The sequence below is a fragment of the Chaetodon trifascialis genome, chromosome 17 (genome assembly GCF_039877785.1).
Source record: "Chaetodon trifascialis isolate fChaTrf1 chromosome 17, fChaTrf1.hap1, whole genome shotgun sequence".
In the NCBI taxonomy this organism is placed as follows: Eukaryota; Metazoa; Chordata; class Actinopteri; order Chaetodontiformes; family Chaetodontidae; genus Chaetodon; species Chaetodon trifascialis.
This window is the reverse complement of record NC_092072.1, coordinates 17,458,831-17,580,726: the sequence shown is the minus strand read 5'-3', so window position 1 is coordinate 17,580,726 and position 121,896 is coordinate 17,458,831. Positions and strand designations below refer to the sequence as shown.

At 45.3% G+C, this 121,896-nt stretch overlaps 2 protein-coding genes across 13 annotated transcripts; one reads left to right on the top strand and one right to left on the bottom strand.

Annotated features, from left to right (window-relative positions):
• Positions 1-3,432: 3,432 nt before the first annotated feature.
• Positions 3,433-68,307, top strand: LOC139346244 (triple functional domain protein-like). Of its 11 annotated transcripts, XM_070985230.1 has the most exons (63): positions 3,433-3,720; positions 19,946-19,996; positions 30,426-30,500; positions 33,100-33,214; positions 34,899-35,091; positions 37,530-37,634; positions 37,862-38,058; positions 38,574-38,826; positions 39,624-39,746; positions 40,267-40,458; positions 41,546-41,677; positions 42,277-42,507; positions 43,285-43,407; positions 44,451-44,642; positions 45,100-45,269; positions 47,270-47,444; positions 47,628-47,823; positions 48,453-48,619; positions 48,766-48,885; positions 49,001-49,192; positions 49,310-49,459; positions 49,555-49,669; positions 49,854-49,969; positions 50,090-50,212; positions 50,300-50,494; positions 50,594-50,709; positions 51,539-51,605; positions 51,753-51,862; positions 51,984-52,053; positions 52,266-52,355; positions 52,442-52,534; positions 52,627-52,738; positions 52,832-53,022; positions 53,235-53,336; positions 54,420-54,449; positions 54,839-54,981; positions 55,084-55,183; positions 55,293-55,536; positions 55,627-55,734; positions 55,955-56,148; positions 56,258-56,428; positions 58,824-58,919; positions 59,280-59,428; positions 59,561-59,627; positions 59,791-59,894; positions 59,993-60,062; positions 60,159-60,248; positions 60,357-60,449; positions 60,640-60,690; positions 60,780-60,857; positions 60,944-61,135; positions 61,313-61,493; positions 61,587-61,853; positions 61,988-62,454; positions 63,233-63,480; positions 63,676-63,817; positions 63,917-63,944; positions 64,040-64,202; positions 64,283-64,404; positions 64,506-64,584; positions 64,695-64,895; positions 65,004-65,142; positions 65,574-68,307. In XM_070985230.1, exons 1-63 carry the CDS (start codon positions 3,651-3,653, stop codon positions 66,123-66,125), a joined length of 9,291 nt encoding a protein of 3,096 aa, XP_070841331.1. In that variant the 5' UTR covers positions 3,433-3,650; the 3' UTR covers positions 66,126-68,307. The 11 variants fall into 11 exon arrangements, with proteins under 11 accessions (XP_070841331.1, XP_070841333.1, XP_070841332.1 ...); XM_070985232.1 differs by lacking the exon at positions 54,420-54,449 and having other exon boundaries at positions 63,679-63,817; XM_070985231.1 differs by lacking the exon at positions 54,420-54,449.
• A 2,314-nt stretch (positions 68,308-70,621) lies between these two features.
• On the bottom strand, positions 70,622-113,331 carry LOC139345788 (growth factor receptor-bound protein 10-like). 2 transcript variants are annotated; one of them, XM_070984626.1, is made up of 17 exons: positions 113,154-113,331; positions 110,231-110,338; positions 103,210-103,303; positions 97,106-97,364; positions 96,552-96,675; positions 86,742-86,898; positions 83,878-83,993; positions 82,418-82,492; positions 81,901-82,038; positions 81,624-81,734; positions 79,856-79,954; positions 79,689-79,766; positions 78,260-78,376; positions 77,627-77,693; positions 77,408-77,495; positions 76,911-77,004; positions 73,100-76,145 (listed from the first exon to the last, which is right to left on the bottom strand). In XM_070984626.1, the coding sequence occupies exons 2-17, from the start codon at positions 110,279-110,281 to the stop codon at positions 75,999-76,001; spliced, it is 1,815 nt and encodes a 604-aa protein (XP_070840727.1). In that variant the 5' UTR covers positions 110,282-110,338; positions 113,154-113,331; the 3' UTR covers positions 73,100-75,998. The 2 variants fall into 2 exon arrangements, with proteins under 2 accessions (XP_070840728.1, XP_070840727.1); XM_070984627.1 differs by lacking the exons at positions 96,552-96,675; positions 97,106-97,364; positions 103,210-103,303; positions 110,231-110,338; positions 113,154-113,331 and adding an exon at positions 88,300-88,376 and having other exon boundaries at positions 70,622-76,145.
• Positions 113,332-121,896: the final 8,565 nt, after the last annotated feature.

The window sequence follows — 121,896 nt, the reverse complement described above, 5'->3', positions numbered from 1 at the left end:
GCAATTCAGCAGCACAGTTCAAGAGGTTTCCAAGAGCAATGATGTGGAGGACAGAGGGGATGTGTGGAGAAGAGAGAGAGAGAGAGAGAGAGAGAGAGAGAGACAGAGAGAGAGAGAGAGAGAGAGAGAGAGAGAGAGAGAGAGAGAGAGCACAATCACCACCTGCTTTCTTTCATTCTAGATGTTGTCTCAGAGCGCCAGAGTAATTACTGCTGACATTTCAGAGGGATATATTGCTATTTGGCAGGACTCACTGTGGGAATGAAACCACCTGAAGGCAGGGGTCAGTCATTTCAATGGTCCTGAGTTATTAAAAGGAGGTACCAGTGTTACTGAGCCTTCTTCTCATCTGTATATCTGTTTCCCCCTGCTTCAGATGATCTTTCTTTAATATGGAATTCACTGTTACGCTGTCTTATTTGCACGTTTTATATCATTTTAAGTAGCACTGCATATTTTCTGACCAGTATGAAGCTAGGCACACTTCAGCTGATAATGACAATTCCTTGGACAAAAAAACAGAGAATAATAAAACATCATGGTTATTAAACAACCAAGGCACTAATAAAAACTAATCCAGGCAACAAATGACTCATAAAATGCCAGTCAAAAGTAATATTAAGATTTAGAAGGAGAAAGAAATAGAGAAATTGTAGAACAATTTTATTGTGAAAAGCAACAAATTTTGACTTATTGACTTCATTAGGGTTAAAGGCTTCAGCAGTTTGGGTTATTTTACATGTGAGATTTGTCTATTTGCATTTTACAGTTGCCACCATCTGTCAATCAGATCTGATTAAATCACGTCCATGCACTCCTTAAGAAGCAGATCAACTGAAAACTTTTCATAGATAATACTTAAGGACCTTGTTTTTCTAATGTTATCATTGTCAATTTGTCCTGAACATAAGAATAGCTTTTAGGCACTTGAACAAAAAGCTACACAGAACCTATGAAATCGGTGTGTAAGAAACTACATATACTTCAGCTATCACCATGTCCAGCAGGTAGCTGTCTCTGCCAGCATTACCATAGATAGCAGACGACTTGCTTTGAAAAGGTAATTTCTTACATGCATTAACTTAAAAAGGAGAAGAGAGGAGAGATCACATCCATTCTTCCACCACCTAGCATCAATATCCCTCTGTGGACAAAAGTTGATCTCTAGTATCAGCCTCCCCCCTGCTGGACACGACAAGTAATACAACAGTGTCTCCATAAGAAAAAGCATTAACAAGAGAGGTGATGAAACAAAGCAGATTATATGTCTGTCCAAAGACTTTTTCTCTTCTCAGCTTTTGGTCAGTGAATCTGAGTCTTGATAACCGCTGTACAAATGCCTAATATCCTCATGGGACTCTAATTCTATTCTTTTGAAACATCTGGTGTTGTTTTGATAATGGCTCCATGCACACAGAGTGAAATCTGTTATCCAAATGTGCCGTCAAAAAGACTGAGCCTCGACTATCAATGAGCATCAGCATCATTATGGTTGAATAAATGCAATAAGATCTTCGAAATATCACCAGTGGACTTAGCTGATCCTGAACGGTTAAACAGCTGCTTCCCAAGAGAACAGAAATAAGTCCCTCCGCTGACTGTAATGAATGCATTACAGCTAAAGGTCATTTTCCATGTTCAGCCCCATTTATAAAAGGGCATATGATGTCATCTCGTCAATAAATCACGCCACTATCTGCTGCTACATTTCCACAGCAGTTAGTCAATATCAACATTTTCACTCACAGGAAATCATTTGGAGCGTTTTGTGCAGGTGTGTGCCTTGGTGTGTGTGTGCGTGTGTGTGTGTGTGCGTGTGTGTGTGTGTGTGTGTGTGTGTGTGTGTGTGTGTGTGTGTGTGTGTGTGTGTGTGTGTGTGTGTGCGCGCGCGTGCGCGCGCGCGTTACTTGTCAAAGCACTTTGAGCAAGCAGCCGTGCTGTGATGCTCTCATTACTATGGGACCTTCTGTTCTGTCCCAGAAAATATTTACTTGACATTAACTGAAGAGACCTTGGGTGTCGTTTAGGAACATAAAACCCACAAGTTGTGGATGGTCAGCATGAAAGAACCACACGCAAGCAGCAGCATGGGTCTGTTGATCTTGAACACAGCTTGAAAGACGGCAACATAAACCCTGCTTTGACTTGGGCCCAGAGCTTCAATCTGTGTGGTATAAACACTCAGAGTTAGAACTGACGTGACACTGGACCTATTGACAGCACCCATACCTACACACACACACACACACACACACACACACACACACACACACACACACACACAGTGTTTTATTTTGCTGGTGGGGATTTATGGAGTTCCAAAGCACTCAATATTGGAGTAAAGGATATCATGATGTAAATAATCCTGAGAATTAATGGAGAGGAAATATGTAACAGAAATATTAAATTATGAAATGATCCAATAAATGTTTAAAACACATCTTAATATTCTGAAATCGTTTTTTGTATGTAATATTTAGTCTACCCTCATTAAAATATAATAGTGATTACAGAATAGTGATTTATCAACAAGATGGCACCATTTTGGCCTTTTATGACTTATTTTGAGAAGACTCGGGATGAAATATCATTCGAGTTGAATTTGAAACATTTATTGGATTATTCCCCAGTTTCATTCTGCTACATAATGTGTGGATTTATTATTTGATTCTTAATTTCATTCTGCTTCTGAATTTCTGGTTTCTCTAGCAGCTGCTGATTATTCATCAATAGCATTACAAACTGTGGGGTTAAATCATGCATAAAAAGAATCACTGATCAACACAAAGTTTCTTAAATTCAAATTCTGTGGAAAAAGCAAAACAAAACAGACACTTCGAGCAGAAGCGCCGGTTCGCGGCCAAACCAGCAGATGGCATCAGTCATACAGCTCAGATCACAGAGCTCAGAGAAAAGAAGGCCATGACAGAAGCTCAATCATAACAGCTGCCCTTTTCGGTTTGTATCCGGCAGACTTTACCAGCCTCTCTACTCCTCCCTGAGAGTATGAGTAACTCCACATTCACCCACTTTTAATGGAAACATCACAGACACGATCAACAGCACATGAATCACCCTGTTAAATCCCCCCAAAATGGGTCTTTTCCTACCAGTGTGTCGCATAATTGAGCTCGATGAGACAGCTCAAGTTACACACAGCCCAGAAGCTTATCATTCACATCATGATCCCCACTGACAGTGTGCCTATGACTCGTTCTTGCAGCAGTTTTCATTGTTTTAAATCCTCCCTTTGACTATAAGTTCACATGCGCGCGCAAACGCACGCGCGCGCACACAGTGACCGCCGTCGTTCCTTGATGACCCACCGTCTGCTCATTTCCGAAAGCTTACGGAGATTCACCGAGCAACGACCCGGCCCCTCCCGCCCCCCTCCTCCGCGCCACAGCTACTCTCCCCTCGGCTCCACTCCGAGGAGGAACCCGGTGCCCCCGGCTGATCGTTTCCAATTACGTTACCCCAAGATGGAGGTCTGCAGATGGCATTGCTCGCGCCTACGAGTCACCGTAACCGTCCGTGTGTCTTAAATGGCGCTTTTGTTGGGACAGAAGTGATTTTGTGCCATCTTTTAGTCGATTTTTGGGGGGATCTACTTGGGAGATACTGAGCTCCAGGTTCGGGTTGTAGCAGCCATGAGCTCCGGTGAAGGAGCGGAGGAGACGACGAAGGACGCCAGCGATATAGCGGCGTTCTTCAAGACCGGTAAGCCCAAAAATGAGTGGAAGAGGTCGGACCGAGCTCCACAGAGAGCTGCTGCATTCGGTCCAGCTGTGTGAGGGACAATGTTCCCGTCCGCGTTGACTGCTTTGTGGGCTCTGGCAATAAATAGGGAATAGGGAAGGCTTTAGCGGATGGATTTCATCACTGTTGTTATAAACTAAGTGTATAACAAGCGGCAATGGCCAACACCATTGTGGAAATCTCTAAAAATGGATTTCTTCCATGCATTTTTCCAACTACATCAGATAGCCCATCAGGACTGAGTAGCCAGGCAACGTTAGCTAGAGCGCTAATTGTCAGAGTTCCATCTTCGGACACATCTCCCAGACTTGTCAGCGCTTGGTTGGCTACCTCTTCGTGTACTTCAATATACATTATTCTGTGTTTCTGCCCTGTCCATGGCTTTGCTTAACCTCGCCTATGCTTCTGTCTGCGGTCCAAATGAGGATGTGAAATGTAGCTAAGTTTGAGCGTTAGGAGCCCAGTAAGTGTAAGGAGAAAGGAAAACATAGGAACAACAAATGTATGTTCCACGTCCAGCAAGCCCGACACAAATGGATCAGAGCGACTTTATGTTAGTGGGAATCATTCGCAGTTACTATAGCATATGGACGACATGTTTTTATCTAGTTCAAGTGGAGTGACTTTAGATCTTGCAGAAGCGAGAAAAGAAGCAGGTCAGGGCTGTCCGACAATGGACTGGTGTGTTAACTAACTACTTCCAACATCTTAGCTCCCAGTGCTAGCCTGTGAGCTAGTGAATCCTGTATCAGATTTGGTGAATCCTGTCTGCTTGGTTAGCTAACAAATGCTAGCTAGTTTAGCATCGCTAGCTCGCCTGTGAGTTGACAAAGCGTGTATCTAAGCAGCTTATTGGTGTATTTAGCACAAACGAACACGCCGTGTGTCTGTTTTACGTTCGCTGTTCCGTTAACTGGCTGTTTGTTGTTTTCTGGGCTGTCAAAAAATAGCACAACTGTACAAGCTATGTAAACAATACATGGCGTGGCACACAGAGCCTGGGTGTGCACTGTGTAGGGAAAGCTAGCTGTGTAACATGGCTATCAAGGCCAAAAGGCTGCCTAGTATCAATAAGTCTGTTAGGTTGTGATAAAAACCGCAGAAGATCAGTGACACTGACTCATTCATACACAACCAAACTGTTGTTTTTAGACAATATCAGATGCTGCCCACTAGCATGTACAGATTGTTAACTCAGCTAAGTAGGCTAATTAATCAGCAAGGACTGTGACTTGAAGTCCCAGCACGGGCCTACAGTGGTCCCATAGGCTGCAACAATAGCTCATAAACTGTGAATTCTAGGGGTCCTAGCAGAGATTTAAGGGGCCAGAGAAATATATGGTTAAGTTTTATTTTATTTGGCACAGTTTGCATTGTGAAACGATGTGTAAGGATTTCCCATTTCTTCTTCACTTCCATACCCACACCCAGTGTACAGTATCCACATTTATACACTTGTTACAAAATTCTGTGTATCAATCGAAGGATACTGGTGAATGAAAAGGTGATCCTGCGCCTGTCCATTTTTGGGTGAAGAGGCAAAAACTCTGAGCTTACTTGCTGCACTTAGATATGCCAGATAACCCTCAAGTTATGTTCTCTGACTGCAAGCTGTGAATTAGATCTTGTGCGTGATGTTACGTCTGCCAGTGTCATCCTCTAACTCCGCTTGCTTAAGTAGCTTACTGTTTCAATGTAGTCTCTCCATGAATCTTTGTAGTATATGTGTAGCGGTAGTTGCTCATTATTTTTTTCCAGTAATATGTGCATAAGCATGTAATAAATATTAAACTGTAGCAGATCAGAATAGTCATGCATTGTTGTGCAGTGCAGTGTTGGACCATTGTGGTAGAACTGAGATTTTGAAGTGAAGTTAGAGGGGTGTAAACAAGCACTAGAATGCAGAGTATTGACATCCAGCCTCTGGCTCCTGTGGTTTTGTGTCTAGCGAGATAATAAGCACAGAGTGAAGTTCAGTTTCTGTATTGAGCTGATCTGATGGCTTCCTCTCGGGGAGGGAGGCGAGAGGCATCCTGTAGCTCACTTGCAGCCACACTGTGAATGTATGTTTTGTTGATGGTGCACAGCTGCAGCCATTCTGCTTCACTGTTAATCAGATCTGTTGCTAATTTGGTGTATAATTAAAATGTTTAGATGTAGCTCCTTTTCTTGTTACCTCAAGTCCATCTGCTGCAGTTTCAGTTTATAGTTTAGAAATGGCTCTTTATTTACCAATAGAGCACTTAAACCATATATTCAGTTTGTTCTGAGAGAAGCAATGGCAGTTTCTGTTGCACTTAGATTTTTGCATCAGTGTTGGGGCACCTACTGCTGAATTAATGATAAAATAGGAATTGTGGGTGAAGTGAAAACAAATCTGTGCCCATTTTTGACAACAACACACTTGCAGGATCATGAATAAACATTTCATGCCGCTATCCTGACGTAAAGATCTTAAGACCCATTAAATTTCAGGCTGGTCTATACTTCATGCATTCTCTTAATTGCCACAGTAATGGTGAGAGATTGAAGTCCTTCCTAAATTAAAACACTAACACTTAACTTAAATCTGACAGTTATCTAACCTAGTTTATCTTAGTGGGATCCACAATTTTGTGTGCTTAAAGCTAAACATGGCCTCCAAGCACTTAAGTACAATTATTGGCGTTTTATTGACAAAATGTTACAGTAAGCTGCTTTCTTAGTGTAACTACCATCTTGTATGAAGATCCTTTACGAGCATGTGCGCGGTTGTTGTCTTGACTAACAACACACCTTGTTGAACACACCTCTAAAGGTATACTTAGCACTGATTATGAGTTCTGTGGGACTGATTGTACAGCAGTCACAAACGGCTGCTCTTTGTGTTAAATATGACCCAGGATTTTGCCAGCTTGATTTGTGCTTATCGTATAGTGTTGCTTTAACCCCCTGAGAGTGCCTGGCATCATCGGTTGGTATGCTGATGCCACTGAGCACAGCAGGACAGTGACTGACAAAGACCACCTACTGTACGAGATAATGATAAGTATGGACAGATATTTACTGTAAACATGAGATTTTTGTTTCAAAGTGCAAGTCAGGTCCATTATCTTTTGTCTCCAAACAATGTGGAACTACTGGGGACACCAGAAATGCTTCTGCTAATGCTATTCTGCATATTTCCGAGTGCTATGCCTGTAATATATTATACACAATCTCTAGTTCTTTCAAGGTCTGCCAACCTCAGTTGGTACTCAACTGATGTATATGGTTATTATAACAGTTCAAAGTGGAGCATCCTTGAAAGTCTTGTTCAGAGTCATCTCAGTAGTGAAACCAGCAGTGAAACCACTATAGCCCTGACTACTGCGTGACAGTCTACCAAGAGATATGTACAATGAACCGGTTGGAAGGCTTGAGTGTCACCTTTGGGCTCCCCTCCGTTTTGTTCTGCTTGTGAACTTCCTCCTCATAGATCTGGGAGTCTTGTTTTGACATGCACAGGTTTGAGTGTCTTGCCACAGGCTATGCTTTCTCCCCCCTTCCATCCCCAGCTCCATCCTCATCTCTTTTTCCATCCTTTGGCATTTGGTCTCTTTGTCTTTCCCATGTCCTCCCTCTTTGCTTACTTCCCCACTCTGTCTGCCGGCCTGCCTGCCTTCTGTCTGAGCGTTCATTCGCCAAAGCCTGTTTCGTGTTTTCACTCCCTCCCTCATTCTTGTTGCGTCGTGTTGGGCCTCTTCGTCCTGATGCAAAATGACAACTAATATAAAAAAAAAAAAAACGAGCTTCCCCCCCGTCTCTCTCCCCTGTCTTCCAGACTGGAATTAATACCTAGGCCTCAGAGCTCTGAAAGGGGGAGTTTTGTTGTGGCATGTTGTCAATCATCAAGTTATTCCACTCCAAACATATCTTTGGCTACACCGATGACTAAGAGGCTGATTTAGTGTTGATTTCATACAGTTATTACTTGTTGGTAGTGTAGAATATTATTTATGGTTGGGGGGGATCTGCAGTCCGCGCTGCCAGGCCTTCATGAATGAATATTTAGAGTCTGCAACACGCCGTTCACAAGGTTGCTCTGTATGTTTGAATGAACGTCAGTGTGTGCGTGTGTTTGTGCAAGAAACAGAGTGAAACAGACAAGCAGGAGAGAGAGTGGGAAATCTGATCCAGAGCATGCATTTATGACTCAGGCCCATTCACCCAGGATGAGGTCTGGGAGCGCGCGCGCACACACACACACACACACACACACACACACACACACACACACACACACACACACACACACACACACACACACACACACACACACACACACACACACACACTGTGAGACTAATGGATATTGATCCAGGAGATGGAGACTGATTGAGGTCCCTCAGTAAAGGTTTCCTCCAGGCTTAAAGCTGCCAAGTCAGACACAGAGCAGAGGCTAAAGCCTAATGCTGCACAAAGCAGAATTCTTTTATCATCCCCATGTTTATGGGATGGAAGTAAACAGAGGATTGGCGCGTCACAGATCAATACAAACAGATAATTGAAGGCTGGGTTTGTTGTCACGTTGTTTTGGTCCTTTCTTGATAAAATGCATTTATTAATTACTGGACCGATTGTTCAGAACCTTTAATCGTAGAGGAACAGCCAAGTGAATGAGCAGTAGACATGGTAAAATTGGGTGACTTTAAAAAGCTGCAGAGGCTGAGATATCCTGACTTTCAGCCCCTTATATGAGCCACACCCCCAAAACACAGGATCCTACATTTCCCACAGTGCAACTTGATAGCACCTCATGACATCATCAGGGTTATTTTGTCAGATTCATAGAAGGCAGCTGTTTTTCCTGGCTGAATAGTGTCTAAAATCAGTGGAGTGACCCTTTAAACCTCCACACACCATAAAACTCAAGTTTTTGCATGCCCTGCTCTTCAAATATTTGGTAGAGTATGGTGTTAAATACAGATTTGGCCACTAGACAATACAGATACAATTCTGTATAATGGTACTGTACTGGTAATGGCTGTATAATGGTAATGGCAGTTTTATTTCACGCCTATGTATACATGCACACATATGCATAGTATCTGTTTATTTCATTATATTGTCAATTTTCTTGAAAATCAGTTCTTCTGTTCTGAGTGATTGAGGAATGTATTTCTTGTCCAATTGCAGCTAATTGAAAACCTGACTAATTAAATTACTCTATCACAGTGGTGCAAATAATTCAACCAATTTATTGATTTGCAACACTGTCCACAATTTTCTAATACACCCAGAGATATTAAAGGCATAGATTAGGGTTGCTTCCTGATAGGCAGCCACTGCTCTCTCTCAATTATTAATTATTAAAATTACAATTTTCGCACTTACTCACACACGCAGGCACTTTCTCCGATTTGCTGTTTTCCACTGACCCGGTCTCTGTCTCCCCCATCTGTCTTTGTACCGTTAAGATCCCAGCGTACATCCACATCCACAGCGAGTGGCCGTTTCTGCTTGTACACACATTCTCAGGAGCAAAATATCAGGTACCTCACACACCTCTCAGTAACTGTACTATTGTGCAACAGAGAGAAGTGAACATAATTAATGGAAGCCATCTGGAGGGAAAGATAATGTTAGGAGATTTTATCCCTTTATTTAGCCAGGCATCTTCAATTAAGAGCAAATGGATGGCTGGGTTAAAAAAAAACCTTTTAGAAAGGGTTGGAGATTAAGCTAAAATATGGGGATAACAACACTCCTTCTACTCAAATTGTTCCCTTTATTGTGGCATTAAAATGTGATGTTTCAGTTAGAAAGGCATTCATCCCTCAAAACGAAGCCCAAATACAAACACTGAACACATGGTTACAAGACGAGCAACTCAGGCACTTGGAAACCATTAGTGGCACAGACCATCATGTCCTGAATAACAACCTCTTTCTGTCATACATTCTTACTTTTGTGGAGAAAATTGTTGAAAAATGCTGCAAATATCCGTTGGTTAGCAAAGAGTAAATAATTCAGATTGCTCTCATTTCCCATGGGTGGTTGTGTAAACACATAATCTTTCTCATCCCTGATAACAGGTGCAGGTACATTAAATTTTAAAGGCAGATTACAGCTCGCAGAGCAAGCCAGACCTCCTCAGTCTGCTGTGAGGTCAGTTTGAATGGGTGGATTGTGATCCTTTTTTTCTTGTTTGAGCTATCATCTGCATTTCGGTAAATCATTAGCGTTCAAACACAGAGAGCTGTTGGTATCACAGTTCAATGTGAAGAATGAACATGGCAGATCAAGATTAGTGCATGTGGCCTGTGACACGCTTGATTCCAATTGAGCGTTTGTCCCAGAAAGGAAGAAAATGTCCAGGGTTATGTTTGACGAATCACCTTGTAGAATACTCTCTTGTACTCTTCGTCATGTGACTGAAACTGTGACTTATGCAGTCTGAACATTTCATGTGTTCCAAAAGTTACACGAACACCAAACAACAGCCAGACCAGTCACAGCACAGAAATATTAAAAGCTGCTCATGTCGGACCAAGGCAAATGAATTAAAGCTCCACAGCAACTACGTCAGCAACACCAACTTTAGCTTTTAGCTTTGTGGTAGCAAATAATTTCCTGTTTTACACACCCAGCAGAAGGACTCGAGACTAATGGCATCCCATCGTCCTGGGAATGATTGAAAAGTTGTTTGGGATGACCAGAGATGTTCCCCAGGACACATCTGGGATGAAAGGGATTTATGTATGTATGTGCAGTGACCAGTTACGACCACTCAGACGACTTTGTGACACATAAAGGTACAACATGTAGGATATGGCCAGAATTTTTGTTTGAAACACTCAAAAAAATAAAATGAATTGTGAAGACATAATAGGTCTGACTTCTAGAGCAACAGGTTTACCCCTCTCAAGCTACGACCATAGTGCTTGCCAGCAGATGCAAAGCATCATTAGCATTAATTTGGATTTGATGTGAATGTTATATGCATTCTCCTGATGTTTGGTCTCTGCTAAATGCTCCACCGTGTTCTCCTGCTAGTTTCTAACTGTGTCTGTCTGCTGTTTGGTGTTGAGTAGTTAGAGTACAGTGAGTGTATAGAGGTTTTTCACTGGAAACAGCTGCCTGCTGCTGCCAGAAATGATGAGAGCTAAAAGAATGAATCAAATCAGTGAAGTTGCTCACCATAAAACCAAAACACTGAGCTGAGAGACTCTAAAATGCTTTGTGGAGCTGAGGGGAACCGTAGAGGGGGGTGATTATTCTTACTTTCTTCATGCTAGGTCGGTGGTTCGATCCCCGACCTCGGCAGCCTACATGTTGATGTATCCTTTGGCGAGATACTGAACCCCGATTTGCCCCCCACGTGCCATCAGTGTGTGTGAATGCATAATGCTCGTCATGAGCAGGTGGCTTAGCTGCTGTACCAATTTGTGTGAATGGGTGAATGCTCGTGACCTGTGTTGTCAAAGAGCTTTGACTAGAAACATGCCATATAAATACAGTCCACTTACCATGTGTGGATTCACTCCCGAACCCAATCACATATAGATAATCATGTGGGCCATTGTTGACGTAAAAATACTGATTATAGCAGCCTTAAATATGATGCTACAGTATGTGTCCAGAAAGATCTTCCTTGCTCAGTTAAGTTTCCCTGGAAAAACTTTGGTGAAACTATTTCTGTGGTAAACCTGATGTCAAGCTGGCACAATACATCATCTTACTCAAGGTCTTTGTTGCTGATCTGTGTATCATATTGCAGGCTTGTAACAACTGGTCATCTGGGTCAGGTTTACTTTGGCATTACACTGACGTATTCCAAGTTTTATTTTATCTTTTTCAGTGTGCTGTTGAATTCATGACACAAGGTGAGCCAGGAGGTGCATTTCTTATGATGGCAGTGGGGCAGTTTCTTGTCTTAGCCACAATAGGTTTAGTGGTTGGAACCAATCAGAGACAAGTTAAATGAGGACATTTTATGAGGTCTTGGTAGCGAATAAGCACACCTACAAACGCAGACCAGGAAGGAATCTGTTTCAAAACCATCGCGCACCATGTAAATGAAGGGAGAGTCTATCAGCATCATCGATGCAAATGGAGAAATTTCTGATGCAAATTTAAGATTTTTGGGACTGCCATGGTAACAAAGAGTGAAATAATGTTTTGACCTCACAGATTGGGGTCCACTGGTCGGAAAACCCGTCCCGCAGATGTCTGGCTAGACTAAACACTGTAATTTTTCAATCAGGACACAGTGAGCAAAGCCATTGAAAGCCATGAAGTAAAACTGAATGGCAACACTGGAGTTGTTTGTAGCCCAAAGCATGGATGATGTCAGTGTGAGCACCACAGTAACACAAACCTAAACCCGAACAAAAAGCACCAGATTGCATTTCAGAGGGAGTAACGTCCACTTCCCTGATAGTCAGAGGCTTGTAAACAAGTTTTGTCTTTCTCTGGATGTGCCATACATGGCAATGTGAAGAGTGGCCTGTAACAGCTTACCAATGAGCCCGGACAAGTTTGGGGAGCGATTTGAAAACGGTCGTGAATAACATTGGCCCTGTGCATCTAGTTATGCTGCAATGAAGTCATTGCAGAAATGGATTTAATAGGATTGCCTTAGATGTGCATGTTGATAGTAAAACCCTGTAAGGATATATGGCCAGCAATACAATGTTTTGATCCCAGAAAGTCAGTATGTTATTAATAATATAGTGAGCAGATTGCAGATCCTCTCAGAGAGGGTATGGAGCGTGTGGGGAAGCAGACTGGCCAAGAACTGTTTTAACAACAAATCTGCCTGCTTAAATAGGAATATATACATGATGTGTTTGAGAGCACAGCTATGTGGCAGCAGTACAAGTGTGTGTGTGTGTGTGTGTGTGTGTGTGTGTGTGTGTGTGTGTGTGTGTGTGTGTGTGTGTGTGTGTGTGTGTGTGTGTGTGTGTGTGTGTGTGTGTGTGTGTGTGTGTGTGTGTGAGAGAGACAGTGCGATGTTGTCAGCTCGAACAGCATTAGGCATGCTAGAGGTGAGAGTTCATTGGATTACACACGCTGACCTAATCTAATCTGGCCTTTATTCTCCGGGATTACTGCGAGGGTGTTCTCCGACGTAGGCGTGGAAGTGGAGAGAGGGAGGTGGATTCACGGTGTGACAGTGTGTAGGGCTACACACACACGCACACACACACACAAAGGAATTATTTGACATGTTGGGAAATATGCTTGTTAGTTTTCTTGCCAAAAGTTAGAGGAGTAGTTTGTTGCCACTGTCTGTAAATACGAAGCTGGAGACAGTCGAGCACAGTGACTTGCAACACTGGGAAACGGCTCTGTCCGACCGTCACAAAGTCCCAAAATCTGTACAAAAACCCAAACATAAAAACAACAAGTTGTGGTTTTGTGGCTGGTTCTGTTTTGGGCTATTTTGCCACTTAATCCCCTTTTAAAACACAATTCATCCCTTTGAAACATTGGTTTTTGCCCAGATTTTTAAAACAACTGTAAATTAGTGAGCTTTAGAGATGCTGATAGGTGGATTTTGGTACCTTTGGACAGAACCAGGCTAGCTGTGTCCCTCTGCGGTTAGTCTTCATGCTGCGCTAAGATAACCGGATCTTGGCTGTTGCTTCATTTTTACCAGACAGATTCAAGAGAGGTATCATCTAAGTAAATAAGATATCCCAAAATGTTGAATCGTTGTTTTAACTGTTGTCTGAACACAAACAACCATACAAAAACTTTTGAAGGACCAGTGTGTAGTATTTCATGGCATCTAACGACTGAATACCTCTCACCTCACCCCCCACTTTCCAGGCCTGTAGGCAAACCTACGGTGGCTACGAAATCAGAAAATGCAAAGTCTAGAGCCAGTGTTTGGTTTGTCCATTCTGGGCTACTGTAGAAACATGGTGGACTCTGTGGATATAAGATAGATTTGAAGAGCTTATTCTAAGATAATGAAAACACAGTTATTCTTATCCTAATGTGTAGTTTTAAGGCATATATTTTAACACAGGAAATACACATAGCAACGACAGCTTTCTGCATGTTATATCCCTCTTTCATGTCCACAAAACAAGGTTGAACTAGCAGTCTGTCTCCATGGTAACAGCAGCTAACATGGCCATCCGTCTGACCCGTGCTCTGCCTTTACTAACAGGCCTATGTAAACCAGGCCTGTGTTTTACCACTCTCACAAACAGGGACACAGGTCCCACCCAGATACAGACGAGATAAGACCAAAGGGCGGCTGATAAGAGCCAATCGCGGCAGTTGGTTTCTGTGCTCTTCATATGGGGCATTTAGTTCAAAGGTGGATCACAAGCTGTGTTTGGATGCTTTAAAAACAAAGTTTTACTGGTGTTACCGCTGCAAAGCATCTATAAAAATAAACCCAAAGCAGAAGCGCGCTCATGTTGTAAGATACAGTAGCTGTCAATCAGAGCACTTGTGAATCAGGGCAAGCAGAGCAAGGTGTATCCACTCCGCTTCAAAGTAGGTAATGAGAAGTGAAAGGAGGGCTGTTGAGTTATTTAATAGTATCATATTATAATGTCAAATACAGTTAAAAGTTATCCATTAACAAGGGAACTGAAGTATTAGGATGTTTTGTCAGATGTGTAAATGAAACGGTTTTTGGCTTGTTTAAATCCCCTCTTAGGAACAACTGAAACACACACACGCACAGACACAGACACAGACACACACACACACACACACACACACACACACACACACACACACACACACACAAACTCACATGCAAACCTCTCGCCTCTCTGTGTGTTTATAAAAAGGAGCTTGTCCCACTTTTCCTTCTCATCTGCCGTGCTCTCGTTCGGTAATTTCTCCGGCGTGATAGCTAATTGGTGTGAGCTCGGGGAAAATTTGCCGCCCCGCCGCTGCGTTCTTAAAACAAGCTGGAGCGAGAGAGAGAAAAGAGTCGAGGGGGCAAAGAGAAAAATGGAGAGAAGATGGAGAAGGAGGAGAAGACAGGAGGTAGGTTGCAAGGGAGGCGGGGTGCGAAGGTTGCAGGCGGCCATGAAATCACATGCAGATAACCGTTTTCTCCACGCGTTCTTGTTAGAAGAGCATAAACAACAAGAGTGAGTGAATGATTTTGTTGTCCTGTTAGAGGGAAATAAGGAAGTCTATTCAGAGCAGGTGGAAGAGGAAGAAGAGGAGCTGTGAAACTCAAAGATACAGAGAGAGAGAGAGAGAAGAGAGCTAGACCTTAGAAAGATAATGAAGAGAGCAGAAGTGTAAATGTATGTGCCAAGCTGGGTTAACAGAGTTTCAACTGGGTAATGAAAGAGGTCAGTAAAGGAATTGAATCAGCTTGCAATTGATTAGGATCAGTGTGAAAGATATGCCAGAATGGTCTCTGCTCCTATTTTGAGAGTGGAAGGAGACAGAGAGAGAGAGTGAACCAAACTAGGACAAGTCCTGAAAGACCATTGTACTCCTTTTTCTTTGGGTCTCCAGTGCATTCAAAACTGCTATCTCACTGTCGCCCTCCCCATCTCGCTCACTTTTCTGTCTCTGTCTCGTCCTCTCACTGCTTTTCACCCCGGTTCTGTCCCGATAAGGGCCGGTCACTGAGAGAAATTGATTCACTGTAAGCATCACAGTCAGTGGCTTTTTGTGTCTTCAAGCATAAGTTATGTGGTGCTGAGGTCCTGGAGAGGGCCCCAGAGGTCCCCAGGAAAAATGAGGAGCAGTTTAAAGTAGTGCCATGTTTTTTGTTTTTTTTTTATCTTGGCTACAGTTTCTAATAGAGACTGTTTTGCACGTGGGATCCAAGGTGAGGCCAGATAACAACATGGTTGGATAGAAGAGTACTGGCACACCTCTGCTCCAACCCATCATAGACTTAGCTTTGGTGGTAGATTTAGAGTGGATGTATCGATCAGAGTCATAGTTGTGATTCAGATGGCTGTCTGATATGTATTTCCTGGTAAAAGTATGTATGTAATGTCTCAGCTTTGTTTAGAATGAAGAAGAAGGCTCAGTAGTTCACAATAATTGATCCCTTCAGGGTTACAGATGCAAACACTGTGACTGTCGCACCAAACGAGAAGCTGGTTTTAAGGAGCCAATATGCAGAAATCAGTTTTCACATGTGGGCGACGGCCAGCCTGCGTTGCTTTTGATTGTTGGCAGTGTGTGTTTTTTAGAACCTTAACTGTCCACAAGCTGCAATTAAGCATATGAACGAAGAGAGTAGTGTGTATTAACAAGTGTGTCACCATTTAGAGGTTTAACTTGAATTTGTCAAGGAAGATATTCAGGTGTTAGTCAGCCACAATTCAGCCCTGATCTGCCGTCCCAGTGGATATGCATTCACCTCTACAGGTATGAACAAACTGCACAGTCATGCGTAATGGATGCACCAGTCCAGCTGCTTCTCTGTCAACACTGAGTTCGATAGCTCAACTGCCTGATTCAATGCTACTGCTCTCTCCCCATAAAATCTACATCCCACATCGCCCTGAGCACATTGGGATGTTGATGTTGAAGTGAAATATTTCCTTTGCGTCTTACGTGCATAATAAACAATTGTTTTTTATTTGAGTTCACTTGGTGTCATGGTATAATGAATCATGGATGAGGTATGTACCTCCTCCTGACCACTTGGAGCTTGTCCTCGCAAACATTTGGTGAAAAGCAAGTGTATCACAATCCTTATAATGTAATTTATTATTGAAGACTACAGTTTTGGAAATGGAAAAAAATCTGGGGTCGTCGAGTTGCAAAGAAGCACGCTTACAAACCGCTTGAAGCTACGTTAGCTGCTAGCAGCACAACACAGCTGAATCATCTACTGAACTGCTGGCGTTCCAGTTGCATTGTGGTTAATGTAGGTGCCAGGTTTTGACAAGGAAGATGAATGCATGCAATATAAAGGTTGGAATCTGAAAGCGTCTTTGCCTCTACACGAAGCAAAGACGAGCTCCACAATAACGCATTGTTGGCAGACTGATGACCATCATGGCCGAAGCACTAGCTGCTGAAGCGACGTCACGGTGCTGATCACCTTGTTTGACTAAGAGGTTATCTCTGGGAAGTGCTAGGGCATGAATACCGAAGCAATGAGCATTTGCTCCAAACGAAAACACAAAACTCAGTTGAAGTTCAGTGTTACCAACCACTTGACTGTCTGGATCATGAGTTTCACAGGTTGACATCACAAGTTTGAACCACCTACAGCTCTGTGCCAAGCAGCAAAAATCCTCTCAGATGGCCGATCCCTGAGGTATTTTTAAATGTGTTGTCCATGGCCCTTGACATTTAAATGTTTGCTAAACCCCTACAGCACTATGTAGCGCTACACTCTCCAAGACAGCTTTGACAGCAGGGTATTACTCATTGTTTTTGCGCCTCACACCTCATTCTAGTCTGTGTGAGCTAGACAATCGGTATTTTCAAATGAAAGGGGGTCTTTCCTTTTTGTGTATGAGTCAAATGATGAGTGTGCTTGCCGAGAAGGGAAAGGCAGGGGCCCACAGAAAGGGTGGTCTTGTGTTAATGTGGGCTCGGAGACAGAAACAGTGTGTTTTGGGACAAGAGAGAGCTGCCTGTGGAAGGACGCTCAGTATAGGATACAGTACAGGCTGTGTTCCTCAGAGCTGAGGTCCAGGTGAGTTCACTGTGCTGCAGTGTTTGCATGTGTCAGAGAGATGGGTGTTTGGATGTTTTATGGGATTGAGCCTGGAGACATTTTTTTCTTTTGCTTTGTCATTTCCTCAACGTGTGTGCTCGCGCGTCCCACTGCTCCAACGGCCACATCTCGGAGAAAAAGCCTCCGCTCATGAGTTCATGTGTGTGTCTCTTCCTGCGCACAGACATTGTGTTTTATCAGCTTTTTGTCCATGCATGTTTGACTTCTGGCTCAGCTACAACTTTTATTGTTTAGATTGCGATAAGATGTGGGCAACCACTACTGTAGTCTGGTATTACATTGTTGTACACTGCGGCTTAAGTGGATATCTTTGGCATTGCAAATATGTGAGGTATGTGGGTGTTTGGTCTTTCTCTCACCGTCCCTTTTTCCCTTCTTTTCTCCTGCATCCCATTCATTCTCTGTTAAGTTCTCCCAGGTACACGGCTTTAGACAAAATTCCCTTGAGATCTTCGTGCTTCTCTTCCCATGCTGTGTTCTTGTGCGTGTGCTTTTTCTCATGAACACAGACCCCTGTGGCACTGGCAGTTGTTGCCAGCAAGTTTGCTCATGTGTAGTTTTATTTGTGCTGTGCTGCTATATGGGCATCAGTGGAAAATGCCACCAGCAAAATATTGCTAAATCACAGCTTTCTGTGAGGATAGTTTACACTAGCAGCCATGACAGGAGGAAACCAGTTGTCATATGAGTAAGTGCTGTAGCATAAAGACTGAATTAAGTCAGAAATGGAAATGGCAAAAGGTGATACAGGGATAATTATCATTGCAGGGAAAGTCTTTTCTCTTGTCTTTGAAGGGCAGAGGTCAGGGCCTGTTATGTAAGAAGCCAGAGGGAGTTAAGTTTCTTGCTCAAGGGCCCATTAGCAAGCCAGATTGTTCCTAGTAATGCGTCTTGAACCTGCACCTCATAGTTTTCAGCCCTACTACCTCATTTATGTCAGCGTAATTAAAATTTTCAAGCTTATGTATGTAGCATTCTGCTGTTTTGCACACACTGCGGGACTGTGGGAAACAGTATTCCAATCCCTCTGCATGTCCTGCACGTATGGTGTCATCGACAATAAAGTTGACACATCAGCACAGTACGTCATTCACATACTTTGTAATGTGAAAGCTGCATTTCTGCTGTGAGCCTCGCTATGGGCATGATTAAAGATAACGAAGTTGCCACCGTGATGGCTTTCCAGAGTTGTAAAATCCTGTCCTTGAGTATCACAAATCATTGTGCGGTGTCTCGGCATCTAATAAGCCTCTTAATGCATTAATCTGTTACTGCAACTGGACTTCCTGGATCACATTTTAATTGTCCCACCTGTGCCTTGAACAAAAGTCCCGACCAATAGAGCCCGGCTTGTTGTTTCAACACAGGCCTGTTTTCCGGAAACCATCCCATCTATCAAACTAATATGACATGAACAAGTTAATGATAAGCTGGATTACTGTCCTGTGTGCTTTCAAGTGAGAGCATGTGAGCGAGAGGGTTATTGTTTGAGTCAACTGAAAACTGAAGAGCAGGTTTCACTGTTGCTTTAAGTCAAACTTGACTCTTTTTAGGTGTGACTCAGGCAGTTGCTTCATTGCAACTTCCAACTATTGCTGCCAAAACATCCTGCTTCTGCAGTAATGGTAGGGCTGTATTAACAGCATGGATTCAATAAATCAACAGTATTGATTTGTACGCATGTATGAGATGTATGAGCTTCTTTACAGTGTGTGTTTACATGTTTGTCTTATGGAAGTCTACTTTGTATTTAGAGAACATTGCAACAGACAAGCATCCTTTGTCTCAAAACCATATACTGCATGCACTGTATACTATATCCTAGTCTTGACAATACAGACCTTAGTATTAAGTACGACCCTCACTCTTCCTTAACGTGGCCGTCTGTAAGGTTAAACAGGAAGGCGTAAGCCTGAGTCAGAACAGAGGGAGCATGTGTCGCTGAGTCAGCCAGCGGAGCGTCCAGCCTGTGTGCATGTTGACAGCACATGACACTGACTGTATCTTCCCCTCGGTCGCAGCGGCAGCCTCTCTCACACACACGGGCTATAGGCTGGATCAATGGGCCGATTGTTGCGTTTGCCGAGAAACCAGTCGGCCTCGGTCATGAGGTATAGGGTGATGAGAAGATGACTCCTGCGTGCGCTGGTCCAGTTTACGCAGAACGTGCTGGTTAAGAGTGGGGAACGATTGAACTGGTGGTACCATGCGTGATAATTACAAACAAAAGATTCGATGGCTGAGATGAGTGGCAGCTTCAACTATGTTCCCATTTTTTGAAAATGAAGACTGTTTGACACATTTTCTCCTGGCTGGCTGTTGTCGTGGCAGTTTGATGACATCGTTTTTGAAGGTTGACTTTTGATGTGATTTGTCCAGCTTGTCAGCAGCAGCAGGGGATTTGTGTTGGGTATTTTACACAATGTTCCCATTTTGACTGATAACATTTAGCAAAAAAACAAAACAAAACTGTTTCTACATTGTTAATATAATTGTTTTGTGTGTGTGTTTTGCCTACAGATGGATCCCTCCCTAAAGAGCCAAAAGGAGATGTATCGAGTCAGATAGCAGGTAAAACACACAGAAACAAACCCGAACACACTGATTCCAAATGTTACAGCTGTTTTCACAGCCCTGCCTGCCTGGAAGAGAAGTGTGTTTTTTATTATAGTGGAAATAACACTGGCACACACACACACCATATTAATATTTCAGTGTCATTGTCACTGTTCCCGACTCCCTTTCCCTCCACCTCTTCAGTCTCCCCCCGCCATCGCATTCAGTGTTGCCCCCCGCGCCTGTGATTGGCTACCTGTGTCTAGCTCCCATCTCTGTAGCGACAGCAGGCTCTCCACGATGAGCTGAGATGATGCTTTCATTTTCCCCGTTCCTTCAAGCCGCCTGTCCATTATCATTTGCTTTTACGTTTGATGTTTCCAGTCGCTCCTGCCGTCCCCTCCATCATGATATATTCGCTTAATTTGCCCCCCCCTCATCAAAATGGCCTTTCCTTTCAGTCATACTTGCGTATAGTATGCGCTCCCCTGTGCTTCAGTGGGAAGGTTTATACCAAAACTATCAGCAGTATCTGAGCCCACATATAAAGGAGGACAGTTGGTTGGTAGGTTGCTCTGATGCCCAGGGGCCCTGATGTCGACAGCTCTTGCACCTGCAGAAAAAAAACCAATGTGAATGTAATGATAGACAATACTTGTCTTCATTGTTGCTCCCTGGCCTGTCTGCAAAACGTCAGGGCAGTGTTTTCCTTAAGCTTCCTGGTGCTCGCCAGTTATCACTTCCTGGTTTAGAGGGAGCACTGGGAGATTAGGCTGTCCATCTGCTGGCCTGGCCTCCTCAGCCACTGGTGTGACTGGGCGGCTGAAGAGTGGGCTGCAAGACTGCAAGGGGGAGGCAGCGCTGTTATGCAATAATGTTAATGCTTTTGGACCTTGACAGATGCACTGAAGTGTACTTTGCGAGGAGGGAGTGTTGTGGGCTTTTCCATCACTGTCTCTCTCTCTCTGTCTCCTTTGTGCTTTGGTCAAAATGTAGAATTACTTCAATACTGTTGAATGGAATTTTTGATAAATCATCAGTTAATAACTGCGTTCCGCAAGCTGAAAGTCCATTCAACAGTTGCCTCCAGATGGCGTATTTGTGCAGATTGGAGCCGCTGAAGCAGAAAAATAGTTGCAATAGGCCGAGCTGCAGTTTGCTGTTGACAGTGAACTGCAGCCGGAGTCAGCTGCTGACAACAAGACCGCAGTGTCACTGTTCGCTGCGTGTTGCACTGAATCTCAACTGGTAACAGGAGGGAAGTGCGCAAGTGTTTACAGCACTGAAAGTGGTGGTTGTTTTCCTCTTTCTATCACAGCGGTATCAGATTTTTATATATAAAGCTCAGTGCTGCCAGCACAGTTTGTCAGAATGAGATCAAGTGGCATTAAAAGACCCAGACGAATGAACTCTTGGCACCAATAACAAGCCATCTTTTCTCCCTCTCTTTCTTCTTTCTCTTCCTTTTCTCTCTCCCTCCCTCCCCCCTCCTCCCCTGCTGTGTTTGGGTCGCTGGGGTAACCCTGGCCTGTTTCTTGCTCGGTTAGCCTACCCTGCTATTAGAGGTCTGGACGGATGGAGGGAACGAGAGAGGCGGAGGTGAAGGAAAGATGGTGCTCTCTCTCTCTCTCTCTCTCTCTCTCTCTCTCTCTCTCTCTCTCTCTCTCTCTCTCTCTATCTATCTTTCGCTCTCCCTCCCAGGCCAAAATTCAGACTGGGGACAAAAAGAGGAAAATAGGGCAGGACATGGCGAGTCTGAGTGGAATGGACTGGAAACAAACACCCGGGCTGGACTGCTTAATCGCTTACACTGTCATCTTGGCGTCTCGAGATAATGATACCCCGTTTTCATCGACAGGGCCAGATTTTCAATGCAGCATGAAATAAGTGAAACAGAAATATCTCTTTTAAAAAATTGCACCTTTTAGTTCACACTGTCGATCTTGGATCAGATCAGACGGTTGGCCAGAGGAATCGTTCGAGTGGTGTCGAGCAGGATTTTACTCAACAAGTTCAGGGATATCAGCCTGCACAAACAATGTAGCGAAACCTGCCTCCCTCTGCCTTATGGCGCAAACACGCAGAATCCGGCAAAGACGCATCTGAACACAACTTTCTCATATTAGAGCTAAATAGTACACTGAAATATGCTTATGAAGACATTTTAGGTGAGAAATAGGCCATGCAGCAAGATCAGCGCTGCCTTGTTTGACTGCGTGATCAGATTTTCATGAGCCCGGCACGTCACGCTGGACACGGCGACTGGTCCATCAGCTTGCCGTGCTGTATCCATCATGCACCGCGTGGCCGGATCTCCTGCTCGCCATTGAAAATGAATAGGATCCATCGACTAGGCATCTGTCAATGGATTAGGTCTGTGTCTGTACCTTCAAAGAGTTTTAGTATCCCAAAATGCAGTGCAGGCTTTCTTACCCCTATGTGAAATATTTGCATTACTTAACACGTCTAAAAATATGGGCACAATCACCAGTTGAAACAATATCCTGTAACTCCATGCTCCTATTTCTTAACTAGTTACACACTCTTTTGTATGTACAGTGGCGTAGCCAGTATCTGATCACAACAGCCAATCAGATCAGCCCCTCTTGTTTCATCGCTGTCCAGTAGGGCAACACCCTCCAGGGCAGCAGCCAATCAACGTTGGTCTACCAGGACCGAGATTCAGGTCGACAGCTGCTAGTTACAAGTAAAGTAGGCTAAGGGCAATTCAGACAGGAGGAGATGAATAAGACGCTGCTGCTGGCTGTGGATAAAAACACAAAGCACAATATATAACAGCAGTTGTAATGGAGCTAAAGACGGGAAGAGGAAGACAGAGGGTTCATGACATTAGAGAAAGACAACAGAAGAAGAGTCACGGTGAAGCAGAGCAGAACACTGGCAAGAGAGTAAGACGAAGACTGAAACCTAATGAAGGAAATATCTCTTTCTTCTTCACGTTCTCTGCGTTTCAGCTGCTGTTTCACACAGGAAACGTGACACCTGCGTCAGTCACATACACACATTTATCTGTCACCTTCAGCTAATTTCTCTTTAGTGGGATCGGGTGTCTGAGAAGTCTGTCATGACTGTAAAATGACACTGTCATGACCCAGCACCGACTTCTAGACGCATTTGCAGACGGTTGTACCGCATTTCTCCGTGTCCAGTAAAAGAGGTTAGCAATAATTGACCGTTCGCTAAACCCTGGCCAGCGATTGTCTAATCACGGCTTAGCGACAATCAAGCTTTTGATTTCCCTGCATGTGAGAGCAGTGTGCGTGGAGCTGTATCAAGACAGATTCTCAGCATTTAAAGGGCCAGCGTGCAGAATTTGGGGGCATCCAGTGGCGAGGTTGCAAATTGGTTTTCACTAGTTTTCACCTTACACTAGTAATTCAGCATCCAAGTAACCGGTCTGTCCTGGTCTGCTGTCAAGACAGCGTGACATTTGGCCAATACATGTGTAAGTTCTCATCCTAAAAGCTTTTCCTGTTGTGACATTACAAGCAGCAAGATAAGCAGCTTAACACAGTTATGTTAGAATGAAGTAACTAGATTGTAGAGTTTTCCTTAGCATTTGTACCAGGGTGGCCGTGCCGTCCCCGTGGCTGCGCCCTTGCAGAGCTGTCACTGTTGCACTGACCGGGGAAAAATAAAATGTTCAGTACACTTGAGTAAAATCAAATGAATTGCGGTAAGACTTTCCCACAGTGAAGCCTTCATGAATGAAATCAGCCTGCTCTGTATCAATTTTTTTCTTCCCTGGGATTTCGGAGCGTCTGATCAGGATGTAGGTCAGGGGTCCAGGTCACGGACGGGCCCTATTCCTGTCCACTCCCTCAGCTTCAAGGAATTCCTTCCATTCCCACACATCCCTCAGCGAGGAATTCCTGGCACGCGGCGAATGTGGGAAGTCCGCAGTTATGCAGGGATGCACACACATGTGCACGGTTCTGGTTTCTCTTGACCCATAACAGCTGGTTTCCAAATGATGCACCCAAGACAGCTGCCGGGGAGCCATTATGAGATTACGCCTGTATGTAACTGCTCTTTAATCAGATCTTCCAAATCTTTTTGCGGTATGTATGCAACTTCTCCCCTCCCTCCGCTGACTGACCGTACCACCCGTCCCATCTGTCCCGGTCCAGGCAGCTGTTGCATTCTCTCTGTTTTTTTCTATAAACACACAGACTTTGACCCCTCCCTGAGCTATTTGTCACAGTCCCTCTGAGGCATTCTTGTAGTAGTGTTGTCAAGTAAACTACTTTGTTGCATCAGCCAGCCTAATTCCCACTTGACCTCCCAGAAGCCCCTACAAGTCTCAAGCCTCTGAGGTGTGTGCGGAGTGTTGACATATTGAGACACACACACGAGCCAGTAACAGTCCTGCCCTGGAATGATGAGCTGACCGTGTTATGGCAGTTTCCATACAGCCGTGGATGATGGACGTATCTGGCATTTCCCTCTCATCCCTTGCCCTTTCTCACTGAGGGGTGTAGCCGAATCAGCGGTCACTGCGTTTCACCAGTACCCACTTCACACAGGACCAGGGATCCAGGAAGCACTGGGACTGACTTTCGGATTAGGAAAGGATGATGTCATGAATGGGGCATTTTTGTCGTATGGGATAGACGAGCTTCCTGGAAAATAAGTGTTCACCTCAGCTTGTTGAGGGCTTGACAATGGATCTAGAATTCCTGAATTTAGAAGCATCAGCAAGGTAAAATCCTCATCAGCTCTGGCTAAAGGATCATTGATTCAGTAAAATGAGGAATCTTATGAAATTAGGTATTCTGGTGTTTCCCACAGTTTGTCCTTGTACTTGGGTAAACACTGACTACATGTCATTACTTGACATTAAGCGTTTTCATTAAGCGTGCTCAGCGACTTCATAATCATGATTAAATTGTGCTGTTTTTTCGGGTGGGCATGAGTCTTCTTGGCTAGTTTTGACTTTTTAGTCTCTGTTGTAGATGTGCCCAGTACCATTGATTACAGTAGGAGCTTATCCACTTATAAATTAATCAAATGATGACCTCCTCAGCAAGGAAAGAAACTAAGCTAAATAAGAATTGATAGAGGTAATTTATTACAAATCATTGTCCTCAGGCCTCAGCACTTGAGCTGGTTTATAGCTCAGGTGTAATCACATATTCACATGCACTTCATTTATGATGTATTCTTGGGCTCATTGCTAAACATTGATAGACGTGGATGCATACATATGTGTAAGCCTCCAAGGACAGCCACAGCCTGATGCTGTTGGTCCCTCAGTGGCTCCACTGGAGCGACAGCAGGGAAAGCGAGACTGTGATGTGTGTGTGATGTTCTATCTCGCTCTCTCCCGCACTGTAAGGGTTTCCCCCATCAATCAAGTCTCCCTCCTGATGCTAAGCAGCTTGTCAAGGTGCCTAAATGCAGTGCAGGCATATTATAATTATTGCCCCTCCTACACATTGAGGATTACCTTCGGGAACCTGCCTACCCAAAAGACAGGCAGATTAGCGTCTCACCTAATGCCACATGAGGTGCACGCCGCAGCCTTGCATCCAGACTGAAGCGGCTTGCCCGATCGCCGCGTTTCTGCTTGGAAATGTTTGCACCAGCTTTTCCGTGTTGACGCGTAGATGACACCGAAATGGGCGGTTTTGGATGTCTGCTGGATTGGAACATCTCCCCTCAGGAATCCCAGGATTAGCCTCAGCTGCTCCGACTGTGCCCGCAGTGGATTGGGATCCCTTCAGCACATCAGCTTGTCAGTCTATCATTAGTTGATGGTAGCAGCAGACTGCGTTTCCCCGTCAGCAGACAAAGCCAAATCCGCAGTGATTTATGGATTTTTTTACTGTTTGTGGAAGAATTATCAAGCATGACTTGCTGGGCCACCAATCACAGGTGGCGGTACGCCCAGACAGGCTCCGCCCTCATCCAGCTGACAGGTACACCGTGAGGTCATCACCCTCCTGTCCCTTTTCCTGGGAAGTGAAGCTAACTTTACTTTCTTGCATCCTTCATATGACTTTAAAGCTGAGAAGGAAGAAGAAGAAAGAACAGCAAATAAAGGGAAAGAGACAGGATGGAAATGAGTGTGTTTGGCAGCGAGCGATTGGTTGCTCTGTTATTACCATCTTTGTCTTTTCCTCCATCCTTCTATTGATCTGTCCACCTGTCATTTGTCATGCACTTCCCCTCTGCCTTCCTCCTCCTCACTCTCCCTCCCTCACTGTCCTCTTCATGCCTTCTCCCCCTCCCTCAGCCATGGTACGTCAGGATGACTTGTCTCATTATCTCACCCATTTGCATAGTTTCCCTTTTGTCTGCTTCTTTGGATTTTTTTTGCTCTCCCTCTCCACTGGGTGTGTGTATGTGTGTGTGTGTGTGTGACCTGGCCACTCTATATTTAGCTGTTGTGCCACTTTCTCCAGTTGCAGAGGGAAGTGCTGTGTCTGTATGGTTCAACTTACCTTTTGTGCTTGATAGATGAGAAAATCCAGCCCAGAAATACTTCAGCACAGATGAAACCTCCACCCTAGGTTGGACTGAACACTTTCTTTGTTAGGCTATTCCTAGAAAATATGTCATCATATTCAGATCCTTTCAGCTACAACGCCATGTAGAAGCAGGGAATCATCAAGTGATCCTCTGTAGAGAAGCAATTATGCATCAAGTCAATCACATATGATGTGTCAATATCAGGTACATTTAGGCATCTTGGGGTTTGGGGTTTTCTGACATCAGCAAGAATAAAGGTAGGATCGTACTATCTGTCCATTTGTCTGTGTTTTGTTCTGTTTTTTTTAAGGCAAGCGTTACGAGCTATTATTTAGACGGCTAACGTTTTACACTACCAGTTCTGCAGTGGCTCATGTGTTCGACCAGTCAATGTACACTTTCATCCTACTTTGAAGTCAGACGGCGTTCTAAGAACTACAATCATTCCCAGGTTTTGCAGTGCAGGCACAATAAAAAAGGGTGTTCTTAGAGTTATGTTCTTAAAACTGTGAAGAAAAAAATAATAATCTGGTCTGAAAATAGAGGCAAAAAATACTTCATGAGCAGTTGCATCAAAAATCAGGATGCGTTTTCCCCCCGATGCAGCATCTTCCCAGCACTTTTCTGGAGCTCGTTTAGAGATATTTTGAAGATGTAGAAAATGAGTAACTGAAGCAGAAGGTGATGCAGGAGCTTGAAGGAAGTCCCAGAATAGACTGCTGATACCTGCCGCTGTATGAAACCGTTCAGAGAAGTGCTGAGTTTGACATGCAGAGTGATTCCTCTCAGAGGAGAGCAGGAGGAGGAAAAGGAGTGTGTTTGGAAAGAGGCATCAGTTTTGTGGGTTAAAAGTGTGTGTGCATGTGTGTTGGTGTGTCTACAGGAGGAGGAGTTTTACAGTACAGTACAGTATGTTTGGGCAGATCCTAATCCAGTGACCGTTAAATTTGACTGTACAGTAGTGAATTCACACACAGCTACAAAGCACTCACTGTATACTCTCTCTCTCTCTCTCTCTCTCTCTCTCTCTCTCTCTCTCTCTCTCTCTCTCTCTCTCACACACACACACACACGCACGGTGGTTTTCTGCTTGTCATCTTGTCAACATTAGGTTTTACATTGACCTTTGATTATGCTGCTGCTTGATGGCACTGCAGCCGGCCAATGAGAGAGCAAGTTTGTGGAAAACATGAGAGATTGTCTTTGCTTTAGAGGAGGAATCACTCCACGGTGAAGATGCTGACTTCTCCAAACAAATAACACCTATCACAATCTCCTGAAATCCCAGGTGATGTCGGCAGATAATTCCATAAGTCGGAAAAGCGGTCAATTCATTGATTAGTTGATCAAATAGGTCAAATTACTCATTGTTTAACCATTTCAAATGTTGTATTACTATAAATTGAGCTTCGGGCCTTGAATAGTTGTGGATATCATCGCGCTTTGAGAACGAGATGTGCATTTTCTGCTGTTTTTTGTCAAATGTTTAAGCAAAAAAATGATCAGCATGACTCGTCAGTAATGATCCCAATTATTAGTTGCACCTTGGTCCTCGTGTGGCCCCTTAAAACAGAGGCAGAGCGAGCTCTCTGTCTGCATCCACCTCCTCTCATGTGGTCTAGAAAGAACTTCAAGCTCTGTCTCTACGAGAGCGCTGTGGGAAATGTAGTTGATCATGCTAATTTGTTTTTTTTGCGGCACCCTGAGGGACGTTTGGTAGACAAATGAGAGGAGTGAAGAAGTGTAAAAAATACAGACAAGTCCTGATTCTCATCCATCTCCTCCGGTGGTGGAAAAGAATTAGCATCTCATTAGCATACAACCATGAATTCGGCAGCATGCTGAGAGCGGAGACTGGAGTACAATTCGCTACAAGTGCCAGGGAGAGGTGTGTGTCTGTGTTTGTGTGTGCACTTGCATCATAACAGTAGTAGAAGGCCGACATTTGCGTTGTACTCGTTATGTAATACATGGTAACAGCATGTGTGTGTCTGACTAGTTCACCACCATGTTATACAGACACTCTAGGTTTATAAGCTGGCTTCCTGTTTTTGGAGATGTGGTGTGTGTGTTTGTGACATATATTGACCTCAGAGAGAGGGTCATTTTATTCTAATTTCTGTTTAACGTGCTAAAAGTGTCACGAGAGAGTAAAGGGACGACTAATATGACTTGTCTGGGTCATCAGTCGCACAAAGCACACCTCTGCTCAGTCTGAAGGACAATATCTGGGCCCATTCTGTCCATGTGTGTGTGGTTTTTAGTGGAGGTGTGTGCTCAATCACTTGGGGGGAAATGTGCGTTTATATATAGGCGTTGTTGAAACAGGTTTTCACCGATTGGATCTCTTGACAGTCATTCAGGGATCACACGAGATCCAGCTTGACATTTATAGTGTCAATTTATAGTTCGGATTATTGCTGTGGGCTTTTTTTTTTTTCTTCGCTCACTCTCATGCTAACCATGCAGTACTCCTTGCATTTATTCCAGACAAACCAGTATGTAAAACACATCAGTCCTCGTGAAGTGCCAGAGGATCTTTCCCAAGAAAGAGCCGCGCTTGTCAGAGAGCCCCTGTCGAGAAAATGTCGAAGCTTTTATGAAGCAGCTGAAGGTTCAGCTACTATTGTGTGATTCATCACTGAGTACCAGTAAATACTAGCAGATATTTATTTATAGGAAAATGTCAGGTATTAGTAGTGGAAGGGAAGGCAAACGGTGTTGAAGTGAGTATAGTAACTATATTTATATTCATTTTTCTCAGCCGACAGCTTGTTGGCCTGCTCTCATGGTGCCATTTAGAAAATCTTCTGACTGCGGTTTGAGCAGAGAGTGGAGGGAAATTTTGAAAGCTGAGATGTCTGAATTTTAATTTGACGACATGCTCGCATACATGCGATACCCAGGATTTATGAGGTTTATGAAAATTGTTAAGTAGGGGAATTGGGGGTAATAGCTTTTAGCCACGACTTCGCGGATGGCGATGTGGGTCTGTTGTTAAGTTGTTCGGTGCACCACTTTGGTTCTCGGCCCACATAGAACAATAACTACTGGATGGATTGCAGTGAAGCTTTTCACAAACATTCGTGGTCCCCAGACGATGAATCCTGACTTTGGTGATCTCCTGACCTCTCATGACACCATGATGTTGACATTTGTGGTTTTGTGTGACATGTCTCAGCAACAACTGGTTGGGTCGCAGTCATGGTCCCTGCAAGATAATTTTGAATGACTTGATCCTCCGATTCTACAGCTTGTGCAATCACCACAACACTTTCAGTGGTTTATGAGCAAATACCTTCATAACTAGCGACATTCACTTCAGCCTCAGCTGTGCTTTGTGCTAATTAGCATTAGCATTAACATCGTTACACCTGCTTAACATCAGTATGTTGTCATTGCAAGCATGTTGCCATCATTTAGCTTTTTTGTCCTCCATTGAACACTTACTGGTTGATGTAAAAATTCATCAGCTACTCTTGTTTAACAGTGCTGTGATTTGAGTGTAGGTGATGGGAACTGAAGTGGCTGATGATGTTTAGTGTAACATTACCCTGTTTCACCTCTGTTACTGCAAGAGTTACAACAGCTCTTTGTTTCCCCTGAACTTCCCCTCTCTTTGGCCTCACTTTGTCTCACCACTACTGTGTGTCTGACCACAGCCTCTGTGCTTTGTCTCGGTGTGTGTGTCTGTGTGTGTGCTTGGGGTTGTAAATGAATCTTACTTTTTCCTCATGATGCAAGCGATCTGAAAAAGGACTCAATCCTCTGTGATTAAAAGCCGCCGATCTCCAGATTACAAGTGGACAAAGCCTGCTCGGTCCCAAATAATACGCCCCGAAGAAACAAAAAGTCCCGGCTGATGGACAGAGAAAGAACAGAGAGGAGAAACGTGCTTTTTTTTATTCTTCCATTCAAACCTCATTGTCTTGCCTCTCCCTCTATCCAGGTTTCAGGAGAAATGAAGAGATGAGAGCAATGGAGGTACTTCCTATCCTCAAAGAAAAAGTTGCCTTTTTGTCAGGTAAGATCGTGTGTGTGTGTGTGTGTGTGTGTGTGTGTGTGTGTGTGTGTGTGTGTGTGTGTGTGTGTGTGTGTGTGTGTGTGTGTGTGTGTGTGTGTGTGTGTGTGTGTGTGTGTGTGTGTGCATGCATGTGTGTGTGTGCGCATGTGTGTGTGTCTAGTCTCAGAAGTCAGCCTCGACTGTCTGATTATGGTAGACAAGGCTAATGAAACACGAAGTAGAGTCCTTAGTTTGCATTTTCACCCAGCTTGCAGGTATGCTTTCTCCACTCTCACAACCCCCCCCCCCCCCCTTCCCCCACACACACACACATACACACACACACACAGTCAGGACAAAATAATGAGCTCTGCACTCTGCTTGTAAAAACTTACAGGGTCAGACTGAGGCCCAGACACTTAACCCTTGACCCTGCTTCAGTATCAGCAGGACTACAGAAAAGAGTCTGTGTCTTAGGAACCTCAGCCATGTCTGACACACACACACACACACACACACACACTGACAGACAGACAGACCGTCTTTCTCTCTCTCGCGCTTGCTTGCTCGCGCTCGAGTTGTGCCAGGGAAAACTCACAGGAGGCCGAACTGGAGATAAGGATTGCCAAGAACATCCAGCAGGATTATTTGTACAACACACAAAAACATTATTCAACTTGTGCGTGTGCGAGAGAGACAGTACGCATTATCATCACATGTGCATGCAGATGCCAGTGGAAAAACACTCACACAGTAGATCTCAGCAGTATCAAATGGAATAAAAAAGTGACGTGTGGAAGTCTGTGTGAGCATGTTGTGTGTGCACTTCTCATTGGCCTCCTTGTGTGCAGCGAAGGTCACAGGCAGAAACACAATGATGAGGACGATGACTCAGACAAAACACAATGAAACTGAGAGAGGGAGAGACGGGGCACCGTCGCCATGGAGATGACTTACTCTCAGCTACCGCATCCCATAGTAGTCGCTCGCGGAGTAATTGGCTTTGAAATGAAGGAGGGAGGGATGTAGAGGAGGGACCGCTGGTGAAAAGGAGGGTAAATGAGCTAAGCCTATTATCCCGAATCTGGCCCCTTAATAAATCGGCCATGTTCGCGCTCACTCATGTTTGCCTGTTTGCCACGTGAGCGTTTGATTTTCTCCTCTGAGCAGCCAGGTTGAGCCTACAGGCGCACAGCAGCCGGCCTCAACTCACTAATTTGTGGGCCGAGCGCAGTCGGCTCACGTGACTGGAGCAGCTCCCTGCCTCCAAAACTGGTCAAGAACTAGACCCACAATGTTATTGTTATTGTAGATATTCGTAATTTAGTCATTAAAATGACAAGATAATATTGCAAAATACAGAAATTTGGATTCAGGCTAGAGGACTGTTGTCAGATACGGAAAAAATTTGGTGTGTTGGGATACACAGAAAATACAGAAACCACACATTTAGCTTGCATGTGTTTGGAATAATGGGATGCTGGCAGCGCTTTAGGAATGGCATTGTCGGGTTTTTCTTTCAGTTTAGACTCAATATCTCAAACTATCAGATGGATTGCCGTGACATTTGGTGCAGGCACTCGTGATCCCTAACGGATGAATCATTATGTCCTCGGCGAGCTTTTGGCCTTTCATCTAACGACACCGACAGGTTAAACATTCAGGGTCCCCAGGCGATGGGACCTACTGGCTTCAGAGGCCTCCTGACCTTTCCTCAAGGGCCACCATGAGTTTAACATTTGTGGTTTTGATTGTTTCGACAGTTTTTAGATTGATTACCATGAAGTTTAGTGCAGGCACCTGTGCCCCCCTGGCCCCAGCATAAATTTGAATCACTTTGGTGATCCTCTGAATTTTCACCTAATGTCATCATAAGGTCAAACACCTGCAAAACGAATGCCATTATCATCTGCCTGAGCTGTGCTTTGTGTTTAGTGCTCATTAGCAAAACTAAAATAAGATGGTGATGGCGGTCATTATGCCTGCTAAACATCAGCATGTTAGCATTGTCTCTGTGAGCATGCTACCATTAGCATTTTTATCTCGAAGCACCGCTATGCCTGAGTACAGCCTCACAGAACTGCAGGTGAGTTTGTAGCCTAGAGATTCAAATCACTTGTGAATCTCTTGCCAAGGTCGTTCAATTTAATTTGTCGAATCCAGTCACTCCTTTACTGGATGCACATTATCCTCCAGTCAGATTTTTTATGAGTTACAAACAAAGTGACAAATATAACACTCCAAAATGGGTATAATTATACCTGTTTTGAGGGGTTGTCTGTGATATCTCAGGGACGCCTTGAGGGAATTTCGCAAAAACAGTCACTTAGACTCAAGGACGAGCTGATTAGACTTCTGGGTAAAGGTCAAAGGTCAAGGTCACTGTGAACTCACAGAGCACCTTTTTGGCCACAAGTGAAAACAGCATATTTCCCACAGGGAATTCACTGGACACACATGTCGATAAAATCAAACAACACACTTAACAGACATGGATGTAAACTGCAACGTTACTCATTGGTGGAGGCACACGACCATGAGGGGGGAATTCTGCTCGCTGTCATGCTCTTACTCTAATCTGACTGTGTGTGTGTGTGTATGTGTGTGTGCATCCCCTCAGGTGGCAGAGACAGACGCGGTGGTCCGGTGTTAACGTTCCCATCACGCAGCAACCATGACAGAATACGAACGGACGACCTGAGGAGACTGATCGCTTACCTCGCCGGCATCCCCAGGTAACGGATCAAATTTGTGGTGTTGTGCTTGAGAGCAGTACGTGTGCGCGTTGTCCTTTCTTTAAAGAGAAGAAGAAGTAGCGCCTCTAAACAAAATGAACTCCCGGAGCAAGTGGATGAGGCTGTGTAAGGAAACACGTGAGGGAGCTGAGATGAGCATGTGAGGGGTGAGGGAGGAATGGGGAGAGAAATAATTCAAGACCAGTTCGCTTGCCGCAGCTTCTTCGCTGCCAAAAATCAGTTCTACAGACACAGTGAGATGCTGAGGCAGAGAGGGGAAAGCCTGAGCGAAGAGAGGGATGTATAACAGACAACAAATGATGGAGGGAGGGAGGGAGGAGGGATCAACAGAGAAAGCAGTGGACGGCAAGAGAGGGCTGGGGAGGGGGGGGATTAAAACTGACAGAGACGGAGAGCGCATGTGTGAGGGGGTGTGTGTGAGCAAGCAAGCGAGCGAGCGAGTGTGTGTGTGAAAGCAAAACAAAGTGTCGCAGTAGCTGAGGCAGTGCAGCAGCAGCAGCAGCAGTAGTTACTGTGGACGAGTAGCTCCTCGCCTCGCAGGTAAAACGTCTCTGCTTACTTCTGCCTCTTTAATCTGCCGCCCGTCTCCTCCCTCCATCCGTCGTAATCCGCCCATCCTCCGTCTGCTCTCGCCTCCATTTAAGTCGTCACATCATCTCCGTACGGCTCAAAACGCAAGTGCATTCACCGTAAATGATCTTTTTCGACTTTTTCTCTGTCCTCAAGGCGTGTGTATCCGCGCCGTCACCATGTCATGTTTCGCACTCTTCATAGTTTCTCTCAAGTGTGTCGTCTTTGGTCACCAAAGGTGTTTCTATTTTGGGAAACTCAACATCTGCACACTGCTGCACACTTGTCTATACGCTGACAGGCTGTTACAGAGGGAGAGGGTTGGAAAAGGATGGAGGTGTTTAGAGATGCAATAAAAGAGGGACTTTGCATTGATATTTGTTATGGCGTCTGAAGGGATGGAGGCGTGTTTTAGAAATGCGTAGAATTACCAAAAGATAAAATAAGTAGTCGTCATAAGATACATGGCGATGAACGAACTATGTCATCGTTTTGCCCGTCAAATCGTGAAGAGGAATACAGGTTTATTTGTACGATCTTACATAATGTTAGCAGATTTTAGTTTCAGGTGTGTGTGTGTGTGTGTGTAGCTGATGTGTGTGTGTGCATGTGTGTGTGTAAGGCTGCGTGGTCGTAATGTCGGCCAGAGCAGAGCAGCACAGGTAGATGAAGGTTGCTGGTGCACAGATGTGCTGATTTGTCTTTTTATATACGTGCACACATATGGAACTCATTCGTCGCAGGTTTCTGTGTGGGTGTAGCAGAGTGTGTGTGTGTGTGCGTGGTTGGGTGTGTGTGCGGGATCTGTGTTTGTTGCGTAGGCTTCTCACAGTATAGAAAATGCGTCATCTCACTGTTTGTTTTGATTCTTTCCTCCCTTTTTCTCTCTCTCCCATTTTCAATCTCCATCGCCTTCTCTCCTTTCTCTCTTCTCTCCATCCCTCCCTCATCCTTTCCCACGCCTGTCATCTGTCTCCTCTCCCTGGATTATACTCTCTCTCAATCTCCTCACCGCCCCTCCCTCCCTCACGTCCCCCCCTCCCTTCTCGTCTCTTTAATTCCTCCCACTCCCGCCGACCTCCATCCATCCCAGCGAGGAGGTGTGTAAACATGGCTTCACGGTCATCGTTGATATGCGCGGCTCCAAGTGGGACAGCATCAAGCCACTGCTGAAGATCCTGCAGGAGTCGTTTCCATCCTGCATCCACGTCGCCCTCATCATCAAACCGGACAACTTCTGGCAGAAGCAGAGGACCAACTTCGGCAGCTCCAAGTTCGAATTTGAGGTAGGACGGAGAGCGATTCTCTACAGTAACAGGTTATTATAATGTCAGCTCAGCTCTCTGGCTGCTTACGTAATTAGCTGCCTGCATCTGAAAATGTTTTTTAATCTGTAATTATTAATTAATAGAACATTTATACAATGATATTAATTACAATGCCAGACTGCATTTTGTATAGGCCTGTCAAAATATGACAACACGACAGTAATTATAGAGAATTTATAGGCAAGGAATGATGTCATTGAAGTGGCAACCAGAGGAGTATGACGGGAACTACTGCAGGTGAGATGCTATACAGTTAAAGCTGCACTTGCCACAGCAACAACGTCCTTTTAATTATGTAACTATATGCTGCTCAGTTATGGGTAGACTGGGCTGTAATATATTTTTAGCCCGCTGTAATAAATTTTGAAAGCACCCAGATATAGAGAGATTAATTGCCTCTATTTTGTGTTTCCCATTTTGACGTAATGAGTGCCAAAAGTAGCAGAAAGTCAACCATTTTCCCCTTAATTTGCCGTCAGCTGAGTTGTGATAACGGCCGCTGCAGCCAGCTGAGCTGCTCGTCGTCGGCACATGTCATTATTTTCCTCTTCCTGCTGCTTTGGGTGCGTAAATCACCAGCCAGCTGTCTACCAGAGGAAAAAATGTCATCACGTTCGACGCAGAAAAAACAGCACACGGGATCGCGAGGAGCAGTGTTTGTGATGCTGTCAGTCACGCGTCAGAGCACATTTTCACAGCTAATTTAATCATATATTCATGTGAACGGGCTTATTTTTATGCTCGGACCGTTCAGTCGTTATAAAGTGATGGCAAAATGCGTACCAGTGTGAAAAAGTACTGATAATGCCACTGCAGGGGTTAATCGGTGCGGCTGTTTTACTTCTGAAGCTGTGAAGATGCCTTCATCTGATTTGAAGCCTGTTTAGTAAATTCCCTGTAATGAGGACGAGCTAACAAATGTCCCACCCTCCTGTTTGATCTGTCTTTAAAGGGCATTCCTTGCTACGATAATGATCTTGTTCTTCCTCTCTGTACGTGCTGGGATCCCTGTACAGTGTGTTTCTGATACGTTCCCCGAGCATCTGACCGGATCCGTGTGTGTGTGTGTGTGTGTGTGTGTGTGTGAATGGTCCAATGTAGTCTGATGACACTGTATTGATTGTTCGAGAAGAAGAATAGGCAGATGCCTCGGGGCAGGTTGCCGATATCCACGAGCCGCCCTGCCAGGCCACACAGGCATCGATTGGATCCGCTGCATGTGGATCTGTATGTGCGCCTGCCATCATGTGTCGCTGCCTGACCTCATGTGCGTGTGTGTGCAGAGCTTTCCCAGCCTGACAAAACTGATCTGCTACGTCCAGCATTCGCGTCACCAATCAGCTCCAAGCATGTGCATTGTTGAGTGTTACTGTAGCAAGTGTGTGTGCGTCTGAAGGGTTTTCTCCTGGCTTGGGAAGACTGAAACTCGAAGGGGAGGTAGGAAACGTCTCCATCCTCTCTCCTCCCTTTGTGTTCAATTGAGACGAAAAGAAAGGAAGTGGCGAGCTGGAGTGTGGAGAGCTGCCTGCAACCTTGATTTTGATTGTTGATAAAGCTCGTGGCTCTGTGGGGGGGGCAGCCCCTCTCAGCATTCAACAGAGTACAAATCAATTAACTTGAAGAACAATAGTGAGCACAGCGGTATCAGTACTTTCCCCTGGCGAGAGCCACTGTGCTTTTCTACCCAAGGACAACAGTGTGTTTCTGCATTGTTTGGCCTACACAAAGCTCTCTAGCTTTCGTTCTGTCTCCATCCATCTCTGGCCATGTGTGTGGGGGTGTTGTGCGGAGGTGGCTCAGCAGAAACACGGAGGCACTGAAACCAAACAGGGAGACATTTCCTCGCTGCGTCTCTGAAATTGATATTGTAATATGCAATTGTTGTGTGGAGAGGATCTGAAGTTCACTTAGCTTCGAGAAATTGTGCCAAGGTGTTGTAAGTGTTTAATGTCTGCGCTTTTCGGTCTGCGATAGAACGGTGCATGCTGCGAGGCGCTTATTTGGTGACTCCTGTTCAGAATGTTACGGCATCGTAAAGCTGCTGTTTGCTGAATTGGCAGGATGAAGAGGATAAAATAGGCTCTGGCATGTCATTGATATATGAAGTTATTAATTACAAGGCGTTCGCTAAAAGTCAGTGCAACTCTGCTGTCATGTCAAAAATCCTGTGTTCATGCATTTTTGGCACAGGGGTTGGTCGTGTCTAATCTAAATAACAAAATTTCCAACAGTACACGAAGGCAGGAAAGAAATGCAGTGGGAGGAGAGGAGAGATTAGAAGCATTTTGCTCTCAATTGACTTGAGTTTAACCTAAATCCGCCTAAACCCCGTCCAATCCCTCTCTCTCTCCGCTGCCTTCCTCTCCACTTCTTTTCTTCCACCTTTACTCCCCTAGACCACCATGGTGTCACTCGAGGGCCTGACGAAGGTCGTCGACCCTTCCCAACTGACGGCGGACTTTGATGGCAGCTTGGACTACAACCACGAAGAGTGGATAGAGGTGAGATTGGCCCGCCCATCCTGTCACTCAAGGCTGTCTGCCTGATTGGAAAATCTATCTTGAAATCCCTAAAACCCCTAATGACTTTCAAATTCAGCCGTGCTGTACGAAATAAGCAGAGAACAGGGCAAGAGACCAAGCTGATGAAATGTATTAGAAATGGAGCTGCAGCAGGAATAGCAGGGGTCCGGTTACATGCAGTATTCTTGTTTGCTGTTTTTATCCAGGTGCGTGTGGCGTTTGAGGAGTTCTCCGGTCACGCCACCCAGATGCTGGCTCGACTGGAAGAGATGCAGGAAACCGTGTCGAGGAAAGACTTTCCCCAAGATCTGGAAGGAGCCAGGCGGATGATAGAAGAACATGCCACGCTGAAGAAGAAAGTCATAAAAGCCCCAATAGAGGAGCTGGACACTGAAGGACAGAGGTGAGCATGCGTTTATTATTTTTTTGCTCAGTTAAGGACTGAACAGTACGCCGTGAGCAGCCTGAGCAACTGCAGGGTCATGTAGAAACTCGTTCAGGCCCGTGAATGTCACTGTTTGTGATTGCTTGTAGGCTTTTGCAGTTGTTTGTGCAAATGAAGCTTATTCATGCACTCAGTGGACGTTCTGAAGAAGTGTCAAATGAAAGTGTCAGTTCAATTCAAAGCACTTTGGAACAAGCAGATGTGCAAGTGAAAAGACACATCGGTTAATGGTAGCAGCAGCGGCGGTGGAGTGGGGGGAAGTGGCTGTGTCCGACCATTTCTGTAACTTTCAAGCAATCAGATTTTCATGTTCAGTTCAGGCTGTGATTGGCCAGCTGTGTGGAGGTGAGAAAGGAGCCAGGGTTAAAGCTTCTCTCTCAGCTCTCTTTTTGTTCTCTTTCACACTTTGTTCAGTAAAACAATTGTAGTAAGTCTCAAGCCTGAGTAACGCAGCACATCAAATCCATCTCTAGGTTGCTCCAGCGAATCCAGAGCAGCGAGTCCTTCTCCAACCGCAACGGCGGAGGCGGCGGCAGCGGCGGCAGCAGCAGCAGCAGCGGCGGCGGGGTGTGCAACGCCGACACCCAGGGCCTGGTGCCGCGGATCACCCAGCTGCTGGACAAACTGCACTCCACCCGACAGCACGTCCACCAGGCCTGGCACGTCCGCAAGCTTCAGCTGGATCAGTGCTTCCAGCTCCGCCTGTTCGAGCAGGATGCAGAGAAGGTCGGTGGATGGCGGGAGTCAGGAGGGGTTCATTCAGCATGAGCAGCGATGTAGTGGTAATCTATAACCACAGCTGGTCATCACTGTAGGGCAGACGAGTGCCAATACAAACAAAAACTTCATTACACAGTGGAGCATTGATTTATGCTCTATGTGCAGCTTGCAAATTTGTTTTATTTTATTTATAGCACTTAAATAGCAGCTTAAACTTCATTTCACACATAAAATGGGAGGTAAGAAGCTGATGGCGTCACCCTCCACCACATCCCAGGATAGCAGGCAGGGAGGCAGAGGATAGCTTACGCAGGCACAGTGCCACCTACTCCGGCTGCCACTCCAGCAGCTCAGGTGATGACAGCTGCGGCACAAAATAGAAAGAGACAGGCAGAGAAATACAGAGATCCGCGTTTGAGTGAGTAGAATAAAATAGCAGGTTGCAGCAGCAGGCAGAGCTGCAGTCTTGGATACACTGCAGTAGTAGGAGCTTGTTGCTAGGACACCACAGGCCACGAGTTGTTCTCTTGGAGAGCCTGAGAGGATACTCTTAATACAGGCAGTCCATTTCTCTGTATTCTGGCCTGGAAAGACGACAAGTATCCACACACTGCAGCAGTGCACAAACTCGCCGAGGTCTACCCACGGCGGTGAAGCGCCAGCTGTTTATTTTCACCTGCTCTTGCGGCGATCTGTGAAAGTTAACGATGAACCCGCACCTTTTGTGTATATGTTTTCATTCGACTGGCTAACTTTTTTTTTTTTTCCCCTGCGTGTCTGTCCTGTCGTTCTCCGCGCCTCAGATGTTTGACTGGATCATGCACAACAAGGGTTTATTCCTGGCAGGCTACACAGAGATTGGTAACAACCACCCCCACGCCGTAGAGCTGCAAACCCAGCACAACCACTTCGCCATGAACTGCATGGTAAGACGCGCACACACACACATACACGCACATGCTGATGAACAGCAGGAGGTAATGCTTTTCCGCCCACTTGGACCATCGAGTCCGTGCCCCACACTGTATAATCATAGAGTTATTGCACTTAGTGTCGACCTCTAGTACTGCGCTCAAGTGTTTGTTTGGAGCAGCTTGTGCTTGTGTGCACTTGCACATTTTCTGCCTGTTAGCAGCAGCACAGGTATTGAGTAATCCTATTCTTTATCCACAGTCGGCCTTATGTAACCATTATGAAACTGTTGAGACGAGGAGTCAATTTAGCTGCTAGAGTTTCTGTCCTCGGATGACAATAATGCCGACGGTTCAATAGCTCCCCTCAGTCTCTGCTCCTTTTTTACTTGCAGCTCTTTCCTCAAGCCTCGTCCGTGTAGTTTTTCTTTTCCTGAATCTCTTGTTTTTCATTTCATTCTCACCCAATGTCTGGTGCTTCATCTTCCCACATCCCTCTGTTCAACCGTCTCTTTCCCGCTCTCCCGCTGTGCAGAACGTGTACGTGAATATCAACCGCATCATGTCGGTGGGCAACCGGCTGCTGGAGTCCGGTCACTATGCCTCGCAGCAGATCAAGCAGATCTCAGGGCAGCTGGAGAAGGAGTGGAAGGCCTTCGCCGCGGCGCTGGACGAGCGCAGCACGCTGTTGGAGATGTCGGCCAGCTTCCACCAGAAATGTGACCAGGTGAGTCAGAGACACATGCAGATGTAGGACTGCAACGGAAGATTATTTGAAGATTAGGTCTTTGCAATGTTTTATATCTGATTATTTGGTCATTTTTCAGTAGAAAGCATAACCAGTCATATCCAGTCAACTATTTCATGTGCAGGACTGCAGAAACAAACCATCCTCAGCGTCTTTTTAGACAATAGTGTGTTTTATCAGAAGCTGGCCAAGCTCCAAAGATAACAAAATGTGCCCACCAGCACATCCAAAGCTCGTTAATTAACACATTAAATCATGTTTGTTGAATTCTCACATCAACGTACCTTCAGAAGCGGCCGAGGTGTTGACCTTCACTATCTTAATGGATGCACATGGGCACATATGCACACTCTATCCAGGTTGTAAAACACCCATTTGGCTTCATTAAATATATAAAGCCGACCATATGCATGGCATTAGCATATATTTACATAAACAATGCAGCATGTCAGTGAAGTATTTGTTATCTGCTGTTATTTCTGTCTGTGCTCATTAGTCGGGCCACTATGGAATGATTCATGGCCTGAAAAAGCACACAAGCAGGATCCCAACTGGGATGGGTGGTACGACTTTTCCGACCTGGAATATTGCCGTCATCAGACCAGCCTTTCATGTCCGAGAGCTGAAATAGAAACAGCTTTTTTTTTCTTTTTTCCATAGGTTTCACCCCAACCTTTTCCCCTACGCACAAACTGAGAGGCACATTTAAATCTTTGTTCTACTCATTTACCTTATTCCACTTATCAGCAGTAATGAAACTCTCACACATGGGGGTACAGAAAGTTCTAGGAAGTCACCACAGGCCGGTGAACAGCACACTCAGCCATGGATAATTCCTCTGAAAACATCTAAAGAGAGCTCATAACCATATAAAAGGACATTTCTGCATGTTTAAGTTAGTAATGGTAAAGAAAAGGCGGTTTCTTGAACACTCTGCTGTGTCTGACTAACATGTGACTCCCGGGGAAGAGCACAAGGATGTATACACCACCGCCTCACGCCCAGTTTCATGTGAAATGCTTTACATCCGAGTCTAACTGCAAGTGTGTGTGTTCTTGCCCTGCAGTACATGAGTAACGTGGACTCTTGGTGCAAGGCGTGCGGCGAGGTGGATTTGCCCTCCGAGCTGCAGGACCTTGAAGACGCCATCCACCACCACCAAGGCCTGTATGAACACATCACTGCTGCCTACTCCGAGGTAACGTCCCACTTTATCTACGTATATGATGTGCAGAACCATTAAGCCGTAGCATGTTCAGAGAGTTAAACAATGTAACATCACTTGACACCGCGGCCATGGTTTAATTTGCAGCAGTGTACTTCTTATTAAAGCTTCAATGTACTTCTAACAGCACATTGAATGCCCCTCTCATTGGGGTTCAGGAGTCAAAATTAAAGCCTTTTCCAGTAAACATCTACATAATACAACTCCGCTTTGAATTGAATTTAAAAGAAATGACTACGCTGACCGCTTTGAAGGAATTGCAACTGTACAGTGCCAGAAATTACTTTTCATTTTCACTCATTCCTCTTTTGTGTTTTGTATTTATCACTTCTCTCTATGAGTTTCTGAGTATGACATGTGTGTGCGTGCGTGCACTTTCCTATGCAAATGTCCGCACAGTTTGCTGGCCGTTGCTACTTGGATGATGTTTATATTTCTAGGTTCAGTCAAATACAAATCACATCAATGCCAGCGTGCTTTTCACTCTGCCAGCATTCCACACTCCTGTGCATTGGTGGAGCAGATTTGAGTCCAAAGAATAAATAAATAACATGACAACTTCTGTTCTTCAGGTGAGCCAAGATGGCAAAGCCCTGTTGGACAAACTGCAGCGACCTTTGACCCCAGGCAGTGCTGACTCACTGACGGCGTCGGCAAACTACTCAAAGGCAGTGCACCACGTCCTGGACATCATCCACGAGGTGCTGCATCACCAGAGGCAGCTGGAAAACATCTGGCAGCACCGCAAGGTGCGGCTGCACCAACGTCTGCAGCTCTGCGTCTTTCAGCAGGACGTCCAGCAGGTGCGCACGCACGCACACCCACACACACACCCATGCTAACACACATGCACACACACAGGCGTGCTATTGTTTATGTGTTTTTGTTTATATGCGCGTGCACGTTTGTTCAAATACGTGGTAATTCCATGACCGAAGTTAATTGCCAGCTTTTTCAGTATAACATGAGAGGGTTAGACAGTAATTTGAAAATAGCAGGGTAGCGTACTGGTTAGGAGGATTCTTCTCTTAATAGAGGGGTTTGATCCCAGTGGCAGCCATGTTTCCTATCAAAATGTCCTTGAGCAAGTTGCTGGAACGTTGCGTCTTCACTCATCACGCATTTCAGTGGAAAGGAACATTGGATAACTGCCTGAAATGTAAATGTTCTCTGCAGAATAAAAGCTTGGAAACAAGCACAATGAGCATGCCATCATCAAATGGTCCAGTATGATAATACGCTCGCATCCTGTCCAAAAAAAAAAAAATCACGGGCATTCCTGGGTGTGTTGACATGGCAACTGTTGCTATGGCAACTGAACTGGGTCATATGTCCATGCAGATGCTGTTCGTCTGCTAACGCTTTGAAGGACAGAGTGCAGGGAGACGAGCGTGAAAAAGAAAAGGCTCGGCGCGCCGCCTCGTACAATACTGATCATCGCTTCTGTCATTCCTCTTCTCTTACACACTCGTGGTTGTCATCAGCACTTGAGGCTCATCTACCACCTCAGAGCGCCCCCTTGTGGCTGCCCGCTCCCTGGCGTTTGTCTCACTGTGTGGACGTGTGGTCTCTGTGTGTAGGTGCTGGACTGGATAGAAAACCATGGTGAGGCCTTCCTCAGCAAACATACAGGTGTGGGAAAGTCCCTCCATCGAGCCCGAGCTCTACAGAAGCGGCACGAAGACTTTGAGGAAGTGGCACAGGTAGGGTGGTTCGTTTCTATAACCCTCTGCGAGATCACTGTGTTCAGAGTGCTGTTTTCTTGTCAGCAACAGTGCGTTTTTTTTTAAACAGCTGCAAAAAAACAGCTATAAAATGTGCAATTAGATTTTGTTTCAGTTTATAGTAATAGTAGGTTTAAGCATTTAGCAGTAATCATGATTGTCACGTGTGTCTGCAGCAGTTTCTGTGCAGGAAAACATGCATAGTCTCGGTTTAAGACTTAGTGCAGCTGTTTCCTCCTGCATTTGCTTTAAACATCAGCCAGCTCACCCCATGAGTTCTTAGTTTCAGTTTCACATTGTAATCTATTCTAATTATATCACACAATAAATTACATAATAAAATACATACATTATCTATTAGTTGTAAATCCTAATGCATATTGGGTGTATTTTGCCTAAAATGGTGATAGAACTCAGTGCATTTAGTCAAGTACACATTTTTGGAACTTTTTGAAACATCTACTCCACTACAATGGAAAGGAACATGATGTACTTCTACTCCAATACAGTTATTTAATAGCTGTAGTTACTAGTTACCTTACAGATGAAGCTTATAATAATTGTGTAATATGTAATACATAGCACTCAGTGGGGGAATTTTTCTGAGTGTCTAATTTTTGTTTTGAGGTACATTTTGCTAAAGAATACTTGCATACTTTCAATGCAGGACTCTTACTTCTAATGTCAGCTCTGATCAGCTTTAACCAGAAAATATTATTATCAGCCTTCTGATATTCCCCCTCAATGAAGCCATTTGTTTCCTCAGCATCTTTCTCTTCCTCTTTATATCAAATTCAGCCGCTCTCTGTCTCTGTTTCCTCTTACTAGCTGTCTCTGTGCAGCTCTACTATCACTGACTCTCATCAGTGTACACGTCTTCTACATATCCTGTTTGTCATTTTCTCCGTGATTCTACTCTTTCTCTCTCGTCGTCGTCAAAATCCATTTCATTTGCATTGTCTATCTATATATCACCTTCCTGGATTAAGCCACCTCTCTCTTCATCCCCGGCCTCGGTGTAGAATACGTACACTAATGCAGACAAGCTGCTGGAGGCGGCCGAGCAGCTGGCCCAGACGGGAGAGTGCGACCCAGAGGAGATCTACCAGGCCGCCCACCAGCTCGAAGACAGGATCCAAGACTTTGTTCGTCGCGTGGAGCAGCGCAAAGTCCTGTTGGACATGTCTGTCGCCTTCCACACGCACGTCAAAGAGGTAGGCAGGGAGGATGACGCAATGCTGAAGTGGATGGTGGGCTGTGTTTGTGTGGATGAGAGCTTTCAGAGCGCTCTCAGAGCAATGGGGAAATAATTACCAGATAAAATGGAATATGTGTGTATTGTTTTGTCCAGTTAGTCACATAGAGGTTTCTATTTTTTTAATCCGAGAGCACCTCTCCTTCTAAACCAGGTTCAGGTTTGTGTGAGGGTGATTATAGGTTAGCCTTGACCTTAAAGTCGAGATGAGGGGTTCGGATGGTCACTAAACTGTCCTCTGTCCGTGTCATTGAAAAGTGTATTTGCACAAGTGATGACAAATTTGTGTTACTGATTGTTTGCATGTCAGGGGTGATCTATGTGTGATTTATAGAACAATTACCACAAAATCTTGAAGCATAATGTAACAACAATGTGCTATGAAAAAAAAAATCTATATCAATGTCCTCCTGCAGCTGTGGACATGGCTGGAGGAGCTCCAGAAGGAGCTGCTGGACGACGTTTACGCCGAGTCGGTGGAGGCCGTACAAGATCTGATCAAACGCTTCGGCCAGCAGCAGCAGACCACGCTGCAGGTCACCGTCAACGTCATCAAGGAGGGAGAGGATCTCATCCAGCAGCTCAGGTACACATTAATATACTTGAAGTACTAGAACTGAAAGCAGACAAGCAAGCAAGAAATTATGATTTAGTGCCACAACAACTAATTTTTTGAGGTAATGCTTATAGTATAATTCTGTTTATCACATGCATGTCCTCTTAAACTCTGACTGGTAGGTCTGGGCATATCGATCTAAATATTGATAGTATCGATACCAAGGTGCCTATCAGTATCGGATCGATACTAGCGTGATGAGATCAATGCTTTTGTTGCAAATTCTCGTCTACACGTCCAGCGAATTACTTGAATTTCCTTACAGAGCTCATGCAAGCGAGCGCAGCTTCTCACCAAGTCTGTCTGTGCCGTGTGCAAACAGCGCACCTCTCTCTCTCTCCTACTTTCACTCTCACTCTCTCTCTGTCTCTCTCTCTCCCTCCCTGTATTTACTTGGTATCAGATCGATACCAAAATTCCCAGTATCGCCCACCCCTACTGACTGGAACAAAATCAAAACCTACAAACTAGTAGACAGAATCTGTAAAATATGTACCAGTTGAATCATGCAACTACTAAAACTAATAATCTGATGCGAGCCAATCTGTTAAGCCACTTTCACCAGTTGTTCAGAGAGGGAATCCAGCAGCAGCCAAAGAAATCAAGATAATAGCGCACATGCTATGCCCAGCAAACGAGGCAGTAATCCTCTGAGCCAACTGGTGACAATAAAAATGTTGGGAAAAAAAAAAAAACAATGCGAAAACGGATCTTCTTACATAATGGTTCTCTTCTAGTCTTTTGTCTCAGTAGAGCTTTGGCGAGGCAATTTACACGTGGGGCGATTTGGAATTAAAGCCGCATGAATGTGTAAACACATGTAACGAAATACACCCGTCAGCGTCATTTTTGAGATGCAGGAAAACCAAAAACACAAAAGATAAGTGGACGGGAGGAGGTGTTGGAGAGGTGGATGCAGTTGACCCTCATTCTCCAACTCTATTTTTATACCGAGGATGTTCTAGTCCCTCTTCCTCCTCCCCTTTCATCCACTCCCTTTGTTCTCTCCCTCTCTCTGTTTTGCTCCTTCTCTCCATCCCTCTCTCCCTGGAGTATTGGCTCCGCTGTGAATTCTTACATAAGTCTGCCACACAATTAGACACGCTTATAAAGCAGTCTCCCCGGGAGGCAACTGTAACTCTATACACCTTTCACTTGCGTGTGCGTGTGAGACTGTGCGCACGTGCGACCATGAACGTGAGTTTGGGAGTGCATCTATCACGCTGAGCAATCAACCTCTTAGCCAATCGGAATCCGTCTGACCTCCGCTGTCTTTGCTTACTCATGTTTTGCCCCTCGGTAACTCTCTGGTGTCTGTGTGTTCATGCTTCATGCATGTGTGCATCTGTCAGATTGATGAATCAGAGTCTGTGTGAGCTGCTTCACTTTGCCGCTCATTGGAGCTCTTAAGTCTCTGTGGTGGAATCTGTGTATAGTGTTAAACCGCTGTGATGCACGGATTCAAGAGGATTCATCTCGACACAAAGGGCAACGCTTGTGATGTAAAACATAGTTGGGAATTAGAGATAGAGAAATGTGGTGGATAGGAGAGGACATGGTCCATGTTTTTTTGGGGACTTCCCCAAATGATGTGGTTTTTGGAATAAAATGAAGGTTGAAATAAAACCAGTGTTTTATCCTTTAAACTTTGTGAACTAATTTTAGGGAAATTTTGGGGAAATTTCAGTCTTGATTGTGGAATTTTCAAAGTGAAATTGTGCTTGCTTTCTCCAGGCAGACATTTCCATCATTGAAATTGATATATCAACTCCCTTTTTTGAAATCTCCTGATTTGCTGCGCTTGCGGCTGAATCAGCCACTGCAGGCTGTGCTATGCAGCAGTTTGTAAAGCAGCTAGTTCGCTTGGCGTCATGCCCAACTCTGTCTTTATAGCTGTTTTTTTTTTCCTTTCGTTGTTGCGCAGCGCTGCCTCTCACCGCTCATTGCTTAATTGTGTGTTTCTGTTCCAGGGACTCGGCCATCTCCAGCAACAAGACGCCTCACAACAGCTCCATCAACCACATCGAGAGTGTACTGCAGCAGCTGGACGAGGCCCAGGCCCAGATGGAGGAGCTCTTCCAGGAGAGGAAGATCAAACTGGAGCTCTTCCTGCAGCTCCGCATCTTCGAGAGGGATGCCATTGACGTGAGTCTGCTTGGGAGGAGGAGGGGGGGGTCATGTGTGTGTTTGGTATGTGTACAGTATGAGTTTTACCTGAGCTACCATAGCGCTATGTTCCTAGTATGTGATCAGTCTCAATCAGACTCCACCCATTTAAAAAAAGAAATATTCGCCTCTGAAAAGTGGAATCTTACTGTCCTTCCTCAGATCATCTCTGACCTGGAGTCATGGAACGAGGAGCTGACGGGTCAGATGAATGATTTCGACACAGAAGACCTGACGCTGGCCGAGCAGAGGCTGCAGCACCACGCCGACAAGGCCCTGACCATGAACAACCTCACCTTCGATGTCATCCACCAGGGACAGGAGCTGCTGCAGTACGTCAATGAAGTCCAAGCCTCTGGTGAGTACACCACCCACTGTGCTGGACATACAGCACCACACCATGCAGAGCAGCCGTTCGTCTTTGAAAGACCAAGACTTCAGTTAGCTTCGCTGGCTTTCTTAGCCTATCATTTGGATTTTCATCAAAGTGCGTCCGGCCTTTAAAAGTCTTTTCAAATCTGCAAATCCTCAACTGTTCTGCATCTGTCCTTCCGTGATCATCGTCAGTCATCATTCACCCGAGGGTTAAAGCAGAATACAGCTCATGCTCACTGCTGCTGCACAGATTTCTGTGTTGGCTACATTAGTTTAATATTGATACTGTGTAGGTGTCGCGGGTCAGATTCAGTCAGTGTTGGAGAGGCACCCACACATTAACTATAATAACTCACCTGTGATCTCACATGCTAATAGGTGCTCTCTAAAAGAGCATAAAGAATGGTTACATCATGTCACATGTATTGAAATGAACTGATAATATTCATAGAGCAGTTATTAGAATGGAGGTAGATATACTTTATAAGACTAATACAAATATGAGTAGAAATTACAACTGTTTGGAACTATTTCTTAGTCAAGACAGCAGCTAGCACTAGCAAGGCTCGACTGTATGAATCCAAAGCTAATGGCAGTGTGTCTTGCCTCAAGGCGTGGAGCTCCTGTGTGACCGGGATGTAGATATGGCTACGCGGGTGCAGGACCTGCTGGAGTTCCTCCACGAGAAGCAGCAAGAACTTGACTTGGCAGCTGAGCAGCACCGAAGGCACCTGGAGCAGTGTGTGCAGCTGAGACACCTGCAGGCAGAAGTCAAACAGGTAGGACTGTCACATGCCTGAGGAAAGGTGCCATCTGCAGGCCAAGACTTTGCAACTACAGTATACCAAGTTCTCTTGAAAAAAATGAATTAAATAAAATGTTGGATTGGTGACATTTGATCACAGCTTGAATCTGTATTTTTCAGGTTCTGGGTTGGATTCGTAATGGTGAGTCAATGCTCAACGCTGGTCTAATAACTGCCAGCTCCCTGCAGGAAGCTGAACAACTGCAGAGAGAACATGAGCAGTTCCAACATGCCATTGAGGTGAGGCAGTCTTTCTTTAACCCGTCAGTTTTCTCCCTTCATTATTTTATTTCTCTTCAAAGTCTGAATCTAGATGTTCAATTATTTTCTTTCTTCACCTCTTCCCCCGCTGCAGAAAACCCACCAGAGTGCCCTGCAGGTCCAGCAGAAGGCGGAAGCTCTGCTCCAGGCAAACCACTACGACATGGACCTGATCAGAGACTGTGCAGAGAGTGTGGCCTCCCACTGGCAGCAGCTCATGCTGAAAATGGAGGACCGACTCAAGCTGGTCAATGCCTCAGTGGCCTTCTACAAGACCTCTGAACAGGTAGGGAAAGATACCCCCACAGAGGACTCAACATTCAGTTGCATTTTTTGTCTCAAAGATTTCTCAAAACAACAGTTGAATGTTTTCCTCAGACACACTGTGTGTTCGTCCCCGCAGGTCTGCAGTGTGCTGGAGAGCCTGGAGCAGGAGTACAAGAGAGAAGAGGACTGGTGCGGAGGAGCCGACAAACTGGGACCCAACTGTGAAACGGACCACGTGACCCCCATGATCAGCAAACATCTGGAGCAGAAAGAGGCCTTCCTCAAGGTGAGGCACGACAAAATCAAAGCAAAGCCGAAACACAGCTTCAAGTTGCATGTCTGATCTGAGTGTGTGTGTGCGTGTGTTGATATCTCTCTCAGGCGTGCACTCTGGCCAGAAGAAACGCAGACGTCTTCCTCAAATACATGCACAGGAACAGTGTCAACATGCCCGGGATGCTGAGCCACGTCAAAGCGCCAGAACAGCAGGTTAAAAGTGAGTACCAGGAAGTACATTCAACATTACCGAGGCTGTAACACATGAACACTGCATGCTGCATTTGAGAGTGTATGGAAAGCAGTTCTTGATATATGTTCGTCGTGCAGTGCTGATGAAATCTTTGTAGTTTGGTTGGATGCTGAAGGCCGGGATTTTGATTGTTGTCTGTGTTTCTGTTAAGACATCCTCAATGAGCTGCTGCAGAGAGAGAATCGTGTTCTCCACTTCTGGACCATGCGGAAACGACGGCTGGACCAGTGTCAGCAGTATGTGGTGTTTGAACGCAGTGCCAAGCAGGTACAGGAAACACGACACACACTGTGATGCTGAGCATGATAATATAGCCGAGGAAGACGCTGCACTGTGTGGCAATGTGACCTGACAACAGGTGCGTCCTGTGTGTTTGCGTGTTTTCAGGCTCTGGAGTGGATTCATGACACTGGGGAGTTTTACCTGTCCACACACACCTCCACTGGCTCGAGTATCCACCACACGCAGGAGCTGCTGAAGGAGCATGAAGACTTCCACATCACAGCCAAGGTGAGCCTCACACACACTGACGGCATGTGACTGTGTGTACGCTTGCCTGTGTGTGCATGTAACATCGACTGTCCGAATCTTCTTCAGCAAACTAAGGAGCGCGTGAAGCTGCTGATCCAGCTGGCTGACGGGTTCTGCGAGAAGGGTCACAGTCATGCCGGGGAGATCAAGAAATGGGTGACAGCTGTGGACAAACGCTACCGAGACTTCTCCCTGCGCATGGACAAGTACCGCTGCAGCCTGGAGAAAGCCCTGGGCATCTCCTCGGACTCCAACAAGGCGGTAAGTGGTCATGTGTTTCTGTAGGGGGTGACAGGGGTAGAAGATTTGTCTCTTTAAATTACTTAAACCTTTTACTTTGTCTGTGTGTGTGTGTGTCAGAGTAAGGATCTCCAGCTGGACATCATCCCAGCCACAGCTCCAGGATCAGAGGTCAAGCTGCGGGACGCCGCTCACGAGCTGAACGAGGAGAAACGCAAGTCGGCGCGCAGAAAGGAGTACGTCGCCGCTTCCCAGAGGGGGTTTACGGATAACAGCAGAGTTGTAGAATTGCTAGTTCAGAATAATTTCTAAATTATTATAATAATTATAAAGTGCGGATTATAAAGTGCGCTAGGTTGTGCCTTATGAAACCGTTTAGCATTTAGCCCGCATAGCTAAAAGCTCCACCTCTGAACAGGACGTGCTGTGCCTACAAACTAAACAAATAGCAGCTAGTCAGCATTTACGCCGCATGTTCCTCACGTTGGAAATATATTTCATTGCCTCTACGGACGAGTCATTAAATGATTGGCTCAGCGCCCAAAATCCGCAGCAGAGCGGCCTAATGCTTACTAAGATGGTCTATTTCAGAAGGTCACAGGTTCAATTATTGCGCTCCTCATTGTCCTTGTCGAGATTAATGCCAACACCGAACCCCTGCCCGCTCTGAGTGAGAGAGTGAGCTCAATGTAAATGTCGGTGCATAATGGATTTCCGTGATTTAAACTTCCGTCTCTTGTTTGCTGTGCCAGCACGAGAACTGCAGACACAACAGCCAAGCTCCGCAAGCGAGCAAATGAATCTACATGTATCACACGGGAAAAGGAGACGGCATCATTTTACACGAGCAGCACAAATCACGAGCATGATTTCAGTCATTCGTGGCTGGTTTATGGCCACGTTTTATGGTCCGTAACTCTTTCATTATTCATTAGCGTAAATGGATGAAGCAGACAGGATGGAAGAAAGCTGTTGGTGATTTATCATTCTGTGGCTGAGGACGGTATGACAGTTGCTAATTTTGTGCATGTGTGTGTGCGCGCGCGTGTCTTTTTGTGTGTCTAGGTTCATCATGGCTGAGCTGATTCAGACAGAAAAAGCCTACGTGCGAGACCTGCGGGAGTGCATGGATGTAAGTCCAGCTTCACAGCCCACCACTGTTAACCTGTGTCACGCCAGAGTTGTGCAACAACAAAATTTGGAAATGTATCAGAACGCTGCTGAAGAGTTTTGTTCGTTTTGTTTGTTTTTTTCATTTTGTCGTCTTCTCTCTGTGCAGACCTACCTGTGGGAGATGACCAGCGGAGTTGAGGAGATTCCTCCAGGAATCATCAACAAGGAGCACATCATCTTTGGGAACATGCAAGACCTCTATGAATTCCACCATAAGTAAGAAACACTTTCCAGGACTTTAATCACGCTTTGATTCACGGAAAATCCAATTTCAAACTAGACCTGCAAGCATAGTATTTGATAAAGATTTCTCACCTTTTATTTCCTGTTTCATCAGCATCTTTCTCAAAGAGTTGGAGAAGTATGAGCAGCTGCCAGAGGATGTTGGGCATTGCTTTGTCACATGGGTATGTACCACTCGTTTCAGGTGTGCTCTCGCCATTCAATAAAAAGATTTGCAGGTGGCCATTAAGATACTTAAATCCTTAATGTCTCTGGAATGAAGCAAGCATATTGCACATATGATTGATTGCCTGTGGGTTCAGCAAAGATGCTTAATCTCAACCACTATCATCAAGTATCATCTTCAATCTTTCATACTTCTGTCCTCTTCGTCTAGGCTGACAAGTTCCAGATGTATGTGAACTACTGCAAGAACAAACCGGACTCCACCCAGCTCATCCTAGAGCATGCTGGGAACTACTTTGATGTGAGCACGGCCTGTAGCCATTAAAATGGAAATGGCGTGGTCCTGTGCAGTGAGGTCTGATCACATGACTCTTCTTCTCCACGCAGGAAATTCAACAGAGGCACCGACTGGCCAACTCCATCTCTTCCTATCTGATCAAACCCGTGCAGAGAATCACCAAGTACCAGCTCCTGCTGAAGGTGACCCGCCATCCCAAATCTCACTGCTGCGGTGGTCGTCCACGTCCTGTCTGGTTGTCATGCTTCCTGTCTGTGTGTGTGTGTCTGTTTAGGAGCTGCTGACTTGTTGCGAAGAAGGTAAAGGAGAGATCAAGGACGGCCTGGAGGTGATGCTCAGTGTTCCGAAGAAAGCCAACGATGCCATGCACCTCTCTATGCTGGAAGGTGATTAACACACTGCTCCTTATTAATGTTGTTGTGGTCTTTTTCTGATCGCTGGATTTGTAGCAAGCTCCGTTTTCGCCCTCCTCATTCCAGGTTTTGACGAGAACATCGAGTCCCAGGGCGAGCTCATCCTCCAGGAGTCGTTCCAGGTCTGGGATCCAAAGACTCTGATCCGTAAGGGTCGAGAGCGCCACCTCTTCCTCTTTGAGATGTCCCTTGTCTTCAGCAAAGAGGTCAAGGACTCGAACGGCAGGAGCAAATACATCTACAAGAGCAAACTCTTTGTAAGTGGAGGATGGGGAAATGCACGTAGCGACAGATGTTTGGAAAAGGTGTTTCTCTTTGTTTAGCTACTTTAATTGAGTTAAAATACCGTACTTAAAGAGCCAATCAGGATTTTTGAGTTTTATATTGTACTGCAGTGACAAAGTGAACCTTTCAGAAGACTCTCCTGTGACATTTCCGATGACTCATGTTAATCCCCTTCTCATCTCAGACGTCAGAGCTGGGGGTGACGGAGCACGTCGAAGGAGACCCCTGTAAGTTTGCTCTGTGGGTGGGACGCACCCCGACGTCTGACAACAAGATTGTGCTCAAGGTAAAACACACTGTCCTCTTATCTGCTTCGCTTAAGATCTCCTTTAGGGTTCGACCGATTGGGGTTTTCAGTGGCGGAACGAGATAGATGGTAATTCTAATAATCATAAAAGTAATCAAACAAAGTTCCCTGTTATTGTGTTTGATGTCACTCACAATATCTGATTGGGTAAAAGAACAAATGTGTCAGAAGATCTTCGTATCGGTCGAGCCCAGTCTTCTCCTACCTTTCCTCTTCTATTCTCATCTCTCTGACATCTTGCCTGATTGCATGAGCGGCATCAAGGTGGCCCAAGAGGCTTTCTGTTGTCCTAAACTCCTCTTCTGTCCCCCTTTCTTCCCTCTGTCTCTCTGCCAGCCTCTGTCCTCTGGTTAGCTCCTGCTTTGTTCCATCTGTTAACAAACACAGGGACATCTGTATATCTGGGGCTGTGTTTTCTGTGGATGTTTGCATCTCTAATTCTCTCTGTGGGCTGACATGCTTTCGCCAACGCCGCTGACACCGATTCAACCCCTTAACGCCCACAATCTCCCATCCTGGCTCAACGCCACTTTATCGAAGTGACGAGCAGCCATCTTTCTCCACCAGAAAAATAAACCCTTTAATGATTTCAGCACCGTTGCGGAAGGAAGATATGACCCATCAGTTTATTCAATTTCAGTTTAGACCCTATTATCTCGTGTGTGTTTTCCCGTTGAGCAGATAGATTAAAATTGGTGTCAGCCGTTGGAACAGCATGAAGCCGAAATCCTAACACGTTTAATTCTGAGCATTACGACTCTATTATACATGTTGACTACCAAACTAACCGCTGAGAAGCAGTCATGTGCTATGTGCATTGTAAATGAAGTGTGTCTCATTACTAACTACACATGTTTTCACAGACACACACACACACACACACACACACACCATCATTACAATCTGCTGCGCATTTAATTGGCCTACAATCTGCTGTCAAGGCAAAAATTCAGTGTTGTTCGTTTCTATCATGTCAAACCGTTTTGTCAGCATAAAAAATGCCATGTACATCTTCTGAGGCCAAACCAGTGAAATTCTCTATTTTATATTTTAAATTCAAAGCTAAGTCAGGGATCCAAACATGGAGCGATGGTGAGTACAAACTATCCCACGACACAGCCCTCAGCCACTTCTCACAAGTCTGAAACACAAACTCTTAGCAGCTCTTATCTGCACTGTTGTTGTTGAACAAAAGCTTAAGAATACACACACACTAGCCAGTGCCAAAGCTGAGGGACTGAAAGATTGTAGTGTAAATAGGTGTAGATGCAAAGATTGTGTCATCACACAACTCATTTAAAGAAAAAGTTGTCTTAAAGTAGTGAAATAGAAAATAAGATAAATGTGAAAAAGATAAGAGATGACGAGAGCTGAATTCAGACTTGTGCGAAACACACAGAGTGAAACAAGAATTCCAAAGGAAGTTCCCCCCCTGACAACTCTTGACTCCTCGAACTCGTTCCGTTATTGACCAACAACAGGCCTCGAGCATTGAGAACAAGCAGGACTGGATCAAGCACATCAGGGAGGTGATTCAGGAGCGCACCATTCACCTGAGAGGAGCGCTCAAGGAGCCCATTCATATTCCCAAAGCAACGACAGCCAAGCACCACAAGGGGCGAAGGTAAACACGTGACACCTGCGTTTGGAGACGTTGAGAGAGGAGAAAATAATGCACATGGGAAAGAATTCAAACACTAATATCAATCGTGTGTGTGTCTATTAGGGACGGAGAGGACCTGGACAGTCAGGGTGAAGGCAGCAGCCAGCCAGACACCATCTCTCTGGCCTCCCGCACTTCACAGAACACACTGGACAGCGACAAGGTGAGCCAACACACACACATACACACTAGAAATGATGTCCTAACTGCCCCTTTTCTGCAGTTAGAAGAAGTCAGCTTGTTTCCCATCATGGTTACATCTTCCTCCTCAGCTCTCCGGTGGTTGCGAGCTGACTGTGGTGATACACGACTTCATGGCCAGCAACAGCAACGAGCTAACGGTGCGGCGGGGCCAGACGGTGGAGGTCCTGGAGCGCTGCCATGAAAGGCCAGACTGGTGCCTGGTCCGGACCACAGACCGCTCCCCGGCCCTGGAGGGTCTTGTGCCTTGCTCCATGCTCTGCATCGCCCACTCCAGGTCCTCTATGGAGATGGAGGGCATCTTCAACCACAAAGGTACAGCATGTGGCGTGAAAGACCGACTGTTTATTAGGGAGGAAAAGGTTGATTGTTTGTGTAAGTCTGCATCATGTCTGTCTTTCGCAGACACTCTGTCAGTGTGCAGCAATGACTCCATCATGCCAGGGTCGTCCGCCACACTGCAGCCAGGTCACGGCATCAGCTCTCACACGTCACCGGGGCCTAAACGACCAGGTATGGTCACCTTTGCTGTCTGCTCAGTTAGTTACTCCCACTAGAACAATATTAAAGGAAGTAACACTGCTTGTTGAATAGGGTGTTTTAGTGCTGTTTCTGACTAAAATGACAAACAGGTTTACTGAGGTTTAGGTCCGTCTGTTATTTTACTGTGTGGCTATAAATAATCCCTCATATAGCAGTAAACTGAGCTTTCTGTGTTGGCTTTGTTTCCTAGGCAACACCCTGCGGAAGTGGCTCACCAGCCCAGTGCGTCGGCTCAGCAGCGGTAAGGCGGACGGCCATGTGAAGAAGCTGGCCCACAAGCACAAGAAGAGCCGCGAGGTGAGAAAGAGTGGGGAGATGACGATGGGGTCCCAGAAAGACTCCGACGACAGCGCCGCTACACCTCAGGATGAGACTGTGGAGGAGGTGGGCGGACACACGGAGCCTCGCACTCTCGGTGCTGTCCTTTCTCCGTTTAGCGGTTGCGTAAAGCATCGTGATGTAACCTCTGCTCTGCCGTCCGTGTGTGTTGCAGAGGGTGCGTAACGAGGGCTTGTCCAGCGGCACGTTGTCCAAGTCCAGTTCTTCGGGCATGCAGAGCTGCGGAGAGGAGGAGGGAGAGGAGGGCGCTGACTCGGTGCCTCTGCCTCCACCTATGGCCATCCAGCAGCACAGCCTGCTGCAGCCGGACTCACAGGATGACAAGGTGAGGAGAGGGAGGACGACACAGCAGGGACAGAGCGGGGGAGACAGGGAAAAGGGAGGGAGGCAGAGGGGGAACAGGGAGCAGGACGCAAACCATACTCAACTTTGACTAGGTCAAGTCAACAGAGGAGACGGCTTTTATCACATTTGACATTATCACATATTTATTACAGCTTTATCTCATGAATAGGTGTATATCACATTTCTGAAGCAGGTGTAGTGTAAGGGCTCAGTTCCTATGATGATCTAAGGTAAACACTTCTTATGCAGGCTCTCTTTCTTCTCATTGTGCTTATGATTTTCAGTTCTTGTAGGTTACATTTTCGCTCATTCCAGTCTCCCGCTTCGCCCCAAAAAGGGCCTCTCCTGACACAGTTCTTAGTGACTCCTTAGTTTCTGTTATGCATAACATTTTATCTTGGCATGTTGCATCATATTCTCTCTTCTAAAGCAGAAAGCAATGACAAGTTTCAGGCGCTCCAAGTCGCCTCCTCAGCCAAAGCGGAGGCTCCTCTGACACTAATTTCTGTTTCTCTTTTGTTTTGTTTCCTGGTTGTATCGTTTGCTGTTTGCCATGCTGTAGCATTACCTTGATTTATGTCCTGTCTTTGCTTTGTCTCAGTTTCCATACCTCTCCATCTGAAATGCCCCGCTCTTCCCCCTCCGTCTCTAACCTCAGTCAATTCTTCAAATCTCTCTTTTTTTTCCCCCCACTCCTCAGCTTTAAATGCTACTCGCTAAAGCCTTTTGTCTTTGGTTTCTCCAACAGTTCATAGATTGACAGGAAATGAAACTAGCAGCTTTTTTAGACTTTAACTTTCTTCTTTTTAAAATCTATTTTCTGTCCCCTTAAAAGGTCACTCTTCCTAACTTTTGTATCTTTCTGACCTCTTAAACATTCCTGAGCGCAGAATGCTTTCCTTCTTCTTCTTCTTCTTTTTTTTTTTAGTTTCATTCTTTTCTGCCCTGTTTCTTCAACACACCGCAGTAATCGCCGGGCAGATAAGCACTGCAGGAACATGTAGATAAAGACTGGATGCATGTCGCTCTTTACGCTGAATAGAGAGCAATGTGGAGGGTTGCTCTGTCGGTGTCGGCGCAGATCAGAAAGGTTAAAATGGGAAATATGCGTCAACGTCTATATATTTTGAGGACATTTAAAATTTATTAATGCCTTGAGCCTGTTAATAACACAGGACTGCAGCATTTTTCTGCATGTTTATCATTGATAGGCTGGGAAAAGGTTGGCGGTTTATTGAGGTTTAAAGGAAACAGGTAGCCGTCAGCATGAACGCCAAGAGGACAGTCGAAGAGTCCCGCCTGTATTAGAACCTAAATATGACGCCACACTGAGGTGAAAATTCAAAAGCCCCCTTGTTCCCATCATCCTCCAACCCCCCCACCCCTCCCCCACCCGCCCTGCCCGCTCGTCTTCATCTCCCTTTTACCCTCTGTGCGTTAACCTCATTACCCATGCAAGTAATTGGCATCTCTAAACGCTGGCGAGGCCAGAAGGGCACACAGCCTCACCCAGAAAACCTAATTGGGGAAAGTCTTGAAGCACAGCACAGCAAGGGTGAGAGTCTCCTGAACTATATATACATACACATACCTTCTTTCATTCTCGCTCTGTGGGCATCCTTTCTTTATTTCAAAGGCTGTTCATCATCACCCCGAGACAGCGACGGAAGCATCATCCATTCAGACATCACTTTTTTTTTTTTCCCGACCTTCTCCCCATCACCATTTTCTGACGTTTCACTTTTTTTTTTCCTCCCATATCTTCATTTTGGTCACCCCACTCTCAGCCTCATGTTTTTACCTTTTCACAGACAGTTTGGTTTTTTTCATTTCATATCCGTTTCCTTTTCACTTTCTTTGAAGCTTCAGGTAGAAACCCGTAGCATTGGACTTTCACTTGTGGAGACATCTCTTTGGATCTCTCTTCAGATTGCAGCATTGAACATTTAACAAGCATTTTCACAAAGTCATTGCTCACTCAGATAACTGAAATATTCACTTATGATAACACTCAGACAGAAATAAGCGAAACAGAAGTTAATCTTCAGTTTATGCTTAACTGTAACTGAAGCTATTATGTTAGCTGTCGGTGGATTCAGTGAGCCTTGACGTTTTCTCATAAAACAGACTGTAAAAATATGAAATGTTTATTTTAGCAACATAAATAGCAATTATTACATCTCTTTAAATAGCCGACTAAGTTTATATCACATATAAAAGACAGTCAGGTTACTTTAAACGCCACTATGTCGTGATGCCAGTTAAAGAGCAGATGTAGAGTTAGCAGAAATAGATTGTGCTCTGTGTATTATCAGGTTCTAATGCTCTTTTTCTTCTCTCTCAATCCTCTCATCTCTTTTTTTTTTCTCACCCAGACCTCTTCTCGTCTGTCGGTCCGTCCATCCAGTTCAGAGACGCCCAGCGCCGCTGAGCTGGTGAGCGCCATCGAGGAGCTGGTCAAAAGCAAGATGGTAGGACGACGCTGACGTAACGCTTCGCACATGAAGTTATTTGTCAATGAAAGCTTGATTTCATTTCTTAGTCGCTTTGAATTGGTCTTACGGCAGCTCAGCGCTCGCAGAGGTGTTCATCGCAGCTAAACTTTTGAAATGTTAGGACATTTTAAAAGCCTGAAACATTTCAAAGTGCAAAGAAATTACTGTATATTGTGGCATCAGCTGACTGCTTGAAGATGCTGAATATTACCTGTAACAACTCCCAAAGCAAGCCATGTAATCTGCATTCACGCTGCTCTTCCTCTTGAACGTTTGAACCGTTTTCAGCTCCGTTTCACACACTCAGCGTCTCCTTCTCTGTTTCTCCTGCTGCAGGCTTTGGAGGACCGACCCAGCTCGCTGTCAGTAGAGCAGGGAGACAGCAGCTCTCCCTCCTTCAACCCCTCCGACAACTCCCTCCTCTCCTCCTCCTCCCCGATCGAAGAGCTGGACGAACGCAGGACCAGTATCCTGAAGAAACGACAGTACGTCTGCTTCCTTCATCTCTGTCACGAACACACGCTGAGGCGTTTTGGGAATTGATTTTTTTTTTATTTTTTTTTTTCATTTCTTGAATTTTGAGTCTAATGTGTGTGTTTTTTTTTTCTTCTCTGTAGTTATGTTCTGCTGGAGTTGGTGGAGACAGAGAGAGATTATGTTAGAGATCTCGGCCTGGTGGTGGAGGTGAGTTGATGCATAACATAGATCTGAACACAAGAAAGATTCTTGGTTTTCTAGTTCTTTCTCCAGCATTTTAAAATGTTGCTCAAACTATTAGAATTAATTTGCCGAACTCCAAAGACTCCCTGGTGTAAATTTGTGTTAATTTGTGCGTCTCCATCATAAGGGCTACATGAGCCGGATGAAGGAGGAGGGTGTCCCTGATGACATGAAGGGAAAAGACAAAATCGTGTTTGGCAACATCCACCAGATCTATGACTGGCACAAAGAGTATGTGGCGCACACATTTCGGAAATATGGAGCTTTCCTTGTTCTTAATCACTCGTGCAGCAGCTGACTGTCCTCTCCTCTTTCTCCCTCTTGTTCAGATTCTTTCTTGGGGAGTTGGAGAAATGTTTGGAAGACCCCGACAGACTGGGGCCACTCTTTCTCAAACAGGTTCATCCACAGTGAATTGCAGACTTCTGCTTTATTTGGGTATGCTTGTATACATTTGGTCATGCCGTCCATATCGTGTGTGCTTTTTGTGTCCAGGAGCGGAGACTAAACATGTATGTAGTGTACTGTCAAAACAAGCCCAAGTCGGAGCACATCGTCTCAGAGTACATTGACACCTACTTCGAGGTATGAGCCACTTATTTGGAAGAATTCACCCTCTGAGATGCATCAGATACTTCACATCTCCATTCAGCCGCCATCCTCTCAAATAATCTCTGACCTTTAACTTTAAAGGACCTGAAGCAGCGGCTGGGACACAGGCTACAGATCTCAGACCTGCTCATAAAGCCAGTCCAGAGGATCATGAAGTACCAGCTGCTGCTCAAGGTTGGTCTGAGGGTGCCAGAGCTGCTGCTGCTGCTTCTGCTCACCTTTAAATTAGTTTTGCCATCTTGTATCATCCATATTAATGTACAGCATGTCATCACCTGCAGTCTGTAAATGTACATCTCTGCAACTGCTTCTACTAATCCACACTGATTTTTAAATGTCTAAATAGTTGTTTTTTCTGTTATAGGATTTCTTGAAACACTCTAAAAAAGCTGGGCTTGAGTCTGTGGAGCTGGAGGTAAGATGAAGACATAATTCTTCACTTAAATTCAAGACAACCGTGTTCAGCATCCCCGTCAACCTTTTGCTCATTTGTGACTCTTACAGAAAGCAGTGGAGGTCATGTGCATCGTGCCAAAAAGGTGTAATGATATGATGAATGTCGGCCGCCTTCAGGGATTTGATGTAAGAAATCACTGAATTGTGAATGAAAGCGATGCTGCACTCATCAACACACCTGACGTTTCCCTCTCACTCGTCTCCCTCTCCAGGGGAAGATCGTGGCTCAGGGACGCCTTTTGCTGCAGGACACGTTCATGGTGTCTGACCCGGAGGGCGGGCTGCTCGGCCGGATGAAGGAGAGGAGAGTCTTCCTCTTCGAGCAGCTGGTCATCTTTAGCGAGCCTCTCGACAAGAAAAAGGGTTTCTCTTTGCCAGGCTTCCTCTATAAGAACAGCATCAAGGTAACGGACATGCGAGAGAGGCGTTGTGAGGGATGCATGGCTGTCGGTTAAACAGCTTGCAGCTCCCTCTGGTGGAGAAACTGCAGCCTGTGAAAAATGAATCTGTTTGTGAGCTCAAGTTACAAGCTTGACATCTAAAAATGTACACTCTCTTTTGTCTCCTTTTGCGCTCTGTAGGTAAGCTGTTTGGGTCTGGAGGAGAACGTGGAAGGCGATCCCTGTAAGTTCATCCTCACTTCTCGGTCGACCAATGGCGCCATCGAGTCCTTTGTGCTTCACTCCTCCCACCCAGGGGTGCGTGAGGTCTGGACCCTTCAGATCAGCCAGATACTCGAGAGCCAGCGCAACTTCCTCAATGGTATACACACGCACGCTCATATACACACACACGTTTTATAGGGAGAAGTGATCGCTTCATGGGCACCCTCGCCTCTGTTGTACCATGTCACAGCTCTGACCTCACCAATAGAGTATCAGAGGAACCATGTTGGAGCGAGCGGTGGGCCGTGTGTGCCCAACATGGGAGCGCCGGCTGGAGGCGGCAGTGGGTCCAGTGCGCCCCCTGGAGTTGGAGGTGGAAGCTCTCAAGGTAGTGCCATCCCTTCAGGGCCCCAGGGCGGCTCTCGTCGGCCCTCCAGGATTCCCCAGCCCTCCCGTCTGCCCCAGCCCCTACGCCACCACCCCGGGGCTGACCCCGACGGCCCCAACAAGATGTCAGGTATGGACCATCTATTTGTATCTGTGAAGGCTTTTTTTTTTTGGCAATGAAAGATGTGACTGAGGTGTAAGTTTTGCTCACTCACGATCCAGGCTTGTCCCCATGTCCTCTCCCTCTGCCCCCCCTCCCTCCAGGGGGCAGCCCGCAGGGCAAGCGCCCCATCCAGACCCAAGAGGACCATGCACACACCCCCACTCCTGCCAGCGCTGTAGCCCCTATTCCCCGCGCCGCAGTTGGGCCCCTGCCCTCGACACCCTCTTCCAAATCACGGCCAGGAGCCGTGTCCCCTATGGCCCCGCCCCTGGCCACTCCTGCCTTTGGCAAGGACGGCCTGCCTCCTCCCCCTCCCAGCCCGGGCCAGAAGTCCGGATCTGGATTCTGGAGCTCCATGCCGAGCTCTCCAGCCAGCCGGCCTGGCTCGTTCACCTTCCCGGGGGAGGCGGCAGAGACTCCGACCCGTCAGAACTCAAACCAGATCCAGACCGGCTCTGGATCTGGGAGCCAAACCCACAGACACTCCACGCACAGCAAGGAAGCCGACCGCATGAGTACGTGCTCATCGGCCAGCGAGCAGTCCATCCAGTCCACCCAGAGTAACGGGGTAAGACTACTCGCTGCTGCGCAGTGTTGCACCGACTAACACTGAGGCAGAGGGACGCCTGGGCTGTCCTGTCTGCCTGCTGTCTCCTGTCCTGCTGCAGCCAGCTCTACTAATCTGTCCCCTATTCCACATCTCTGACAACCTTCACTGCTCTTCAACATCATCTTCTCTAGCTTTCAGTGTCTGAAGAACCTCTCTAGTGGACCTCAGTCAGCTCTTCAGTGGTTCCCTTTCAAGGCTGTCGCTTTCTTAACTCTGACCAAGCTTCTACTAACACCTTGACTTCCTTTTGGCCGTCCTTCACCTCCCGCTGTCTTTATGGTGTGTCACTGAAATGTACTTTTCCTGCAACTAACCTCTGACGTTTGTGACGCGCCTGCAAACGTCCTCGACAGAGATCCTCTCATCCAGTCTAACCTTCCTCCTCCTTCCGTGTTTGCCTGGAGCTGCAGAGCAAAGACAAGTGATACGGAAATCTTCCACCTTATTCTTGCCTTTCTTCATCCGCTTTTGTTTTTTCTCCAAGAAGAAAATCATGAATTGCACTTCACTCTCATCCTTTCTGAAGACGTTATCAAGTGGACAGTAGTCAAACATCTGTGTCCAGTGTTTGTCCTCTCCTTCAACCTTCTCTCTCACTTTTTCCTCACTCAAAGTGTCAGATTTCTATATTTTTTCAAATGTATGATCATAGTGTCAGCTTTGACACAAAAGCTGGGTTTGTACTTTTTCTCATTCTCTATTTTCCTCATTCCCGTGTTTCCTCCCTGTGCCGCAGAGTGAAAGTAGCAGCAGCAGTAGCGTATCCACCATGTTGGTGACCCAGGACTACATGGCGGTGAAGGAGGATGAGATCAGCGTCATTCAGGGTGAGGTGGTCCAGATCTTGGCCAGCAACCAGCAAAACATGTTCCTGGTGTTCAGGGCGGCTACCGAGCAGGGCCCTGCCGCCGAGGGCTGGATCCCCGGATTTGTGCTGGGACACACCTCGGCCATCGTCCCCGATTGCCCAGAGGGATCCATCAAGTAAGCGCTCTGAGAAGTTACGAAAGGATCAGTTATTTTTACTCTCATGTCTCGTGTTTATCAAAGCTTCATCCACGTTAGTTGAAGTTAATCTGAAGAAGAAGAAGAATTACACCCTCGGGCCCATGGGTCACGCTCTCACCTACTTGTTTAGTGAAACACTTTGATTTGACTTGTTCCATTTTTCCGTCCCAGCAGGAAGTCGTCGTCCTGGCACACGTCCCTGCGCATTCGTAAAAAATCTGAGAAGAAGGAGAAGGAGGCGAAGAAAGAGACCAAGCTGGAAAACGGTTACAGGAAGTCCAGAGATGGCCTGGCCAATAAAGTTTCTGTAAAGGTGAGTTTATCAGTATGTCTGAGGACGCTCTGCTGTGAAGTCATGCCTCTGCTCCACAGTGCATTTTTCACTCTGACCTGCTTTGTTCTTTCTTCTCAGCTTCTAAACCCAAACTACATCTATGATGGTGAGTTACTTTGAATTATTTGTGTTTGAAGGTTAACACAAACATTTCTATATATTATCAATTTATTTCAATTCTTTGCCTTTTTTCTCTTTCAGTTCCCCCTGAGTTCCTCGTACCCCTGAGTGACGTCACATGTGACAACGGAGAGAGCGTCACCCTCAGGTGTAAGGTCTGCGGTCGACCCCGGGCTACTGTCACCTGGAAGGGCCCCAACCAGAGCAACCTCACCGGCAACGGACACTTCAGCATCGCCTACAGGTGACAAAGCACAGTCTGAGTATTATGAAATAGCGTGGACTGTGTTAAACAAGAAGTTAACATGTTTGTGTTTATTTCAGTGATACGGGCGAAGCGACGCTGCGGATCATCGGCGTGGCCTCTGAGGATGACGGCGTTTACACTTGCGTTGCCACGAACGAGCTGGGCAGCGTAACGTCGTCAGCCAGCCTCAGAGTGTTAGGTAAGAGTGCAGGTAGAGAAGAGAATACGCTGTTATCAGGTCCTCCGCAGAGGTTATTTGACCAGCATGGACATCAATTGAATGTGTTGTTTTTGTCTCAGCTGTGTCCACTGATGGGATCAGAGTGAGCTGGAAGGACAACTTTGAGTCTCACTACACTGAGGTGGTTGAACTGGGCAGGTAATAGACCCTGATATGATTGATAGACGTTTGACTTGTTAATGCCCAAAACGTACCACAACAGGCGGTCTAAAAATTGTCCAAACGTCCATCTTTTTTCGTATCACCAGGGGTCGTTTCTCCGTTGTCAAGCGCTGTGACCAGCGGGGCACCAAGCGTACAGTGGCGGTCAAACAGGTGAACAAGAAGCTGATGAGGAGGGACCGGGTGACTCAGGAACTCAGTCTGCTCCAGAGGCTGCAGCACCCACACATAGTCAGCCTGATAGACACGTATGAAACCCCCAGCAGCTACGCCCTCGTTCTGGAGATGTGAGTACAGGACAAAAAAGAAATTAAATGAGCTTGATCGGCATTGATGAAGCTCGCATTTCTTCCATCTGATGTTTAACATTGGTGTTTGTGACGTTTGTGTCTCAGGGCTGATCAAGGTCGCCTGCTGGACTACATCGTCAGCTGGGGGAATCTGACCGAGGAGAAAGTGGCCTGCTACCTTCGGGACATTTTAGAAGCTTTACACTACCTGCACAACAGCAGAATAGTACATTTGGACATAAAAGTATGAACTTTCACCTTAATGTTTTTATTACTGTGCTTGATATTCTGTACATGAAAAGCTCTGCTATCTCTGTGACAGATATAGAGTTACCACCAACAGCTGGTTAGCTTAGCTTAGCGCAAAGACATCTGCACTCCCCCATAAATACGCAAACATATAAAATATTGCCAAGCTTCCGAAGAGCTGATGGGGTTATATTACCTGCAGACAGAGCCAGTTTCCCTATGTTTCAAGCCGTTATGCTAAGCTAAGCTAACTGGTTGCTGATTTCATATTTACCATACAGACATGAGTGGTATCAATCTTTTCATCTAGTTCTCTGCAATAATGCAAATAAGTGGATTTTCTCAAACCTGGAGCTATTCCATTAAGATCATGGTGGTTGTATTTGTTTTTAAGACTAATGCTGACGCCGTTCTTTCTTTCTCCAGCCTGAGAACCTGCTGGTGGCTCATAGCTCCAGCGGCCAGCCAGCGGTCAAACTCACAGACTTTGGCGATGCTGTCCAGCTCAACAGCACCCACTACAGTCACCCTCTGCTGGGCAGCCCTGAGTTTGCCTCCCCAGAGTTGGTCCTTGGAGAGCCGGTGTCGCTGACCTCTGACCTGTGGAGCCTGGGCGTGGTGACCTACGTGCTGCTGAGCGGCGCCTCCCCCTTCCTTGATGAGAGCGCCGAGGAAACCTGCCTGAACATCTGCCGGCTAGACTTCAGCTTCCCCAGGGATTACTTCCAGGGCGTCAGCCAGGCAGCCCGGGACTTCATCTGCCTGCTCCTGAGGACCGACCCAGGCAGGAGGCCTCCAGCCGGGCTCTGCCTCCAGGAGCCGTGGCTGCAGGCCGGGCCCCCCGACAGCCGGGCCAGAGCAGAGGGCTGCCTGGACACCTCCCGCCTCATCTCCTTCATAGACAGAAGAAAACATCAGACTGACGCCCGGGCCATCGGAGGAGTCAGGAGCTTCATCCAAAGTCGCCTCCAGCCCTGAGTTTAAAGGATTGGATGCACAAGTCCTAACCAACCTTCAATCCCTACTGCCTCCAATCAGATCACAGCTGACAAAAGCCAGACGAGCTGGACTTACTTCAGTCTGCCGTCCAGTGCTGGGGCTGTGGGGGCTGCAGGTTCTTCTGGAACTGAGCATCTCAATGGTCCAGATGTAAGAAGAAGGAGAAAAGATGAATGCTGATCTTATCCTCTGATTTACTAAAGTCCTGTAGTCCTTTCATCAGTTAACCTGAGACCTTTGAGGGTCTCGAGCCAATCAGAGCCCTGGAGAACAGAGTTCTCACCAATCACCTAAATTCATGGATGCTCTTGTCTACTGCTGCTTGCTGGTTTCAACTCAAAACCGATTTTGTAGTTAAGTGAACAAAAATCCCAAAAAAAGCAAAAAAAAAAAAAAAAAAAACATGACGTAATTTATTTTCCTTGGCGAGAGTTAAAGCTGATCAGAGGAGCCAATTGATCGAGCCTTGACACCACTGCACAGACGCAAAGCTTTCAGGAGAAAGCGATGCTAACGAAGCTAGCGATAGCGCTGAGAGCAAACTGCCCTCCCGCTTGTCGCTAGAGGGGCACAGACGTTGTGTGTTTTTGCTCTTTTACACTAAAACTGTAACTCAAACACTTTTGAGCAGCAGCCCACCCTTTCTTATCGAAACAATGTATACGAACAACAGTACTGTCTCGACATTTCCCAGAAGAAAAAAACAAAGTTATCGTAGAAAACGCTCCTCAGTCGAAAGTTGCTGTGCTACTTTGGACTCAATAGACACCCGGAGACAGTGACTGAAGTTCTTGACTTTGAGACATTTATACGTCCAATCAGAGCTTTTTGATGGCTGCGCTTATATAATGTACCTTAATCTAAGATACCATGATGACCATGTCGCGAGTAACAATGCTGCACTGTCCAGTCTGAGAAGAAACAATAGACATCCATCGTTTGCTTTTCCTAGAACAAAACTTGTGTTGCGCAGATATGAGATGTTTAAGCCTTACCTTGTACATAGACTTCTGCCTTCTTTGCTCTCACATTCACAGTGGACTCGTGCTTTGGGGACGGCGGGACACGAGGCCGCCGGAGCCCCCGCGGCAGCAATGATTGCCAATCAGATGGGAAAGAATGTGGAGGCGGAGGAAGACAAATTACTGTAAATGCACTCATTGTATGTTATGTTTGATTATCATGTGCAATGTTGCGGCTTTAACATTTTATGCAACTATTTATGAAGACATCTGTTGTATCTGTAATAAATCTAGAGAAAAGCATGTACTTGGTACTGCAAGCACTGCTGGTAGTTTGTGTTTATTTGATCTTTCGAGTGTTCGGACTTCCGCGCCAGGCCAGGTTAGAGGTCACAATCTACAATCATTATGGTTTGATCAAAAATAATTTAACACTTTTTGTACTGTATGCCTCTGTAGTATTGGTACACCAAAGTTGCTCTAGCTTTATAGTACTTAATAAAAAAAAACAATGTTTTATTGTGATTATGTTTCACTCGAGTTAGGTGATCTATGACCATGTGAAATGATTGTTTACACGCGATGTTTAGTCTCCTGTGCTCTTGACTGAAAAAGGGCAGGGGATGAGAGAAGGACGGTGGAGCATTGCAGTTTCATTTGAGCAGGAGATTTTTTTTTATGCATCATTTACTAAATGGTGTTCTAACTTTATGTACAGATACTTATTGCCAAAATATTGCTTCCATAAATCCCTGTTCCTTAGAAAAACTGCCCTAAAACAGTGACTAACCCGTGGTTTTGATCAGTTTGCTTTCCTGGAAATTCAAAATCACAAGATAGCTGTGCTATGACCACTTAACCACACATTCATCAAACGTGGGTCAGACTGGGTCACCTTGGAACGGATTCTACCAGGAACAGATGTCACAGTCCTCCGTTACCTTTGCATTTATTTGAAAGGTGTGCACAGGCCATTAAAAACAAGGAAACTTGGACTGGATACCTCAGTTTAGGTTTTTGTTTTTTTTTTGTTTTCCATTGTTGTTCGTCTTGTCATGTTTGTTTCATTTGTTTCATGTTTGCTATGTTTTTGTTTTTTTATCTTTGCATGTATATTTCTTTGTACAGATCATACATAGTTCCTCTTGTAAATACTCATTTTGCCATCAGTTATTTGAAAATTAAACATAATGAACACATGTACCCTGTTTTACATGTTGCTTCTTTTACAGTGATTTCATTGAAACCCAAATGCAAACGCAGCATTTAACCATTCATTTGAGTAGATAAAAGTTTAGTTCTGGAGGACATGAGATGAGAGCCCAGTCAGTTGATAATGTTTCAGAGTTTAAAAGTGATATGATGACACCAGGTCAAGTTATTTTTACATTTGAGGGCCTTTAAAAAGCACTGCATAGTTAGTCCAACAGAGGGCTGACCACCTTTTCAGCTGTCCCTGTCAGGACATGTGTGACAGATTGACATGTGTGAAGTGTTGGGTGAGTCGCCACCAGCTTCCAGAGCGGCTTCACTGCTTCTTGTCAGGGATTCTGCAAGTCTCACCTCTGCACCACAAAGATATTTCCTTATTTGCTGTCTGGGTGATGACATGTCAGCGTGTGATTCACATCATTGTCATCAGACCCGTTCATAGAGCTGCTGCTCTGTTATCCAGGGTTTTCCTTTCATTTGTTCTTGGTAAAATTTCTTTTCTAGCCTCATTTAAGGCATGGTTATTTATATGAAGTGTTTATTTCAACTCAGGATCATATGACTGCCCTCAAAAATCCACTGTTAGTCTGTCTCTATTACAATGTGACTGACGAATTTGACCTCCGGCAGGTGATGGTGAAGCAGCCTAATGTTGCTTTGCTGACTGATTTAAGTATTTAAAAATGGCAATTGAAAAAGCTGAACAGTGAGGCCTTCTGTTATCTAGAGAGTTGGTTCTAGTCAAAAATATGGTCTGCACTGCCCTCAAGTGGCTCTCTGCTATCAGTAAAGGTTGCTTCACAGGCCTCAGAGATGAGGGCCGGCTTAATGACATTTTACATGCATAACTGGCACTTTTTTTATATATTTGATCTGTTTCACCCTTTAAGGTCCATAAAGGGGACTGTTGACTAGGATGACATCAACATCTATTTGTCTTGTCTCTCACAGTCCGTCAAAGCCTCTTGGTGTGTGACACTGACACACAGAGTGAAGCGCTGACCTTCTTGCCTTTAGCTTCCTTTGACTCAGCTGGACTTCCTGCGTTCCTTGTTTTCCACAGTGCTCGAAGTCTGGGCGAAGCAGCTCCTTCACATGCCTTGAGGACACGTCGACAGTTGGATTTCACATATTCATGAGGGAGAAAAAAAGATTAGAAAACAGTTTCAGTGCAGCTGGTTTGACACTGGGAGTTTTAGGTGGGTGGAGTTCAGCTATCCATACGCTGTTCAGTCTGCCTGCTTCAGCCAACCACACTAATTAACTAAATATAATATCTTTATTATGCTGCCTTGTTTGTCTGGACATGTTGGCCAGCCTTGAAGTCTCACAGCTGATGTGAGAAATGGGACACACAGTTACTCCCTCCACAGCGCCACACATGAACAACAGCAGCAGTGAGATGAGGTGATCAGTGACCGCAGAGGTTTCAGGTGTGCAGAGCAGGCAGCTTTTAAACAGCTTAGAGGTGCTCGTTCTTTGCTTTAGCATGTCAGTATCTTTCTGCTTTGTACTTGTACTCCTCTGACAACTATGGTTTGGGCTACTTGTTGCTTTAAAGGTTGAGATTTTAATAAAGAGCATAAGCTCATGAAAGACACCCAGCAGACCTTCTTCATGGCAGGAAAAGCACAGGTGTGATTAGTAACGATGGCTCACTGGACAGGCAGAGGTTGAACACTCACCTTTCCTGCTGTGACAAGTCCAAATGTCCCCTGTGGGAAAAAAAATCCATCACCTGAGATTAAAACAGTTGCTGTCAGACGTCTGTTAGCTGTCAGAGACATTTCTTCTCAGATCAAAAGGAAAAGGGATCACTTAATCACCGCAGTGTAACACCAAGTCAGTTAAACTTCAGGGACATCAATCTGTCCATTTAGGAAGCACAAGTGATTGGGACTCAGTTACACCTGCTGTGGTGCTAATGGAAGTGACAACAGGTGCAACGGAGAGCAGCACAACCCCCACAAAGGGAAACGGTTCTGCATGCGGTGGCCACAGACAGTTGCTCTCTCCTTGTCCTTCCTGACTGATTCTTCTCTAGCTCTGAGTTCTGTTAGTGTTCTTGTCACTGCTGGCAGCATGAGGCGGCACCTGCAGCCCAGTCAGGTTGCACAGGTAGTCCAGCTCCTCCAGGAATGGGTGAATGCAGTAACAGTTTGGCATCAGTTCAAGAGTATTCAAACGTGATGTGACCCACATGCTGTGGCTGATGAGTTCAATAACCCTCCACAGGAAGGTGCTCTGTCTTAGCCTCTATGCCCGTGAAAAGAGGAGAATAACAGCACCAGGCCAGTCAGATTTGGTTTATAGCAATGTTGTCTTTTATTCTAATTTCCAATAAACAGAGAATATATCAGTCCCTTATTTGTACAAAAATACCTGAACAGGATACAATGTAGATCCAGGAGCCGTACAGAGAGAATGAAGCAAAGCACAGTGGGGTTATCTGAAAAAAAAAAAATCATTACAGTTCACTTGCTCTTTTTTTTTCTTTCCCTGAAATGTTTGACTTCAGCTTATGATGACTTCAACCCAAAAATAACACACAACCGACACTGAGTCAGCTTCACTTGCACCTACACTGTGAGTCACCAATGTCGATGGGACTTGTACGCGATGTTGACCTGATATTAGGATTTAGTTCCAGTAGGATTTAGTTTCACAGTTACGGCTAACTGGAAAATGATCGCAGTGAGTGGACGGATGGCAACTAAGGACTTGATACTGTTCACAAACAAGAGGCACCTGCTGCAAGAATAGGCTGAGTTAAGACAAGGAATTCAAAAACTTTGTTACGCACCTTAAAATCAGAGTAAATGAATAATGAAATGCACTACTTGCCATGAAAGCTGCTAAGAATATCCCCAAGGGTTAAGCATTGGTGCATGTGTGTGTGCTCTTGATGAAAAACCACTGGTGTGTGTGTATGTGAGATTAATATCCAAACATTAACTGTGATGAAACCTAAAGAAAATGAGTGGAATCAGGTGTGACAGACAGAGAGGGGATATTCAAAAGATGTGGCTTTAAACCGCAAAATGGCATCAGAATTGAACGCTGGCAGAGATGAAGCCTCTGCCGGCCTGTCAGCTTATACACACAACTGATGTTCAGAAATTTGACACAAGCCAAAAATCCAGTTTGATCTCTTAAAATAAAAAAACAGCTTAATTTAATATTGTATATACTGTGGTATATTATTTTATATATCTATCTGTATTCATATATGTAGATACAGATAGATGTATAAAAGGTCGTTTTGTGGCAAACCAAAGAAAATACACAATAATGTCAATATACACACACAAATAATGGAAAAAAAGGACAAAATAAATCATTCTTCATTTTACATGGAGTTATGAGCAAAAGCATAACGCCCCATACATAGTGATCTGTGACCTAGGTACAGTGTTAGATCTACGTCTTCTCCATAGCTTCACATACTTAGAAAACAAATGATACTGTATACTGGTATATTCATATACTTGGGCTTGTGTATAGGATTGCATTGTAGCACAGTGATTAAAAATGGAGGGAGGAGGAGAGGACGGTGGCTCGTCCCCTGCTGACCCATAGCGATGTGGCGTCGTGTCCCGCTCTGACGGACAGGAAAGAACCTCAGCTGAGGACTGGGAATGCTGGGATCCCCCCCAGCCAAACTCCTGTCTCCTCTAAGTCCGCGGCTTCGCTTGACTTTACCCAACTGACAAGCAACCTTTCTCTTACTGTCTCTAAAAGGCAAAAGTTATGATGACCAGCACACTTAGCAATCCTGAATAGTGAATATAACAGTCTGGCCATCCACGCACACGCATCTACACACACACATCCTCACCACAGGGTCATAGCTTACAGGCTGGACACAGGTGGGAAAGGGGGGCGGGGGGTTCAAGCATTATCCAATCCCTGGAGAGAGTCCGCCCTGGCTGACTAGAAAGGCCTGATTGGTGGAGCGCAGAGCTGGTGAGTCAGTCAAGTCACGTGATTGGCCAAATGGTGGCAGTGGCTTGCGAGTCAATGACAGTACTTGGAGAGAGTTTAGTAAGCCTGGCAGGGAGTCTGGTGGCCTCGTGCTAACCCTGTTCACTGTGAATCTGGCACAGGACGGAGGGGGTGCAGGTGAGGGCGGGAGGAGCGTAGGGCGAAGCTAAGCAGGTGTTATGTCATACAAAGCTTTTCATCGGCTGGTCACACGACAGTAGGAGAAGGCAGGAAAAGACAAAAGGACTTCAAAAACGTCCTCTCTAAGCTCTTCTCCTGCTGAATGTTCCTACAGACATGGTCCTCGCTTTTCTTCTGGATGATGACGGGGCATCCAGGGAAAATTTAGAGGAAAAGGTCCACTCAGATGATCCGTTAAGGCCACTGTGTGTGGCACTTTTATGTGGTTAGGAAATGTGAAAAGTGGTTTTCAATGTTACCACTAGGGGGTGTCACAGTTGGACATTTTGTAATCCAACATAAAACCATATGTTAGATTTGTTGAGTGATGAAATGTCAGGGGTTTTTTTGTTTTTTGTTTGTTTTTTGGTGGACAAACTCTTCCTGGCATACCTGCCTTGTCTCTGTTCACATCATCTCCCAGAGTGCTTTTCAACAACCATCAGAGATGGGCCTGTTGTTTTCAATCAAATGTTGGCCTGTAGCCACAGAAACTGAGCTACCTGATTAATCCATGAATCATTTGATGTCAGAAAAATGTCAAAAATGTCCACCACTATTTGCCTGGATACCAGGATATGGCATCTTCAAACTGCTTTTTTTTTCCTTTTTTTTGGTCTGACCAACAGTCCAAAACCCCAAGATATTGATTTGCCTATAATATAGAACCCTGATTCCAAAAAAGGTGGGACGCTGTGTCAATCATGTACAAATGAAGTTTTTACCAACAACAGTTTAACACAATCATGATCATTATCACCTGTTACCAATAAACCTGATTACCTGTGAAATGTTCCAACAGGTGTTTTTTGGAGCATTCATCAGTTGCTGCATCAAATTCGGAATAAGAAGATATTTACAAAAACCAGTGAAGTTGACGAGGTCAAACATTAAATATATTGTGTTTGTACTGTTTTCAATGGAGTTTATGTCAAAAAGGATGAACATCCCAACTGCTTTGGATTCATGAGTTGTAAGGAAGAGCAAAGAAAAGCAGCAAATGCTCGTGTTTGAGAAGCTGGAGCCGTCACATTTTTACTTAAAAAAATGATTATCGACTATCCAAATAAATTTTCTGTTGATTAATCAATGAATCGTTTCAGTTCTGAAATGATTTCATGAACACCGGTACAGCTCCGTACTGACCACACGCCTGATGGCTGCACGGCATTCTGGTCTACCATGGCTACTCCTGCTGGCTTCCTCTTCCTCATTTACCATGAATTTTCTCCTTGCGTGATTGTTACATAAAGGCTTTTAAGGAAGTCCTTACTCTTTGATTATGAGAGTGACATCGCTAATGTGAGCAAACTCCCATAAAGCCAATCTGCTGGAAATAACAGGACATGATGTTACATTTTAGCAGAAAACAGAAAAATACAGCGCCCAACAAGAAAATAGGCTCAGAAATGCCAGATCGCATCACCGGCGCCAGTTTTCTGAAGCATGTTCAAGTGGATTTTTACTTTTAGGTTTGACATTTTGGGAAATGTACTTATTAACCTTCTCGCCAAGAGATCAAGAAGAAGATTGACACTGCCACCATGTCTCCAGTTTGTGTGATAAACTGAAAAAAGAGAATGAAAGAAGTCATCCATGTCTAAAAAATGTCAAGGAGAGGACAAAAAGTCCAAGACTTATTTCCACTGTGGTCTGTACTGTAAACATCAAGCCACTGTACAGAAGCTGGTACCTGTAAGCTTAGCCAGGCTGGTTCTCTCCCCTTGTTTCCAGTCTGTATGCTAAGCTAAGCTAGCTGGCTGCAGCTTCTTACAATACAGGCATGACAGTGGTATCAATCTTCCCATTTAACTCGTCGTGAGAAAGTGAACTAAGAGCACTCCCAAAGTGTTAAACTATCCATTAAACATCATTTTTTTAACATTCTTGGTTATTCCACCCTCGTCAAAACTGAAATGTGCTACTGTACGTGCATCGTAATATAGTTCCGATTTTATACACAAGGCTGACAATTTTCACTAAAGGCGAGTTGACGCACAGTCGCTGCATTCACATTTCAAGTTCTTCGTTCAATTCCACATGAGGACAAAGAGAAAAGGACGTAATGGGAGTGCTTTTGTGGAACAAAGGTCAGAATCCAAATGTGACGGCTCCAGCCCATCAAAATCAAATCAGGATCGTTAAGATGTGTAAGCAGTGAGCTCAGAACAGATTTAGGAAAAGAAAATGACATTCAGATACAACTGATTAGACCCTTTTGATTTTTAAAAAATGGCTGAAATAAAAGCTTGGGGGTGGACACACTCCTCAGAGGTCTATCTAACAGTCTTCCTCCTCTTCCTCGTGATCGTGACAGGCTGCAGGCGCTTCAAGAGCACATTCATTTTTCACCAAAGCAAGGTCATGTTGGTTCGAGCCACACAGAAGTCCGAGATGTTCCCAAACCTGTCTGAAAGGCACTGCATAATCAGCGGTGACTCGCTTTGCTCCCACGCGACTGTAATCCAATCAGAACTGGTGGAAATTCACATGCATGCTTTTCAGAGGGGAGGAGGGCGGGGAGGGGCGAACGGAGAGCAGGCAGCTTCATTTAGCTAGAGAGAACAGCTGTCGTCTGTCCGCCTGGGAGTGCAAAACTAGTTCTGCATTGAATCAACAGTAATAAAACAGCATTAAAATGACATCAAGTAATCAACTCTACAAGAGAGGCTTGTTACGGCCTTCCTGATAAACATTCCTCTGTCCTTTCAGCAAACCCTCGCCACTGCTCTGCGTCTCTTGCCTTTAGCTACTTCTCTTTTCTCTCCAAACTTTTCTCTGAGCTTTTATGGAGGAGGAGAGGTGGGATCAGGGTTGCACCAGGGGATTGTGGGACAGGACACAGCAGAGACGGCCATATCGAGTCCGCTCAGGGTGGTGGTGGTGGTGGTGGTGGTGGTGGTGGGGTGGGCAGGGTGTCAGCTTATCCAGACTGGACTGCACAGGTTGAGAAAACTCCTGGATCGAGTTTGATAAGACCCAGAGAGGTTCCCGTCCATCCCTGATGATCGATGAGGAAGTCAGAGGGTGGCGCTCCCCGCCCACCTCGGCAGCGAAGGGGCGAGGCTAGGGTGGGCACCACAGCTTATCAGGCCTGGAGGATGAAGGAGGTTGGGGGGGCTGAAGGGTGAGGGGCTCTGAGGGAGGGATCCTTCGCTGTTTTCAAAACATATGGTCTCTCTCCAGGGTCAAAACAGCAATGACAAAACAACCGAGTCTCCAAGACAACATCGCAGGAGCCGAGCGACCGCCGGGTCCACAATCTGCGACGCTTGAGATGTCCGAACGGCTGCCGTTTAAACATCCAGACAGCAGAAATTCGCGGGCGCACCGGGGGGAGTCAAAGCTCCAACGCTGGCTCCTGCTGAGTCGTTCACGTCCCCAAAACCTGACTGAACTTTTCTCTATCTCCTCGACCTCAATGCGCTGGTGAGGGAGGGGCAGATGGGGGGTTGGGATCTCAGGGTGAGAGGTGTGCAAAAAAAGGGGACGGAGGTGCTGGGGCTGTGGAGTGTCACAAGGCCACGGCGGTGCAGGGGTGTTTGAGCTTGCAGGGCAGCACTCCTCTGTTGAGCTGGTAAAACTCCACCAGGTGGATCAGGTCCGTGAATTTGGTGGCGCCATCGTCGAGGCTGAAGAACACCTGGCCGTCCTCCTCGCACTTTAGAGCAGAGCCAGAGGGAGGAGAGAGGACAGTTCACCATCACATGAGAGAAGACATGCACGCTTTTATCACTACGAGCTACAACACGTGACATCATCATACAGAAAAATTAGCAATTAGCTAAACAAGGTCAACATTCATCAACATGACCATTTGGCTAAAAGTACAGCCTCACAGTGCTGCCAGCATGGCTGCAGACTGGGCAGGTGCCCTTACATGGACAGCAATCTTGTATTAGGTCAATTTTCTCCAAACCTCAGCGAATAAAACCGAACCTTTCTGCATGACATGGACAGGCCCTTTAAGCCATTTCAAGTTCATCTCTGTAAAGTAGTAAAATAAATGAAAACAGATGGCTGCCTGGGAGGAAGGAAAAAACATATTTTAAAATCTTGAAAACAGCATGGCGTGCTTTGGAAAATGGCTGGTGGTGACGTTCAGTGAGCGTAGCAGGCCAGATGAATGTTGCAGGTTCAACCACGAGATTAAGCTGTATTTCAGCGCATTTTGACAAGGTGGACCGGCTCGGTGGAAATTCGCAGGGACAGATATGTTTCTTTAATGCCAACCGGCTGCAGCAGCTGGCTTTTGAGGCCTCGACTGTAATCATTGGGCTGCAACATGAAAAATCGTCGGCATAGTTTTGAGTTGTGTAATTTCTAAGAGAGTAAAGCAGCGATCTGCCTCACTGTGCCTTATCTGAGTGGATTTTAAAAGTGTACTGTATTATATAATGTGACTGTATTGTGTAATGAGACTGACCGGAAGGATCTGGAAGTGCTTGATCTTCTGGTGGTGGCACAAGGTGAGCACGAATGCCTTGGGATTACTCTGACTGTCCCGCAACAGGAATAACCTGCAGGACATTAAGAGAGAGATGATGAAACTGTTTCATGGAAAGAAATACACAGCACGCCTGTGAGTCCATTTGAGTGGTTTCTACACTGTTACATTTCAAACACTTGGGGATGTGCTGCTGCATGGCTCCAAGCAGCTGCGGCTCTGAGCCTTATCTTAATCCACTGGGTAAAGGCTAAGATGTGTGGATGTCGAGCCAAAAGGCTGTTTTTAGACAGACATTTTACAGATCTAAGCTTTTCTGTCTTCATTTTCCCCTTTTTATCCGTGCGCTTCAAGTTTGACGAAATAATCTTCTTCATTTCGCTTTCTGACGCACATCACACGAGCAACATTCACCGTGAGATCAAATCATCACATCAAACCAAAACAAAGGAGGCTCAGCGTGTAGCTGTTCTTACCCATCGACTTGGCCTTGCTGTATGATCATTTTGTGGGCCTCCTCTCTCATGATGCGACCATGAAACCATACCTGTGTCCTGTGGATCACTGAAAGACACACATCTTTGACTTAACACCCAAATAAACACAGTGCAGTTCTACGGTTGTTGCTGGGCTACAGCCGCAGCCTGCACACGGTGATTAATGCTGAATCTGTTTGTGGTTTGAGGTGAGAGTACCTGTGCTCAGAGAGGACGGGTGCAGGGGGCTGGGACTGCCCAGGACATTCATACGCTGGCTTCGTTTCTGTGAGGAAGAAAGGGCACGTGTGCAACATTTGTAATAAGACAGCAACACGCCAAATCAGCTGCAAGCTTCGACCTCCCCCTTGATTTAATTTCATATTGACATATGCTGAAAAATACATTGGAACCAGATCTCAAAGAATTCTTGTGGAAGTTTGAGTCTTTTTAGGAACCAAACACTGTAAATGCATTGAAGTCACCCACAACCGAAAACCAAAAGCGTGAAAGCAGTATTTCCTGCTTCAGCCTCGTCAGAGCGATGAGCTCACTGACAGATAAGTGCAGCTGCTGCACACTTGAATTTACCAGGAAAGGGGATGCAGGGGGAAGATAAATTAGCTGGAATGGAAAAAGGGTTCGGTTTTCCATGAAAGGACCTCCAAAATGTTTGCTCAAACATGCAAAAGATATTGGTCAAATGACTTGTGGCAATGCACGCAGCATGATGAAGCTCCAGTGCAACACAAAACCAGGGGAGAGTTAATGATAAAATGGCTTTTTGGCAGACTGTATCGAATTCCTGAAGATCAATCCATCCAAAAGACCAAGCTTCATCCCTCTTCTTACCCTCCAGGTCTGTCCCTCCTCCAGGGCGGCGCTCTGGGCTTCGACAGGGTTGTCGATGACGCGACCGGTCCGCCCAGAGAAGTCCATGGCGACCAGGGAATTCTCAGATACACTCCGCTGTTAGGAGACGTGGCATGGCGGGAGGGAGGGTGGGGAGTTGGGGGAGGGGGTAGACAAGGGTAGGGTGGGGGGCGGGGGGGGGGGTAGATAAGGGTCATAGGTCAAACAAACCAGACACAGTCACTGGGGCATGACAAATCCTGTCTGCACAGAGACCCACTTCAGTCCACAAGCACAGGCCTCAGTAAAAGTCTCTCCTGGCTCTCTGGTGCTCAAATTAATTACTGATGTGTTTTCCTTATTTGAAAATAATGTCAATTAAACAGCTGAGCTTCATTTTCAGCATAATAATAACAAAGGTACACGCATATAAGTCCTTAAACTTCACTCTACAAGTCTGTGATGTTCAAAAAGCTCAAGCACAAATGTGACAAAACACTCAAGCCATGCAGCATGAGACACTAGGGATTGAGAACATTTTCTATCTCAGGACCAGAAGCACACTATTCCAGGAATCCTGGGAACGCCAAGCGATGTTAGATACAGTAATAAAGTCAGCGATCACGCAAAGTTAAAAAGTAAAGCTCTTCAAAAGCTCTCGCTCATTTGGCGTGAGACTTTGGATGGATTCTTCAGATTACAGCCGTCTTTGGTCTGACATCGGTGCATTTCGCCCTACTGTTGAATTTGCTCATTAATCACAATTAGCTTTCAGCGTGTTCCACCGGTGCACGTACACCACTGCCACATACGTTTTAAGAAAGTGGTCTGCATATTTTATACTCCCATATGTTCTAATATGCTCTAAATGTTTTCCCTTTGCCAAATTTCTCAGGCAACTGGAAGTGGTTTAGATGGGTATTCCCTGGAATCCCGCTTCCCGGGATTAAACCCTATTAGACACCTCCTGATGTGAGCTGATTAGACTTAGTGTAACACAACATAAAAGCATGCAGCTTTCAGTTTGCGGAGCATTATGTAAACATCGTCTAAATAACTCTGGGTTAAGAAGCCGTGTCGGATGTACTTTGTTATAGACTGCTGTTTGTTTAAATGAGCAGTCTGACCTGAATGTGGACCATAAGCCTTTCACTACAGAGCACGGCTCCCACCTCATTAACAAAAGGTCAACAGCAGCAATGACTGAACAGAAATTCATTGCAGCATTTAACAAATCCTTCTTATGCGAAACAGAAAAGTGATCCAACCCACGCTTGCATGTTTCCTCTTGAGACACAACGCGGCCACAAAGTGAACTGGTTTCCAGTTCACCGTCAGCTAATTAATGGATCAATCTGGATTGGTCTTGGCTGAGTGGGGGCATTAGAGCGGGGTTGTAAGAAGGTGATGTCAGAGAGCAGATCCTCACCACAGGTGCCGAGAAGGGCGAAAGGTGAGACTTCCTCTGCTGGGGAACGTTGTAGCTCTGATACAGTACTATCCCATACTGTGGGGAGAGAGGAGAGAAGGCATCAGCTGGAGTTTCCAAGTGCGGACATATTCATTCCTGTTAAAATGTGGCAGTAAAGGATGTACTTTGAGCAGTCTGAAGGCGGTCATCCAGCAGGTCCGGCTCTGTTCGTCCTCAGCGCACAGCATCTTTAGCTCCTTACAATCGCTCCTCACTTTACTGGGCTGTCAACCAAACAGCAGACACATTTAATTCATGAGATGCAATGAGCCTATAGAGTTGCACTTTATGATCCCTGTTGAGGCGAGGCTGTGTAACGTGTTCTAATAATGGCCACCGTGGCTACAAGTAGCAATGATGGAATAATGGCGAGCGATAAAACAGTAGCGCTGCAGGCGAGTACAACGGTAACTCAACTAGATTAGAGTCATAAAGTGAGTCTATATCACAGCAATAACATAAGCTGCTGGTCATACTGGAGCAAGAGCTGCTATGATATTGAATATGAGCTGCCTATGAATTCAACTTTTCATCTGTAAAAGGAAGGAGGTGTTATTTCTACTTTAAGCTGTTACAAAGCCTCCCTTTACACGGGGCAATGATATGCTTTCATATGATTGCATCAAAAACACCAATTGGTCCTCTTCCCCGCGATGCATGTGCAGCAGAGAACACAATTCACAGACAGCTGGAAGAAGACCAACCTGTGACCAACCTGCACTCATTTCCTTAATTAACTTCAAATGTGCAAAAATGCATTTTCAAGCTTCACCAGCCTTACTTTTAAAAGTCCATCCATCCATTTTTATGCCGCTTATCCCTTTCGGGGTCGCGGGGGGGCCGGAGCCTATCTCGGCTGTCAACGGGCAGGAGGCGGAGTACACCCTGGACCGGTCGCCAGCCGATCGCAGGGCAACATATACAGACATACAACCATTCACACTCACACTCACACCTAGGGCCAATTTTACAGTCACCAATTAACCTAATGAGCATGTTTTTGGTCTGTGGGAGGAAGCCGGAGTGCCCGGAGAGAACCCACGCATGCACGGGAAGAACATGCAAGCTTCACACAGAAAGGCCTGACCCGGGAATCGAACCGTCGACCTTCTTGCTGTGAGGCACACGCACTACCTGCTGTGCCGTGTAGCCCCTTTTAAAAGTCATTTTCTTAAATGAAAGATAATCTGTAGCTTTTTTCTATCAACGTAAAAATGTACTGAACGATAAAAATGTCTGGAGGAGAATGTCCTCGTAACAATAAAGAGAAAACGTCTGCACTTGGGCCATGGACAGTTTTTCAGAAAAAATTTGTACATCTATAAACGTGTCATATTTCAGATGTCACCTCTGACAGTCAATAACTGACATTTTATATATTACAGTCCTGCTAGTCAGGACTTTAGCAGCATCACAGCACAGACTTTCTCCCTTTTCCTCCATCAGTAACGAGGGCGTTAGACACACTGCTCCTTAGAGGCTGCCCCCACCAATAAATTCATTCATGTCGCCATAGCAACAATCCAGCCACCCCCAGCTGCCAAGTAAAATCCCTTACCAAATCCTGCGCTGTCACCCCCGCTGACAGCATCTGACATGCCGGCCGGCAAGTGTGTGTGTGTGTGTGTGTGTGTGTGTGTGTGTGTAAGAGAGGTGAAGGGGTTAGGTGGGCCAGATTCCCTGCACCATCCTGGCTTATCCTAGTGGGTTTATCCCAGATCAGCAGGTGACCCACCACAGATATCTCCTGGAGTGGGACACACAGTGCTGAGCGTGTGTTTGAACCCCCACTGGGTGAATATCCTCCGACACACACACACACACACACACACACACACACACACACACTATCACTCGACACTAAATTTGCTCAGGTTTTCCTGTGTGTGCTACCTTGATGCAGAACTGGTAATCTGTGGGAGCGTTGTGGAGTTTTCTGCCCGTGATGATGGTGAAGATGTTACTGTCCTCCAGATCTGACAGCAGCTGCAGATGTCGGGGCTCCTGTTGAGTTGTGGGGAGGCAGAGAGAAACAGATGTCAGCAACGGCATGAAGAAAAGCATTAGAGACTGTTTTAAACTTCTTTTTTTAAGTTCATTTTGCTTGGGCAAATGCTCACATTGGGTCTCCTTCATACTAGATTCAGTCAATAGGACAGTAATCTATCACCTTGGATGTTCCTTTCGTAGAGTAGTAGAGCCCGGAGCGTCGCAGGAACATGTAGAGCTTCTTCCAGGACTTGCGTCCAGGTTCCTTCAAGTACAAATAGCCCTGTATCTCTGGGCAGCTGCTAGAGTTCAGAAAGTTCTGCAAGAACACACAAACAGCCGCTATCAGGAACGCTGCTGCAGAGGAACCGAATGTACATAACACAAATGTTTGTGTTTCTGCCTCCAACTCCTGGGAACGACATGCTCATAAATGCTGCAAAATCCATTTTAGAAAAAGGGCCGGAGTGTAGAGAGCAGAGTCACACCGGGTGAATGCAATTAGCAGATTTCAGGAAGCGTGTGTGTGCACATGCAGGCATATTTTTGGACAACCAGATGTCCTCACAATGATTCATAGCCATGGTGCTATTTTTCAGATAGGATTTGAGATTAAGTTAGTGTTTAAGAGTCAGCGAATGAATCGAGTCCTGTGCTATTCAAGATTTATGTGTCCCTTCGCCGAGCCGCGGCCTCACCTGTAAGAGCTGCGACTGAGGGATCGAGCCATCAGACTCCTGACACCAAGCCACCATCTGCTCTGGAAAAAAGTTCTGGATGGAAAAACACACGGAGAGACCAACAATGAGCGAGAGAGAAAGACAGAGAGAGGCACTAGAAACCACTTAGTGCATGCGCAAGCTCAGAGTGGGGTAGTGTTTCTCTATGCAGGATACATCTCTCTTTCTGTGTGTGTGATGAGCACAAGGACTCTGAGACAAAGTGGTGGGGGCGAGAGAGGTACAGAGGGAGAGAGAGAGGGAGAGGGAGAGGGCACTCCAGCCTGGGAGTAGATGCAGTATGATCTCACCCGCTGATGTAATCCCCTTTAGCCAGCAGCGCTACTCTTAGCGTGATTGACAGGCCGCGGCCAGCACTCTGGTGTTTTACTGTGCTCATTACCACAGAGCTGAGGTCACCTGCTGGCTCTGACACACACCTAAATCACCACGGCAATAATGTCAGCGTATACCCGGCCAGCATGTAACGGCAGAGCCCCATGCTGAGTACACATCAGCAAAAGATGCCACGCACACCGGCTGACGCGGACTCGCTGGCTGTCAAAGGCAGGTTTTGGGTTTTTGTCCTCAAAATGATGAACAGCTTTGCGTTCGGTATTTTCGCTCATGCTGTTATCCAAAGAGACTCAGAAGGAGTGCAAGAGCAGAATGAGCTTCGGCTTCCACATCACCAGGAAAGGAATGAGCAAACTGCATGCATTGCTTTGCAGCAGGATAATAGTCATTTAAACGTTTAAACATTGGCTTTAAATGATCTGCCCCGACAGCAAAATACGACACGATGGCTCTATAGACTGTGACAGCACCATAACTGACTTTATGATCAAATATCTGCAAATGTTCCCATCAGCCTCAGCTGCACTTTGTGTTTACTGCTCATTAGCAAATGTTAGCATGCTCAGACACTAAACACAGATGGTGAGCGTGACAAAGGTTAGACCTGCTAAACATGTTAGCATTGCCAGTTATTGTCATTCATGAGCATGCCGATGACATTAGCATTTATCTTAAAGGACCATCGTGCCAAACTTATTAAATTAAGATTTTGATGGGAAAATAATATTTTCAATGCTACAGAGGGTTTGCCAAGCCACCTAAAAAATATTCTGTTGGAGACACTCAGTGCCTGTAATTTTTGGCTAAAACTATGAATCAAATATAAAGGGTTTGAATGTCAGCATGAAATTTCAGCTATCAGCAGCTAAAATCCAAAAATATCAAGGCCGGAAAATCGGCTGAACCTCACTTGCGTGCGCGCGCGTGTGTGTGTGTGTGCGTGTGCGTGTGCGTGTGTGTGTGTGTGTGTGCGTGCGTGTGCGTGTGTGTGTGTGTGTGGCAATGTGTGCATGGGTGTGTGGGGCTGCGTGCTAAACCGCCGCAGTCACAGGAATGACTTTTTAGGGATGCGAAGGACTCACCAGGGGGTTCCTGAAGAATTCATATTTGGCATAGTTCTTTCTGAAGAGGAATTTGCTGTCACTGCTCATGGAGGCTTGAACCTGAACCACCAGCTCGTGGTCCTCCAGACATCTCTCTGCATGGGGACACAGACACAGTGTTAGTCGTCTCAACTGGGTTATCCTTGTACTGTCCTCGGGGAAGGAGCTGGAGGCAAACACAGATCAGATTTTTAAATCAGCGTAGACTGCTTTGGGGCTTATTCACATGTAAGAAATCTATTTGGCTTTAGGTCATGATTGAAATTGGGTGTACAACATCAATTCAGAAAGCCAAATTTAAGCATTTTAACAATACATGTCACACTTCAACCATAGCTTCAATGTTCACAGATCTTTTTTCAGGGCTGATGTGGTGCATAACAAACAGCTCTTTTGCATGCATTTCCTACCTCTCTCTCGATTTTTTTCTGCTCTTTTTAACATTGCGAGTCTGTTCTGAGATGACCTTGTCATCAGAGGACCTTGTTCAATGCAAACTGTTTTGAACAGTGTCCTCTAACAACAGGAGACACAACAACTTTTTGATGCAGAGAGAAAAGAACATCAGTTGAGCATTTTCTTGTGCTAAAAATGTGGGTGTTTTTCAGTGGGAATTAGTATAAATTGGAAAGAATTGGTCTTTTACACAGTTCACCACCTTTTCTAGGTCTCATGAATCTCAATGATTAGAATTAAAAGTCATATTCAGCAGTGCATGATCAGTGAAGCATAAACACATGCCTTACTGAGAGCAGAGCTAATTTGTCTTCAGATCATCTTTGCTTTTCTAGATAAAAAAAAGATCACAAACCGGAGGTCTTCTTTTATTTACCACTGCATCAACTGGCTGAACTATTGTATACAATGACACAGCAAGACCAAATTGGCTGTTACTAAGAGACGAGCAAGGGAGTAAGAGGTTAAATGAGGAGGGGCTGTGAAGAGAAGAAGCACTGGGACGCAGGGAGGGAGGAGGTGAAGGTGGAGAGGAGAAGTGGTATGAGATGGAGGGGGGGAGGGAGGAGGAAGAGGTGGTGGTGGTGGTGTGGGCATTGCAGGAAGATGATGTCATGTATTTAGGCTGATTGCTTAGAGCGGCGAAGCCATAAGCAAAGTACAAGCCACAGACAAACACACAACCACACATTAAGAGCTCACACAGGCCTAACTTGCTCTCTGTGCACCACAGAGGCCCAATTACTTTCTGTGTGTGTGTGTGTGTGTGTGTGTGTGTGTGTGTGTGTGTGTGTGTGTGTGCGTGCGTGCGTGCGTGCGTGCGTGCGTGCGTGCGTGTGTGCGTGTGCATGCGTGCGTGTGTTCTCCTCTTTCTTGAAGTTGAGGGCATATGATCTCAGAGTGAGGCCGATTAGAAATTGATAGTGACAGGATGTTCCAGTTCTGCGTGGATGGACACACACACACTCACGTGAAATGATAACAACAAGGATTTCGCACTAATTCTCCCTCCCCGATTAAGTCAGAAAGTCTGGTTTTATTAAGACAGAACACACACGCACACACATACAGAGGAACAAACACACACTCAGTATATTTTGGTGAAACTGTGGTCACTTTGCTAAAAATGTATTCTGGCTGCAGTTTCGGGGTGGAAATGTCTGAGTTCTTTTTGAGTGTGTGTGTGTGTGTGTGTGTGTGTGTGTGTGTGTGTGTGTGTGCGTGTGTGCATGCGCGCGCACGCGCTGGCTGCAAGCAGGGGAATTTCCTGTGGAGGGTTAAGGAAAGATTGATTGGCCAGCAAGGCTAGGGGCTCGTCCGATGGAGAACTGTGATTGGTTCCTTGCAACTCTGGTATGACGCTTTAGTCCAGGCCCCTCCGCCCTCCCCAACCTGCCCCCCTCCCCCCTCAATCACTCTCCCCCTGTCTCTCCTTCTCTCTCCCTTCATCTCTCTCTCTTTCTTTTTCCCTCCCTCCCTCTCCTCACCTCACATTCCATCTCTCCAGTGCACTTTTTTCCAGAAACACAGATCAAGCAGCAAAGCACAAAGCGATCCTTTGACTCTAAAAATACGACTCGGGAGTAGGAAAGCCTCACCAAGGACAAAGACAGACCCAGAGAAGAAAAAAACTGAAATAAATACAGCTTCAAACCGAGACACGGCAAAAGTGTAGAAGCAAAGCATGAGACTTGCACTTTTCTTTTGTTCCTTCCTTTTTTTCCCCCCTGGGTGAATTATTTGGAGGGAACAGGCGTGCGAGCAGAACATGGAAAATGCTTAATCCTACGACCACCACACCTCCCTCCCCGAGCTGCATAGAAGGCAAACAGGCACTCGCCCATGTAGAGACACACAAAAGGGGGACAGACACAGGCACACATACAAGAGCCATACTCTCCTGAAAACCCACTATAGACAAACGTACAGGGATGAAGTGGAAGTGAAAGCATCCACCACTCATCTGACTCCTCTTTTCACTTGCTGAATGGCTCTTATGCACTTTCTCAAGGCTGAGATAAATCTCCATGACATATTTTCCTGGTATGTATCACAGTTTGGTGTAAAAATGTATGTTTGCTTCAGAAAGACATGATCTTTGACAGAAAAAATAAATGCTCTTTTTGGAAAACATAACTGATAATGTAACAGATTTTGGCTCATATTAGTGGTGGTTAGCCTTACTGGAAATCATACTGCAATTTAAGCACGTTTTCATAAACTGCTACATCATTCAATATAGCCAATGCGCACATGGAGATGCAGAAAAGTAGACTCTATAGACATTTCTGCAAAAAAGAGCATGAATATAGACGCATATGTGTGCTAAATCCATGCCAGGGTGCACACACACTCACCACATGCACCATATACACACACATCCTTACCAAGGCCAAGGATGGGGTGGTGCTCCACCAGTGTCCAGGCATTGTCGTCCAGGCAGTGGCTCTTGTAGACCAGGAGCTGGCAGACGTCCCTGGCCGTCATGTCCGCTGGGATCTCCACCACTTTACCGGCTCCATCCTCACTCCACACCTTCACTATCTGAAAACACAAGGGGATGATGATGAGAATCTGTTCATAGGACGAGTAAATGTCATGTTTTCACAGGCTGGAGAAAGTCTAATAACAGTCAGAGGGCGTCACTCCTCCTGAGGCAGCTTCGGGAATTTGGTTCCGCGGAGAGAAGGGAGAGGGTAACAGATCAGAGGCTGCATTTACCTCCATGGCCAGGTGCTTTGTCCTGTCCACTCTTAAAAAGTCTCATTCACATTATTCTATCACTCCAACATGAGAACCCCTTAAAAAAAAAAAGGAGGATGATGACGTCCAGGAAAGGTCGGCCGGCCCATGCCCTCTCAGTTTAACCGTCGTGTCCACAGCGCAACCAAACTTCCTCACACGCACATCCATGAATTCGCATGTAAACCTGCTCGCACACCAAACCACAATGACACGTTTTCTGTCACATGCACTAAAATACACATTCAGAAAAGTACCACATTTTCGCACTTGGACAGCGAAACACCACGGCGTCTTTACACATGTTGCGTCCTTAAAAATGTCACCGCCTGAAGAAGCAAGTGGGCACAGTTCAAAGCCGGAGGACCTCCCATTGTTGCGCCATTTTGAACCATTTCAGTGCCCAAAGCAACATTCACACCGGGTATAATTTAGCCTTCTCTGAGTGTGTTGCTGCACAGATAACCACAGACCAGCTGCTTCACGCCACTGTATGAGCAGATTCACACGCGCGCACACACACACACACACCATGGTCAGCTAGCTCTCACATGTGGCGTAACACAGAAATGACCAAATGAACATCGGAAGTTCCTGCAACTCACAAAGACAACTCAGATTATCTTCAATATACCAAAGAGAAATCGTATATGCATGTGTGTGTACGCTTGTGTGTATCCTCACACACCCCTGTCCACAGCAGGGATTCTGCTGCCCTGCACTTCACACAAAACCACCAGGGAACAACTGTTGAAAATTACATGAAACAAGACACAAAGCTGGTGATGGGCGAGGGCCAAGAGGGGGGTGGTACGGAAAATGAAGTCAAATAATGGCACCGTGAGGTGGCAACACGCAAAACGCCAAAAAACGAAAGCAACAGTGGCCTAGAAATGACACAACACACCGAAGGCACCAGCACGGCGACGCAAAGAGAGCCTCCAAACGCAACCAGAAACAACGTCATGGCGCTCACTGCGCCTGCAAAGCCAGACGACTTCCTCCTCTTCCCACACGCCCCAGAGAAAGAAAAAAGTAATTTCATGACGCATGAGTTTTGTTTGAGAAAAGTTTTAGAAACATCCAGGGGGAGAAAAATACAAAGGTCCTCATCCCTGCAAGCACACACGTACATGCACACACAGCTCTCGACGGACATCCAGAAACGAAAGGAACACACACACACACACGCAAGTCTCTTACCTCCACAGCCTGAAAGAGGCAACAGTCTGGAGAGCAGGATGGCATTTTCACACTGAGACGCTCTCCAGTGACACAGAGAGACACAGAGAGAGAGAGGGAGAGAGAGGGAGGGGAGAGGGAGGAGGCAGAGGAGGAGGAGGGGAGGGAAGGAAGTCAGGAAGAGAGAGAGGGAGGGACAGATTGGCAAGGAGAATGCAAGAGAGGTAAGAGGGAAGGGGGGGAGGAAGTGACAGAGGAAGGACGAGAGTGAAAGAGAGGCAGAGCGAGAGAGAGACAACCTGCCCCTTCTTCTCGTGCTGGGCAGCATAAAGGCTGAGCTGCGAGGAGTGGTATGAGCCACCGCTCCTCTCCTCCCTCCTCCCCCTCCTCCTCCTCCTCCTCCTCCTCCTCCTCCTCCTCCTCCTCACACTGGATTAACCCAGTGTGGGATTTTTAAACGGTGAGCTGCTACCTGTCACGTACTCTGCACTCTTATCTTCAGGGCTGCGTTCAAATCCCCTGACAAGCCCCCACCCCAAAAACGATCCCCATCGGTAAAAGGAGCCGATGGTGATCCACACCGACAGTGTTTCTCCCTAAAACACGCCCACAACTCCCCACACAAACACACACACACACAGATAGAGAGAACAAGCTCTAACTACTAAGCCAATCACTGAACACACACACACGTGCACATCCCTTATTCTTATGCATCCACTGACATTTTGTTTGAGCTGCCTGACGGTTTTAATATCTACTCCCTCCCTCTTATTCTCCTCCTCCTCCTCAGCTGTATGTGAAATACTATGCGAGAGTGTCAGGACCAGAGCAACATGTGTAACGCACACTGACGGCTTTGGGGTTTACAAAGAAGGCAGATGAAAGAAAACAGTGGGGTGACAATCTGAAGCCGTGTGGATCACGTGTCGGGTGTTTGGGCTTTGCTGAGGGGGTCAAGAGAGGGGTAGGGAGGGAGCGATGGGTGGTGGTGGTTGTGGTGGTGGTGGGGGGGGTTTGCTCAGCAAATCTGCCCAGCCTCTGGAGAGGTAGAGAGAGAGAAAGAGAAAGAGGAGGGTAAGAGAGAATAGAAAAAGAGAAAAGAGGGAGAGCTATGGAGGAATGTCAGTAATGCAATACTGAGTCATAATCAGGCTCATGTGTAGAGCGCAGGCCGACCCAGCTGGCCCCTAATACAGTGTGCATGAGAACTATGAGCTGCACACACATACACACACACACACACACACACACACACACACACACAAGAGGAAGACAAAATGTAAACTGTGACAAACAGCTCCAGCAGTTTCTTGACTTTACTGCTCGACTTTTTCCTCCAGTCTCATGCAGCAGTTTTGCAGCCATCTGGGGAGCAGTATAACGTTCGGCTCTTAGTGAGTTTATGCATGTGTGCGTGTGTGTGTGTGTGGGGGGGGGGGGGGGTAATGCACGTTCATGTATGTGATGAGCACATGTGAGAGGAAGGGTGGGTGCAGGGACATGACAGGCTCACTTTGTATGTCAGTTCTTCCTTGTTTAACGTGCCTGTTCTTTAACTTTCTCACTATTGTTTCGACCCTCACAGTCCTTAAAACCCTCTGCCATGTCTGTTCCTTACCAAGTTTTATCTTTATGTGATGAAATTTAAATCACCTTGGCTTGTTCCTTCCCTCCTGTTCTCCCCTCCCCCACTTCCTTCTTTTTCTCTCCACCAGAGGAGGGTGAGGGGTGGAAATGTACAGGGTTATAGGTCCCCTATGCTGCTTATAGCAACACACACACACACACACACACACACACATACACACACACACACGCACGCACGCACGCACGCACACACACACACACACACACACACACACACACATTAAGAGGGCTTGGAGCTGCAGCATATTGGATTGAAGGGTCATGGACAGACACCTGCATGCCTATAAACACACGCACACACACACACACACACACACACACACACACACACACATGCACAGTATGTACGGGGTCAGATGTCAAACACAATAATCTGTGCCAGGGTCAGGCCCACTTGACCAAGAGGTTTATGGGCCCCTAAACCTATCAGGCTATACGCAAACACACAAAACAAATAACTATATTCACAAGCAAACACAGGCACAGGCACGTGCATGCACGCACACACACATACACATGGTTTTCATCACTTTAGGGGGCATTACATAGACTTACATTCATTTCTTAGAGTGATCTGGTTGTTTCAAACCAGAGCAGATCTAAACAGAAAAAGAGTTTCGTGTTTCTGGCTGTTCATTAGCTCATGTGCTTCGTTCTAACACCATAATGCATGTTGAGGGATCTTCACAGGTGGCCAAGTCTTGTATTTGTCCCCCTGATAAAAACACGTCCATCGGCACACCACACACAACACTTCAGATACCGCTGAACTCCAGGAAGTGATGCATCTCACTGCGACAAAAATCACATCAACTAAGCCAGGACTCGAAATATGGTCACATATTTGGCACTAAAAAAGCCCAGCTGGGGACTTCATCATCTGGAGGAGACATGTTTACTGCTGCCTTCTTTGGAAGTGGCATTTCCTCCTTTCATTGTGTACACTACCAAATCTAGAAAAAATAGAAGTAACAGAGTCACTGTGGTGATGGTTCCATGCTTATATTTGGCCATTATGTGCTGCCTGGTGATTCTTACACTAACACGCTGCTGTGATCGTGCGTTCGTGTCGTCTTTTAATCATCACATCATCAGTAAAAAAGTATCGACTTGTGTAGCTTTAATATTAATGTCAGGGAACCATTTTATTGAAGAAACATGTTCAATATCTAACAACATGAGATTAACAGCCAATTCATACACTATCTTACAGCTGTAGAAATTATAATACCAGCTGCTACAAACCTCCAAAAGATAGCTGGCTGTCTGGTGGAGGTTTCCATCGTAGACTAACACACCCATCACTAATGTCAGCATTTGAACACTGGTTGGTGGTGACTTCCCGACCCCGGTCTATTACAGCAGTTGTCTTTCATGTCTGTGAGTGGTCGGGTTTCAAGCCAGACAGAGCTGATTAGCTCTGCAGACAGGCCAAACTTAATTTCACCTCACTGGAGCGCCACCACTAAGCCTCACTGAGTGGCTCACCTCCCCACGGCCCAATACTGACACGGCACTGTCTCTCACACACGCACACACACACACGCAAGGTTTTAATCACTTTTGGGGACATCACATAGACTTACATTCATTTCCTAGAGACTCACTGTAACCCTAACCCTAACCCATAACCATTACTTGCCTAACCCCAACCCCGATCCCAACCCTAACCTTAATCCTAACCTTAACTTAAACCTAAACCTTACCTAAACCTAACCTTAACCTCATCTTAGCCCAAGTCTTCACCCTAAAACTTAATGATTTACATGATGGGGACTTGCATTTTGTCAGGCGAGTCCACAATGTGACTGTGTAAAGAGATTTATGTCCCCGCAACCTGAGTAATACAAGGGTACACTCACACACACACACACACACACACACACACACACACAGAAAGCCTCTGACTGACTGATAGACATCTATCAGTCAGTTCCAAGAACCCCTTCACATGTAAGTATCATCCACTTTACTTTTTATGGAGGTTTCAGGTGCCACTACTTTAACAGACATGATGGTCAGGTGACCACAGGTGACTAATCAAATAGGTGGTGATTATATTAAATGACAACTGTTGCCAATGAGCTGTGGCTATATGGCTTTTTAAACATCTATTAGCGGCCACAGTGCTGAGTTACTGATATTATTCTGTTGTCTATGTTAGGGTTTATTTGGGAAAATGGTCATTAACATGTAGATATCGCTAATGCTGGCTCTCTGTGATGTGTGTGTGTGATGTATGGGCTTATTAAATTTTGTCTGTTTTGTGTGGTAAGAGAGGTAGCTGTCATGCACCCATATTCTCTCCCAGGGAGGCTCAAGGAAAAATATTTGAGGCTGTGGGGAAGGTCAAGATGAAAAAAAAGAAAAAAAAGAAGAGTTACACCACACCCCCCGATAAATAATGAACAGTCCCTAAGTGGTTACACTCAAATGAGCATAAATCGTCTTGATCTACATTGAAAACTACAGTGACCTCATTCCTATCTAACAAAAGAACTTACATTATATGTCCATGTCATTATAAGCTTTGTTGAACAGACTTTCATTGCCATCTTTACACACACACACAAACACACTCACATGCACCTGATCTGATTGCAGTGGGTCAGCAGACCATTGCGTGCAGAAGTGCATCAGCTGACCACAGACAGAGGGGGAGGTAGGAGTCCTAAATAAGAGTGTGTGAGAGCTTGAGTCTTCAATTTGTTTTACAACAGTATATATAACCATAGCTGATATTTAAATATTTGTCAGCTTTTAAAAGCAATAAGTGGCACCATTAAAGCATTACAGAGAGCAAAATACAGTATAATCAAACCACCATGACAAACCAGCTATAGTGTTTACCATGGTCGCCATCTCATTAGCATATATTTGCAACGTAGCACAAAACAGAAAGCTCAGCTGAATCTGATTGAAATGTCATTAGTTTTGCAAGAATTTGGTCATAAACCACAGTCTCTGACAAATTAAAATGTTCATCCGATGACAGCATTAGTTTATAGCAATCCATCCAATAGTTGTTGAGACATTTCACTAAAAGACCAAAATGTGAACCTCATGTTGGCACAAGAGGAAAAGTTGAGATCACTGAAGTCTTCAGGAATCATCCTCTGGGGACCATAAATGTCTGTACAAAATGTAATGGACCAAAGTGGTGGACCGACCAACATCGCCATCCCTAGAGCCCCTGGCATGGCTAAAAAAGAAAAAACACCATCAGACTGTAGACACCAAAGTATGATTCCTCTTTGTCCATTATCCATTTCAAATTTTTTGTAAAATTGCGCAAGCTCCAAATATTTCAGTAATCAGACCATGCACTGAATAACATGAGAAACTGCCTTTTTCACATCCCTCATTTTCATTAAAACCCTCTTTTCTCTTGCCTTTTTCCACAGGGAGGTCAGAGGTCAGGGTCATTTAAAGAGCAGCGAACCAAGAGCTGGAAGGCGTTCAGTGTCTTGCTCAAAGCTACTTCAAGGTGGATGCTCGCCAACACAGGGGGCTTGAACCCAAATCCTTTGCCTGAGAGATGGTCTCTTTAAGCGCTGGGGCTCCCTGTCGCCCCTGATGTTAGCAATGCTGCCTCTCTGGACACAAATAAAAGCAGGAGTTGCGTTACAGCCGCAGCGATGATGCCAAAGCAAACCCGTTCCCCAGTGATGACAGACAGGACTGGACCAAATCCTTGTGAAAGCTGGGGCAACATGAGTGAACTGTATGGCGTAAGACTGCCACAACTAGCATGAGAAACAGCTATTATCAGAGTTCAGCATTAACTACAGTCAGACTACTGAATCAGCTTTGGCACAAGCAGCTACTAGAAGCCATGTAAAGAGTTAAACATGATTTAGCATGACATGGGCATTCCCCTACACTTGTTTCTAAAATCCGATGGCGATGCAGCATCATGTTATCTGTTCATGTTAGCCTGTTCATGATACCCCAAGGACAAATCCATTTATTTTATCAAAGGCAACACAGGCCATAAACCTGTCAGGTCACGCACGAACAAAGTTTTACTAGCTCATAATATAAGATGTGTATTCCTTTGAGAAAGAGTGAAGCTTAGTGAAGAATGTTCAGATTCCAACTCTACAGCTGGAGGGAGAGAGATCCTATGATAAAACCATGCCAATGCAAATACAGTGCAACTGTGTCTGTAGACCAATGCACAGCACGACTGAGAGTCTTGTCTGCATCGTTGCATCTTCACTTCTCTTCAGAGATGATAGCTAATCTGACCTGCACGCATCCATGCATGCACATAGCATCTCCGCAACCTTTACGAAGCTTCAGCTGTTATGCTAGCTCACAAATGACATTACGCAACATTGCATGCCAACAGAGGCACTGACGTCTGGAGATAAAGGCCACGTCGTGACCAGCCTGCCGCTGGTCTTGCTGAACTTGTGATACGATCAGTGAGGGTTTCATTGAATCAGCCCAAGACTAGCCATAGCACATTTTAGGCATTAGAGCGGATTAAAGTACATGATGGTTCCACACGCATCCACCGAAGGAAGCCAGGGGAACATAACATTGTTAAACAAGGCTAAAAGTCTGCAGCCACCCTAGCAGCTCTGTGGGGCCTAGGCACAGTGCTATTTAGCATGCACAACACTAGTTAGCATGAAGCACAACGTATAGCTGAGTCTGATGGGATTGTTATTAGTTTTTGATCACAAATAGTATGAAATTTTGAAGTTATTGCAATTTATGCCAACGGGGACATGATATCTGCACCAAAATGCTTGGCAATCAATCCAATATTTGTTGAGAAATTTTACACAAAACCACATATGTGAACCGTTTGGTGGCACCAGAGGAAAAGTCAAGGCATCACCGAGGCATCAAGGCATTACCAAGTTACTCCAGCATCGATGTGCCACTATCATATTAGCATATTAGCTTATCAAATTACAGTGGAGATGTTTCTCTGCACTGATGGTTTCCCATGATTTCCATCACCTCCAGTCACACAATCATCAGTCTCCCAGCCACCTCCTCTGCTTCTTTAGCCAAAAGGTTTTTCTCTTTTGCTGACGATGATAAACATGATGGAATGTTGGAAGTGTTTCTTCCATGTGCCTTTTACTCTCCTTCCAACTCCAGCTTTATTGCTGTTCGTGCCGGACAAATACTACTATCTTCCTGTTTTTGTGCCATTAAGCAGTCTTAAAGAATTTCCTGCCTACTCCAACATGGTGACATGCCATGAAAAATGCAGTAAAGAAGAGGCAAAATGCTGCCAGACCTCTGACCCACAATCTGTTAAAAAGAAATGAAAGCAGGGATGAGTCATCGATGTCAGATACAAAGCATATGCAAAGCAGCTTTAAGAAAATCCCACACAAAATAACCCAAGCTGCACTTATAACTGGCTAAAAACACAAGTTACCATAGAGCACAAATGTGCAGTATTTCCTCTTTACAAGTGCTCCATGATGATTTGCCTCTTTAGATACACAAGACAGTAGTTAAATGAAGTGGACACAATGAAGATGTCCTGGGAAAGAGACACAATGCAGCATCTAGTCGCTCTCACAGACTCTATCACACACAAGAGACCCTTTGTACAAACTGCAAACTTGCGCTCTGACTCCAGACCTTGTGAGATGATGTCAACTAACTGCTAAAATAATGCTTTCCCTTATCACATGCGTATGTGTGTGTGAACTGAATAATGCCACCTGTGTGCGTATCAGAGTGTGTGAGCGTCTAAAATAGCTTGTATTGTTCAGGGTGGGCATCCTGAGAACATCTTTGAGAGAGGTGGAACATTCCTGGGACAGGAGGTTCTCCTGGGGGAAGGAAAGGCAAGGCTATGACACATACACATATACATACACACATACGCACACACACACAGAGTGACGCCAAGAGCCAGGGCTGAAGCGTGTGAACCGGAAATGGGCGCCTGTCTTGCCAGAGCCGGCAGACGGATTCAGAAGGTTCAGAGAGATCCGATCCGCAGACGTTCCCAGCCGTATTCCCAGGTCCACTACGGAAGTCTGCACTCTGTCTGTAGCATCCTGGAGACATTGCTCACCTCCTTCCACAGCAAAACACGTCTGCCACTCTCTATGTGTGTGTACATGCGACTGATAATGATGCGTCCACAATAACACACACACACACAGTCAGATAACCCAGGGTGAGCTGTTGTGTAAGGGAAGGAAAGGCTTTCCTCAGCCAAAGTCAACACATGCTGCTCTGACCTGAACATAACAGGCCAGTCAGCTGGTTTCAAAACACACACGCACACACTCTCCCTCTCTTGTGATATCTCTTGTGATATTGGTCAAGTAAAGGACAACAAACAGAAAGAGTTCAGAACCTATCATGATCACGGTGGTGGTGACACACTTCAAATCTGACAATAGTACCACAACTAACCAAATGCATTTATTTCCTTACTGTATGCTGCAACACGTAATGCCATGTGCATGTTATTATTTCAGTTAATTAACAGTTCAGAATTGCTCATTTGTTTTCCCCCAAACAAGCACTGAAAGCTTGCCACTCAGCCAGAAACCTTCCAACACAAACTGCGTCCTCCAGCCAGTGTTTTTCAATGAGTGTGTATTACTGTGAGGGGGTGTAGGTGTGCTTACATGGTTGTCGGAGGCCTGTATGGGGCTGAGAACGGGGGAGCCTGCTGGGCTGCAGAGCTCAGGGAAAGGGTTGGGGATAGCCGGCAGGGAGGCTGGACGCAGCAGATGCTCTTCCTGCAGGCACCTGCAGAGGGAGACACACACACTCATGTCACAGTCCTGGCTGACCAATGAAAGACTGGCAATACTGTATACAGGTGATGATGGGTAACATTTGGGTGTAGAAAAGCTATGGAACACATCATATAGTGATTAAAAGGTTAATTTCAGTAAGTATTCATGGCCAAAACTGTTTTTGATCGTGATACTTAGATAATGACAGTAGCATCATGATTTAGGACATCCGTAACAACTACTAAATAGCAATAAGTGCAATTGTTATGTGCAATCTATGCCATCTTATATGTTGGTGAACAGGACTGACAGCTGGGAGCAGCTTGCATGTCTTCTTCTTTCATTTATTTTTACTTCTACAAGGACAGCACTTTGAGCTTTCTCTGTCCAAACTTAAAAGAGTTAAATCAGTGCATGAGGCAGGTTATGAGGGTCTCTACCTGACAGCCTGGATGTGCATGGGCTGAGAGTGCTGCAGCCTCTCCCTGGCGAGGGATGAAGCAGGCAGGGGTGGGGTGTGACGACGGTGGGCCTGGTTGTGTCCTGGGTGGGCATGGTGCATGTTGTGGTGGTGGTGGTGGTGTGGAGCGTGCGCGTGGCCGTTGTTCAGGAGCAGCGCCGTGTCTGCCTGCGTAGAGTACACGCTCTCCATGGAGGAGTTCATGTCATTCACCAGCTGCTCCAGGTCCACGTCATCGTCTGTGGAAGCAGGTGGAGGGTGGGATGGGAGAGGTAGAGAGGGGTGGAAGAACAAAGTGGGTGATCGTCAAAGTTGCAGGACAGCAGATTTCCACTAGGTGTCGCTTCAGTGGGTACCAGTTTGAGAGATTATATTAAAAACAATCTCCAGCCAGCAGAGTCATTAAAAAATCATCCTTCACAGATTGTAGCGCTAACTCTTTCTGCACGCGAGATTAAACATGAGTGAATCTGTCTCACTGAACTGTAGCAGCCAAATTCAGTGATGAATAAAACGGCTCGAGAAGGAGAGTGATGTATGTATATGTAATTATTCATGCGCTCTCTCAGCAGTGTTTACAGCTGATATGAGAGACCTAATAAAGGTACAACAATACAAACTATGATGTGATGTGTGCATTTTATTTCTGTTTCTGTATTAAAAGACACATGGAGCAAATACCATGGCAGCCAGTTTGTCAGAAATGAATTTTAAATGCATCCTGTTGGGGTGAAAAGTTTGCTTTATGGCCTATAAAGGGTGACCAAACATCATTCTTTACTTTGAAAACACTGCTGAACATTTTGACCTTTTGTCCCAATCTCAGTGTACAAACTGAGACAATACCACAGCATTCTGACCAGAAACTTTAATTAGTTGTAGTTTAACATGGTCCACGGTGAAAATATTGCCAGAAGCACATCGTGGCCCTGAAACATCGGGCATAAGAGCACAAAGTCTTGTTTTGAAGTTTTCACTCCTCCTCATGTTGGATTTCATTTTGGTTTGGGTTTCTTCCAATGGCTGTGTAGTACACTGACTGACCAGCTTGCCATTGGTCGGGTTATGTGAAACCTGTCATTCATGCGGCCAAGTTGTCCATCAAGTGCTGGAAGTTGGAACCAACAGTCACCCACAGACTAACCAACCAAAGAAAACCAGGGTGAAAGGGTCTCTATAGCTTGCAGGACAGTCAATAACGCAGTTGCCGGTCAGAACTTATCCTTTAACCTGACCTGTTATTAATTAACCGGAGTCAGTCGGTGGTTTAGAAGGCCCAGCGTGAGCGAAGCTAAGTTCTTTGATGACCTGCTGTTCATTCAATCAACAGAGGAGGGGTTCTCCACTACATTTGTTCAAGGGCCAAACTTTTTCCAAGCAGACACTTTGGGGGCCAGACATTCAAATAAATCAAAAAAACAAATAAATAAATAATTAGTCCATTGTTGTTTCACTTTCTTACAAAATCATTATTCCTATGAGCCTTGAGCAGTGTGAACAGACTCCTAATAAAAATGGAAAACCCATAATAATAACAATAACCTCTGCCAAGGAGGCATTTCACTGAGGAGTCAATTCAACCAATTTTCTTCTTTTTATGATTGAGAAGGTTTGGTTGTTATTTTCAGTCACACCAGGCTGCCAGCTCTCACGCGATCGATAGCCTATGTTTCACACGCCCTCGTGCCACACGTCCATTTTCTCACGCAGTGAAAAACAACTCTAGAACTGATAACGGCAGGACAGGAGGACACGGACAGATAGGGGTCAGCGGTGTCTGCCCCTCTGTTCTGCACCTTGAGCAGGCAGACAGGAGGGAGAAACTTTTCAAAGTTTGATATTCAGTATCGGTGAACTGGGTGCATTTAATGAGCAGGCATGCTAAGCCAGTGATCACGGTCAATGATTGCACTGCCAGCTAGAGGGGAGAAGAGGATAGAAATCTCTCTAATAAAGCCAGTTTTAGCTGAAGCGCAGACTTGGTAGATCTGTTTTAAGTGTGGTATGTGCCCATGTGTTTCTATATGTGTGTATGTGTGTGTCCAAAGCCCTTTGGTCCTATGTGCGTCCCACCCCGACACCACACACAGAATTCCTGACATTCTTGTAGGAAGAAATTACAGCACTCTGGGAACGTTCACCAGCCTGCTCATGGCATATGGTGGCCAAATGATCAGGACAAAGCAGGGCACAGAAGAGTCTGGGACACCGTGTACGCTATGCGTTGCTGATGAGCATGTGCATGTAATTATACAGGAGATGTAAAAGAAAAAGTACAGCGTTGTGGAGTCAGGCCGTCCGATCCCATACCACAAAGAGGTATGTATGACACACAAACATACACGTAAACACACAGAAAGGGCAGTCTAGGACACGAGGGCACGTGATGCTCAGGTTCATGAGTGGAACGGGGTCAGGGTGACACGGAAGGGACGCACAAACACAAACAGCTGGAAGAGACACAGAGAGAGCACATGAGGACAGTCGGAGATGTATAGTTCAGGCCTTTTTCACAGCAGACTTTTTGACTTGTCATACTGCAGTAGCAAAAGCAAAGGTGTTATTAACACCACTCAGGTTGGCTCTCTGCTCTATTTGAGTGTCTCCGTAAGTCTTAACAGTGTGAGACAGGAACTGCAGGAACAATAACAGGAAGCAAGGCTGAGAAATTCTGCCACCATTGACTGTTGTGTATTATTTTACACCTGTGCTTTTCCTGTTGTAACATGTCAAAATGTCTTTTCGCACATCGGCCAGTTACACACTGACGGCCGCGGGTGGTGCAATGCAGTTTCATATTTTCTATAGGCAAAAATCTTCTGATGTGATATTTAGGAAAAATAGAAATCCATTTTCTGTGTGCTGGACTTAAAATTTATAATTTCAGTTGTTCCAGAAATCACAGAGATGAATGCGGATCAGTAAAAAACAGATTCAGGGATGACACTGAAAGTCGACAAGTGCTTTATAGCCATGCTACTGGTGCAGCTGTATGGATGGGAATGTCAGCCTTTCTATCACTTTGGGCCAGGCTGAAATATCTTGACAACTACTTAAAGGATTTCTGTGAAATCTTATACAGATATTCATGGTCTCAGAGGATGAATCCTAATAACTCCTCCTCTGACTTTCATCATTACAACATTTCAAATTGTGCAGTAGTTTGAGTCCCATCAGCCTTAAATTCACTGTTTAGTGCTAATTACCAAATGTTTGCGTGCTAACACCCTAAACTAAGACAGCCAACTTGGAAACCAGGATACCTGCTAAACATCAGCATGTTAACACTGTCACTGTGAGTACATTAGCATGCTGACGTCAGAATTCGGCTCAAAGTACCACTGTGCCTACGTACAGGCTCACTGGCATCGACTCTCAATCATGTTTACCTCTGCAGTACCTCAGCGGCACATTTAAGGTCACCTTGCTGTTGGTTCAGTTGTCATTAGCAGGTCTAGCTTTCTCTGCACAGGCACACATTTACAGTTTGTTTCCTTCAAGTGATTACACTTTAAATAACATTTAAGCAAGGCAAAAACATCCTCTTAATTTGGGGAATAGGAAGGTTTTCTTTCAGCAGTTCTTCTCTGTTGCCACTTTGTGATTGAGGCTGATAAGCTGGCTGGACTTTTACATGAAAATGTATCCTAGTGCAGCTTTAAGAGGATAATGATGGTATCATTGGCATTCCTCTCCTTCCTCCCGTTGCTGGCTTGGCCCACAGAGCACTGCTGCCTTCAGCCAGGAAGGCCAGAGGACATATAGCATGAAAATGTCTTCTCCTCCCTCTCTTCTACTAACTGCGACTTTGAATGTAGATGAACCGCTGCAGCGCTCTGGCTAGCATCTGACAACAATAACCCACCATACACCCGGGGCCAATTCATTCCTGAAAGATCCCAGAATACACGGACTGAGCGTTTTCTGTCCCTGGCTCCGACAACCTACAATCATCGATCTCTGACAACAGCCCAGAGGTCAGAGAAGAGAACTGGATGTGCAGGTTTTCAAGGACAAAGTGCAATTGAGGTCCTTCAAACGCAATAAAAATACTCCGGTTATATGTGACATAAAAATGCACTTTGGTACATCTTGCACTAGTATCTTTTTGTTATAGTTTCATGTATCCAATGCATCAGCCACAAGACATCCTTTTATACTATACTGAGACCACTTTTTTTTTTGTTTTTTTATTGTCAGTTAATTCACATTTTGCATTGTAGGAGGCACATTTTCCTGATGGACAAAAACGTGAAGGTGAAAGGTCTTGGATGTCACTGTGTGTGGGTAAAGTGCAGCAATGCAGTGAATCAACTCGGCAGAGGAGAGGCAGGGCAACTCTGCACACAAAGCACAGTCAAAGTGAGGATTATGAGCTAAACATTAAATCTGGTACAGCATATTGGCTGTCTTACAGGCAGTCAACACCATGGGATGTATTAAAGACACATGTCATCAGATCATCAAAAAGGCAGGGCTAGCATAAATGAAGGGCACGAAACCTGAGCCAGGCATGATCTAAATATACAGTATGTCTGTCACTGAGGATGATGTGATGTTTCTCTGTAGTGAAAAATCTGAACGAACTTTGACTCTTGCTTTTCATTGATGTCATCAAATAGACTTCTCATTCATGTATATAAACGTAGTTTTCATCTTATTATTATTATTCAATAAAATTTTCCACACGACTCTTAGACCTCTTCTCCAGCAGGCAAATTAAATGATGGAGGAACTAAGTGCTTCTCTTCAGTGATCCGTGTTATCAACTGAGCTAAATATTTGGAGGACTGTAAACAAACCTACAGCACACTGACATTTGCTAGAAAGGACAAGGTAAAATCTGGGCCTCTCCGACTTTAAGGTAATAGCCACTCAAAAGATTCTGAGGTGAAAAGAGCAAAAGAGGGGAAAAGGGAAGTTGTCTGCATTGCATTCTGGCATATTGAGGCTTCATTCACTGAATAATTCTTTTCTCTGCCACATGAGTAAAAACAAAAGTCCCAATATCTGATTGTTAAATGTCAGTTAGCTCTTAAAATGCTTGCATTTTGATGGACTGACCAAGCAAACCAGATGTTTCACATCACTTTTTCTTTGCTTTAAGACTCCATTGTTTCTGCAGTGGTAATTATGTGACATTATATCATTTAAGCTGTGATAATTATCTCTGAGAATAAGAAAAAAGGCTGTACAGGACCGACCACAATGCCCCAGAAATGTTTCAAACTGGAATTCAAATGAACAGATGATTTATTTGGTCTAAATGGAACTGTGAGAGTGTAAAAAACCTCTAATCACTCTGGGATGGCCTGTGGTGTCACTGCCTGTATTTGAGCATGAACCTGCATACCTCCTCCACCCCATGCCCCACAGACCTATGGCCTACTTACTATAAACTCCCCTCTGCCCCGCACTGGGTGACCTACAGGCCTATATAAACACCCCATCTACTCACCCCATTCACGTGAAGCCATATTTAATACTGTCACACAAGCATGACCACCGCACATCAGCAGGGCAGACAACTAAACCGCCAAGTAAAGAGAGAGAGAAAAAAAAAGGAGGCCAGGGAGGGAGAATTTACAACCTCTCCTTTCCTCAAGTTGGCCGCTTTCCAAAAAGGATACCCAAGATTTTCCACGATTGGCTGAAGGGATTTCTGGGAATATATTGAGAGCAGGCTAACGGGTGGGGGGCTGTGGAAAAGTGCTGAGCACTACCAAAAAAAAGGGGGGGGGGGGCCTTTAACACTTGTCTATAACCTCTCCATCTGGAGAGCAGAGCCTGCAGTGATGAAGGGAGAAAATGTCCTAGATGGAGATGGAGATGGAGATGGAGATAGAGAAGGAGAGAGGGGTGATTTCTTGGAAGACAGGAAGAGCATTCAGTGTGCCAGCAAATACGCTTTGGCAGCGGACAGATTCCATAAAGAAAGCTGTGGAAAGGGAAATGTGTGAAATATGGACTGAACTGTGCCATGACAACATAAAGAGCAGACGCAGAGACTGAGGAATATTCCCTATTTTCTCATTTAAATCCTGCAATGCATCTGACATGGATGGATCGGATGAGGAGGGTTACCATGGTGATGTGGCAAATTCTGACTGGCAGGGCGCTGAAAGCCTGGACCGATCAGCTCCTTGGGCCTACGAGAGGAAGTGCGGTCCATGCTTTCCTGTAGAGAAAGGCAGAGAGAAGAAAGGTTTAAAAAAAAAAAAAGATCATGCAGCAGACAACATGCAGTGAGTTTAAGGTGTCAGACGCGTGAGTGAAAGGTAAGACAATGTGTTATTTTCAGAGTTCAGGGGGTCAGACAAAGGGTGGGTTCATGCCTCTGCTCTCGAGGAACATCAAACCTCAAGTTCAGAGACCTGTGACACTTTAACCCTGTGGCACTGTGACTTAATGACCTCTCTCTCACTCACTCTCACTCACTCACTCCCTCTCTCTCACTTGCTCTCTCTCTCTCTCTCTCTCTCTCTCTCCGACACAGACACACATTTGCACTCACACTCGTTTCAAACTCTCACTTGTGAAACTCATATCAGGTGCTGATTTGAAAAAACAAAAAAACAAAAAACAGATCAATCATTTCCAGAGCAAAAACATACCAGCTCAGGCATACTTATACAATCTCACACGTCTGGAGACGTAGGTGCACGCTGCCAAGTTCCTCACACATTGTCTAATTTGACACAGCCTCAAGGCAAGAAAGCTGCAGAGGAAAAAGAGAGGGAAAAGAGCCAAAGAAATTTTCAATCTTCCCTTTTCTAGGAAAAGGAGGAACGCGGAAGCGTTGCTTCCAAGAACTGCTCATGGCCAGGGGTCCTGTTGTGCATGTATGCACATACACACACACTTGCAACTCCCCTCGGTGCTTCGAAAACATCCATAAATGCCCAAAGCAAGATTTATTGCGCTGAGAAGAAGCAGCCAAAAGCTTTCCAAGGAAGGCAACTTGGCTGCAGGGCCTGTTGGGCTGACAAAGAAAGTCTGCAGGCTTCAGCTAGAGCTGACTAGCTAGAGATATAACAGCTTGTCTAGTAAACGTCATGTGATATACAGTTTACCTTACTCAGCATGTGAAAGAAATACAAGGCAACATGCAAACAAAACTGAGCATTACTCCAAATCCACAGAAAAGAGGAGTCCTGCTGAAACAGATAATAACCGTGAATTAACCACTTAAACTTGTGTCTGACAGAACAGATTCTTTTTCAGACAATCCAGCTGTCTACACAGGCTGCCTGATGGCTCGCCTTCTACATGCATTTTACACATGTAAGTCAATCCGAAGCGTTTTTTTTTTTAAGCTTCAAGAATAGTTTCTTCTGTTTTACGCTCATACCTACAGTGATTGTGTTCTGGGCCCTGAGTGCTGCCAAGAAGCAGATGAGCTACACCCAATGCTGTGTCTGAACGCATCCCGTGTGAAGCTACTGAAGCTACTTCTGCTGCTCTGCTGTCGTCTCATGTGTAGACACGATGTTAGATGAGAAGATCAATAACGCCCTTATATCTGTCAGCTGAATACGATGCAGGGTTGTCAACACTCATATGACACACCCTTTTAACCTTCAGTGTCACGCTCTCACGCAGCCTTAACTATTCTCATGCCAAAGCACTTCCTGATATAGTAATGGTTTAAACCGAGAGAATGTTGGTTACACACCGTGACCCCGATTCTATCAGCATAGGCTCTTAAATTACCTACTGATTGGTGTGCGATGGGGCTGCACGGTGGCGCAGCAGGTAGTGCGTGTGCCTCACAGCCGGTTCGATTCCCGGGTCAGGCCTTTCTGTGTGAAGTTTGCATGTTCTTCCCGTGCATGCGTGGGTTCTCTCCGGGCACTCCGGCTTCCTCCCACAGACCAAAAACATGCTCATTAGGTTGATTGGTGACTCTAAATTGCCCCTAGGTGTGAGTGTGAGTGTGAATGGTGTGTGTACGTGCCCTGCGATCGGCTGGCGACCGGTCCAGGGTGTACCCCTCCTCCCGCCCGCTGACAGCCAAGATAGGCTCCGGCCCCCCCGCGACCCCGAAAGGGATAAGCGGCATAGAAAATGGATGGATGGATGGATGGATGGTGTGCGATGCTTATCGTGTTGTCTTTTTGTGTGTGTGTGGGTGGTGGGGGTGGTGGAAGGATGACCTTTGACCAGATTCTAGACATCTGAACTTGACAGGTACGCACTGACCATTTGTCTACTACAAATTCATCTGGTGTGTAGGTACCATGGACACCGAATCGCAAGCCATTGAACTCAGTCTCCCAGACTCCTTCATGTTTCCTACAACCCACCAGGTATTCACACCTATGTATGAACTCTGCCAATGGACCCAGCTTTCATCTACCAGTGGTCCAGTGTGGCCTTTGACTCATGATGTTTTCAGGTCAACAAAACCCCACCTCCTCTCTTGTACACACCACTAACAGAGTGCAAACAAATTTAGCTAGCAACAGCAGCTGCAAGATAACCGCAGCAACGAAGCAAGTCATCAGGACGACAGCTTCTGCCAGCCTGGCTCATCAGCCGAGGACTGGCCAACACACCAAAGCATCCCCTCTGCCTTCATGGACTGGTAATGTTAACTGGGCAATTAGGTAGTATAGCGTTATGTTAAGCTGTCCACAGCTAAGCACAGGACAGCTTAACATTTGTCAGTGTGCAAATAATTCTTTGGGTTATTTGCTGTCTGAGCTTTATTGTTGTGATCTCTTTGCAGTCAGGGCAGGGCAGTTCATGTCCTCATAGAACTGGAGTTACATATATTCTGCATGCAAACTAACAGTCCTCTTTTTAACCTGGCACCATTATCCTGCACAGATCACATACATATGCTTACACTGGCCTTAAGCCAAAGTCAAAGTCGGCTTTAAGCATAGCCACAATCACGCAGAGAGAGAACTCGAAGCTCCCACTTCACATATTTTCTTTGTTTCTCAAATGTGAGTTCACGCTCATGGAACAAACAGAGGCAGAGCGAAGAAATACAGCCAGCACACACACTGAATCACACGCACACACACAAACTCCCATTTTGTTCTTTACATTTAGTTAAGTTACATACTGTGAGTTTTACTCTTACCTTTTAAATAAACACTTTTGAACAATATGTTGGTCTATCTAATGTTGCACAAGAGTGAATACTGCCAACCTCTACGACACAAAACCCAAAATCCAAAACCCTTCAACCTTTACTTACTGATATGGTCATTTTGGTTGTAGTTACTAGTAATCAGAGTTCCATATTGATAGTTTAGTATATATGATGAGACATAACTAGCTATCAATCAATCCTTTTTGAAGGCTGGTGCCTCAAGGTGAATTGCAATTAAATTCTGCTATTTAATATAAAAATTGGTGCCTTTGAAGCCATTTCTCACTGAGGGTGAGATCATTTTATGTACTTGTTTTCAACATTTTCAGCATTTCAAGAAACTCAAGATTTTAAGACATTTAATTCTATTTTTGACCTGTGTGTCTGTCATTTTTCCTTCAGGGCTATCAGCATTGGTTTGGAATTGTGCCTTCCTGGATGCACAAGTGTAATTGTGCGCACTGTGTGGAGTTGGAAGCAGGACAGCATCCTCCCTCTAGTAACAGATATCAGTAGCAGCAGTGTTAATATATTGCTACAAGTAAATCCAGGAAAAATCCCCTCCCCTGAGCAGCACTTACGCAGTAAAAGAGTCAGCTTTAATGGCTACATTCCCCATAAAAACCTCATTGTGAATTCCTAATAATGCACTTTCTCTGAATCTGTGGTCTGAAGAGAGTGCACTGATGCTGCCTCAATGATCAGCAAGGACCTGAAGTGACAAATGTGAAAAACATAAGTTGCTTTCTTCACAGTGTCTTAAAGATAGGCATTGGTTTCTCAGTGAAAGCATTTAGCAGATGGATTATTTTGTTCAATGAGCCAATAGTTAGAAACAACTTTTGTGGTAAGTGAGTCAGTGCTCAGTGTTTACCCTCGCTTGACTGCTTAGATGTTAATGCAGATGCTCAGGGTTCTTGGAGTCAAGTAGAGGAAATCTGAGGCCTGGATACTTGGGTTGCTCTCATCCATAGGTAGTCATGACCACTCTTTCATCGTGGCAAGCCTCTTCCCTTTCACTCTATGGCCCACAGAATCAGCATCTAGGTATTGCAACATACTTTCTCTCAGACCATCAAAGGCTATGCTTCCTCGAAAGCATGAGACTGAGCGTGCCCACCGACATGGCGGCCGCTGCGTGCAGCCGCTGACCTCTGACCTCTCAGAACATAAAGAAAGAAAGAACTGTTCTTGTTCCTGAACATGTTCAGGACTACCGGCGCAAATACTGACGTTTGGGGGAGAGGATCTGTTCGACGCTTCATTCATTCCGCTCTTCTGACTGGTTCAAGCCATAACTCAGCCGAGCACCGAGTCTGTGGACTGTGGTTTCGCAGTTCATGCGTGTGTGCATTAACAAATACACACTCATACATGAGGAGATGAAAGGGAAAAGAGGGAAAGAAAGCGAGAGTTGCTGGCTGCTTTCTCTGAGACATCTCTGGCACAGGTCCAAAGTTCTCACGAAGATAGACAGACGTGCGAGCGCACACACACACACGCGCGCGCACACACACACGCGCACACGCGCACACACACACACACACACACACACAGGCCTGGAACACTGCCCAGATTCCCAAACATGCCCCGCGTTATGTATAGCGTTATGTAAGTATGCAGAAAAGAGGGCTCATTTGTGCCTTATCTATACACACTAAACCTACAGTCGATGCCTACAGACAGACTCCATGGGGTGTGTGCATGTGTGTGTATGTGAATGTGAATGTGTCATGTCAACCAGCAAACTTTTACATAACACACACACAGTAATGTTGTAACCCACTTCTCTCCCTCTAACTATCAAACTGTGTTTTTTCTCTGCTAGATGCAGGGTGGAGGAATGTTGTTTTCTATGGGGATTCAATTCACTATTCACTGCAGTCTTACTGGTGCAAAACCCTTTCCTGGAAGCTAACTTGAACCAATCCAACTTCACGTCAGCTCAACGGGGGCTCAGCGGTCCCACGGTTTGGGTTAGCAGGGAGCTGCATTTTTGCACCTCCGCTAAGCGGAATAAGGCAGCTGAGGCTACGTCACCTCCATCGTCAAAACGGTCCAGTAAGACGTCATACCATCAATCCCATGCTTTCAGGCCTGTCACACAACAAAGCCCGCAGTTTGTTATTGTTGTTTGTTTAGTGCTCTATTTATAGACCTCCACGATGCTCTCTGGCCAAATTCTTTAGGTTACTGCAGGGTAGGAGAGGAGAAAATCCAAGCTGAGGAACAAAGAGCTCATTCTGCAGGAGTTGGACAGTGGAAGTGGGTCTGTTGTTTTGCAGAGACGTCATATTTCACCTAACTAGGCTGGGAGTCATTCACTGTGTAGACTCATAGAGCCACTGTACACATGTTGATACACACAGAGAGATTTGTATAACCATATTTGTCAGGACTTTCCTCTTACTACAGTTACCCACAACCCAAAGCTCAAGAGTTAACAGTTAATCATTGTGCGTAATGTGAAACACACTGAAAATTATCACCAACTGTGCAGCTCACTTCAGCTTCCTCTCCACATCTTTTTGCTCATTGTTTTGGTTTTACAGCCCACATACTCACTGCTTGTTTCGATCTCAGATAACATAGCAGCTGTAAGCAATATAACCCAATCAGACACCTGACAAAAAAAGCTATTACCGGTCGGCTACCTGCAACTAGAGGTCCAACTGCTAAATCACAAAGCCTACTATGGCGGAGGTGGCCTTCACCATAATAGGAATCATAAATTTGCAACAGGGTCTCGTCCAAAGCCAGTGATGTTGTCGGGGTCTGTGCTGTGGGGGTGTTGGATTATGTAATAGTGACCTCTGAGCACATCTTGACACATCTGTTCCTCAATAAAGGTGCAAGAGTAACTGTACATTTAACAGTACATTGTAAAACATGCAAAAAGTCCTGTTAGCGAGATTAGCATCAGCAATACATTTCCCTGTCTACACATCAACACTGCAAACAGAGTCTCTGAATATTTTCACCCTGGAAAGAGTTTTTCCAATAGCGAGTGTGAACGAAATGCACATGTGGACTAGGCATCAATCAGGAGACATTCTGGCTTGTCAACCACAGGTGCAACAAATTATATTAATAATGGGAGTCGAGGTGTTGTGTGTGCTGGCTCACAACTAGCACAGCCAAAGAAAATGGAACCATCATTAAAGTTGTAAGTTACACCTGTGCTTTTCCCGCTTTGACAAAATAGCACAAATATCCAGAGTAGAGAGGTCCAAAGCCCTGGATGAGCTTCTCTGTTGCACGAAAACGTAAGAGTAACGGGGTGTTCCCACCAAACACGATGAAACAAGATCGCGCTGCAAGATTACATACAAAGTCAATGCAAAGACGCGATTTGAAGCGTCATTTTGGCGGGCGACGCGATGGACGCGATTGTGCAGAGCGATGGACGCATTGGCCACGAAAATCGCTCTCATCGCGTCACCCCATCACGTCATCGCTCCATCGCTCTAGTTGAAATAATTGAACTTTTGTGGCGGATTCGCGTGAAGACGCGCCGCGACAGCCTATCAGCGTTGAGATCGTCATCGACGTGCTGACGTACGGACGTCCTGGTGTTCCCTCGCAAAATGAAACCGCCAGCGCCGATAGTTGGTATCCAGGCGGGAGATCCTGGCACCAACCCTGGCTAGCAGGTGCACCCATGAACCGACGTCGGCACCTAGCCCTCAGACGAAGCTGGGAACTTCTCCAGAGCAGGTACAGTGCAGCGATGGTGGTTATTTCAGCCATGGTCGACGAGAGAATGAAATGGCGGAAGAAATGTTGTTGGGCGGGCTCGTCGCGCGACGCGATGCCGCGTCAAGGGGTTTTTGTACCAGCGTCAAAACTGGAGCGTCTGGCGCAACGCGATTTCATTTGAGGCGCAATTAAATAATTTTCATCGCGTTTGGTGGGAACACGCCGTAAGGTAACAGATCGTTGATCAATATGCTACCATCCACCACTGACAAGCACATACACAACACACAAAACATTTACCTGGTAGTTTGAGTGATGTAAGAAGTAGTCAGGACATCCTGCTAAGGCCATGGTGTACCTTCAGCGTTCCCTCTGTAGGGAATGACACCCTCTGGTCTCACCAGCACCCTTGAAGGAAGGACACAGCACAGAAAACAGACTGAATGAAAAGAAATGAATGGGGAAAAAACATCTGTTACTAAACTGACAGAAAATGTACTGAGAGATGAAGGGAAAAGCAACGAAGTACCCCACAAAAAAAGGAGTCAATCAACAAACCTTCCCAGGTGATTGCTGTGATTCAAGCTACACACAGTGCAACTACATGGTAAAACAGGACTCTATTTGGTATGCCTAAAGACAAAAACCCTGCACCCTCTCCCTGCTCAAGAGAAACAAAGCCTGCATGTGCGAATGAATGTGCATGCATGGATGAACATGTGCACACCGAATCCAATGTAAACACAGCCATTGTGTACGACACACACACACACACACACACACACACACACACACACACAAGGCAGCTCCCCAAACAAAGCCTGGGGCTTAAGACTAAATAAGAAACCCTCTCCAAGCTTGCAACACATGACCACTCACCACCTGCAGACTGCTGGGGAAGGCAGAAGTGGGGAAGAGGGGGAGAGGCTTTCTGAAGGAACTTGAAATAGGAGTCGACCATTGCCACTGCATTGTGCAGCATTATCTGCTGTGAGCAAGCAGGGGGAAGCTGTCCATATGTGTGTGCTCATGTTTGGAAAGAGGATACACACACTGCAATAAATTTCCTTCTTAAGCTCTTCAGCACTGAGTCTCATGTTGCCCTGGACATAAAAACTGGATGACTTTGCAAATCGATTTATGTTGCTGCATTGTCGTAGAGAGGCACATTTGTGATGCAACTTTCTTTCAAATGTGTTCAAAAACAGTTATCCAACTTGCAGTTACACCCCAAAATTCATTCCATAAATGTGCTTCTTGGGCCTGCGTGATGTCATAGTAGAATCAGGTTTCCATCTACATTTGTCTCACTGTTTTGGCCCGAAAATCCCATCCTGGCTTGTTGGTGGAGATCCCAGATCGCCATCAAAATCCAGGCAACTGTTCCCTTCAACAGCTCCTATCTGGCCACCCAATTAGACGGAAAGTCAAAATTACATTTTAGAGACGTCCAGCGCATTCACTGGATTTTTCTCTCAGATCAAGAAAAATGTGAGTGGTTCACACAGGAAGAAATCACTTGTTAAGATGAATATTTCTGCAGCCCACATACAAATTTCAGGGAAGTGCTGCAACCGATACTGCTTCCAACAAAGGTTAGGCAAACTGAATCCACACATGCACAAACACAAACACACACACACACACACACACACACACACACACACACACACACACACACACACACACACACATCTCTCACTAAATAGCTCCTCTCACTCTTCGACTGCTGGTTTCTCTTCACTTTCTCTCCCAGCATGTCTCCATTGTACAGGTCATTATATAACAGATATCAGATGGTTCAAACAATATCTCTTCCTCCTCCTCCTCGTCCTCCTCCTCCTCCTTTCTCCCTCTCCCTCTCTTTTCACCCCACTAATTACTGTTTCCACTGGGGCTCTTCTATCTTTAGGTCGCTCTGCTGACTGAGAATCTGTGTCTAAATGAACGCTCTCTTGGTTTTTTTTTTAACTGCGACCAGTTTTATATCTCACACGTCCTTGCATAGGCTTATGCTTGTGTTTACAACAATCAAACTGTTGGCCAAAAGGGCAAGCAGGGCTGATTGTATGTGTGGCTAATAAGCAAAGCCAAAGCTCCAACTGCTTGACATTTGCTGACATTTGTGCTTCCTCCTGCAGAGAAAGGGAGTAATTCAGCTTTACTGGTCATACAGGGAGATCCAGAGAATTAAATGGTGCAGGGAGCAACTTAATAATGCCACTTGTGTGTGTGTGTGTGTGTGTGTGTGTGTGTGTGTGTGTGTGTGTGTGTGTGTGTGTGTGTGTGTGTGTGTGTGTGTGTGTGGATAAAACACACATCTTTCCGAGTACAAATGAACTCAGAGGCTGACACTGAGTCCATTTCAGTAGCAGGTTTTAACTGATTATGACTGTGCTGCAACCTCACCAGGCACTAATGGTGTACTATCCATCTGCACCTGCACTTTACACACAGCAGAAGAAGTCTGCCAGTAGGAGCCTCTTATAGGCATAAATGTTACCTGATCCTACACAGACCTGTAGTCTTCTTTAGGCACCAGGAAGGAAGGAAGTTTAGCATGCACGCAGGGATGAGTCTACATTAAGTCACAGCTAATGGAGCTTTATGACAGACCAGCGCAACACACACAGATGCACACTCAGCCAGCTCCTGCAGGCAGATGCAGCCGTTCTTCTGCAGTATGTGCTGTGGGTTCAGATAACTCCCTTACAAAGTAGCAATTAGTGGAAGAAACCAAAGTGGATGAAACAATCACTGCAGAGGATTTTTTGACAGCGATGGAGCGCCGAGGCTGACTGGTGTGCTGGAGAGAACTTAAGTCAATGTTTGCCTTTAAAAAGTAACGCAACTTTCCACCATCACTTGTACAGTCTGAGCAGAATACAGCGAGGCGGTGTTAGAAATGAACAGCTGGTGACCGTCATAATGTCAACATCTTTTCATCCAGAGATGCATGCTCCTTGAAATGTTTTCATGGGTTATGTTATCGGCAGTGGTTTGACAGGATGTTAGATAAGAACACTGACTCTGGAGCTCAAAGCATTAAAAATGTCAGTAAATACTTCAGCCAATAAAAGCGTTGGTAGAGTAACTTGAAAAGCGTCTACGCTCTTCTGCATCCCTGTCAATGAGCAGTAACTTGTGAGGAACCGTGTCTGACACTGAGTTAAACCATATGCGTGCTATACTGAGTTTCCAAACAAATAACCCAAGTGCTTACGGTATTCAAAGAGCAGGACGCGGTTCAAGAATCGTGTCCAGGACGCACGACGGAGCAGCAGCCGGCGCGCTTCGACTGTCTTCGTCCGGATCTCCACACACACTGCTTCCCCCCAAAACTCTGTCCGCTGTTCTGTTGTCTTCACCTTGTCCCCCCCCTCCCCCCCTCCTCCCACCCCCACCCCCACCCCCACCCCCATCCCCCCCCCGCCCCCCCAACCGAAGTGCCTTCCTTGCACACGAGCACACACGTAAACGCACACACACGCGCGCACTGATCTCAACCTGCCCTTTTCGACCAGCTGACTCTTCTCGCTCTCGCTCCACACACACACACACTCTCTCTCTCTCTCTCTCTCTCTCTCTCTCTCTCTCTCTCTCTCTCTCTCTCTCTCTTTCTCTCTCTCTCTCTGTCCTCTCTCTCTCTCTCTGTCCTCCCTCTCTCTCTCTCTCTCTTTCTCTCTCTCTCTCTCTGTCCTCTCTCTCTCTCTCTCTCTCTCTCTCTCCCTCTCTCTCTCCGCCCCGCCCTGTTCATGGCAGCACACTGCAAAAAAGAGAAAATCGACCTTTTTTTTTAAATTTTATAAGTTGGTGGCCATGACACAGATCTCATGATCAGCAAAACATGCAAGAAAATAATAACATTTCTAAGAGTTGTCGCTGTCTTTTTTATTTACTTTTTTTGAGAGCTGTGAAATTTGACATTTTTTGCAGTGTACTGAACACCTGACGTTGGCACAGTCATTAGTGTCATCCATCCATCCATCTGGTGCCACTGCTGCAGGTGTGTACACTATGTACATGCACTGTAGCCCGCAGCATATGTCAAATCTAATCGCACATTTACACCAGCAGACTGCAAAACAACCAAGCTCCAAGTTCCTTCAGGCGTATTACAGCAATATCACAAGAGTTAAAAATAAAGATGGATAATTATCTTACTGCAGAGTACCATAAAGAGGATGCAAGGCATAAAGGGATTTTTTTTAAAACAGTATTTGACCTGAAGGTAAAACATGAAGCGCCTACGACTGAGCACCATAAACACACATTACTGTAAGTACATTTGGAAAAACTGGAGAGACCCCCCCCCCCCTAATTAAAAATAAAGGTTTAGTGTTTTAATTATTGTTTGGGTTAAAATAAAGAAAATTTCATTTATTTTGAAGGGTTATTATCTGCAAATTTTATTTCCCAGCATGGAGGTCTAAACTTTGAGAGCCGTCTTCGCACTGCCATGGATAACATCAGTTTAAAATGTTGTCAAAATTTGTCCAGTGCTTTTGCTTTATGATGAAATACCTGCAAAGCAACTGACATTCCAGCAGCTAATTGACTTTGTTAAGTACTAATTAGTAACACTAAACTAAGATGGCAAATATTCCCCTCTTGATGGCACTTTCACTCTGAATATATAGCATACGTATATGTAGAGAGAGAGAGCCACACACTGGAGATTTATTATACTTGTCATCATTGAATGAATTCTCCAGTCTGAATTTAAATATCATCAATACTTGGCAGCTGAACATTATCCCACACCCCCAACCACTGAACATGAAAAAAGGTGACAGCAGTAGTAGCACAGCTCCCACCACTACTTGCAGGCATGTTGGCTCTAATGTAGTTTAACCTCTTTTACAGGCCATAAATTGTCTGCACTATGTTAGATAATCCTTGACACCTCCTCCGCTTTCACCTATCCATCATCAGTGGCCATTCACAAACTCAGGTTTCACCCACTCACAGGTTAGCTCAACCCTTCACCTTATCTGCTTTCAGACGTGCAGTATGTGAGCACATGTTGAGGCTGACAGCAGATAAGAGGGAGGCTTAGAGAAGAGCATCCAGTAAGGAGAGAGGATACTTGATTTGAGCCCAGCGTGTATTCATGTAACAGCACAGCATTCGCTCATTTCAAGGTTAGACATTTATGGGCACCTAAGGGTGGCGCCTCCTCTGCCCTGCAGACGTCCCTCCTGCCTCTGACAGCCAGCTCCGACACATGTGTAAGTCAGCCAAAGTCAAACATGAGCCTGCACCTACAGGGGCTCAAGGCCACATGTATGTGAGGCTTCATCAGTTTTGGGGGGGGGGGGAAGTCTGCTCTGTAAATAGGTCAAAGGTATACAGGTTATTTTCAGAATCAGTACTCCATATAGGCTTTTGTTTACACAGCCAACACCAGGAGGTAGACTAGAAAAACGCGTGGAGTGTGAAGCCCCCAGCCATCACATGGGAGTGTTTATGCTCAGTTACAGAACTTGGCAGAACTTCTCTGACATGTGTAGCACTTCTGTCGCATTTGTACTCACGGATCAGACTGATCTTTTGAATCAGTGCGTGGTGGTCTTTTTAGGCTATGTTACGCTTGCAGTAGCCTGGTGGAGCAGAGGCCATCCCCACCCACGGGAGCAAATAGGAGACAGCGCCATCAGCGACCTAAACTAAAAGCTGCTGGTGATGAGGAAGAGCTTAAGGTTAAAAACAGGGTTTTTATATTGTAAGGTAGTGGATGATGGAGCAGAATACGTTTCCTATGGATGCTTTGATACATTTGATTATACCCACTGCCCCTCCATCATTTCAGCTTCAATATTACTCTACATTTTCTCCAGCTCCTCAGCTTCTCTCATCACTGTATTCTCCAAATAGGCAGTGGTGGCAATTTTATTCTTTTATATACTCTGTGCTGCTTTATTCACACCACCAAAAGTGCAAAACTCAGCAGAAATTCCACTTCTGTTTTCTGTTTGTCTTTATACATTACAGTGGAAGCAAGAAGACAGTCTGTTTTTGAGGGTGCCATGGCGGCCACCTCAGGGCCAGAGGATAATATGCACATTCGTCTCTGTATTTCTAAACCACTGAACAGCCTGCATCCAGCTGGGCTTCAAGGACACAGAAGTTATGTATATAACCTGCTTTTAGCCATATATGAAGTGTTTGGACAGCAGCAGTGGAATTCATTGCAAATGATTTTAACAATACAAGCTCATGACAGCAGCTGCTCTCCATCAGGGAGGAAAATGTACAAATTGTACTCCCTTATCTTTATACTTTTCAAGTCTACAGTACATGCGAATGATCCCTGATAGTCACTTTGCTTTAAATGTCACATAGATTGGATTAACATCGTGAAATGTATCTACAGCAGGAAGGGAATGCATTTTACACTTCTGTTCATTGTTCACAACAGAGCAACATTTTCACAGCACCTCTCCTGGACCTCCCATCCAACCATGGACAAAGTCCTGCACCTGTTGGGCCCCTCTTACCAACAACATTAAACTGCTGACCCCACAAATGCGCACACATGTGTTGTAAATAGAGGTGAAGAAGCGGACCATCTTAAATATGCTTGCATGACAAAGTGCAATTTCCGTCTTAGATTATTTACTTTGGCTGTGAATTGTGTAAAGGACGTATAGTGTGCGCTTCTCCCAGAAAGACCTGTTCGAATAAATGTCTGAACACAAGTGCAGCATATAGTCAGTCCAAGATATTCTCACATCTTGCAACATTTTTTTAAACAGGCTTCGTTGGTTTGGAAGCATTTGAAAGCTCCAACTGGCAGATTTTCTAACGTGTAAAAAGGGATGAAACACCAACAACAGGGCTCGGTTAGAGTGGGTTTTAGGAATATCTGAGCGGGTACCTTGGAATAGATTGCAAAATAAAACCCTGTGTGGTGGCAGAAACCAGAGCAGAGAGCCTCCAACACTTCAAAGCATAGTGCCTTCTAGGAAAGCTAACAAACTTTAAAGGCTCAGGCCTGGCTTGGTCCGATGACCGGCGAGTCCCACTGCTCTGTTTGTTTGCATTCATAGGTTAAGTGTAATACAGTTACGCAATGGACAACAGTAACAGCTTGACGCTTCCCTCTGAAATGGGTCAGCCGCACAAACACATGGACGAGCGCAGTGTTTTGAAAACACAGGAGAAGCATGGCTGTTACATAAAAATTCCACTGACCCTCGTTGGGAAATAGTTAGACATCCCAGATGTGGTGGAATCTGAGTCTCTTGAGGCCTTGGGAGGTCAGCTCAGACACGCACACGCAACACGCCACTACTCACACCACCACCGTGGGCTAAATTGTCTCCAGTTGTAAATACAGTGTACAGTATGCTTACATGGGTTGAATAACAAGCTGAAGAGTGACATCAAAGCGGTATCCTGTCTGAGTGTGTGTTTTGATGTGTGAGACAATTAAAATGCCGTAAATGCTTGGGTCACACACTCATTGTACTGCGAACATTTTGAAATCTCTGAGAGCTCAGCCGAGTAAACAAAGCTGAGCTTGGCCACATGGAACTGGGTCATCCTGGCATCGTGTGTCCGTGTGCGCCCGTGTGCGTGTGTGCCATCTCTTCCGGGGCACGACGTGTGCTCTCGCGGTGTGTTTTGGAGGTGATTCATTGTGTGCGTCTGTGTTTGTGGGTGTGTCTGTGTGGACCGAGTGTCTGGTGTTGGGTGGTCTGAGAGCTGTTGTTGACAACCTACTGTTTTTTTATTGATGTTCACGTCTGAGCTGGAATGCAGCTACTTCTCCAAGCATAATATTGTATAGAGGCGGGGTTTGGTGCAGAGATGGAGGAAGTGGTTGATAAAGCGAAGACCTGCGTGAAAGGAAGATGATCTGCTCTTTTTTAGCCATGCTAGTGGCGCTGCTCGAGGGATGGCAATGCAGTCTTTTAGGGCACTTAATGCCTTTATTAGGTAGCGTAAGGAGAGAGAATGATGGTGGATGACATGCAACAAAGGTCCGCATGTGGATGGGAACCAGGAACTTTGAGTTTGGGTACCCAAAGTCAAAATTTCAATTTGTTTGGATTATGACCACATACACACAGAAATAAGTGCATTCCCACCAGTCTCAACTGTACTTTGTGTTCCGTGCTTATTAGCAAATGTTAGCATACTAACACGTGAAAGCAGGATGGTTAAGAAGAACATCGGGCTGAGCTAATAATGGCATGTTTACATTGTCACTGTGACACTGTGAGCGTGTAGCTCAAAGCACAGCGGTGCTCCGGCCTCACAGAGCCACGAGCATGGCTGTACTCTAAAGCGTGCTCATACAGAAAACGGATGTCTCTTCAGGACACTCCGGGCAAATTTGCACAAATTTGCATCTTTCCATCGACTTTACATGCAAGTGTGCCACATCTAAACTAAACATGCTCTGTCTGAACACACCTTCGGTCTTGTTGCATTAGTTGTGTGTCATCATTTATTTAATCATGTGGTTAGTAGTCAAAGAACTGGACATTTTCTATCATTTCAAGCCATGTATGCTTTGCCACAGATGGAATATTTTTATGTGTACGCTTGAATATTTTCATCTGATATCGACATGCAACATAAACATCTCAAGTTTATGTTGCCCAGAAAAGACATACTGTATTCAGTAAGTTTCCATAAATCAGCCCACAATATAAGATTCATTGCTTCCTGAAACACGCCTCCAGTCCTCTGGACTGTACCGCTGGTTTCACACTATGGTTACAGTGGTTTGCTGTTTTCAGGCATCATTAATCCCTTAACACCTTGGTAATCATTAAATGCAAATTAGTAAGAAAAGAATTTTTCTCTATCTTTTGCCTCCACATGGGATTGGGATATAATTGGGTATCTACATTACAAACTTAAATCTTATTAAGAGATTGGAACACTGTGGCGGGATCCAGAGATTTTGGTTCTTTTAGTCGTGATAAGACCTGAACTACATGCACTCGCACATGCAAGGCGAGTACATTTTAATTGCTCATTATTTACAGTAAATCTACATTCAGTTTTGGTGCTGTAATAAGTTTTATCTCAAGTTCAAGGTTTAACAAGGGAACATTTTGGCTGTTTGGGTGAGGAATTGTATTTGCTTTCATAATAGTTTCATCTGTTTGAGGTATTTTAGGAGAGAAGCATCAATGTCAGGAAACCTACATAGACTATTCAACATTTTGGGTGATACCTAAACGCTGAAATATGAATGATTATTTTAACTTGTTTTGACCTGAATTATGTTGATTATGTAACATTATTTGCAGTGTGTGTGTGTGTGTGTGTGTGTGTGTGTGTGTGTGTGTGTGTGTGTGTGTGTGTGTGTGTGTGTGTGAAATGTGCACTGGCCCCTCAAAAGTTGCTTAGAGTGAGTCAGGAGATCAAAGTCGAAGCTGTAGATTAATCCACATAACAGGAGCCTTTCCACTAATAACAGAACATTCTTTTCACTCTGCTGCTTGGTACGTCAGTGCCACCGAGCCTCTGCAGTCACACCAGCACGGACCTCAAACCTGATCTCTGTGAAAGCGAGTTCAACCACAGCTACAAAACGCTATGTCTGCACGGTGGGGACTCCTCCACACAGTGGTGAATATAAAGAGGGCATTCATGTCTATCAACCTTGTGCAACATGTGCCAGATATTAGAAAGAAGAATGGTAATCATAGATACACAAGGGCCTCCACTTAGTGATTATAGCAGATTTAATTCCCACTAACATCGTTAACCTTTCTCTGTGTGTAATCACCAGACAGATACGAGAGAATTACATCATGTTTCCCATGAAAATGTTTAACCATCCTCACTTTCTCTTCTTTATCATGGCCTCAGAGTAGGTAAAAACAGGCCTGAAAATGGTCTCCAATCTCGACTGTGAGGTCCTGATTCAGGTTCCAAGTCAAGACCAACAAGCTGACAACAAGTTAAATCCAAATCCTGTGTTTTGTATATCGACTTTGAAACGAGTCATTATATGCACTTCACCAAATTCGATGGCATTTTAACGTTTCACGCATTTAGTAAATGTACAGAAGTAAAGGGCACTTTTACTGTAAAGTACAGACTTTTCAATTCAATTCAATTTCAAAAGAACTTCACATTTAAATCTGCAATAACTGATTTCTATTATCCACTTGGAGGAGGTGAGAACAAGCTGTAAACACAACATTGACACACTATCACCTTTACACTTGATATGGCAAAGTTATTAGTAAACAGTAGCTTATTTACACATGCAGCAGCGCTTGGTAAAGCTCAAAATTTACTCTGCTCTTAGCTGTTTTTGCTCTCCCCCAACTCCTGAGGCAAATATGTCTCTTTAGATGCTAAATACGGTAGGCTAACTTTGGTTAGCAAAGGCAGTACCTTTGTTTTGGGACTGATCAGGTAGCGTAGTCTCGGTTTTTAGAGCTTGTTTCCTGGAAACAGCTGCTTGCTGCCACTGGAAAAGAGGTTGGTGAAATCGGAATTTGTTGGTCGTAAAATCAAACCCGTGAGCCAAAAAGGCCAAAAAGCTCTCTCGAGCTGAGGGGCATTGCAGACGTGGGTGATAATTCTCTGCAGGTTTATCACTATGAGTGATCTATTAAACATCAGGCACAGTCATCTGATCCATCGGTCCACGTGCCCTGTTATGTTATTCTTGTGACACAATTACAATCGCTTGAAATTTATGAGCCGTATGCTTGTTATGTCGCAGGACATTATTTTCTTCCAATCTGAATGTGATAATCTGAGGTATTATCTTTTGTCTGTCTGCTGCTCTGACCTGTCAAATGCACCTTTCCATGACAGCTCATTGTATGTCCTTTGTTCGAGGTCTAAGCGGAATCACAAGTCATTGGTGACAAAAGTCAAAGTCTTGTCCAAAGAAAAATGGAACCCATCAGCTATCATCTGGGGATGATTTAGCATCTGGGGGCAATGACCAATGTGTCAGGGCTCCCGCTGCAGCCAGCAGATATTCAGATAACCGATATCCTGGCCAAGACATCCTCTTCCATGCACCGTTTACAGTCACGTAAATGTCATGAGATAAACATATTTCTGTGTTCCAAGATTGCATTTCACCTGTCTTGCTCTCCACATGGACTGTTTACCTGCATGCAACCAAAGCAAACTCAGATGCTATTGTTTAATACCACTAGGACCACAGATGGACGACCAACAGAAACCAGAACTCCTTCAGGACCAAAATCTTGTTCCTTTGCCTCCATATTCTGCCTTGATGTGTAGATCTTTGCTGAAAGAGACTGTGTCTAATGTAATTACAATCACTACTTGAATCATCTGACGAGGACAAATGGTGAGTCTAAGCTGCAAAATGTCTCTTAACAAGGAGGCCTTCCATATCTTTTTACAGTCTGTGACAAGGACTGGGTTAAGACTAGTTTAACTGAGCGAAGGCTGGGTGAGTTGAAACATCCAGTCCTACTTCACCCACTTTGAGACCCACTCATTCCCAACCTAAAATCTCCCTGCCAGAATCAGTGTGCAGCAGCTACTCCCTATCAAACAGAGAAATCATTTGTAATGCTATCGCACAGAGCGGGCCTGTGTTTTGTCTCAGTGAAAAGGCCTCAGCCGTTGCCAGGCAGATGTTTGGGTTGGATCGCCTCGTGGTGGAACGCCACCCTTCCATCTGGCTCAGGCTCTGTAGGCTACAGGAATAGAGTACTGAGAAAGCAGGGAACACAACTCCCCTTTCAATAGCGATAGCATGATAGAGGAATGTTCGTGCACCTGCAAGTCTTTTCTTTTATGAGCGCACCAGAAGAGAGAAAAAAAAAAAAAGACTTGAGCAATAATCATTTGAGGAATTTAATTTTGCCTCAGCTAAATCACTTGGAATGTTTGCATTGCACTTCAGAAATGGAGTCTGTCCCGGCACCAGGGATTTTCATTATGAGCAGGTCAAATGAGTCCTGAGAGTGAGGCTGGCATGAATAATCAGTCTCATC

Bases quoted from the DNA above. Each gene is read 5' to 3' on its own strand.
- LOC139345788 (XM_070984626.1), bottom strand. From the start codon at position 110,281: ATGGCCTTAGCAGGATGTCCTGACTACTTCTTACATCACTCAAACTAC. The intron at 96,676-97,105 runs GTAGAGACCCTC...CTCCCTCTGCAG, and splicing joins ATGCACATCCAGGCTGTCAG to GTGCCTGCAGGAAGAGCATC. The intron at 79,767-79,855 runs GTACATCCTTTA...CTCTCCCCACAG, and splicing joins CCGCCTTCAGACTGCTCAAA to TATGGGATAGTACTGTATCA.
- LOC139346244 (XM_070985221.1), top strand. From the start codon at position 3,651: ATGAGCTCCGGTGAAGGAGCGGAGGAGACGACGAAGGACGCCAGCGAT. The intron at 51,606-51,752 runs GTAAGTCCAGCT...CTCTCTGTGCAG, and splicing joins ACCTGCGGGAGTGCATGGAT to ACCTACCTGTGGGAGATGAC. The intron at 55,184-55,292 runs GTGAGCCAACAC...CTTCCTCCTCAG, and splicing joins ACACACTGGACAGCGACAAG to CTCTCCGGTGGTTGCGAGCT.